This window comes from Peromyscus maniculatus, chromosome 6, assembly GCF_049852395.1.
Source record: "Peromyscus maniculatus bairdii isolate BWxNUB_F1_BW_parent chromosome 6, HU_Pman_BW_mat_3.1, whole genome shotgun sequence".
Classification (NCBI taxonomy): domain Eukaryota; kingdom Metazoa; phylum Chordata; class Mammalia; order Rodentia; family Cricetidae; genus Peromyscus; species Peromyscus maniculatus.
In genome coordinates, this window is record NC_134857.1 from 32851814 (window position 1) to 32995992 (window position 144179).

At 38.9% G+C, this 144179-nt stretch overlaps 1 protein-coding gene across 1 annotated transcript; it reads right to left on the minus strand.

Moving 5' to 3' along the window:
- Positions 1 to 43351: 43351 nt before the first annotated feature.
- Slc7a11 (solute carrier family 7 member 11) lies at positions 43352 to 115249 on the minus strand. Its single transcript, XM_006977600.4, has 12 exons — positions 114882 to 115249; positions 110680 to 110806; positions 107282 to 107397; positions 99051 to 99176; positions 94831 to 94930; positions 88507 to 88551; positions 58368 to 58491; positions 56463 to 56566; positions 55738 to 55834; positions 53880 to 54029; positions 52334 to 52511; positions 43352 to 44555 (listed from the first exon to the last, which is right to left on the minus strand). Exons 1-12 carry the CDS (start codon positions 115156 to 115158, stop codon positions 44491 to 44493), a joined length of 1509 nt encoding a protein of 502 aa, XP_006977662.1. The 5' UTR covers positions 115159 to 115249; the 3' UTR covers positions 43352 to 44490.
- Between the last annotated feature and the right edge of the window lie 28930 nt (positions 115250 to 144179).

Genomic DNA, 144179 nt, shown 5'->3' on the forward strand with positions numbered 1-144179 from the left:
CAAAGACTGGAGGGGACCAGAAGACAACCAGGTGCTTACACCCACAAAACAGTGTCTGCATGGAGTGCCTTTCTCTTCCAGGTCCAACTCAGTTTGTCCGGAACCCCTCAGATATCAACTCTTCCTGGAAATCTATCCTGTCAAAAGAGCCCAGGCTTTCCTCTTCTACAAGCCATCCAACAGTACTGGAACATCTTGCTGGCTTTCCTTAATACACTGTGGCCTAAGGTCATTTGTACCAGGCCTTTGCTGCGGCATTTTCACTACATTTCGTGGATCTTAATATTACTGCAACAATTACATATTGTGACATACAACTGCCACACAACAAATATGGCTACTATGATTTTTAACATCTGGACAGAGCAAGTGTTTCCATACTCTGTTGATCAGGAAAAAAAAAAAAAAGGTGCCAAAGTCTAAACGTATCCCTTGGACACTCTCCCAGTTAGCCAATACTGTCAGACATTCTCCAATATGTTCCATAGAGATAACTCTATTTGTTCAGCTTCTATTGAATATTTACTTGCAATTCTCCCCTGACCTAGTCAGTGAATATGATAATTTTGTAATGATAAAATTATTCACAATCATCTCAAGCCATTTAAGGAATGTTGGATACACAATACAACAACAACAATTCAATTCTATTTTCTCTTCAAGTGTTCTTGGCACAACCAGGAGATCATCTTATCCCACTAAAAATTACTGACACCAAGGTTAATTGACTTTCTGGTTAGATTAAACTATAGCTTATTTCCATAGCTGATTTAACAATCTTTTCTTGCTATCTTAACCATGAATTAAACACACCATTTTGGAAGTATATATTGGAATATGTAAGCAATCTAATTTCATGGTAGGATACACAGGAAAATCCTTTAGTATTAGAAATAAAATATTTCTTGAATGTTCTCGTTATTAACTACTAAGAAAACTAAAGTTAAGTTTTCAACCAAATCTATTGAACATTGTGAAATGCATTTTATGATTTAATATTAAGTTTGACTTTATTTTTTCCTGGTTAATTTCCATTTCCCCAATTTCTTAAAGATTGGTATCCTATAAGTTTACTTAAATACTTAAATGACAAGCATCTAATGAATATAAATATAAAACATAACAGTAATAAATACAAGAACTCAAGAGCTCTCTTCTTATTTATACTTCAATATCCTAAAGTCAAATATTTTGCATAGAAATATTCTACTATCCAAAGAGGAAAAAAATCCCTGCTTTTGTCTTTTGAAAGTAAAATGATTTAAAAACTAATTGTGGATTCAAGAAAACTCTGCATTGACAGATCCCTTGTGTTATTCTTTAACGTCAAGGCAAGCCATTTACTTTTACCTCTCATTTGCTTTTCTGAAAGGCATGGTAAATAAAACTCTCATCTGACCATCCACTTCACTCGGCAATTCCGTCGTAAAGTAAAAAGGTGAGGAAGCCTGGTTTTCAAACACCTCTTAATATTTACAGAGCGATAAGAGTATGAAAACCCAGAGTGCTCCTATTCATTAAGGATGCTACTCTCCAAGGCCACAGGAATGTATCAAGAAAACAAACCACAAACATGATTCATGGTGGACCATTCAGTGCTCAAAAGCCTCTCCTTGAAACCCCACGTTAAAATGCATAGCTCGTTCATTAAAATATGCTGAAAACTCAGAGTGTGAAGCTCCAGATTATTGTAAAATCTTAACCTGTTTACTTTTTGTCAGTGATATTATGAGATATATACACACACAAATTATTTGGTTTAATGAGCTGGAGTGTTGAGATAGAGTTTCTCTATGTAACAGTCCTGGCTGTCCTGGAATTCACTTTGTAGACCAGACTGGCCTCAAACTCACAGACATCTGACTGTTCTGCCTCCCAATTGCTGGAGTTAAAGGAATGTGCCACCACTGCCCTACTAATTTTAGTTTTTACTGGCATATTTTAATTTCTAACTAGAATATACCATAATTAGCATTTTAATTGAAAATGAGAAATAATAAGCTTATGTTAAATAAGAAGTTTAGGAACATGAAGTCCCTCCTCTTTTTAATGTGTGAATCTTTCTATGAAGCTGTTTATGAAATGAAGTTAGTCAGTGCTATTCCTGACTCATATGAAGTCTTTTGCCACATTGAACTGTTTTCTGAAGTGACAAAAGTGTCTTCTTGTGAAAGATTTACCTCATAAGTCACCACCATTCTGCTCTACCACATGGCTAGATCAGGAAGAGGTTGACATTCTTCTAATGTAGAATACACAGGGCACAATTATCAACAGAGGTGGTCATATCCCTTCAAGTCTGGATGCAACAACTCTCAGATAAGATGCTTCTTTAAGAAACCAGTTACTGGAGATGCTGACTCTGTCATTAAACTTGAACAAATATTTCAAAATCGTCCTTTCAGTCTTCTGGTGGTGAATATCATGAGCCAGGCTCTTAGAAGAACAACTGGGCACCTGCAAAGCCTGGTTTCTATTAAGTAGGCTTTTTACTTCAGCATAAAAAGTTGTTTCCTCACTTTGTCTTTTATGGAGCCCTTCGGCATTTCCCTGATCAATTAGACTTTTGAACAAAGTGAAGGCAGCAAATGGAGACATCAGTGAGGAGACACAGTCTAGACAACAAACTTCAGGGGTCAACTTTTCACCCCGAGTCTCTCTCTTTTAATATTTATTTATTTTCTTTTATGTATATGAGTGTTTTGCATGCATGTATACATGCATATGCATCAAGTATGTGCTTGGTGCCCACAGAGGAAAAAAGAGAACATCAGATCCCCTGGAATCTGAGTTGCAGATGGCTGTGAGCCACCATGTGGGTACTGGAAACTGAATGTGAGTCCTTTGCAAGAGTTGTCACTCCAACCTTCTGGTTCTTTATTTTTAATTAAAGGTTATAATGTCATCTGTACTCACAGTAAGGACAGAAAAGATATTTCTAAATATCAAGGTCAGAACCTGTCACATGGAGGAATTAATTATGATTGGTCATAAAAGATGAATATTGAAGAAATGAACTCATCCATCCCTGTGGGTCCATTTCCAAATGCAAGTGTATTCTTCAAACTATTTGCATCCCAGGAGCTTGAAGATATATGTTCTCATTTCAGCTCTATGATGACCCTAGTTGTGTACTGGGTTTCAAAACACAGTAGGTCACACAGTGAAGGTGGACTATACCACTGTCTTCACATCCTTTCCCACATTCTGGGTTTAATTTTTTTTACATTCTCTTTGATTGCTAAACATTAAGCATAGTTATGTATCATGTGACAATATTTGGTCAATGACAGACCTCAAATATTATGATATTCCCATAATATTACAATGGAACTGGAATCCCCACCATTCGATGACATTGTGGACATGGCAACATGTGTCACAACACATTCCTTGAGTCTGTAGTGATGCAGAAGTAAATTACCCACCCACTGGCAGCTGTATAGAAACACCACAGTACAAATACATACAACAATGTCTGACGACAATAACAAATAATTGTGCTTATGGGCTTTATATTTTCTATACATTGTTTTTTGTCATCTCAGAGTGTACTGTTTCACCAAAAACAAAAAGTTAACTCTAAAATACCCTTAGCTTCTGTGAGTTCATGAATAAGACAGACATGCCATGTCGGAAAACAGCAAATAAAGCTATTTGTGTTTCTAATAACCTTTCAGCCCTTTAAAAAAACGTTTATAATAGTACATGTAGCAGTGTGATCAATTTTATCACAAAAATACTATAAGAATTTAGTGCATATGCTCGAGGGTCTCAGGGTTTTTCTAAAATCCACAGTGAAAGTAATGTAACGGGTTATAGGCTATAAGTACATGAGAAGCGATGAATGTGTCAGAGGAGGTATGTGGTAGAAGGGTCACCAAGCAGGAGTTGTAGAAGACACTTTGTCGGATATGCAGTCCTGGGAAGGAGTCTTAAAACTGTCATTGCATCCTTGTCCTAGTATATATCCAAAGAAATCCAAATAGGTACATAAGAAATATCTATACTCACACGTTTTTTATTCACAATAGTTAGGATATGGAAGTGACCAAAGTGGCCACAGATAGATGGACACACCCAACAATATGCTTGGTGTACTCAGTGGAACTCTGTGTACTACTGCACCAAAAGGAGAAACTGAATCATATGCAATACTATACATTGGTATAGAGAATTTTGTTCAAAAGGAAATAAGTAAAGGGAGAAGGCACATATCAGATGATACCATTTAAGTGGAAATCTATAATGCTGATCACAAGGATATAAAGTAGAAGGTTACCAGAGGCTAGGCATTGGAGTAAGCTAGAGAAAAAAGAAATTAGACCAAAAAACATAAAACCTAATCCATCCTGTAAGGATAAGCTTCTGTTGTCTATTGTTCTTCATAATTACTACAATATAGTATATATTTCAAAGTACTAGAAGAGTATAACTTTAGCATTCACCAATAAATTACTAAAATAAAAGTGATAGATTGTTCAGGTGATAAATGTGTTATTTGGTCTTTATGATCTTTTTCTTTATAAAACATACACATAAATTAAAGCATTTCCTTACAGCCCAGAAACATACATAAATGCTATTTATTGACTTAAACACAAATTTTCACAACTGTGATTATGTAAATTAATGTGTAAGTTTATATGTCAATTAACCTGTGGAATACAGTGAATCACCATCTTTTAGGGTTTGGATTTCCATCCCATACTCTATCCCTGGCTCACAGGCTTTATTTTATGACTTTGTGAGCTGATTGATCAGAATTCTGGTCATCACATGTTGATGTCATCCCTGTCTTTTTATTTCTTTACGATAAATGACAGAATCTCTGTAAACATTCTTTCTTATAGGTTATATTTCCCTATAATTTTATCATACCTTAATTTCACCTGGGGCATTTGTAAGTCCAGGGAAACAGATGCTCTCAAGAGGACAGGAGAATCAGACATGGCCCATCCAACTTGACTTCTTTTGTTCTCTATGACAGCTGGTCAAAATGAACATTGAGAAAAATCCATGTGGCACAGACTCAGAAGTAAGACCTCACAAAGTCCCCCAAATCACCAAGACAGTGGCCTGCTTCTTTAGCTTGAGGGAAAACATGGTGTCCTTTGTGTCTTCTCTCCCTGAGCCTGTCCTATGTGCAAAACAGCCAAACCATTGGCACCTGCCAACACTGAAGTTATAGCCATGAACTTGTCAATCTTCTCCCCCTATATAGAACTCAGGAGCCTGAGTTACTGAATGAAAATAAGGATGTGTACAAGTCAAGGTGCAATGCAGACTGACATCACTTCTGCTGTGGATTTTTAGCAATAAGAGTCAGAAGAAATCAAGGAGAGTTTTAATGTGGCCATCTATGTGCAGCACACATTCCTCACCCACTCCTTCTCAGCTAGCTCTCTCTTCAGTAAGTGCAACCTCCAAACTGATGCTGTATGTAAGCTTTTGCTTACATTTTCATTTGCCCAAACAAACCTTGTTTCCATTCCTTCCCCTGTCTAAGAAAGAGGATGGTAGAATGGCCACTAACCTACTAGACCATAGACTCTGCCTTCTTCAGTAGCTCACGGAAAGGCTGGCAGTAACTCACAGCCACTAGCCTCTTTTGGGAATTCAAGGAAGGAACATCCCACCACTTAGAAAGAAAGGCAATTTTCCTGTGATTTCAAATGTATGAAAAGAAAAATCTTTCTTGCAGCATTGGCAGTAAACTGTACAAACAATAAATTGTTCTGAAGATTGATTATGCTCCCGAGTGTTCCCATGACCATTAATCAACGGCATCAGCAACTTACTACATTACCTGTCATAAGCAAGTAAGAGCAAAAGAAAAAAAAATCAACAAACACAGCTAAATTTGCCTGTATTTTGTTCAGGCAGTCTTAGGAATTCCCTGAAAATGGAAAGCAAAGCAGGTCCTAGAAAAACAGAAACCTGGGCATTCCCAATTTTCCTAAGGCAGCAGAGTTCGATTTTAAATGGTCAATTTTATGACAGACTTTGGCTAATAATGTGATCCAGTTTTAGGAGACATAAGTTGTGCTGTGTGAAAGCATAGCTTGTGGTTGCTCTCACCCTCCACGATTGTTATACGTATTGGAGACAAATAATACTCTCTATTTTTCTACACGATCTTTCTGGTTACAGGAATGAATCTAAGCAGATTGCTTAAGTTGCTGTGAGCATAGTTAAAATATAACATGAGAAAACAAAATGCTTTAGTTCATCAAATAAAGCTGTTGTCTCAACATTGCCAGAGGTTCTCACAGCTCTCTGCTGCCTGCCTTCACAGGTTCTTGGACTTCCTGGAGTAAAGCTCAGTACCAATGAGTAGTATTCTTTCAATATAAGGATGCAGTGAGCTGTATTTTGTCATGTCCTCCTCATAGCGTGGTCTCTGAGGGGATGGGGCTTTAGAAGCTATCCAGCTTCTAGGAATGATGCTCTGACAGTTGGACTTGCTAAAATAAATGTCAATAAGGCCATTTGTAAGATCAAATTGCTTTCAAGTGTGAAACCTATTCATTGGCTGAAGTTGAAATTGCCTCTCAAGAAGGACTAAATCACAGCAAAAGAAACATTGGCTAGTTCCTTTTTTTAATTAAACTTAGCTTGGTGAGGTTTTCTTCTGATAAACAAATGAACATAAGAAGTAGAGTCTTTGAAAAATAATTTTTAATAGTTATTTAGCAATAATTAATGCAAAAACATAGTGAAGTGAGGCATCTTATTTGAGCCCTTGACTGAGGTCTCATCTTTTCCCACCTTTGTCCCACTTTCTCAGGGTAATAGTATGTTTGAGACATGCATGCATGCAAGTGTATGCTCCTGCCTCAGGTTCTATGCATGCATGGAATCCTCCCTGCACAGATACCACCTTCACATGCATGATTCTTCATAATTAATTCTCTCATCTCAAAACCTCTTTCCGGACCTTGGCTTTCACAGTGGCCACATATTTATCTTAGTCTAATTTCACTCAGAAGTTTTCTTTTACGCCCGCAGAATTATAGTGGCTCTTTTGCTGAAACTGGCAGATATAATGGCCTAAAGTAGCAGATTGACCCTCGATTACTTTCAATCTTTTGAGCTTCACTTTGGTATGAACGTCCACAATATACTAGACAAATGAAGCATGACTGCCAATCTATACATCTATTCTTCACCAGGAAAAAATGCCACAGTCTCAAACCCTGCCTTCTGTGGGGAAAGGTGCATGAGAAATCTTTATCTTGTCAATAAGAAAATAGAATTTCAGGAGAAAGAGAGATGTTTCTGGGTAGTTAGCCCTCTAAGACCGCTCCTAAAAGTGTTCCAGAAAAAGGCAAGGAGGCAGAGAAAATAGTTGGCAGATAACTGCCCAGGGTTCACCAGGGATTTTCAAATCTAGTGTTTGTTCCCCAGGAAAAATTCTCTTAAACCACAGAAGATAATAGAAAACTACAAAGTAAGAATGAGAGAAGGATTTCAGTACATATATAAGTAAACATATAAAATAGTTAAAGATAAAAATAAGCATTATTATGACCAGTGAAAAGTTAAATAAGGCTGGAAGCATGCTTACTATTGGAGCAAGGGAAGGTGTGATCAGGAATCCTCCTGAAAAGCATGCTCTAACCATGCTGTCCTGCTCCCCTGGCCTGCTTTAAAACAGTGCTGCCCCTTCAAACAATCACATGCAAACACTTACATTCAAACAATTGTCAACAATCATCTGAACTCTTTTTCATTCCCCCTTCCTTTGTAAATCACATTTATTTCATAACGTTAAACTCAAGCCAGATGAAATCCCCTGACAAAAGAATCAAACAAGTCCAAATTGATCTCTTAAGTGGATCAATAGAAACTTAACCGAAATGGATTGGGGATTTTATCAAACTTGATGTAGTAGAACACTAATAAAATCACTTCCAATTCACACATATAGAGTTAAATTCTCAGCACAAATTGATCTGATTACCAAGGATGAATGGTCACCTTTAATAATGGATTAAGGTGGTAAAGAATTCTTTCTCTGCACACAAATGCTTTCCCCTTTTAAACTCATGAAGATGGCTTTCACTTTTCTACTTCCACAAAACTGTATTCACATTTTACAGGGTCAGATCTGAATTTAGAAGTGTCTCAAATTTGAAATTTGACTCAACTTGGAAGTTTTTTCAAGAGAATTTTGGAGCAGCTAAAGAAACCATGAGACTTGTATTGTCTTAGGAAACCATGTTATCCCTAAAATCGACTTGTAAAATAATATAAATAATAAGAAACGTGCTAGCATAGCAGAAGACTGCCTGTTGGAAGTGCTTGCTTTGCCTATTTTATGTTGATTAATTTGATAATTTGCGTTTCTGTTTTTGAATATCTTATATATTACAATTTATTAGTATTCCCCAAAAGAAATTATGCATGAAAAATTCCTGATTATTTTGACACTATGTTGGAGTAAAGACTCAACACAGTGATGAATTAAAGCTGAGGACTGCATTTCTTCAAGATAGAAAACTTCTATATACTTCCTGTCCACTTAAAACATCAGAGGACTCCATCTCTTCAACATTCAACAACTGTAGCAAGTGTTGGCTGCAGAATGTGCAAGCAAGCTACACTTCTCTAATAGAGAGCAAGAGTGTTACCATAGACCACTCAGATTCTGGGTTATCTTGTCGACCCTGGGCTAGTGAATGCATTTGAATGCAAGCCATTAAGGGCCTTTTCCCCCCAGGAATCCTTATCTGTGTTGTCGTTGCCCTTTGAGTCTTTGATTCTCTCTCTCTTAATCTTAGCTCTGTTAGTGAAATAGGCCCCAAAGTTCAAGGCTCCTCTGTCCAAGGAAATGTCTGAAATAAGCAGTCAAGGTTGAATGTAAGTCTGTGTTTCCCAAGAAAACAAGACCCTCCTAATCAAAGGGCATGGTGCACACATGAACGCACAGAAACTGAGGCAGCACATGCAGGCTGGCAAGGGTCTGCAGTAGACGGGGTCCTAGAACTGAATGGAGATGAGGACACATGCCTCCTCCTGAATGCAAAAATAATCTCTAATTGATAACTACTTGCAAATTTTACAAATTTAGTTTTCTCCAAGGGAGTCTCATGGGCGAAGAAACTCTTAAGAGCAGCTGCATGTCCAGCAGTAGATGACCACAGAAAACAAACTCAAGAACACCCTTGGAAGTTCCTTGTTTTATGATGTTGTATCGGGGATTTTTAAAAAGTCATCTTTTATTATACACACACACATGTGTACACACATACACACACACACACACACACACACACACACACACATATATATGCATATATATATATATATATATATATATATATATATATATATATATTCTCTTTTTATCATACATGTCCTTTTTGTATATATTATGGCTTCCAGATTAGTGTTTTTATGGGAATCCTGAGTGTGTGAATTGAGTGGGTCTCTGCATCTATATCTGTTTCTTGTGCCTTTTCTTGGGCTCTTTGCTTCTGTTTGTTTTGTCATATTCCAATATGTTAGTTTTCATTTTATCTTATTATATTTTTCATTATTGTCCCATAGAAGCATGTTTGTTTTCTAATGAGAGACAGAAAGGGAGTGGATCCAATGGGAGGGGAGGTAGAGAGGGACTGGGCAGAATGGAGAGAGGGGATACTGTCACTGTCTGTTGTACTTTGAATGAAGAACATTTAAATATCATTATACCTCAGCAAAGGAAGAGAGGATAGGGCCATGCAGACTGTTGTTGTTTGTTTTTTCAATACAGGATTTCTCTGTAGACAAGGATGGCCTCAAACTCAGAGATCCCTGCCTCTGCCTCCAAAGTGCTGGGATTAAAGGCATGTGCCACCACTTTTTTTCTGCCTGGGTATTCAGTCCAAAAACTCTGTACTATTTCCAAATGCTCCCCATTCTTTCAGCTCAGGGCAACTCAGGAATTCTTCACTGTACTGTGGTCTTTAGAAACATCTAAAGTTCTTCCTTTTGCATTAGTTTCTCTGTTCATCCTGACCCAGAACTGCACAATAGAGTTGTATCATGCTCACACCTTTCTACCTGAGACCTGTGAGAAATAAAAGTGATGAGGCATTTATACAGACTCCCAAATGGCTTCAAGCTGTCCCCAGCTTCTCTGAAAGCTGTCTCTTCTAGTTGGTGTCTCTTCATTCTTTTCATATGCTGTTTTAAAAATAATTTTATTGTATTTTACTAACTACAAAAGTAATAAAATACTTATTGTAAAATAAATACTTGGAAAACATGGAAAGTTAGAAAAAAATAAGTAAAATCTCAAATTCCCAAACCCACTTATAAACCTGCAAATATCATCACTTATATCTTTAAAAGTATATAATCTTTGCCTAAAATGAACATTTGGAACCAGAGAGTTAAATAAAAAAAACCTTTATTCACTTTAAAATTGAATCACGAATAATTTTCAAGTTTTTTTTTTCTATTTGATGACAAAAAAGGTTGCTATCTTGGAGAAAATAGAAGGGTAAAAAACAAAACAAAACAAATTACAGAATACATTTAAGAAATTTGCCAGGCGGTGGTGGCACACGCCTTTAATCCCAGCACTCAGGAGGCAGATGCAGGCAGATCTTTGTGAGTTCGAGGCCAGCCTGGTCTCCAAAGCGAGTTCCAGGAAAGGCGCAAAGCTACACAGAGAAACCCTGTCTCAAAAAAAAAAAAAGAAAAGAAAAGAAAGAAAGAAATTCAAGAGAATGGATCTTCAGTGGTTACTTCAAAAGATAACTGGTTCTGTTCTCAGTCCAGGAAAGTGTGACGAAAAGAAAGTAGGTAAACATAAATGGCCCCAGGATCTAATAAGAAATGATAATTCTGACTACAGCTAGCACCAGACCACTCCAGCTCAGAGAATGCCATTAATAGACATGGATCTTAGGATATCTGCAACTTGAAACAGTATTTCCCAGATCCCATTCAAGTAGGAACATCCATCTTTCTTAAGTACAAAGTTGGGAGATTTTGTAGGGAAATAATATGACCTCCTGTGAGAGGCAAAAATTACACCACATGATGATAAAACAGTGGACTAATTTCTGAACTTCAGTCACAGTAAGAACACCCTGACTGCATAAACATCTGGAGATAGGCATGGTAAAGTGGAACCATGGTGGAAATTACCCAGTATGACAGAGGAGGAAATGAAAGGTGAAAGTGGTAGTTTATTTTAAGATCAAACGTAATTTCTTCCCTACTTCTTGTTTAGATGTCTCTACATCCTGCCCTGTTAAGTTTGGAAGTCCATGTCCAACACGTAATAAATGCAATGTGGATCCAAATATGAGTTTTTAGAGGCAAGGGCTTTGAGCATTCACTCTTCTCTCTGAAATGACAATGTTCCAGAGGTAATGGCCACATCACTCTGAGTGAATATTGTAGGGACTACCAAGGAGAGTAACCAGCACTCATTACTGAGAATATTCATAAGAGAAACAATTGTTATCATAAGTCAGTATGGTTTTAGGGTCATTCACCTGCAATGTGGCAAAACCTATTCAGACAAATCTACATTTGCCAAAGCTTTCCCCAGCTGATGGCACATGTAACAGATAATGCCAACAAGAAGTGCCTACTAGAGCTGTATGGAGCATACTATGAAAGAGAGTGAAAAGAAGTAGTTTTCTATGTGAGGCTGAAAAGTGAATGTCAGGAAGCTATAATGCAGAAACTCAGTGTGTTTTTTTTCTTATCTAATTCATGTTTTAAACATTTTGTGAATTATTATTTTAATAACTTTTTGTTGATTTATTATTGTTTATTATTTATTGTTGCACCATTGGCAATTAATTTATCACCTGTTAATTTATCCCTGTCAATGAAACTATAAAAATTATCTTCACTCTGATAATAAGGTTTTTAATACATCATTTTAAAAGCTTAGCTGGTTATAAATTTTACCGTTTTAAAGTAACTTTTTGTATCACCCTTTCCATTAGTTTGAAGTATGATTACTTTCTATTAGTATGCTTCTATGTTTACTATCATATGTTGCATGGCGCCGATAGTAATTATACTAGCCAACTGCAAGTGTCTCATAAATGTTTTCTCTGACTCTTAAAGAGGTAACTGACAGACAAAAGATGGAATAATTTCTGAATGGTAACTGCAGAAATGTTTACATTCTATCTGTGAGAAATCGAAGTCTAGCATGTGAATTTAGTTTCATTCTGCATTTGACATGGACGGCTTTCTTCAGAGTTCATTAGAAAACAATGAAAGAAAATGTCAGGAGGCAATATTTTAATATACCCAGATTCATTTTTCCCTCCCATATCCAAGAAACTACTAAGTGCAATGTGATTTTTGCAAGTCAAGACTATGACTGACTGTCTTATTGCTGTGAAGAGACAACATGACATGGCAACTCTTAAAAGAGAAATTTTTTGATTTGGGGCTTGCTTACAGTTTCAGAGGCTTAGTCAAAGGCAGGCATGGCAGGCAGGGTATTGGAGAAGTAGTTGAGAACTACATCCTGATTCGCAAGCAGAGGGAGACTGGGCCTGGCATGATGGGCTTTTGAAACTTCAAAGCCCACCCCAAAATGACACACTTCCTCCAACAAGGCCACATCTCCTAATTTTTCTAGTCTTATCAAAGATTTCCACTAATCTGGTAACTAAACATTCAAATGGATGAGCCTATGGGGGCCATTCTCATTCAGAGCACCACACTGACCTAATTGTGAAAAAAATTAGTAATTAAAGAAAATGCATAATTCATTTGTAGATGTTAAATTTCCATTCATGTTAGCTAGGTAATTATGAAAATGGGGTAAAGGGAGAAATCTTAACATCACTCAAGTGATCTTCTTTACAGTATAACTAAATTCCAAATTGACAAATGGTTATATATGCATAACGTGGAAGAGTAGTGGAGAAAATGGCCAAATTTATTTCTGGCTTGAGCAATGAGACAAATACTAATATGGTTCTCTACAGAGAAAGAACAAGTGAAGAGACTTGAATTGAGAGGGGAGAGACTCATGTAAAGATGGAGGTCAGAGGAAAAATCAGATGTGGGAGTTGATGTGTATATATTTGTTTATGTGTCTGTAAGTGCAGGGGTAATGTCCTACACTTATCAAGCCAGTTGGAGCAGTGCTAATACCATTTATTAACTTGTTCCATTCTGTGATTTAAACCTCCAAGAGAACAGAAAAGCAGAGGAGAAATGGGAAAATGTTTTACCAAGACAGTGAAGTAGTGAAAATAAATGCTTACACAATAACATGCTTTAACTCATTTGGAGTAAGTGCCAGCCATTAAATATAGTCAAAACAGACACTGTGCTGTGAATTGCAAGGTCGTAAACATCCCTTAAACTGGTATTTGACTTGTTAGAGTGTAATGGTGGGTGGAGAGAAGTATCACAATAAATAATAGAAGACAAATTCTAGGCCTGTCAGCAAGGATTTCTTATGTGTTATTTTCACTTAAACATGGAAGGAAATGACAAAGGCTTAAATAGAGTGAAAGCTAACTTAATGAAGTCATTCTGCAGCTCAGCAATACTGAATCTAACCCGTTTTCCAGACAAGACAAAGTCAAGTCAAATCTCAGCCCTGTGTTTCTGGGATGAAAACTTAGTCACATATCCTTCTAGCACTGTATTTGTTAGGCATATTAAAAGGGCCAAAATTTTGCATTTTTCTCAATGCTAGGGTTGTCTGTAAAGTCTCTTAACACGTACTGGATTTGCTCCGTGGTGAAGGTGCATTGTGGATTAATGCTGATTTAGTCATGCTAGAGTTTTGAACACAGCAATAAATCTGAGGCAAATAAATACTATGAACTTCTGAAGGTTAAGAGGCCTTCCAACAAGCTAACCCACCTTTTAGCTTCTAAAGATGAAGCTATTAGAATTGGGCTTGATCCAAATTGATGCTGTCATTGTAAAATCAAAGCATGTCAAAGATGATCTTATATCCATTTCTAAAAGGCAATAGTTGTCTGTGAAAGAACACGCTTTAAGAAATTCTTTTGGTAATGTATTAACACATTTTACCATTTAACAACAGTCTTGCTTTATGTCAGACACCCTATGATACACTAGTAGTCCAAAAATTCAAGTTCATCTTCCCTCTACATCTTAGAGACATAGCTATATGGCTCCAGTTGCAAATCCTAAGATAACTAGAAAAAATGCCAATGTTATCCCACCATTGCTATAATTCTGAAGACTTGCTATCTCTCAGTGTCATCAATAATTGCAGATCCATTCGAAAAGAAACCTGTTTTTTAACAAGAAATGAACACCCCCACACACACCTCTGCCGTTCTCTATTTCAGTAATGCTGTTGAACGTGTATATTCGCACAAATGGCATATTTTGGCAGGATGTCCAGCTTTCTCCCAGTTTTTACATTCTCTGTATCCCTGTGTAGTCTACTCTTCTCCTTCCCTCATTCTTCCTCCTCTCTCAAGACCTAATTGCTTTCTTACTTTTCCTTTCTGACACCACTGCCATATTTCACTAGAATGCTAACTGGAAATAAAGTCTTCTTTCCAGTTTATAGCACCCAGTGCAAGCTCTGATCTCTAGGACAGGAGTTTTCAACAGGACCTTCTGAAATGACTAAATGATTTATATTCCTCTCATCCACACAATAGACACAAGGCATGTGTGGTTGCTGAGCATTTGAAATGTGAACTAGTGCAAGTGAAGCAGTGAATTTTTACCAATTTAAGTTTAAATCATTTCATGTGGCTAATGGCTTTTATTTAAGACATCCCAAGTGATCAGATATAAATATCTGTTCATATGAGCAACACTAAAGGAACTCAGAAGATTGTACTTATAAAAAAACAAAAATAACAAACAAAACAGATTGTATTTATAAATTATATATATGCAACAATAATAATTGAAGAATAAAAGGCTATGGATATGAGAGGGAGGGGCAACATAAGTGGAGTTGGGGGAGGAAAGGAAGGAGAAATGATGTAAATATAGTACTAATATGTAAAAATCTCAAAATAAATAGACATGAATGTAGAAGGGAAGCCACTAGTTGGAAGAGGAAGAAAATTAATGGAAGTGGATAAGAAAGACTAATGGGGTGAATATGGTCAAAATAGCTTCTGTACAAATAAAACAAAGCCACTGGCACTGAGTATAAAGTGTCTTCCCTCTACTAGGTACTGCATACTTGCTTAATAGCCAGAGCTTATTTGCAATGAAACCATTAAACATATCTCCATTGGATTCATTTCTTTATACGAATTATCAAACCACACATGAGCACAACGTTTTAGTAGCATCTGTTCAAAGTATCCCATAGGCAAACTTCTGCCATTCCTACATAGAATCACTATTATTTCTCAATAAGTCAATAACTAGAAAGCTTATATTGATAAGAAGACTTGAACAAACCTCAATTGTGGGTTTTTTCCCCCTTGGAGGCATTTCATAGATAAAGGGAGAGTGGGGAATTGAGGTGTTTAGCTATTTTCCTCTGACTTGAGGAACCATGTTCACTGATGTTAGGTTGAAGCAAACACTATTAGGCTGTAGTGGGGAGACTGTGTTTCCCATTGCCATTCAAGATAAAGCTCACTGTTTTGTCTAAGTCCACCGACCCTCAAAGGGGCCCTTAAAATGAAATCTAAATATTCAGCGCACATAATCTATGTTATGGAGTCATGAAGGCTTAATGTTGCAGAGACTACGCCAGGGTGTATAGAATATATACCAGATCCCCAAAACAGTCCAAGGCAGAATGTAAAGCAATTATTTCCGTTCAGACTATATACTGAGATAATGTTTTAGATATTGTCTTAGTTTGTTTTTATTACTAAGGGGTTCCTGTAGATGCTATGGGAAAGATTCATGAGAAGTAAGAAGAAATTCAGTTTAGCATGACTTAGCAAATGATGGTTCAAGCTTCTAGAGTCTGACCCAGAGCAGTTTATTTTTGACATTTAATCATAATATAGTTTTGAAAAAAGTTTCTTCATGATAATTATCATAACAAAGCTTTAGACATGACCACCTCAGAAGTCTTTAGCAAAACACATGTAATCTCTTTCATAAGAATAGGTTCTATTGGCTGACAATGCTTAGGATAAGGGTCTAAGGAGGAAAGATCTGGAATAAGCATAATAAATTTTTTACAAAAAAAAAAGTACATGGGACCTCTTTCATAAGAGAAACAATGCTCAGAAGTCTGGGGGATGCAGGTGAGGCAAGAGATCACCAGGTTATTAACAACATCTACTCCCAGCCTTGTGGTTGGAAAACAGGTGTAAATTCCTTCTGTTAAAAGAAAAGCCTCTGTGCTTAACATTCCTGGTTTCTCTGGTGCTTATCTGTGAGCATGAGGATCTCATGCCCTCTACATATTACTGTGATAAACCTAAGTCCAAAAGCAACTGGGAAAGAAACAGTTTATTCCATCTTATAGATCATAGTCTACTATGAAGGGAAATTGGGGCTGGAGCTCAAAGCAGGAACCTGAAGGCAGGAACTGATGCAGAGGCCACGAGGAACACTATCTAAAGACTTGCTCCTATGGCTTGCTTATGCTGCTTTTTTATACATCCCAGGACCACATGCCCAAGGGTGGTACTGCCCACAGTGGCCTGGGCCCACCCACATCAGTCATCAATCAAGAAATGCCCCTACAGACTTGTCTATAGGCCAATTTGATGGAGGCAGTTTCTCAATTGAGATTCCCTCCTCAAAGATATGTCTAGGTTTGTATGAAGCTGATAAAAATCAACCAGCACAGTTACAGTATATTAAATTAGAATTTACTTAAATTAATTGTCATCTGTTTATTTGGACTTTAAGTGTGATTTCCAGAACATTTGAAATTGTATGTTTGGTTTATATTTTGTAGATCACATTAGATTTTTGCTGAGCAACTGTTCTAAAATTTTCTTTCAAAGATTCTTTATATATATACACTAGTTGATTGCCTCTTATGGTCCCTTTAATTCCTAGCTATTCTATTTTTATGCAACATTTTTCAGATAACTGCTCTGTATACATACCAACTCAGTTTTGTTTTCGCTCAAATAAAAATTCAGAAATCTGGACTGGGGGGATGGCTCAGTGGGTTAAGTGCTGTCTACACAATGGATCCCAGAACCCAGGTAACATTAGGTATGGCCATGCCTGTCTGTAATTTTGCTGCTTTTGTAGCACAGTGAGAAGAGGTGGAGACAGGAGGATTGCTGCCCAGCTAGCCTAGTAGATGCAAGGATGAATCAGAGAACCTATCTCAAACAGGGTGGAAGGTAAGTACTGATGGCAGCGTTTGTCCTCTGCCCTCCACATGTGTGTTCTGGCCCACATGTGCTCTAGTTCATGTGTAATTACACTCACACTTCATACACACACACACACACACACACACACACACACACACACACACACACACACACACACACACACCACGCACACACACGCGCACGCACACACGACTTTAAAAAGAAAGACCATAGATAGAGACTTACACTGACTGTGAACAGACTGCAGAGTCATGAGAGCTTCCTCCTCTTCCGTCCTCATCCTTCCTCGAGTCCGTGAGCATCCTTCCCCCTGTCTCCCACTCCTCAGGAACCTGTCATCCCTCCCCCTACACTGTAGTTTACTAAACTCTCTCTGTGGGTCTGTGGTTGATATCTGCCTCTCCTGAAGACAGGCAGTTTTCTATTTGTGAGAGGGTCTGGTGAATGAAATTTCCTTTGCGCTTTTACTCTTGTGGTACAAAGAGGAAAGTTTTTAATGTGTTCAGAGTCTAGAGAAGTGAAAACCCAAGTGAATTGGGTATACCACGGCAGGAAAGTGGGTACTCGTCACTGAGGGAGGGGGCTGTTCAAGGCCCTCAGAAGCACATCTTCGTGCCCATAGTCACGCTGTGCTCTAGTCTGGTGACAGGGAACATTTGTCATTAACTCCACATCAAATTCTCTGCACAGGAAGTTTTCAAAATGTAAATATAATTTTGAAAGAAATCTCGGCAATTAAACAGAGTGCTGTAAAAGTACATATTGAGAACTCAAATAAAAACAGAGCATCTACCACATTTGTAAGAGATTCTTCTTCTTCTTCTTCTTCTTCTTCTTCTTCTTCTTCTTCTTCTTCTTCTTCTTCTTCTTCTTCTTCTTCCTCCTCCTCCTCCTCCTCCTCCTCCTCCTCCTCCTCCTCCTCCTCCTCCTCCTCTTCTTCTTCTTCTTCTTCTTCTTCTTCTCTGCTGTTACCAAATGCAGTTATCCCAAAGGGGGCTTTGGTAAGCATGGTATCAAGTCACAGCTCTGGCCTTACCTTCATAGACCCTACTTCTACTGCCCCAATAACACAGTCCTCAACTGTAAATGATTACACGCACACACACGCGCACACACACGCACACACACACACACACACACACACACACACACACACACACACACACTGTGATCACTGAATGACACCACCATTCTTGAAAGCAACGAAATTAAATACCAGCAAGTGATTTTTGTTGGTACATTGGTTTTTACATTTACTTTCCATTTTCATCATCCAGCGCTAATGTAAATTACTAAAGCCTCCAAGATATTTTTTCAGCTCATGCTTTTGGATAGATATCATATTGATAGATATCATATCATAGATATCATATTTTTATAGATATTGTACCAACGATGTCTGTTCTTTCATCCCCTGATGCTCTTAGTGTGTTACCTTGAACAACAAAAGGTTATGCAGATGCTATTGAGTAAAGTTCAAGCTATTGAGATAAGGCGTCTTTGAGGTCCAGGTGGGTGAGCACAACTCAGTATGACTTCAAGGGTCTTTGTAAGAAAGAGGAAGAAGAATCAGTCCGAGAAAGAGATGTGACCACATAAACAGGCCACAGTGATGAAAGGATGAGGCCAGGAGACAAGGAATGGAGAAACTGGGAAAATAGCCAGCAAACAGAAGCACAAACCCATTGAAACATGGTTTCTAGTCCATGGACTTACTTCAGAGTTCTGATTCACAGAATTGCACGATAGTAAGTCTGAACTGTCCCTCGTCACTTAACATATGGCATTTTTTTAAATCAAGGCAACAAGAAAGGAATACATTCGCTCGTCTCAATTTCTGCATCCAAACAGTTCAGGTTACATTCTGCCTTGCACAGAACACCTGCCAGTCTTTTCACTGAAACCCTTCCTTTAAAAAAAAATGGTGTTTATTTACTTTATGTGTACGAGTGTTTTTCCTGCACATATGTCTGTGCTCCACGTGCATGCCTGGTATCCGCAGAGGCCAGAAGAGAACATGGGATTTACAGATGGCTGTAAACTGTAATGTGGATACTAGGAATTGGACCTAGCACCTCTGGAAATGCAAATGCTCTTAACACCTGAGACATCTCTCCAGCCCCACTGGAACCCTTCTTAGCCTTCTTAACAGTGATGTCTCCATAATCAATAGTCTTCTCAGTAAAGTGACTTCTGAACACTTTCTCTTGCACCCCACTTCAAGCAACCATACAAGAATTCCTCATGATGACCTTCCTTTGCCTATCTCAGCAACATGTTCCTTTCCTTTTTGTTTGCAAACCCATTATGTCCCTGTTTGACTTTCCAAGTGATGCAACCTGTAGCTAGGATTTTTTTCACAATGCAGCCCTTCATAGACCTTTGCATGGTGATCCTCTAAGGCCTTAGTGAGTAATCATCCCTCTAGAGTCCCATCTCTCGGTTTCTTAGATGTCATGAGGTGTGACTACCAGATGTTTCCATGCATGCCCCTCTAGACCCTTCACCATGCACTTTGTAGATATCCATTTATGGGGTCTGCCTTTCATCATTACTTAAGATATGATGAAACAATAACTGGGGGGGGGGGAAGTGTAGTTTGTCTGTGATCGCACGGCATACATCTTGACACATAACAGTTACTTACTGTTTGTTGAAATAAGTTAAATTACTGAATTAAACTCTGTAGGACTGTGTAGCCCTTCAAAGATTATTTTCTAACCAAGGAGGGGGATTGTTTAACAGTTAATTGAAATAATACTGAGAGACCATGATAGACATAGCTGTTGCCAGGGAAATAAATTTTAATGTGTGTTATAAAATGTCACAAATCATTCTGTCATGTATATCCTGGTAAACCTCAGTACAACAAGAAATGATGGAAAAGAAGTCAGCATTCAGTGGCAGATTTTAAGCTCAAAAGTACAAATTAATAGACGGGGGGTGTGTGGGGGGGTGTGGGGTGTGGCTCAGTGGGTAAAAGGCTTGCTACACAGGTTTAAGGACCTGAGTTCAGATCCCAAGCATCCTTGTAAAAGGTGAATGTGGTAGTGAGGACCTGTTTTTCAAGCCATGGGTGACAGCAGACAAAAGAGGATCCATGGAGCTTACAAGTCACTTAGTCTAGTCAAAATGGCAAGACCATGTTCAGTAATGAAGACTATCCCTCTGGCCTTTGCACAGTATGCACAGATATATGTATACACTTGCATACACTGATACACTGCATATCACACACATACGAGAGAGAGAGAGAGAGAGAGAGAGAGAGAGAGAGAGAGAGAGAGAGAGAGAGAGAGAGAGAGAGAGGAGATTGTGTCTGTTTGATGCTGGTAGGATTGATTTAGCAAATGAAGGGGAAAGATGTTGCAGGAAAATACATAGTTTAAAAATCTGCATTCATATTGGAATTCAATGAAACTCCATAATGATCTCTCATTGCCACGTTCATTGTATTAGACGGCTAAAAGGTTAATAGGACCTTCTTGGGCCTTATTTTTGTTGCTTCATTTACTGCAGAGCCAGAAATAAATTGTGGGAGATATCTTACTCGAAAATTATTCTACCTGGGCCCTGCATATTATTAGGCCATAGATCCTACCAGAAAAGCAGGGAAGTGAGCAGGGCTAAGCTACATTTGGCTTTTCTCTATAACCTAGAAAACACCAGTAAACTCCCTGAACGGGGAGGCAGGGACTTGCAGTGTTCGACTTGTGAGATGGACATTTTTTTTTTTTTTTTTTTGCTAAAACAGCAGACTAAGCATCTTTGTTCTTTTCTTTATTTCTCCTCTTTCCTTTTCAGACCTCAGGTGCACAGACAGCTAAGGAGGTCCAGGGTTTGCAAGGTTTTTGAGGGTGTCTCCATTAGCACGCACACTCCTACCTGCTCAATATTATCCTCTTTTCCTGATAAATCCCCTCCCTTCCTGCCTAAAACCTGGCATTAATGCAGTTCACTCTCCCTGCACGCAGCTCAGGTCCCTCCAGTCAATTGTGTTTAAAGCATTAAAAATACTACCCAGCAGTCCCTCGGCCCAGCGCCCTTCTTCGTGATGAGCTCATTCCGTCTCTCTACTGTGTCACCGCCATTGTTCTTCTCCCCATAACCACACCTCCATCTCTACGCCTTCCAAGTTTCCCTGTGCAAACATTTCTAACTATAGCTTAAACATGGAAGGTTGCCATTTTCTCCATTGTTTTCTATTTCTAAATATTTTAAGGGTTCATTTTCCCCCTATGACTTTCTTCTCATTTATTTATAAGCTTGCAGAAATTTAAGCCACCCTTTTATGCCATATTTATAACTCTGCTATATTTTTTGCCACAGTCTCCATAATATCAGATCAGTGGCATTCAGTATCAAACCCCCAGCCCAGATCTTGCATAGGCTTCCAGTTTAGATAGTCACATACCTGCTAGATTCCTGCCTTGACAGTTAACCTGAATTGTCAACTGGATTTAGAAGCACACATGAGATACACCATTGAGTGTGTTTAGGAAGGTGTTTCCAGAGAGGTTTAGTGGGCGAGGGAAGACCTACCATGACTGTGGTCAGTACGATTCTATGGGCTAGAATCCTAGACTGAAATAAAGGAGAACAATAAAAAGTTACGTATTCATCTCAGTCTGTTTCCTGACTATGGCTACAAAGTGACCAGCCGCCCTACACTCCAGCCACTGTGCTTGTCCTGCTGTGGTGGACACATGCTCTCAAACAGGAGGCAAAACAAGTCCTTCCTTTCTTCAGCTGCTTGGTCAGGCATTTTGTCATAGCAACAAAAAAAAGCAACCAACATACCTAAGTACCCCTGACAAAAACACATTTTTATGACTGATCTGTGGACACTAAGATTATATTTAATTGCATATTAACTATGTATACTGTGTATTGGTAAACTTAATTAAATATGTGTAGACACACAGTTAAACATTTTGTATCTTTGTGTTTTGTCAGTTTGATCCAAATGATTTCTGAGAAGTGTTAGAATCTCCAGGTAAAGTGGGTAATGCGTTCCAACCTCCCCATTATGCTGGCCACTTCTCCCTCCTACTTACACTTACCATCAAAGAAAAGGAGAAACCAAAGCTATGAGAATTGCTCATTAGGAACGGAGTCATTTTTGTAAACTATGGTTTCACGGTTGGGGAATAAAAATGAAACCTATATGCCGGGCGGTGGTGGCGCACACCTTTAATCCCAGCACTCGGGAGGCAGAGGCAGGCGGATCTCTGTGAGTTTGAGGCCAGCCTGGTCTCCAAAGCGAGTTCCAGGAAAGATGCAATGCTACACAGAGAAACCCTGTCTCGAAAAACCAAAAAAAAAATAAAAATAAAAATAAAAATAAAAAAATAAAATGAAACCTATAATTTGATCTCAACTTCCTGATGTAAAGAAAACCTCCCAGATGACAATTCCATATTCAATATCCCCCAAAGCTGCATGGAATACTGTCCTGGGAAACACGACAAGCCCTGGGACCAATTTGTGTCTACACAACCAGGAGGTCACTACCAATCTTATTATTTAGTAAAGCATTTTCTGCTCTTGCACACTAGTAAAAATTTCCAATATTTATGAATAAAATGAAAATTAAATGTTTATGTGTAAGAGAATAAGATTGAAGTTCTTCAAACCTATTCACCCAGCTATTTATTTATATAGCAACTTTAGAGGCTATACTTTGGGGGTTCAAATTAAGTACTTGGCATATGACTGTATAATTTGAGTTTTTGAGTCATTTCCTTGATTGGGAAAGATACACAGCCTCAAGCATTGTGTAGAGAAAGTACAATGTGTGACAATGGAGGTCTAATAGAGTCACTCAGAGGGATAAAGATGAATAGAGAAAGAGACTATCACCTGGTTCCTATTTCTATATTTGGAGCCCATTCCCAGGCCAGCCTGTATTGCTTACAGGTCTTAAAGATATAACTACACCCTCAACACTTCCCTCTCTTCCTTTCATTCCTTGAGTTGGTTTGTGTTTACATTGTACCAGATAGTGGTATGCAGCTATCACAGCAAACTTGTGAAAATTGAGAAACATGTCTTTGACCACATCTGAGTTCAGAAGATCATTCTGTCATCACTGCTCACCATCTCTTTTTTGTTTAACACATACATGAACCACAAAGCCTGGACAGCTGCCATCCACCCAACTTGAACAAAATTTGAGAAATGACATCAGCAGATGCTTTTTCAAGCTGCAGTAAGTTCCGTCACCATTGGGAACTTAGTTTATCTTAGATCCAAAGAGTCTTAGGAACTCACCACCCTTTTCCCCTTTCAGGTTTTTTTGTTTTTGTTTTTGTTTTTGCTTTTACATTCTATTTCCTCCCTGGTGCATGTGAGTTTGGTGATGGACTTGTGTTCTTTTTGTACTCTCAACAATGGAAAGCCACCAGTTCACAGTCAACTGCTAATTTCATTTACTCCCTTAATCAAAATTTCTTCTCAAATCATTAGTGTCTCCAGGCACCATTCTTGAATTAGGCTAGCCTTCCAATGGGTAAAAGACTCAGTTCTGAAGTTTAATCCACTTCTATACAGCGGTGCTCATAAGTTTAGCGAGATAGAGAAAGGAAAAGATGACCATGTATGTCGCATCTACTTTCATGTAGAAAGAGGTGCATAAAGGGAAATCCCTTGATTTCTTTCTAGAAGATCATCAGCTTAATTGTGTTAGTGACTTTGTAAAAAAGCAAAATCAAGTATCCAAGTGGTTTTTGCCCCCAGAAGCAGTCCTCATCCTTTGTTTCACTGGGATTGGGCATGCCATAAGGTTAATAGGGTTGGGAACCCATGGGAAGAGGCCTGGTTGTAGGCAGCTTCCTGTGATAGAAAAGGCCTAAGATTTTTAATCCTAAAATTCACTATTAGAATAGTGAATTGATTGGCCAAAACATTGTCACACTTTCCTGTTTGTTGTATCAGCAATAAGGGTGCCATGTTTTTTTCTCCAGTCTGCCAAGTGATGTTGACATATGTCTTAACTGATTTATTATTTGAATAAGGAAGAATACTAAGGAAAGCTGGCTTAAGAATATTAGCAATGCATATCTCAAGCCCTGCCCTCTCACTGAGACCTTGCTCTGTCATCTAATAACAATGACACATGTCTAATGGACTAATCCCCACCTCAAGTTCAGCACTTCACAAACAAAAAGTGTCCTCCAGTGTCCAACCTCTGCATGAAAGAGAAATGGAAGTTTGCACTGGGTGTTTCTGGTTTAGCCAAAATGCCTCATCTATGAAATCTTTCAGGTGTGGAACCCGAGTCACTGGTGACACTACTTCATCTATCTGTACTTTTACATTAGTTTTCAATTTAGACTTCTACATGTCACACCCACCTCCTATCTCACAAGTTAGATATATTTGCAGATTCCAGATGCCACTTTGACTACATCATTCTCTTCCAAATAGCTCTTGGTGGCTGCCATCTCCAAATCAAATCCTTTTTCCTGATATAAAAAACACTTCCGGACATGGTAACAGACCATGTTTTCTTTAAACTGAAACATTCTGTCCAGGGCAGGTGCTTCTTAAGATCCAGGATGGAGGCTTCTTAACATCAGAAGTGAATGAAACCTAGAAAGCCTGGAAAACAAACAAAAGTCACAGATTTCAAAATGCTCTTGAAAGTTGCAGAGCTGTCAGGTCCTTCCCAAAACTTACACAAGTAATAACCCTTACGTGGGAGAGGAGACACTCCAAACTGCAGAGCAGCCTGCCGATCAGACATGGAGCTCGAAAGACAGAGCTTTCATGAGTCATTTCTCACGCTGGGGTGGGCTTTTTGGTCTTGCAGTTGCCTTTGAGCCTCCCGAAGGTAACTCCTTGCCTGTGTGCCTGAAAGGAAGCCTACTAAGCTCATTGGTCCAGTAAGATAAGCTCAAGTGGAGCCATTTCCTTGGTCGGTTATCAGTACCCTGCCTGGGGTGAAAAGATGTCTGTTCACATCGTCACAGGAAAAGCCACTCGGAATTCACCCATTCTGCTGTATCTGGAATCCTCTGTACTTGATCTTAGCCAAAGACAGAGAAGTGATCAGCCCTGTTCTACAGGCCAAACTATTTATGAAGCAATGCTTCTATTATATGGCTTTGCTCAAGTTGTAATCCACCCACACACATCATCACCCCAAAGCAGCCTCTCCACTCTGGCTGACTCCTCCAACTATTTAAGGGCAGATGGGAAGCCCAGCATTCTATCCTTAATGTTACTTTTATAGCCACAATGCCGGTTTCCAGTTAATCACACACTATATGAAATGGAGTGTTCCTGTGGTTTATTACAGCAGCATCTTTACACAGGATATAGCAATGTGAGTTTCAGGGGCTGAAGAACCAGGGTGTGCATCCCACATCATAAAATTCACTTGATGATCACACGGTGCCTGTAAAAAAATTTAATGATTAATTGACTTATAAATAAAAACAAAGTAACTGTCTTTACCTAAATGATGGCTTGGTTCAGGACTCTGAAATTTCAGAGTAATTTAATCATCAGAAATTCTGCTCCGACCTCTTTGACTTTCTCTATTGCTCCAGGAGGGCCATTTTAGTGATTTTGTATTCATTTTCTTAATCCAAAAATGAAAGTAAGGCTTGTCATCTGTCTTATTCATAGAGAGTGGTGAGGAGTGTCCTAGTCGATGCAAGGCACATGGCTAATACAAGGTTTAATAAAAATGATAAATAACATCCATTATAAAATTGAACCATTGTTCAATTTCTACTGCCCTTTCCCTGCTTTGATTCAATTCTCCCTCACTGAAATTTGAGAACTTTAATCTGATGAAATGTTTTACTAATAACCATCGGCTTCCTGCATTAACCTTTTCTTATCATTAGGTACACCTGGACGGCATGAAATTATTCTTTTAAAGAAATCAATACATCACTGGAAGTGCATGGAAAACAGCTGGTAATGAGCTTCAGGTGAGAGAAACCTGTTTTAACACATGATGGAGGAAAATCCCTGGTTTTGATGGAATAACACTGTAAGTAATCTCAAACAGTGTTTTCTTTAATTGTTTCTATAATTCCCCTAGGCAAAATTCTTTTCTTGCCAAAGAAGTTAATTCTCTCTCTCTCTCTCTCTCTCTCTCTCTCTCTCTCTCTCTCTCTCTCTCTCTCTCTCTCTCTCTCTCTCTCTGAATTTCAGAGTGCAAAATCAAAAGCAAGACTTTATGACTTTATTACTTTAAACTATTGATTGAAAAGCACTAGTCAAGTAATGATCTTTTGTGATAAATCAAAAGTCCTAAGGCTGAGTAGATTTGGGAAGTTAAGATAAGGCTTAACAAGGCATCAGATGATTATTTCTAGAGACATAGTTGGTAAGTGCTCACTAAAGTTGATTAAACATCACCTAGCCTGGAAGGAAGAAGGCAAATGTGCCAGCAGAGACAGCTGTACACATCTGGAAAGCAGATTCCCCACAGTTGTTGGTTATGTGGTTGTTTGGGTTACATCCTCTTTCAAATGCCTATTTTAAAGCTTATTGCAGTTTATAAACAATTTTGACAGTGTGAACTAATTAAGCAAAACATAGGAGTGAAAAAAATTAGCCTCAAATCTTTTTTTTTAAAAAAATAATTCTATCTAGAGGCATTGGTAAAGAGAAAGATGCAAGGTTTTTTTTCTTTTATTAAAAATAGATTCTTTTCTCATATAATATATCCTGATTATAGCTTCCCCTCCCTCCGTTCCTCCCAGACCCTCCCCAAATTCCCTTCCCTCTGGATCCATTCCCTTTCTGTCTCTCATAACATAACAGATTTGTAAGAGATAACAACTAAACATGACAAAATAAAACATAGTAAGATGATGCATATTGAATACTCTCATATTGAAGTTGGACACAGCAATCAATTCAATACTCTCATATTGAAGTTGGACACACAATCCAAAGGGAGGAAAAAAGTCCCAAAAGCAGGCACAAGAATCAAAGACCCACTCATACTCACAGTCAAAAGTCCCATAGAAACACTAAGCTAATAGCTATAAGACATCCTCGTGCAGACCCATGCTTACTGCTTCATTCTCTGTGAGCTCATGGGAACCTTGCTTAGTTGATTCAGAGGGCTGTGTTCTCTGGTATCCTCCACTCGCTCTGGCTCTTAAGATCTTTCCACCTTCTCTTCTTTGAGCTCTGAGGGGAGGAATTTAATGGAGACATCCCATTTAGACTCTCCATATAATGTCTGGCTGTGGATCTCTGCATCTGTTCTCATCTGATTATGTATGAAAAGGTGCCAATCTATGAGTATAGCAGAATATTGTTAGGAGTCAATTTAAAAATTATATATATATATATATATATATATATATATATATATATATATATATATATATATATATATATATCAGTAATCAGTAATTTTTGGTTTTACTCTATGTCTCTGGGCTATCTAGTCTCTGGTTCTTGGTTACCCAAGCAGTGTCAGGTATGGGTTCCTTCTTGAGGAGTGGTCCTTCGGTCAGATCAGACATTGGTTGGCCACTCTCACAAGTTCTCTGCCACCATTGCCCTAGCACATTTTGCAGGCACCATAGATTGCAGGTCAAAGATTTATGTGGCTGGGTTGGTTTTCATGTTTCTCTTTGGTAGCTCATGGAGTACCTTCCCTCTCCAAAGAGACTAGAATATGGCGGGGAAGGCTCCATGTAGACACCACCTTGACTTCTAGTTCAAGGAGTTGTGTGAGTGTTGTTCTCAGCAATGGGGCCCTGCTGTCAGTTTGTGGAGAGCAACCTTTTGTCTTAGCAATGGCCTTGATTGTTTGGGGATTTCCATGAGACCCCCTTGGCCAACAACTCAGTTGAATGCAACCCAGTCTCATCACTGGGAGCCTTGCCTGGTGATAAAAGATAGCCATGTGAGACTCTATCCTCCATTCCTAGGAGTCCTCATTAGGATTACCATCATAGATTGCAGGGAATCTATGCACTAGAGAAACCACTGCACTAGGTTTCTACACACACACACACACACACACACACACACACACACACACACACCACAAAAGGCTTCCCAGTTCTAGCTATCTCTCCCCACACTCTCTCCCTCTACCCCACCCCACCCCTCATCTGATCCACCCATCCCACATGCCCCGATCTGCCTGTGGAGTTCAGCATCTGTATTGCGTGTGAAATTCATTCTCCCTGGCTTCTTTCCCACATGCTGAATACAGGCTCAAGTCTAGAGCATTTTCTTCTAAGTCATCTATGACTGTCCCTCTTGTAAGTACATCCTGCCTTGTCCCAGGGCTGTAGTTGCACTGGGATTACAATTAGTTTTTGGTACAAAGAACACAGTCTGATCCATATTGGCTTTTAAAGTTTTTATCTCTGACATTTTTTGGTATTGATTGTTGTTTATTTGTTTGTTTGTTTGTATGTTTGTTTGTTTTCTGTAGTACTGGGTGATGAAGGCCATGAGAATATATAGCAGGTGACAACTAGTGTTTGACAAGTCGACCCACCAGATGTGTAACCCCCTGATGGGGAGCCCCACCTGTCAAAGCCATGGGGTCACTGGCTCTGGAAACTGCTCTTTTCTGTCTGTAACTTTCTCAGGTGCTGCTGCTATGCCTCCCTAATAAGAACAGCTGTGGGGTGCTTTCCACAGCCAAAGGGTAGTGTGTTTTACATCTCTGGGCACACATTTAGCTGTGGTTTTCTGTTTAAGCTGTATAATTCTGATGAACAGAAATATTACCAGAATATTGTTTTTACTAACACAGAAAATTAACAGTATTCTCAGTCTCAAAGATAGCCTTTTATACATTTTACAAAGACCCTAGAACAAGTCCAAAACAGACTAAAATGCCCCTGCAGAATATACACAAAGACTCATTCTCAGGTGTTGTTTATTGCTAAATCAAGGCCAGGCTGTCTGTATCAAGACGTAGTCCTTGCAGTAGCTCCCTTTCTGCATGTACTCTGACTGCTCAAGGTTCAGCCAATTGTTTCCTGTCTGGGACCCCTCACCAACTTAGAGCTACGTGCATGGGTCAATGTGACATTACTAGCCTAAGAGAAACTACGTGACTTATCTTGTGTTTTGAGAATGAGTCGGGCCCTGAAAATGTATCTTATGATTGTTCAGTTTGCCTGACAGGGAGCAGCAGTGTTGTGGAGAGAGATGGCTGTGTAGAGCTCCGTGAGAGCTGCTGCGGAATGTGAGTGAAGTGTGTGTGTGTGTGTGTGTGTGTGTGTGTGTGTGTGTGTGTGTGTGTGTGTGTGCTGGGTAAGAAAGGAAGAAGAAGAAGCATGAGAAGAGAAGTGTGAGGGAGTGAATGGATGAGCGAGTGGTTGAGTAAAGAGTGAGTGAACAATGGATGTAGAAGTGTGTGTGTGTGTGTGAGTAGTATGAGAGAGCTGTGAGAAAGAGCTGCTGCTATGGAGAGGAACTGTGCCTAGGAATGGTGGAAAGCACTGTGTGGTGAGAGAGCTGTGTAAATGAGATGCTGAGCTGTGGCTGTGTGGAGATTTGTAACTATGTGGAGGCAAGGAAAATAAAGTTGTACAGAAAAGAGATATGCACTGGGCGGTGGTAGCTCACGCCTTTAATCCCAGCACTTGGGAGGCAGAGCCAGGCAGATCTCTGTGAGTTCGAGGCCAGCCTGGGCTACCAAGTGAGCTCCAGGGAAGGTGCAAAGCTACGCAGAGAAACCCTGTCTGGAAAAACCAAAAAAAGAAAAGAGAGAGAGAGAGAGAGAGAGAGAGAGAGAGAGAGAGAGAGAGAGAGAGAGAGAGAGAGAGAGAGAGAGAGGTATATAAGATAAATGTATATAAAATAAGATGTGTAGTCATGTGAAAAAGTGTATGTACGTAAAGATATGTACCTGAATACAGCAGTGTGGAGATATATGGCAATGTGGAAACAGAGTCAGAGACCATTTTTAAGGTGAGGCAAAAGAGAAAGTTAACATCAGAAAGCATGTATTTCCTTATTTCACCAGTCACAGATAAATTAAAACTTGTTCCTAATTACCCTCCGATACAAAAGTTCCCTACCCCTTGCTACTCTGAGGCATTCCTTTTAGTACCCTGAGCTGATGGTGGGAGCTGCTCTCTCATGGTCTGCGTTAACTTGGGCTCGCACCCAGAGCCTCGAGCATGCTAGGCAAAGGCTTTATCCCCAAGTCCACCCTCTAGCTAATGTATCTCTTTAAACGATCTCGATTTCTCTGGCATAAGGCCTTGGCCACACACTTTTCTGGTAACATCCCTCCCTTAGCCTTCTACTTGTTATCTGGTGACAGACACCATTCGGTGTCAACTCAGCTCCCCCTAACTCCAAAACCAAGTCATTTCCACCTACTTATACTGACTTAAAACACCTGAGATTCACTCTAATTAACAACAATGCTAATAATTAGTGCCATTAAGAAACATCAGGCAGTGGTGGTGCATGCCTTTAATCCCAGCACTCGGGAGGCAGAGGCAGGCAGAGCTCTGTGAGTTCGAGGCCAGCCTGGTCTACAAAGAGTTCCAGGAAAGGCACAAAGCTACAAAGAGAAACTCTGTCTCAAAAAACCAAAAAAAGAAAGAAAGAAAGAAAGAAAGAAAGAAAGAAAGAAAGAAAGAAAGAAAGAAAGAAAGAAAGAAAGAAAGAAAAGAAACATCGTTTCCCCAAATATTTGTGTTCATGAAGCAGAAAGCATACCTAAATTGTAAAGCACTGAGCTCTGGTACCCATCATGCAGACTGAAGGTCAGGGACTTGGTCATTTTTGCTAAATCAAAAACATAAGCAGCTAACCTTCCACTATAACCTGTTGAATAAAAAAATTATAAAGATAATCTAGAAGTGTATAAATAAAAAATAATCATAAGTGAGTTTGAAGCAGAATTCAGACATGAAAAATATAGAATGGCTTTAGGTTTTAGGAAATTAAAAACACAAAAAAATGATGTTATATAAGTACTGTGCTGATCACTATGATAAAATACGATCAGTATCCTTATTTTTTTTTTTAAATTAAATAAGGGGAAATATGGTGACATTTTATTTGTGCTGAAATGTGATTTTATTTGTATGTTAATAAATAAAGTTACCTGGAGATCAAAGGTAAAAGTGAGTCATAAGCAGAGTCAGGTGGTGGTAGCCCATGCCCTTAATCTGATCACATGGCAGGCAGAATCTCGGTGTGGTCAAGGACACAGGCAAGAGTGGTAACAGGAGCCTTTAATCCCAGTACCAACCATCGAGACCTGGAGATCTGTATAGACAGACAGTGATGAAGAAGTCATGTGGTTGGGTTTATAGCCAATGAGAAGGCAGAACAGAAAGGCAATAAAAACACAAGTCAGACAGGACGAAGCGCTCTTTGGGGAAGCTACTGCAGGTGGTAAGATAAGGTAGTAGTGGCTCTTGCTCTGATCTCTTTAGCTATTAACTCTGTATTTGGCTCTGTGTTTCTTATTTAATAAGACTGTTTATAATTTTGTCTAAGGGAAATAACTAGTATGCTACATGACTCTTATACAGGATTATAATAATTTATTAAGTTTTTAACTATAGTTGCAATGTATTTCAACTTTTGTAGTGTTTAGACTGAAATCCTCTTTCATGTCTTTCTGAATTAATAAAACTTAAAGGATCTTGATCCTAATTATTTTTTATTTCAGAATTCTTTAAACATCAAACACTTCTTAGACGATAGTTTTAGCCACTGCCAGCTGGTGACCAGGTGTTCTTAAAATTAAGACCATAAAAACCAGGAAGAGGGCTGTGAAGGTTCAACCTTCAATGTCAGAGTTCCAGAAAGCCTGATTTTAAGATGTGAAAACAAAAGGAAGGCTACATTTACTTACCCAACACCTGCCTGCACATGACCGGCCCAACACCTGCCTGCACATGATCGGCACAAGCCCTTATTCATTAAACGTAGCCTAGAATTCAAGTCGAAGACTCTGTGAGCCTGAAACAGCATATCCAAAAGGTTACTGAGGGTTCTCAAACAGAATGCTGGCCATCATAGATCTTCATGAGACATACATTCAGTCATATTCACTGTTTTAAAATAAGAATAGACAGTTGCCTTAGCATCAAATGGATTACTTAATATTAGATGTAAATAAAAATATTGTACAACTTCATTCATATTTAACTGTCTTTTAATTAAATTTGATTTTTGATGATTTCACAAACATGTACCCACTAACCACTCTCATACTACCTTCTACCCACATCACTGATATCACATGGTTTGCATTTATTTATTTGTTTGTTTGTTTATTGTTTTTTCCAGACAGGGTTTCCCGTGTAGTTTTGGTGCCTGTCCTGGATCTCGCTCTGTAGACCAGGCTGGCCTCAAACTCACAGAGATCCACCTGCCTCTGCCTCCCGAGTGCTGGGATTAAAGGTGTACACCACCACTGCCTGGCTGCATTTTTTTTAAATGTAAAATTATGTAAATGTTACAGGTGCCAAAATTATTAGATTCCTTCAGTAATGTTTTTCCTTAACAAGAAAGAGAAATGCTATTTCATGCTGCCCATCTTCAGAATGAAGTCTTATCATCCACAATTTAGGCTTTCTTCTGTTCTACACTTCAGACCATAGCATTTTTCAAGTTATTAGGATTAAAATATATATTATTTTATTATGTACATGGGCAGGATACCCAAAGAAAACCTAAATTTATACTAACAGAAAGAATTCATAATATACTCTTGACTGAGAATTTCTTCTTACCTACAGAAGGAAAGAAAAAAACAGGAGAGAGGAAGAGAGAAGGGAAAGGGACAGGAAGAAAGCAGAAGGAAGGGGAGGAGATGGAGGGAGTAGGAGGGAGGGGAAGGGGAAGAGAAAGGTGGGAAATGGAAGAAAGGAAGTGAAGAGAAGGGAAAGGAAGTGAAGGAAGAATAGAAAGGGAAGGGGAGGGGAGGGAAAGGAGGGAAGAGAAGGGGAGAGGAGGAGAGGGAAGGGGAGGAGAGCGGAGAGAAGGGAAGGGAGAAGCTCAAACTTCTCAGTAGTCCATTTTTTTTCTTAATGTAAGATTTTGTAGACTTTGTCACCAGAGAAACATAACTTTAGAGTTGCAAAAGTATATTTCACAAATCCATTCATGCTTTAATTGTTTTATTAAGTAGCTTGTTCTTGGACAATTTTGACCACTCTCAACCCCCACCTTCTCTCATCTCCCTACCACCCCTGTGTTCCTGCCTTCTTCCCTACAAATACCTTTCTTATATTCATGTCTCTGATTAGGACTGAGAGTGCCTGTTGTTCACTTTGATAAAAAGTGCTTATCAATCCTCTGAGTTTTGCCCAGGAATCTTTTTTTTTTCCCAGAGCTGAGGACCAAACCCAGGGCCTTGTACTTGCTAGGCAAGCACTCTACCACTGAGCTAAATCCCCAACCCCTTCCCCAGGAATCTTTAGTAGGTAGAATCAAAATATCTTTCCATGTGGCTATCTTTACTTCTTTTCCTATCTATATTCTTTTTATTTCTGTCTCTTATCTAATTGTTCTAGGTCAGACTTCAGGCACTTTACTGAACAGAAGAGAAGAGTGGACATCCTCATCTTCTTCCTAACCTTAGTGGAAATTCTTGAAGGTTTTCTCCACTTAACATGATGCTGACTATACATTTATTGCACATTGCACACAACTTTTGCTATGCTGAAATATACTCTCTATCCCTAGTATCCCCATGACTTATATCATGAAGTGATGTTGGATTTTGTAAAAAGGTCTTTTCTGCATCTATTCACATGACCCTGTGATTTGAAATTAAGTATGTTAATTTTGAAGTATTACATTATTGATTTGTCTATGTTGAATCATCCTTGAATGGAGCAGCTGACCATTATTTTTGTATATTAAATAAACACAATTGAATATTGCCTATGTTTTCCACCACAATTTCTTAAACTGTGGTTTCAATTCCATTTAAGGTCACATAACCAAATGTGATTATTATAGGAAAGTTTGGCAAGAGTAAGTTTTCTGATTGCACTACAACCAAAAAAAGATTCAAAATCAAATGCACAATGAACCCAATCCATTGTGGTTTGGGCAGTATCCCCATGCTGCATCACACAGCTTCCCTGCAGCCTTGGTTATGAACACACACCATATGCACTTTGCACTGGGCATTCCATCACACCACATAACACCAGCTCCTGCTTTCTGAAACAACTCAGCTCAGAATTGTGATTGTTCTGTGCTATGAAATGCAGTGCTTTTACTATAAATGCAAGACTTTGCTTTTTAGGAAACATAATAGCCTAATTGAGGAAGTTTAAACTTGTGTTAAAATGTTTAGCTTTTAAAATTGTAGACTTGAATTTTTATTTTTAAAAAATCAGCAATATCTGCTTGGGATTAAGCTAAAATTCCTAATGGGTTTTAAAGCTTATTTCTACCTTGTAGTCATATACATTCGTGTAAAATGGCATTCTCAGCATTGGTGTTTATAAAATCAAACTATTAGTAAACTCTGAAAAACATTAAAGGTCCTCTACATCCTCCAATATCAAATATTTAGGCAAGATTAAATTCCTCATGTAAATGTAAACAAGCATGCCTATCTAATTAGTATGCAAGTTTGCTTTCACCTTTAATAAGTGGTAAAATCATACATCTATCTAATAATTGTTTTTGAAAAAAATATTATTTGTAGTAAGAATTTCATTAATATACCTGTTTTACTCACCTTTGTACTTAGTGTAAGACTTTCTTGAAAGGAATTTAGTTTCAAGTGCAAAAGAGGAAGCCCTCCTTTAGTCCATGAAAGACAAAGTGGACAAATACAGCCAGAGAAAATGGTCCAATCAATCAATTACAGTAGTATACAGTGAGTTCTAAAGAGATACACTCAGGATGACGAAGTCTAATATGAATCTTTGATGGTCTTTTAATAAAATCCCAGAGCCAGATATTGGAGTAAAAGCTGAAAGATCAGAGAAGCTGAGTAGTCAGCCACTAGTTCTTAACTCTATGAAATCCTCAGCCTCAAGAGAGCAAGTTCCTGTTTCCTCATGCCTTATATACCTTGCTGTATCCTGCCACATTACTTCCTGGGCTTAAAGGCATGTGTCACCACTGTCTGGTTCTGTTCCTCTCATGTAGCCCAGTGAGGCCTTGAACTCACGGAGATCCAGACAAAACTCTACCTCATGAATGATAGGATTAAAAGTGTGTGCCTCCACTGCTTGACCTCTATGTCTAATTTAGTGACTGGCTCTGTCCTCTGATCCCCAGGTAAGCTTTATTGGGGTACTCATTGTATCACTACAATGAAGATCAGGAACCAGGTTGTGAACCAGGTCCTGAACCAACTTTGTGAGGATTTCTTGATGAGATCATTTTTTTTAACTCAATATGTTGTGTTGGATAGAGGTTTGCTTTGTATGAAAAAGAATATGGGTGTTGGGAAATAGCACATAGTTTCTATAAGAGTTTGCATTGCATTAAGTAACAATAATATTGACATCTGTTCTTCATTGAACCTCTGAAAAGATATTTAATATGACTACAGAGACTATGGTAGGTGGAGTAAGGACAGACTCTGGAAAGCCTTATACACTGTGGAAAGTCCTATACACTACAGAAAGCCCAGCACACTATGGAAAATTCTATACACTATAGGAAAAACCTATACATTATAGAAAGATGTATACACTATGGAAAGTTCTACACATTATAGAAAATCCTACACAGTATGGAAAACCCTATACACATGAAAAACACTACACACTGGAAAAACTCATATATTATAAAAAAAAACCCTATACACTATGGAAAGCCCTACACACTATTGAAAACCCTATACACTATAGAAATCCCTATACACTATGGAAAAACAGGTACATTGTGAAAATCCCTATACAGGATGGAAAACTCTGTACATGATGTAAAACACTACACATTATGGAAAGCCCTACACACTGTATGAAGGAATTTAAGGTTTACCTACAAACAAACAAGTGGGAAAATGTTTTGAAAATGTGACCTGATTTCAGTTTTACAGAGAATATCCTAGGGAAACACATGATTCTGAATTAGAAGGAAACAAGAGACAATACTCTTGTCAAAGATAACAAGTGAAAAGACTTTTTTTTTTTTTTTTTTTTTTTGGTTTTTCGAGACAGGGTTTCTCTGTGTATCTTTGCGCCTTTCCTGGGACTCACTTGGTAGCCCAGGCTGGCCTCGAACTCACAGAGATCCGCCTGGCTCTGCCTCCCGAGTGCTGGGATTAAAGGCGTGCGCCACCACCACCCGGCTTTTTTTTTTTTTTTTATCTTTTTTTTTTTTTTTTTTTTAAGTGAAAAGACTTTATCCCACATGTGAAAATAAGACATTAGGTCAGAGGAGCAGAAGCCAGACAAACATGGACCATGAAGATGCTGCAGAGATCGGATCTGCCACTACTGTTAGTTTACATGTGGAGAATGAATGCCAAGAGATGGGTTAACCCATGCACATAATCAGTGAGACAAATTTAATCATAAAAACAAGAAACTTCTGTTTAAAGCGGTATTTATTATTGAAAAGAAAGAAAAACATGATGTTTAATATGTAAACTATCAAATATTTTCCAAGTAACCATCTAAAGTATTTTCAAGTAAAAATATATACAAGGCAGATATACAAAGATAGAAGCATAATAAGTGGGCAGCGCCACAAATACAACTGAAACATAATTTGATAATGTGAACTGGAGTGACATCATATTGCACCAAAATGCATTCCATATGAGGACATGAACCACAAGCATTTTCATCAGAAAACACACATTTCACTGTGCTTTCCCGCTTATACACATAGCCCAAGAACACCATCTAGCAATGAGTTTGCTACATCAGGACTTTCCCTAGAGGAAAATCATTTAGCTGTAGAAGAATGCACTTTATTTCACATATCACATGTTGTTACACCAGTGCCAAGGAATTCAAAGACAAAACAAGATCCACAAATAATAGTTCCTCTGCACTGCTCACAACTCGTCATTCAGCATTTTTGCAGCACAGCCATCTTACCCTTTAAGAATTCACCACTCAATGTAAGACACGGTGTGCAGTTTGTGCAAACTCTCGCCATCACCTTCATCAAGGTTCATCATCACAATGCCTGGGTAAAGGAGTGTCGAGAACACAGGGTACATTCTGTCTTGGCAGATGTTTCTAATCCTGTAATGAGGTCACCAGAACAGAGCCGCCATGCTCCTGCAGTGGACAATGCTCCAGAGATGCCATGCTCCTGCAGTGGACAATGCTCCAAGGTCACGAGGAACACAGTCTAGAGCCACCATAGGTCTCAGGACGCTTGTAAATTACAACTGGAGCACAGATCTAATGACAGTTGTCAGCCTGACTACCACCAACCTGGAGTGACTCCACCAGAACCACCCAATGATGTTTGCAGATGTATGAAAGGAGAGTTAAATATGTTTGTCCACAGTGCCTAATACATTAATAGGAACAAACCAACACCCATAAGAATTTTTCTAGTCCTTGATGGAAGAGGAAAAAGTTAGTATGCCAAATATTTAGATTAAATTTACAACCCCATATTTTAGCAAAGTAAAACCAGATATACTAGAATAAACAAGCTATATGAAGTGACTGAATTCTGAATTAATAACGACAGCTTCCCCTTCTCAGTGCATGACTACCATATAAGTCTCACTACAATAAGAACTATGTACTATGAAATTCAGGATTTGAGTCTTATCTGTGAGGGAAGGCAAATTAAGCTCTCCAAGCATCCAGCACAAGAGGCCAGTTGTAGTGTGCTCTCTGGAATGTGTTTAGTATAAAACCACAGGCAACCGGGCCAGCATTAGAGAGACATAACTACATATTTTTTCATCATGTCTGGCACAGGTAGAAAACATATCTGATGCTTATGCTTGCAAAATTCCCACATGTTGGAAAACACCACTAACCCTCATTACTATTGTGCTGAAACCTCTTGACAGAAACAGAAATTTTGGGCCAGTGTCTGCATTCAAAGTATACAAGCTTTTGAAATGAAGTATATACTACTATTGTGACTGATTCTAGGAACTTCCTAACAGTGAAACTCTCTGAACATGAATAATATCAAGAAGAACCTAGTTAAAATTTATTTGCAGATTTTATAGCAGCAGCAATGAAAATCTCAGAGAAAAGGGTTGGCAAGCAAGTCTCTCCAAGAAGATGGTCAGGTTCCTCAGATTAATAAGAGAATTCTGGTGGTTTGTCAAATAATCACTATCACATATCTACATAGATATAGGAAAAGATGGGCTTAATGATGCAGAATTTTTTGCTTTCAGAGTAATAAAAATGCTATTGACTAGTATCTGAAATAATTAGAATGCAAAGTAATTTAATGTAAGTAATTTCTCCTGCTATGAACATTCATTCATTGCAAATAATTTGGTTGCTTTTTTTTTTAATTTCTTCAAAGCACTTTTCTACTTTAAGAGAATATTTGATTATAGTATTTAATAAGCAAAATGATGGAGAAATTCTAGGAAAAGATCAATTTGTAAATTCTTTGAAACAAGACCCTTCAATCCTAAGAGCAAGGACCCATAATGACTTGTCTCCTACTAAGATATGACTGTAGTTCTGAGTCTGTGGCTACTAAGGGTCATTCATTAGTAACATGTGAGGTCTACCTTCAAAATGCCCCTCCTAGTCAGACCACGCACAACCCACTTAGAGCTGAAACATCCAAAGACCTAATGCATTTTCCCACAAGATGCTGTGCAAAATACCACCACAGAAGTGCTGAAAATACAATTACTGCTGCAAAAGAGGTAGCTGAGCATTAGTCTTCTCTTTCTCCCCTGGCTTTCAACACTGCCTCTAGTGGCCTCATCAAGAGGTAACAAGGACGTAGCGAGCAGGTCTTTTAACCAATAATGAATTCAGTTTAAAAATCAGCAGTGTGTGTACTAAAGTAGAGGAGTGTGTTTAGTTTTGAATTGCTGCAGCCATCCACACGGCTCTCAGGTGCCTAAGGAGTCACCATTTCTTTGAAAGTATTACCTACAAAACTGTGTGGGCCGTTATTGATACGATAAAATACCTGTGATCCAAACAGGACACATGTAGCAGGTAGCTGTTTGGAGGCTGAAACCATACTGTGCATTTCAAGCCAAGTGGAATTAAGGAAGAGCAGGGGGCCAATTCCAAGAAAATAAATAAAAGTGGCAGGTTTTTCATTAAGAAATCTTGGGAAGTGAGTCTTTCTATAGTTATCATCTTGAAGACATAGTATCAGTATTACAGACTGAAACACAGGGAACTGTTGCTTTATGTAAATGAAACAGAAATTATTTTTTAAAAAAAGAAGAAAAGAAAAAAGTAACATTAACAGTATTGCCATGAGTTGATAAAGAAGGACAATGTCTCGTAAAATAAAGAACTGGTGAACTATGTGGCCATAACTCATGCTTTTGCACCAATATGTGACATAAAAACAGACAAATCACTTATTTTGAGATACCAAATAATTTTAAAATTCAATAAAATAAAGGACTACTTATAAAAATTGGCTGTTAAATCATCTATTTTAAAGTACAGCACTAACAGTCAGTGGCCTACATAGAGGTCACACTTTCAGCTATTAAATATATTGAGATAGACTTTTGAAGTACTATTTGTGGGAATATTTAGCTAAACTACATACGCAGGCAATAATTCTTTTACTCATATATAACATAAATAGAAGCTATGCAAATGACTCATTATCTTCTCTAATTTATATCCTCTAGAAGCTTCTTGCCATTAAATGATGCCATGACTTAATTCCTGGGTTGATTGATTAGGGACCCAAAACATCATCATGTACTCTATCAGCACCAACACACAGAATGTTATGAAGCAAATGACACTCAAATAAAATAAGCTTCTTGAGTCATTTTCATTGGAATCGCAAATCTATTTCTTTCCAAAATAAGAAAAAGAGCTACAAATAAAACTTCATTCATTGCTTTTCTGTTAATCACAGCATAACACAATTGAAACCATTGCCCTCTATATCACATAGACCTTATAAGAAAGCCATCAATTGACTTTTAGGTGTACATTTCAATTAATATGGCATTTAAGTATTTTAAAATATTTTTATAAATATTCTATGGTTCTTTTTAATGGAAAATTAATAGGAATTTTTTTTCTCTTATTCACAAACAAATGTGGATACCACAGTATATATTGTACAGGGAATTTTCCTGCTCTTTAAAAAATTACATACATTTATTTTATATATATATATATATATATATATATATATGAGTGTTTTGTCTTAATGTATGTGCATACACCGTGTGCATGCCTTGTGCACACAGATGTCAGAATAGGGCATTGGACCCACTGGAACTGTAGTCACCCATGGTTGCGAGCCACCATGTGGATGCTGGGAATCGAACTCAGGTCCTCTGCAGGAAGAGTAAGTGTTCTCGGAAGCTAAGCCATCTCTCCAGGCCCAATTCTGGGGCTTCTGTTTTTAAAACACAATCTTCCTAAAGCCACGCTAGGACCTTGGAAGGAGCTTGGGGGCCCTGGAGACACCACTGCTAGTGCTTAATCAGCTTCTTAGGGTACTCATTTACATCCAACAGACAAGCTTTGAGAGTTCTCTGACTTGGTTGTAGGACAGAGAAACATGGTTACTGCTAATCATAGGCTCCCTGCACTTCCTGGTACCCTGACCCTGAGTTGTCTTTTCACACCTCAGTTATAAGATATCCACAAAAGGGAGAGATGCTCCCTTTCTTCGCATCCCATTCACCTGTAAATTGAGATAAAACAGTGCGTTTGCCAAAAGCTGATCCCAGCTTATGAGGACTTCTGCTACATAATTGTCTTCATGAAAACCATCTGTTGCTGTTCAAATGGCAATTGAGGAAACAATTTTAGCAGACACATAAGGCAATCTGAAAAAAAATAAAAATGTTTCCATATGCATACTTTAGTGTTATCGAAAGCTGCAGAGCACTGGGAATAGAAGCCAGTCAGCTGGCCTGATCCTGTGCCCACAGGGCTGGGGGACAAACACACAGACTGTGGATGTACACGCACAATCTTACAAGTGGAACTGGATTCAGTCATGTTTGCTAGGACAAATGTCCAATCTCATGAAGAAAGACAAGTGCTGGTTCTGCTGCCAGCTAAGCAAAGCCGCCATTTGTAAGAAGAGGCACTTGAAATCAAAGGGGAGAATCTAATGCTTTAAGAGACAAAACAGCACTGCTAGAATGCCCATCAGTGGAAATATTGATAATTGTGTGAGGAGAATAAAATTGCACCCAACTTTTGGAAATCTTTATTAGATCCTTTAAAAATTGCCTATTAGCCGGGCAGTGGTGGCACATGCCTTTAATCCCAGCACTCGGGAGGCAGAGCCAGGCAGATCTCTGTGAGTTCGAGGCCAGCCTGGGCTACAGAGCAAGATCCAGGACAGGCACCAAAACTATATGGAGAAACCCTGTCTCAAAAAAAACAAAAAAATTTAAAAAAAATAAAAATAAAAATAAAAATTGCATGTTCAAGGCTTTGTATGTTAAACAAAGAATATTTGAAAATAGAGTATTGCATATCTTAAACTGTTTAGGCTGTATCTAGCTTTCTGTTATAGTAATCAAATCATAATTTTATATGAACATTCAAATATGTACACCAGCACAAACATTAACACATGTAATCACGTGTGTATATATGCTTATTAATCTAAAATATGAGAAAAAGTACTTCATATAAAAACACACATTACAAGTGGGCAGGAGTATTTCTAAATAAAAATATCTGTTTATAAGCTCTCAATAAAACAATTATGAACATGAATTCCACAATTAAAGAAATGCTGTGTTCCCTTGGGGTATAACTTCAAAATAAGCCAAAATGCAACTCCATTGACAGTATTTTAAAGAAATACTGATTTTTTTTTTATGCTTCACTAAATGGTATTACAATGGCATTATAAATTTAACACTACAAAAAAAAAGTCTTTGAAAAGGGAGGACGATGACAAGGCGTACCCTGACTAGCTGGTACAGGGAAAGATAAGTAGTTATCAAAGATAACTATGAGACCAAACAGCAGGAGAAACAGGAGGGTCAGGAACCAGAACCCACAGGACTCTCTTCACGGCTTTACTCTATTTCATAGGGAAGAAGAAAACACCACCACATTAAATCTTATAGGTCTAGTGTAAAAATAACAATATAAAAATATGCACCTCCAGTGGCATCTCCTAGAGATAGATGTCAGCAAAGTAACACTATTTTGGTTCTAGAGACTAAACATAAGGTTTGGAATAGCCCATGTTAGCAAAAACAGGAGGAATTGTTACTGGTTCACTTAGGGAAATAAATACTTTGTGTGGCCTTTAAAAAAAAAAAAAGACAACGTTGAGTATATGTTAAATGTTACTGAGACTTAAAAAAGCTAAATTGGTGAATTGCTCTAAATTAAAATCGTCATTTGTACTTTGGGCAATTAACTATGAACTCAATGATTTTATTAATTAGGATAATTTTTTAAACATCTCATTTGTAAGTGGTCAGAATATAAGAGATGAAACCTAGTGTGGCCGTGCTGCACATTTAATTTTGGATGTTAGAAGTAAGAGTTTTAAAAGTCCCATCATTACATTAACCTTATTTGAAAATTGCCCAGTGTTTTCTACTTCTGACCTAGCACCACCTAGCTGAACACACATACTGACAACTCCTTCCAATAGATGTGTCCTCAGTGATCTCTTTTGCAAGTTGAATTGTACCAAAAGTGAAGAAATGATTGAAAAAAGCTTAGATTTAGAAGAACACTTTTAAACACTTTTTAAAAGATCAGTTGAAAGTCTTACTAAGGAGTGACATTTCTTCCATAGTTTTTAATGTAAATCTGTGCTTTTTTTCTAATTGATCCAGATCATTTTATCCAGAGACATATTTTAACAGAACTGTAAAGGGAATGCACACACTGTCAGAAGTCATCACCATGTAAAAATAGCCACAAAGTAAAGGGGAAAGTGATTAGAATGACTAATACTGCATATAAATGTAGTTATAAGGACAAAGCCTGATATTTAGAGTTTCGTGGACAATTTCTCCCATGTTGATGCTGTACTATAGTGATTAGAATTTCATTTTATTCATCAAGGAGAAAATTACCAAAGAGGTGGTTCATCAGTGGATGTCTTACAAAAAGTGCACATTTTCTGGAACTAAGGAACCAGGATGAAAACAAAGTGACACTCCAAAGATCAAACCTCCTGACAATAAGTGAAATCATATTTAACCTAACAAATTATCCATGATTTTTATTCAAACACAATTCCTAGAATTGCCTCATAAATCATAGCCTCAAGAAATGCTTCTTTAATGCATTCACGAAAATTAGGGTGTATGGATGTAGGTCATAGGTAGAATGCTTGCCTGGCTTTTTCAAAGCCCTGAATTCGATCTCAAGCTACACACACACACACACACACACACACACACACACACACACACACACACACAGAGTACTCCCCTATCTTTTGTTCTGATGCTCTGAGTATAAGCCATTGAAATATAAGTGACAGCCACGTTGGTCACTAAAGGAAAACAATCCAAGGTCTATGTAAAATAAAGTTATTTCTGGCCCCTTTGCCACAATAATAACATTTTTTTCAGAAAAATAGAAAATACTTTTCACAGTATAGGTGTCCCAGTAGGTAAAGCTATGTATACAGACCCCCTATGTACAGAAAACACTTTGGTCTTCTATTTGAAGGTTCTCAGTCATGATAAGAAATGTTACAGAGGCCGGGCGTTGGTGGCGCACGCCTTTAATGCCAGCACTCGGGAGGCAGAGCCAGGTGGATCTCTGTGAGTTCGAGGCCAGCCTGGGCTACCAAGTGAGCTCCAGGAAAGGCGCAAAGCTACACAGAGAAACCCTGTCTCGAAAAAAAAAAAAAAAAAAAAAAAAGAAATGTTACAGAGAATAGCCCTGTTGGCAATGCCCCTTGTCTCGTTCTCTTACCTCAATGGGTAAACACCAGACTCCAACCCTGTGCTTGCCTCACTATGTGACTTGCTTATTAGCTTTCTACAGATACATTGAGTTACCAGTAAATTGCTCAGAAATTAGTTTGAATACATTAGAGAATTTGAATAGAAATAACCGGTTCCTTTAGTCCATCACCAAAGTTGTGTTTTCTTGAAATAAAGATCCATTCTGTATCTCAGTCCTGGGCAGATAGCCAAGATTTTGATATATTAAGTTCATAATTCTTTAGAGTCTTCTGGTACAACTTGTAGTATTATCTGTAATGTTCTGGTTATTCTGTCTACAAAGAAATAAGGAGAGATTAAAATGCATGAAAATCAGAACAGCATAAAAATAGCAAAATGTGAATTATTTGGGGATGCATACTGAGAGTGCATGGCCACCTTCTCTGTACTGCACTTTCAAGAATTATTTACTTCATTACAATCCTATCATGCTCAATTAATTTACTTGTCACTTCTACAACTTCCCATGATGCTTCCTCAATAAGAATATATTAATATTTTGCATTCAAATAAGAACACTTATTTATGAACCAGGAGGCTGAAAGTATTTTGAGACAATGGGACCAAGATATAAATAAATGTTTACAAAATATGCTTCATGTTCAGCTCAAAATGGGTTTGTTCTTTTTTCACAAAGATGACAACCAATTTCTCAAGACAGTCAAGAGAAGAATATTATACGCAGTGTCTAATTTGTAGTATTTTTGAGCAAATTACCATATTTATCAAGGCCTCGTTTGTCTCATAAATAGGATGAGAAACTTGAACTAATCTGGGTCATTAAGGTCTGGTCCTTGAACCAATTCCATTAAGTATCATCCACAATTCCAAATTTGCTTCAAATTCAATCCTTCGTCTCCTAATTTAGAAGCTGAAGGTTTAACCCAGCAAGAGGTAACTGTAACAAGCACTAAAATATAAGAACCCCTGAGTTTTATTACTTCTAAGGACACTTTCTACCCACAACCCTAGAGTGCTGAGCTCTGTGGTGATGGTTTCAGGGACATTGTTGTTTGCTCATTGTCACCAATCCCCACAGAACATCTTCAGAAGTTTCCTAATCTTAGAAAACCCCAGGCTCTGTCTTCTTAAAGGTTTCAGAACCAAATCATCTCTCCTCCAGATATTCTTTCTCTTTTCTGATAACTCATTATTCTAACAGGCTCTCGCGAACAATATTTAACTACATTTTAAAAGCTATTTTCATCTTTTGCTCTCTGAACATTGTGGTTTCCATGCTAAATGTCCCCCAGAGGACATGTATTTGAACACTTGGTCCTCATCTGTTGATACTGTTTAGGAAGGCTGTGGAAAGTTTAAGGGGTGCAGCTTCACTGAAGAATGTGAGTTTACACGGGCCGGTATGGATACCCTACAATCCAGCCTTACTTCCTATGGGGTCCCTACTTGGTTTCTGCTCCCTCACTTCAGACAGTGTGATCAGCCATTCATGAAACCCCTACTGTCCTGCCTTTTCTCTCAAGATGGGCTGCAGTCACTCAAACTCTGAGCCAGAACAATCCCTCCTCCCTTAACTTGCCTCTTCTCGGTTATGTATGTTGTCATAGCAGAAAAAAACAGTAACAAATACAATCATATTCCCTGAGGGAGTTCCTGGGGCATGTTATTGTTTTTATTCCATGTTTATTGTAAAGGGTTTCATGTATACTATTGTCAAGTGAATTAAACCTTATGTAATTCTCAAATAAACTGTATTTTGTAACAGTCCACCCCACCATGAAAGCAACAATCAAGTCCCATATTTGTAGAAAAGGACATGGCAAACTTATACTATGAAAATAGGCTTGGGGGGAAATTATCTATCAGCAGTATGGTGATAGATAGGCAGACAAGGAGCCAAGCCATCTAATAATAGGCTACAAGATACAAATACAAGGAGAGTTGTAAAGAAAAGCAATGAGGTTAAAGAAGCATGGCCTCGAGCCCGTGTTTCAAAGGCATCCCTGCCTGTTGCCCACGAAGCTCATCTCTCTGTCCTGTCGTCTCACTTAGGCCCATTCCTCACACCTGACATCAAAGCGTGTCCTCGTGTTCTCCCATAACATGGCTTTCCCACTCTTGCCTTTGTAGATTTCTTTCTGGTACGGGAACTTTACAGCCATTCCAGATACATGTTTACATGTGCCCTTCTGAAAGGACAGTTCAGATTCTCCTCTCAGCAGAGCAAGGCAGAGACCCAACTGTATGGTTCTGCCTACTCAATCCTGTTGGCATTCTCCCCTGGAATTTCCTAAACTCTCCCTTTGGGGTTCCAGTAGTGGCATAACTTGTATTATGGTGGGATTGGCATTGCCTTCATTACTCATTGGTTTCCCAACTTTTCCTTCTAGGCTGTCCTACAGCAGTGGGGCTGACACAGGTACTCAGTGGAGCCAAGGAAGCTTCTAGAAACACTGCAGGACATGTGAGTTTGGAGTGCCATATATCCTATTCACTCTCACAATAAGATTAGTGGCCACACAATATAAATCAACATTACTGCCTCTTTAAGTAAGGTGAGCCAATGACCTGCAGTTGCAGTTTTCCATAATTACAACCCACAGGAGCTTACAGCAATGCAGTGATTTCAGTTTTATTTTTCATGTTCCCTTGTTATTCTTGACACAAACTGGAAAAACTGAGTTTACAAAATCTCACTCACCCCACCATACCTGGTATCCTCAGGGGAGCAACAGCCAAGATTGAGTGAGCTTTGGAAGCAATGCAAAGCCACCCAGCCCAAGAAATTATATTGAAAATAATAGTATGTTCTCTTAAAAGAGGGTTTAAAAATGCTTTCATATGCATATTTATTTAGTCTCAGAACATGTTTTGAGCCCCTAAGAAATACAGGCAAACTTAATGAATTAAAAAGGTACACTCTAATCTTTAGGGAAAGTCTGCAAATGCATTAACCAGCTTTTAGAGACCTGTCCCAGATGAAACTATCTTGATATACTTTGAGCAACATATGCTTTCAGGCTCTGGAGTTGCAAGTTTGCTGTCCACAAAGATGGATTATAGGCATTCTGTTCATGTTAGCCAGAATGGTTTTTGTTTGTTTGTTTTTATTTTCAAAGATTTTGTTTAAATACAGCTGCCTCCCTATCTCTACCTGAGCAAGAAGGACCAGCTGCTAGTCACCCCACTGGCTCTCAGCTATGATCAGGTTGAGCAGATAACTAGGGGCTATCAATATTCAATGGCTGCCACTAGCTCTGGTCTGGGTGTCCAGGGTTTACTACCTCTGTGTATCTGGACACATCAGGGTGGAACCTACCCCCTTTTCCTCCCCTGCGAAGTTTACCTGTCTGTAGATAAATAAACCATATAAACAACCAAGCAGAAGAATTAACTGCCCTCTTACAGATGGGGGAGGAAGCTTTCTGCATATCTGACTATCCCCTTAAGAGAGTGCTTTCTTCTAGCTCTGGAAATGCTATAACATAAAAAGTGGTTCAATACTGGCATCCTGTGGCCAGAGGTATTCATCAAATCTCTAGAAATCTCACATCCTTGGGCTAGGAGGCTGGGAACACTCCCTGGCTGGCTCTGCCAACTAGCCTTGCACCAGTTTCTGAATGATGTTTAGTTACAACTTCTGGAAACAGCCCGGGCAAGATGTATTTTGCTAGACTGTCACATTTTCCCAGGGTTAATCCATTCACACATATTAAGATTAAAAAAAAAACAGCATAACTTAAAAACTAGACCATTTATGAAGCAATAAAACATATTAAACTACTGAACAAACTGCTTCAAGCAAGGCTCTCCTGCCTCCAAGCTCAGGTGGAGTTTTCTCTCAATCAGAAAGTGTGTCTTTGGGGGAAGAGTCCAGTGCTGCTGTAGGACTCTCATGCTTCGTCTCTGTGTGTTTTGTTTTGGCCAAAGGCTACAAAAATACTTGCTACTGCAGCAATAAATATTATGAACTTTCTTTATTTTCCTACAAGAACACTGCCTAAGAGTAAAATCAAGCAGAATTACAGAGGACCGTTGTTTCTCCCTAGTCCCTTCCAAGGCATCTATAAAGATAAAGAATCGCAATGATCACAGTTTAAAGCAGAATGCTGTGTCCCTGGTCAGACGTCAGAGCATCCCTGAGAACCAAACCACCATCGTGGGTCTCCTTCCCAGCAGTTCATTCCACAAATGGCTGACACTAAATGCAGCAGCCTTGGAGATGTTCAAAACATCATTAGAAGCAGAAAAATAGCAAAAACTCCAAAATTACATGAGCGCAGAAGGACAACAAAGAAGGATCTCATATGAAAATGCCTGTTGGGAACTGACAGGGTGCCTTTGAGCATGTGCCTATGGTAGAGACTGGATAGAACTGGCTGACTGAACAGGCTAGAAAGGGTGACTGAACTCACCCTTTCTTCACTCTACGCTCCTTCTCAAAAGCTGCTGACTCTTTCTTCTGGACATAGGGCTGTCTGCCCTGCTCAAGGCCTCTTTGTCTGTGTACCTCCATCTCATTCCCAACACAGCCCTAAACTGTATCAAGAAACCAAGTAATACTAATCCTAAATATTTTAACAAGATTTATCTTCCCTTTGGATCCATAGCCAGTATTTCCAGTAGAGAAAAACCTAACTAAATACATTCTATAGAAAAATAAATACAGCTGTGCAGGATATAGAGACCATGCATGTGCTCAGTGAATTAGGGTATTTCCGTTAGCCTTGAAATCCTAATTTACATAGCAATATTTCTTACAGGAATAGTGTTGCCAACTAGAAAGTTAAATCCAAGTTGAAACTGTGGTAGGAAATCTGAAGTAGCCAAATGGCGATTCAGTTAGTAAAGAGTCATGGCAAAACTACTTTAAATGGCTGGTTTCTGAATGTTTTTGGAATATATTAGAGAGTCCACAAATAAATATCTGTGTTGTAGTTTTGTATCAACACTCACTTATGGTGATATTTTATTTGTACTAAAATGTGATTTGTATGTTAATAAATAAAGTTGCCCAGGGGTCAGAGCTATTAGCGAGCCATAGCAAAAGCTGGGCGGTGGTGGTGCACACCTTTAATCCCAGCACTTGGGAGGCAGAGCTAGGTAGATCTCTGTGTGTTCAAGGATACAGCCAGCATTGGAGACACATGCCTTTAATCTCAATACCAACCATAGAAGACCTGGAGGTCTGTACAGACAGGCAGTGACTAGGAGGTCATGTGGTTGGGTTTACAACCAATGAGAAGGCAGAAAAGAAAGACTATAAAAAAGACAGACACACAGGAAGTAAGTCTCTTTCAGAGAGGTAGGACCACCACGATAGTGAAAGGTAAGGTTATTTTAGCTCTTAGCTATTGCTCTGACCTCTTGGCTTTCATCTCTGTTTTGGCTCTGTGTTTCTTATTTAATAAGACGGTTACATCTACACTCACTTGTTGAAAAATTTCCCATAAATCTCTAGACTTCCAATGTAAGTTTTTATATTTTTGAGAACTTCATATATGAATACTGCAGTTACGTTATTCCTCCCTCTCTAACTACCAACTCCTATCATGTCCCAACTCTCTTTCAAATTTATGACTTTTTAATTGCTATTTTTACATATATATATACATATATATAAAATATATATATTAACATACTGAGTCCATTTGGTGTTGATAGTGTGTAGATGTGTATAGGGCTGGCCACCTGGGATTGGGGCTTGGCCTGGGAGAAGACCAATTCTCCCTCTCTCATCAGCCATTGCTTTCCTGATGCTCTTAATCTAGAGATGTGGCCTTGTGAGATTTCCTCTATCACCTTGGCATGTCACCCTGGACTGTCATTACGCAGGTCTTGTTTAGGTGACCATATTGTTGCGATTTCAAGGGTGTAAAGCTTCAAGATCATGTCCTCCCTTAGAGTTTTAAGATTAGGCATGATAAATTAAGTGAATTAAGACCAAATACAAAACAAAAAGAAATTTGCATTCTAAACTCGCCAAACCCATAAACAACAGCATGTCTGGTTTTGAAAATATATTTTATGTGACTAACCCAAGTCACTATCATAAAATACCAGACTTAACTTAAATGAAGAAAATTTTATTTATGCTAATGCACTCTTCCTGTGTCAAGGGTCATCAGGATTTAATCTACTGATAGGTATTTAGCTGAATTTGTCACTTGAAGCTGGGTTTGTTTGGAAGAATTAGATGATTGAGAGATGCATTTAAAAGGTATTTTTTTTTAATCCTAGTCCCTTGTTCTGTGGAGTTCTCTGCATCCTGGCTACAGCTTCACCTCGTCAGATACCCCAGGCCTCTAAAAGCAATAGAGCCATGTTGTAGAATATTATTTTTAGGTGTGTTAACTTTGTTTATGTTGCATTTGTTTAACTTTGTGAAGCTGTGTTACTTTGCCTATCTAAAACACTCGATGGTCTAATAAAGAACTGAAAGGCCAATAGCAAGGCATGAGAAAGGATAGGCGGGGCTTGCAGGTAGAGAGAATATATAGAAAGAGAAATCTGGGGGAGAGAGAAGTAGCCAGAGAAGGAGGAGGACAACAGGGGCCAGCCACCCAGCTACACAGCAAGCAATGGAGTAAGAGTAAGATTTACAGAAGTAAGAGAATAGAAAAAGTCCAGAGGCAAAAGGTAGACAGGATAATTTAAGGAAGGAAAGCTGGCAAGAAATAAGCCAAGCTAAGGCCAGACATTTGTAATTAAGCATAAACCTCTGTGTGTGATTTATTTGGGAGCTGGGTGTCAGGCTCCCCTATAGAGTAAAAACCTTCAACAACAGAGCCAGCCCTATCAGTGTGGTGATGAATCCAATCCCAGAACTGAAGGGTCCCAGGAAGGGAAAGGGCAACCATGAAGGTGTGTGAACTGAAACTTTTGAAGCCATGAGCCCAAATAAACTTTTCTTCCTTTAAATTATTCTTGATCTTATATTTTGTCATGGTGGTGAAAATCTAACACAGTGGATATTGATGTCCAGCAAATGTGAGTTCAAATCCTAGCTGTAAGGCTTAAGACTCTGTATACCCAATTCTAAATTCTCTCTCTTGCTGAGCCCTGGCTTCCTCACCAGGTAGAAACAGAGTCTTAGACATGAGTCCTTAGGGAATTGATCTGAGACAGTGAAGCTGGAGAAAGAGATCATAAGAGCCCCTGGCACTGAGGCTCTTCCAAAGCACCCTTCTGACAAAGTGATCTGCATTTTCTCCTCTACATTTTAACTGGCTACCAAGTTTAATCAGCTTTTCCTCCTTAGTGCTTTTAACTTCCTATTGGTCCTGCTAGTGTCCTCATTGCTATCCCTGAAGAAACCACTCATGTCTTTTCTCTCTTCAGCCTCAACCTTCTCTCCTCCATCCTCAGCCCAGCATAGCTTTTTCAAAGGCAGCCTTCTGAGTTTGAGCCCTGGTTCTTTTACTTACATCCACATGACCTGTAAGAATGACATGAATTCTCTGGTGACATCACTCAAAATTTACATAATAGGGACAATGACTTCTACTACTTCAAATGGTTGTTAGGACTGAAATTGGTCACACACGTGCAAGCATATAGAAACCATACAAGAAACACAAGCTGTTATTCTCTTCATGGTTTTTGCTGTTACCAGAACCCTCTGTAGCTCCGTTTTCCTAACAAGGTAGTATTATGGCCATGATATAAGACATTTGCAAGCTTCCACCTCACTCACCAAGAAATCTCACATCATTGGTCAATTTAATGTTGAGATAGTCTCTAGACTTTGTTCAACCCAGGAGAACAATCATTATATCACTAAGGGATTCAAAAAAGCAGTTGAGACCATTTACAGTACTGAAAAAAATGCTACCTAAAGAAGCTATTCTCTAACATGCCTGGGACTACAACCACCCAAATTAAATACCCAATAGGGTTCAACGGGGCTGCACTCTAAATGCCCTTCCTGTCTTTATCCTCACAGCTGCAATTAAAATGCAGTGATTTACTTTAATAACAATTGTACCATATGTAGCTCTAAACTTTAAGAGATGTATATTGGATGTGTGCACCTTTATGGGTTTTCTATACCACAGTCTCTCACCAGGTCCAAGAGGCTTAAAAGTCGTACCTGATAACTGTCTGAACCACTTGGGTTTCTTGTCCCACACAATGAAGAGATAATACGCAGGGACTCCAGTCAACGTGATAAGGAAGCCAACCCCAGTGCTAAATGGGTCCGAGTAAAGGGAGAGAACAACCATGAAGAGGCAAGTGAAGGAGAACAATGCTGGGATGAACAGAGGCACCTGGAACACAGGCAAAACAAAACAGCTTCACACAAGTGCAAGAGACCAGGGGTGGAGGGCACCAGTCACGAGACCAGGCCGTAAGCCCCCAACTCCTTTAAGCAGCAAAATGTCTTCAAGCAGCACAGACCACATATTAGGTGTGGTTTCTTAACTTGAACTTGTTTTCGAATATTTGAACCAAGTCTAAGGCTAGGAAGCTGTGTTTCCTCGTGGATGGTCTATTCAAATTCTTTCACTAGCAAAAGTCTCATTATGATTTACATTTTTCATCTTAAAAGACTGGCTATTTGATAATTAGGATGAGAGCCCACTTTCCCATGGAGTCAAGCGCGCCGGTGGCTTTGCTACATGTTAACACCTCTCAGTGAATATTGATTTCCTGTTGAGAGTCACACTACGACCCGATGGGAATAAAACAGGCCAACTCCTAGTCAACAGCTAATAAAGATGCTGCAAGCATGTGGCAATGAATACAATTAGAAACAAATCCTGATAACATGACTGGCAGCATTATCAGTGCTATGTCTTCAAAGCAAATAAGTAGTGAGATCGCTCTGACCCATGGACATCCAAGGCTGAGGAGATGACAAGCCTGCTCTCCAGCTTTCCCAAAGGAAATTGTAAGCTACAGTGAATGTTCATCCTACTTGGTGGCAAGATCTTCCTTTGCTATTTCATATTTCTTTACAAGTGTGGTGCACAACTTTCCTAATGCTGTGGTCCTTTAATATATTTTTTTCATGTTGTGGTGACCCCAACCATAAAATTATTTTTGTTGCTACTTTATAAATGTAATTCTGCTACTGTTATGAATTGTAATGTAGATAAATATCTGTGTTTTTCGATGGTGACCCACGTCCTAAGACCCACGTGAAAGGGTCATTTGACCCCCAGGTTCCCCAGGTTGAGAACCATTGCTTTAGAGTATATGGAGGAACAAGACTACAATGTTAACAAGTTAAAATGCTTACTAATTTGCAAAGCTACACCCTTTTCCCAGTTATAATTAATGAAGTACTCTTTCTTTCACAGCCCAGCTGTGTCAACAATTGGATATGAAGACAGATAGGGGTGTTACATCCTCTGAACACACCAAGCCATGCATGAACACCCAACATAAAAAGTATCTTTCAACACTATCTGTTCTCAACAGATAAAATCTGTGACGAATTCACTATATCACACTTAATAATGTATATGCTTTCCCTAAGTGAAGCATACTAAAAGCGTTCCCTTCAAGAGTTAAATATTTTACTCTGCAGTACCTGATCCTCCCCCCAATCTCCCCATCATCAAGTTATGACAAAAGAGGTCTAGGTATTAGGAGTGAGATTTATGGAAACCCATCAAGATCACTGCGGTTACCTTGAAAGGACGATGCATATCTGGGCGTTTGTATCGAAGATAAATCAGCCCAGCAACTACCAGCCCCATAAAAAGCCACCTGGCAAAACTGAGGAAATTCAGAAGACTGTAGAGGTCTCCAGAGAAGAGCATTATCATCGTCAAAGGATGCTGGCAGGGGAGAAGAGGAGGCAAAGTAAATGCACAGAACTAAGAGGGAGGGGGCAATACCAAACAGCAACATCGCCTCCCATGACAAGTTTCTTTCCAGTGGTTATTTATAACCAAAAACCATCATCCTGACCGAAGCCTAGACTCCACAAGCTTTTTTTTTTTTTTTTTTTTTCCCATATTCTGTTCTTAGGCTGCAACCAAGCCTTGGCTGGAGGGTGCCCTTATCACCCCCTTTTTCAGATGGGATTTTCTGTGAATTTGCTGTTGTGTTACTTTGTCAGTTCCTTCTTGTCCCTGGAGAGGAGATGTGTTTTCTGCTGTTGCTTTGTTTTTGTGTGAATGTGTGTCCATCCGTGCACAGGTGCGTGCGTCTATCAATGCAGGTATGTTTATCAATGCATGTGGAGGCCAGAGTATAATACCAGGCCAGCATTTTTTAAAATGTGGTCCTAGGGGACTAAACTCAGGTTCTCATGCTTTGAAGGTTAGTAGTGTACCAGGTACACCCTACCCCAAACAATGTGTTTCCAAAGAATAAAAAGAAAAAAAAAGACACTCGATCACTCAAAATCAATGCTGAATTAATTATTAGTAAGAGCCAATCATAAATATTAAATGCAGACTCCACTAGAAAGCTTAAGGGAAGCTCTGAAATGATTCCTGGGATGCACGCAGGAAACAACCATGTGGAGATGAATCTTTCAGCTCCTGAAAGCAAAACATTGACATTTTCCTGGTCCAGGTCAACTCTCCCCTTTTGCTAACTGCATGTGACCCTCAAGAACAGAAAAGAATGAAGCCTAGAGAGCCACAGAGCAGGCCTCTGCAGCTGAAAAAGCCAAGGATGCCTTGACTGATAGCAGATGCTTCAGATGAAGCCTTCTTCATGGAATAATACATCCTGTTCCCACACGTGACGTCAGCTTCTAGATTCCTCGCAGAGTGTGTGCGTACTTAAAAAGAAATTTCGAGGAAACATTCTGAAATAAATTAAGTGCATGGAGAAGAAAAAAAATCTTCAATGCTTCCTAGGGCACTCTCGACAGCACATTTCAGTTGAGAAAAAAAGAAGCTACTAAAATAAAAATGACTCTATCGTTGCCAACGGGTATTTGAGGGCTCTTCCACCTTTTACAGTCCTTTGTAGCCCACATTTCACAAACATTGTTGCCGGCATAGAGAAATCCACAGCTTCCATTTGCATGTGGGATTTTCCTTTCTTCTCTGTAAGGTTAGCTCTCACAGGTCTCACTTATGATTGGAGAACCAGTTCATGGCTTAGTGTTTTGTCTATGCTTTGAATTACATTGTGTGTGTTTCATTATGACGGGGCCCAGAAGGAGACAATGGGTAGTGTTAGCACAGTCTGCTTCCAGCTGAACTCTGAGTCAGTGGTTCAGACTGTGTCCTTGTGGTTTTTTCCTTTGAGGTTTTCTGCCAAGGAGAGAAACCACGGCACCTACTTCCCATTATACCTTACAAATCTTTTCAAAGGTGAAAGAGACTGAGGTGGGGCCTTCCCCAGGGCATCCCATACACATCAGAAACACGGAGTCAAAGCAAGCCATGGCAAAAATCTCTGGCCTCCCGAAGATGATACAATGAGCGCCAAGTGAGTGGTGAATTAAGATGTCTGTTTTAACTCCCTCTTTTTTCTAAACATTTTGTGAGGTTGTAGCTACATATACTTGTTAATGTGCATTACCAAAACAAGAACAGCTGGCAGAGGAGTATGCTTGTGGACATGAATCATGGAGAGGATTTCCGGAAGGTGCCCTTCTCGAGACGCGACATAGAATAGCCTGGTGGGAGAAAAACATGGGCGGAGTTGACGATAGAATCAATCATTCCAAAGGGATATCTGGGACATATCATATTATACTTTGAGAAAAAGCAACAGCAACATCCCACTGAGTGGAGCTTTTCCTACACACAAAGCCAGTTCTAGATTGCTAGTGCCAATCCAATCTAGCCCACATGCATTTTGCACACACATGTACATACATGTGGCATTCAGATTTATCTGATTTAAAATGTAACATAAGGAAACAAGAAATCTTTGTACCATCAAACAAAGCATAAGGGTTACAGATGGTGGGGTGGTTATTTTTGCTTTCTACTTTACTCTTTTTCGTGGCACCTTCAAAAAAAACAAAAGACTTTATCGCCAGAAATAAAAGCTGTTATGAGACTCTGCAGACAGACTCTAAAAAACGCCACATGGCCGGAGAGGAGCGGCTATATGTAGGCCCGCAGCGCCCTCTACTGGACAGAATCAAACATGCTTCACTTGAATCTACTCCAAACTTGCATATCCCTTTAAAAACAACAGGTTCGGAGGCACTATTGCTTTTCTCTTTAAAAGTTATCCTTATCACATCCAATCTCTAAAACAGAAATGTGTTTCTGAAAATACATGAACTCGCTCACCTGGAGACAGCGAACACGCCACCGTTCATGGAGCCGAAGCAGGAGAGGGCAACAAAGATCGGGACTGCTAATGAGAAATTTCCCAGCAGCCGCTCAGAGAAGGTCTGGGGAAAGAAAGAACGAAGCAAATTAATGCTTTCCCAGAAAGTGGAATAAAATGAAACAATTTAGGCCAAACTTGCTCTTTGACTTTCTATTAGCCCGGTGCTACGTGAATGTTTTATAATCCTTCCTTTTGGTTGGGGTCAAACTGCCTCCACAGACAATCATCAGAAGCGGGTACCATAGCATTGGTTGTCTCAGACCTGTGAGCAAAGGTCTCAACAGTCGCCCTCTCTCTCCCTTCAAAGCAACGATCCATGTGCGGAATCTTTATCAACTATGATGCATATCGTCTCTGACTCTGATCAGAGGAGGAAGCTCAATTCGGAAATTCTACTTTTAGAGACAGAAATGGTTCTGCACAATGCGTGCTCTTTCGCCCAGAAAGCCACCTTTGTGTGATGGGGTAAGGATAAGCATTCACGCGAGTTACAGGTATTTGTTTCACATACCAGCCCTGGTGCTAGACGGTAAAACAAGACAACACACAAGCTGATCAGTTATGTCATACGAATGCACCGGTCTGCACTGTTCCTTCCTCCAGTCCAGTCATACCAGCTGAACCTGTTTATGGAGCTAGCCCTCTCCTCCCCCATCCCAGGAAGCTGTCACTTCCTCCCAGGCTTTCCTGTAAAAAGCTAGAACACAATTCCAATCCTGACAGGTGACAGGAAATAGAAAAGGTAGACAAAGTTCTGAGATTTCCTTGTAGGCTGTCACACGTGCCGCCCTGTACATTTCTATGAAGGATACACTTTTTTTTTTTTTTTTCAGTGTAGGATTTCTTTTTCATTGTCCTTGATGCAGCTGGAGCTATGCAATTAACAGAACCCATTATGCTCTCAAAAAATTAGTGCTGCCCTTTGCCTAGAAAGGTGAGGCAACTGACCAGACACCCAGAAGCTTTATACATGCCACTGCCTGATCGCAAGCCCGCCAGTGGACAAAGCCTTTTCATACAGTGAACTCGTAAGTTGGTTCACACAAAATGAGATAATTATCCCCTGTGGGTGGTGTTGATGGGAAGTGATCCTATTTTAAAAGGAATTGACATTCATGGACAGTTTTAATTTTTTCACCCTTCCTACTTTTGAGTTAATGAGTGAATTCTTCCTTACAAGCTAAAATGTTTGAGCAAAATAAAAGTCTGTGTTACAGAAAGAGCCTCACAGCGTGATCTTTGGACACAAGTATGATCTTGGTTGCAAATAAATTTAGGGAAATGCTTTAGAATTATATGTATATATTCTTAGGGAGTTACAATGCACACTGGCATCTTCAAGTATTACAGCAACATCTCTTTAGCATTTAATTGCCTAATTGTTCCCAAATTTATGAATTCTCCAACACTACTATTCCAAGGTTATGCTAGAAATAGATAGACATAGTCCTCCTGAAATTTCTAGAATGATACTTTGGAGAGGAATCAAGTCAACATTTGAAAAGTTTGTAACTAGAAATGAGCAGAGGGGGGTTGCGCTTCACAAATCAAAACCCACATTTATTTACATTCAGTAACTGTCCACCTGTCCATAGAGACATGCTGGGAAAATAACTCCTCCTCCTAAGACAGTATTGATGGAGTTTTAAGCAGCTATACGTGGAAATATTTTCTAGGAGATTTAAATAAAAGCAAAGAGACTCTATGGCAGAGACATGATATATGCTAAGTAAGGTGTGCTCAAACTTTTCAAAATATTATCAAACAGGGCAAGAAAAGATTACTGACTTCCAAAACGCTTTCTCCTGGAGGAAATCTTGTTAGCCTAAAGTCAAGCTGGCATGGTTTTAATGTGGACTTACCACTGCCACAGCACTGGATTGTAACAGCTCCTCGGCGCTGATGGTTGTAAAATAGGCCACGTTTGTTAGCACATAGCCAACCGTGATGATGGCCATGGAAATGCAGATTGCAAGGGGGATCGTTCTGAAATACACACAGACATCACCTATGAGTCATCGTGCGCTCTCTACGACCAAAGAACAGAGAGGACTAATTCCAGTGCAGGATGTCACGGCATTGGCTGTGACTGGCATATGGAGGGACATTTTATCAGAACAAAGTATCTTTGCAATTTAATGAGATCCATGGAGGCAGGTATTTTGTATAACTTGCTTATTGTTTCATTCCCAAATATTTCAGTCTGTTCCTTTCTTTTTTCCATGAATGTTATTGCCATGCTTCTACTAACCTCATGATCACCTGGAAGGCTTGTTAAAGCACAGGCCACTGAGCCTATCCCTGACTTTCTGATTCAGTGGGATCAGCATCATTCCTATTTTCCCAAGTGACCCTGATGCTGCTCACCAGGGAGCACATACCTTTCTGCTATTAATCCAGTGTGCTGACAGCTTTTTAAAGGGAGTCCTCCAAAGCATCTTTCACATTCAGTGTTTTCCCCTTAGGCAGCTTGTGGTGCAAACAAGTGAAGGCATTTGGAAGCAAGAGAGTGGGGTATATCCATCTTCGTAAAAAGATGGCACGAAGAATTTTGCATGTAAGGGAAGTGCTCACAATAATGACTCTGCACAGCCCTGCTGTGAGTTGAAAGGACTCTCAAGCTCATGAGCGTCTAATAAAGCAGCCGTGCAGATAATCCCACGAAATTAGAGGTGACATGCTGGGAAGTATGGACGACTGGACAGTGCTGACACTGGGTGGCCTCAAGAAGTACCCGGCACAAATGCAATCTTATGTCTTCATTTAGTGCAGTGGGAAAGCCAGGAAGCTACTGACCCTCATAATTTGATTCCATGTTACCGATACACATTACTTGCTTAACATAATCGCCTCCTCAGACCCTTTCCGGTTCAGGCAACTTAAACCTTCAACTCCCCACTCAAAAGCTGGTCATTTTTTTCTAGCCATCCTGCTATCAGCCCTCACAGAGGCTTCCCCCCTGCTGGGTGCCACTAATGAAGACCTCAATATAATTTCTTCCAAGATGAAAATGCAGTTCAGAACCAGGAGGCGATAGGCATAGCCAGTCTCACTGGCCAAGCTAGATGCGTTTAACACACTGAGGCCCAGCTCATTATACTCAACGGCAATATTCCCGGTTGAGAGCAGGCAAAACGAGCTAGTCAGCAACTGCTGTTCATCATGCTGCTTACAGCCTGACACTTGCCCCGATCCCCAAAGCCTTCAGCCTTGACCTCTAAATCCTGGCATCCAAACATGAAAGTAGCAGATGTTCTCCATCCCCAGGGTGAAGAGGGTCCCGTGGAATTTTCCTGTGAGCACCGTGACAGACCTCACTAGCTGTAATTGATATGTGCTAAATTTAAGTCAAAAGAAAGAACCAAATAAAAAAATCACTGGGCCAAAGAAATACAAGGCAGTGAAGGGATGAAAGACAAATTCTGTTTCTCTGAAAGACTGGACAGCATTGCAAAGGGGTGAGCAGGAAGAGGTGAGGTGGATTCCCCTTCTCAGCCATTCATTGACTTGTGGTGAACTCTCAGTAAAGGAAGATGGAGATACAGAGAAGGGGAGAAACAGACCCTCCTTTCCTTCCAAGGCCGTGTCAAGGTTCTAATAATAAAAACCGAGGTGACAATGCTCAGTGCAGCGGGGTGACTAACTTGCACAAGATAGGGAACATGGGCCAAACCATATAATGCTGAGAAATAACAAAAAACACATCTGGAATTTGGGACTATGGTCATCCCAACCAAGAACTGAGTTTCCTAGCCCTGTATCTGGAAGCCAGACCCCTGCCTGGTCCCTTTCGTGGTATGTTTCTCAGTGGGGCTTTCGATAGCCATCTCACCAGAGGGCAGGCTTAGCTAGTCCAGCCGTCTAAGACAGTCTTCCCTTTTTCTCAGTTTGCTACTAACAAACACAACAGCAGCAGTGAAGACCATTGGGCCGCTACCGGCCTCAACCTTCTATTGAGTATTTCCCATATCTGCCTCATTTTATCTTTGGAAATTCCTGTAAGCTGGAAACATCATCACAGGAAGAAACGGAGTCTTGGGAGATTAAGGAACTGTCCAAGAACCACCAGCTGGTGAATGGAATTCAGGATTCGGCTGTGTGTATGGCCTAACTTGAAATCAAGGCATTTTAACCCTGAGTGTGTACCTTCTCACACAAAGTGTGCTCCCTCAGCTGTATTAATGTTCATGGAAATTAAGCTGTAGAGTATTAAGTGAGTTGGGGAAATCTCATCAAGACTACATTTCTCACAGGTTCCTATAAAGGAAGGAGAAGCATTCAGAGATTCTTATCATGTTTCTGTAGAACTGTATTGAAGGGTGTTTTCAGATACCTTCTCATTTTATGGAACAGATTACTTATTATAATTATTATTGTTGTTATTTAAAAAGAAAAGACGTTCACTTGATGAATTTCCCCAGACATGTTTGTATACAAAAGGGAAAGGGGTCAACATATTTCTCAAATAACTTGTAATGACTTATTAACAAATGTGCTGTGGAGTCAAATATGGTAGGTAGCTATTGGGAGGGGCAACCACAGGCAGCTGAAAAGGGGTCCAAAAATGAGAGGGTATGCTGTTGAGTACAATAACCATGATTCTCTCCGATTAGATCAAATGAACCCACGGGAACCAGAGACACTGTGGCCACAGAGCCACTAGCCTTTCTGACTGTCCTCAGGTCCTTTTCTCTTTGAAGGAAGGGAGAGGGGTGGGGCAGATTCTGTGGTTGCCTTGGCATAAAAGGCATCAATTTACAAAGGTGAGCAGCTGGCCTGATGAGGGCTGGGTACCACGTGGTTAAGTCCTGGTTACAAGTATCAAAGCCTATGAACTGATAAAAGCTATTAGGCCACAGTGATCTTTCTGAACACTTTAGATGCAGAGGGCAGATAAGCAAGGTTAGGAACCCGAGAGGAATGCCAGTGGCGAAGGAAATGAAAGGAATTAGAGGAAGGAGTAGAGAGGCCATGAATATATCAAAGCTTCTAGATTAGTGAAAGGTAGACATCCATCCTAAAGGGTAACAAAGCATTAGCTTTGTGATGAATACCAATGGTGCACACCTGTAAACCCTCCTCTTTCTCAAGTGTTTGAACATGTTTGTTATAATGAACAAAACACAAATTTAGTGAGAAGAGTTCCCTCATCCTCAAGAGCCTTCCATCACTACATATGCTTTTTCTGATTAGCAGGCAATGAGTGTGTGTATGATATTTTTATTAGCTGAAAATTGTCTTCAAAAATGTCATAGATAGTCTTCCCACTTCTTAATTTAAATTGGCATCTCTAGCCATTCTGGCACACTACTAAACTACTGAAACTACTAAACTGGACGTCTGAAATGCCTGTTCAGGAGCTCCTTTTCCATTTCTTTTTGTTATGGGTGATAGCTTATTTTCCAAAAGTGATGAGTGGATATTTGCCTTTTAAGAATCTGCATAGCCCCTACAAAGACATTTGATACTGAAGTAGATGCGCTACATTTCAGATCACTGTGGAATGATACATAAAATAAGTAAATAAAATGCACAATCATATGTTTAAGTGGGAGCTAACTCCCATATTCTTTTAATCAGAAAAGCCAAAGCTGACAGAGGTTAGTGATATGGGTCAAGGTCACAGAAGCAGTGAGTGGAGAGCTAGAACTCAAACTCAGCCTTGCCAGTGCTTCAAGCTCCCAGAATGTCTCTTGCAAGGGCATCTTGACTGTTCAGTGCTGACTTTTATTTCAAGTTCAAGATCCATAGGGTCCTGGTATGTCAACAGATGCACACCATGTTTTATGTAGGCAATCCATTATCAAGCCAATCATTCTACTACACATCTTATGCCATGCATGTAAGACTATGAACCCAACAGTCACTGAAAGTAGAGAGTCTGGTAAGCATGTTATTATTAAGTACCAGAAAGACTGTTTCCAGAATTTCAATTGGACCACAAGGAGCTACTGCTGTAAAATGAGAGTGAGCAAACCCAGCTTGATGCTGTAGTCCTTCAAGGAACACCAAAGTTAAAAGGAGTTTCGCTACCCAGGTGACTGAAGCAATGCCCTAATTGTGTGAATTTAGGATACCCCAAGATTGTTTCATAACATGAACAAAATCTCCCAAGACTGTTTTGACCCAAGCCTGTTAATCTCCTCAGTCACCATGAGGACCTAGAACACACTAATCTCCTATGGATGTGTTCTTATGTTTGAGATATGGGCCAGGACACAGTGGCAGACAATTAAGTTATTAAAAAACAAAACAAACACACACACACACACACACACACACACACACACACACACACACACAAACCTACCTCATATGCTCTGGAACCTTCTAAAGTGGTTCATGTTTCAACTTTCTATTTAGAATGCATTAATATTTCAATGCATGTCCATTCAGGGTAAGAAAGGACAAAAAAAGTCATGATCAAGAAGAACAAAAGAATGGCAAACTTCTTAATGTAAAAAGCAAAAAAAGGGGGGAGGTAAATAAATAAATAAATGAATGAATGAATGAATGAATAAATAAATAAATAAATAAATAAATAAATAAATAAATAAATAAATAAATAAAAGAAGACTAACATTTTTCAAGCATTTTTCAAGGATTTTTAAAAGTCTGCCGGGAAACAGGGGGCTTTGCCCTTTTGTACTTGAAATGCAGCCATGCTTCACTGTAACATAAAGTATTTATAATTATATTAAGTACCTTCCAATTCTAACTATTTATTTTAGAGACATACTTGTTTCAGATTTTCTCTATAGTGACCCTGCAGGGACTTTGAAAGACTTATATCATTTTTTCAGAGATTTGACCAAGAAATAATTCAAACCTCATTACCTCTCTCTTTTGGATTCACCAACTTGCTTTTTGGGAGTTATCATTTTTTTTATTATCACTGTTATTAATTTTTTTAATTCTTCAAAATTTAGCAGCGTATGACAGACCAATTATTAATAAACTTGTTTCAAGGAACAGCTTCCCCCACATGTTTCATGCACATGATTTTATGTTCACGTATGTCACTCATCTTTCCTCAGTCTTGCTAATAACAGCATCTTCAGCAACCCCCGGACACTGGACTGTCCCATGTGGCCACATACTCACTCGCACTTTTAGCAAAGGGGGCAGTTATAGTTGTGACTAACAATCTTCCACGGTTGAGTTCATATGTATCTCCTATTTTTTCCAGGGATTTTTGCCTCATTGTCATTTAGGATAGTGTTGCTACATCTCTAGTTATCCATTAAGAGTGGGAATGGGACACTAAAATGTGCAAAAGAAACCCACTTGAGGACATGTTGAAAGCAACTGAGAAGGTATAGTTTGACACTGAAAGGAAAAAAAAAAAAAAACATTTACGAGGAAGAAAATACCAGATGAACCTGTTTAACGTTCTGAAAGGATTTGTGTTCGTGCCTAATGACCGTTCTGGAGTACAGTTGAACATACCAACACAACAAACACACTGTAACATAAGTGCAAACAAAACTACTACTGAGCTCAGTCCCATCTGCCCCATGCCCCACTTCCCATGGAACATAGCAAGACCACGCATAGGTAGTTGTGCTGGAACATTCTAAATCTAGTACCATTGTCTCATCTAAATCTCACCATTCTGTGTCCACGCATGAAGAGGTCCAGAAACAGAAAGAGAAGACAGACAGACCTGGAAGGAGATGTGAGAAATTAATAGACATGGATTAAGGTTGGAGGGTCACAAGAGGCTCAGAAGAAAACATACATATAGGAATGCGTAAAGAGGGGCACAGGAAGAGGACCAAGAAAGAGGACAAAAAAGGATCAAGTGTCCCCCAAAACTTCACAGGACAAACGAAGAGAAACACAAACGTATAACTCAGAAACACAGGGTAATAAGCAGTCGCAAACATAAATATAAGCATTTTATCCTGCAAAAAGCTTTATTTTTTGTCCCAGAATAAATTCATGACTAAATAAAATTATGCAACAAAATGTAGCATGAGCATAAATTTTCATTTGCTTCCACTTTATACAATCTCAAAAACTTTGCATTGTGTGCATCTCATTTTTTCTCATTTTCTGAAGATTTAGTGTGTGTCCTCTGGATACATTACAGTTATTTATATTTATCATGAACAAACACAAGCATATTTTAGGTGAGTTCTAGTACATAAAGACAAAACTAGCTTTAAATTAAATGCTAGCAATTAAATCATAGGAAGAAATATCTTAATAGTAATAAATTAAATTCCACAGTAGTGGTTAGTTCTTATTTTTGTTATGACATGCATATAATACTTCTCTTTAAATTTCATTATATTGCTCATGATTTGACCCAAAGTACACTGAGGTCTCAGTGAACTACTTTTTACAATGGTGTTCCTGAAATTCAGATTTATGAACAAGGCATGAAACTACACACCAGTGTGTGTTCCTCTTTCAAATCTACATATTCCTGAGAAGTAGCCACCTAGAAGAGAGCCCAGTTACCAGGCTTCTTCCTGTGTAGGAGGGAATGTGACTCATTCTTAGCTACAGGATGTGAATAGATGATTGAGTTAGAAGCTGAGATGGCTACTGCCCCTGCCCTAGCTGGGATCTGGTTTCTATGTTAGTCAATGCTCTATCACTGTAGCGAACTCCCCAAGAGAGTAAATATCTGAAGAGACAAGTGACCTCTGGCTCACTGCTTTGGAGATATCAGTCTATGGCCACCTGACTCCATTGCTTGAGACTGTGGCAAGGCCACACTTCATGACTGGAGTGTATAATGGAACAAAACCTTTCCCCTCATGTCATGGCAAAGAGCAAAACTGAGGCAAAAGAAGGAAACAAGGCAGAGTAATCTCCTTCAACAGCAAACTTTCATTGACCCAAAGAACTCCCAGGATGCCTATGTGTAAGTTTCCAACCAGGTAAAGAGTTCTGTCTTGAAGAGAAGCTCCGGTAAGATTCGGGACGCTCTAAAGAGAGATGAAAATGCCATCCTTTAGGGAAACTCATTAAAACTCAGAAATAACATAACTCAAAAGCCTCAGGAAGTTCCTCCTTCTCCATATGTACCCAGGAAGGACTGCTGAGAGACAAGCCCAGGCCTGCCCAGCTGCCTCTAAGAGACAGAGACCCGCTGAGCTGCCTGAAGAGACACTCTCCAATTGTTGAGCTGCCTGCAAATTCTGCAGTGTGCTCCGGGTTCCCAGCTTTTGCGAAAACTCTGTGCTAGAGTGGGCTTTGGGGAACAAGGTAGTCTTTGAGTCATGTCTGCTCCTGTAAGTAACCTCTCACCCATATTCCTACAAGTAACCCCAATTACTTTATTGGTTCATCAAGTTGCACTCTGGTTGTATCTGTACTTTAGTCTATTATTGTCAGTTCCCTACATTTGTTCACTTCACAGGAATAGTGTCACACAGTAAGGCCACACCTTTCAATGATTCTATCATCTCCTAATAGTACCACACTTGGACCAAGTCTTCATTTTCTGAACCTTGGGGGAGGAGAGCAGCATTTATCCTGCAAACTGAAGCAAGACTAGTTCCTGAGGAAGCCATACCATGGGAGGAAATCTAAATTGCAGAATTAACATAGACAAAAGCCTATGAGGGAGCCATGCATACCCAAAATGGGATGCTGTAAGATTTAAGAAGTAACCTTTTGGTGGTTCAAAGCCACAGGCACTCTGTGGGTTGACTGTTAGTTCAAGAAGCATTAACCTAAATAATCAAAAAATAAATGACTTCCATTGTGAGGATCCCTTTCTTTATATTTATAGATCTTAATTAGGGTTGATAAGACTGAAAACGTGACCTCATTAAGTAGTATTGTATAATATATTATTTAGTTTACAAAAGATGAGCAAATGACATAAAATTCTTAATGGTCTAAATGACAATGTCAAATCAAAATGGATATTTGTCTGAACAAATTAGGATAGAGAAAATGAATCATTATTCAAACTCCCCAGAAACAACAGACACCTCTTATTATTTGCTATTTTGAAGCAATACAGAGTATCTTGAACTCCTGAAATTTCTACCAGTGTAACAAGAAGAAAAACGTAATTGCCCACTTGTTTCCCCAAGGATGCAAAATTAAAGAAACTCCAACGATGGAAGCAAGTCAGTGTGTACTGAGCCTACCCACTGCTGGGTGGTATATGCAAATTGGTGTCAAAAGTTCTTCACGCTGTAAATGTACAGATAGTAGGAACTGACAGCACACTACATACACATGAAATAGGCCAGCCATCACATTTCTGGCAGACAATGAGAAATGGTGCAGTCAGACACGTAGCCATTCAATTTTGACAAACTATTGTGTCTGCCACCAAAGTTGCCTCCAATATCTATGACCAATGATGTCGGGTCAAATTAATAATAATCTTTTTAACTTTCACATCTGGTAGTCAAGTAGACAACTGGTTTTCAAATTGGATCTCTAGGAACGAGAATAGAAGACAGACCATGGACAAAATGATGGAGTACTCTTGAGCCACTTCAACCAGTTACGTTCACGTTTGTTGCTTTTATGTAGCAGAATCCTCTTTAAAAGGATGGTGTGACCCAGAATTCTAAGGTAATTTTACAATTATAGCCCTACAGAGTTCTTTTATGCCTTAGTTAAGATTTGGGGTTCAACTATGGCTTTCTAAGGTTCACCTTAAAAATAAATTTTAGTTTTATAAAGTGCCTATATATGAATAATTACATGATTTGTATATATCTGACCCTGTAAAGTTGGAAATAATTTTAATACTATAGTAATTGAGGGAAAAAAGTTAGTATATAAACTAATCTTAGCAAGGAAAGTATAAAGCCGATTAAGGAGCCAATAGCTATGGTCTGGCTTTAGTCAAAGTGGCAAACCCCCTGTTGCAGGGCACATGACATAGTAGTTTAGGGAAAGGTGGAGAAGAGAAAAAATAGCGTTGATGGGCTAAACACTCTGCCAGTTTGGAGAGATAATATGTCATTGTCAAGAAAGTGAGGACGGAGACTCCTGGCTAGAACGGTTGACAGCTGCCCGAAAGGTCACAGGCCCCGCAGAATGGCAGAGCCTGGTCAAGCCCTGCCTCTCCTCTTCTCAAGCTGTCCAGCTATCAAGATTCATATTCCCAGAGGAAGTGGAATGCTGTGATCTTTTATCTTTCAGCAAAAAAGTAAAACCTTTTGAAAACTGCGCTTCCATGCATTCAGTTTATATTTACTAATATCTTTTCTTAGACCACAGTTTCATAGGCAAACCTCTCTCTGAAGGGAAAAGAGTATCAAGACAAACACACTGTCTGATGAGTCTGTGACACATGATCAAGGGAAATGGAGCAGGGGGTACTCAAAACCATTGATCCCTCATGTTTCTTCTCTTCCATAATTCCCCTCATCTTTTTTTCTCACATGCCTAGAATTAAAAATTTCCATATATATGATCCCAGTGTAAATATTTTGGAGGAGTGTTAAATGTCACTCCAACTCTGACTTTGATATTTCTTCTAACTTGATTTCATGGGACCATTAGGAAGTCTCTACATTTCAGTCTGAAAGCCGGGCCTCAGTCAAGTGTCCATCACCAGTAAATACACAAGAGCATTAGATTGTCGGAGTCTAGAGAACACTCCCTGGAATATTCATTCCTCTACAGTTTTTGAAACAAGAGTCACAGAGGATTCCCTGAAGCATCAAGGTTCCTGCTCTTAGACCACAGCACCAGAATGTAGTTTTGCCTTTGCTTTTTCTGTCTCTCAGAGGACAGAACATGCACCAACTTTACAATCTCCTCCCTCCTCTAAAGATGTGTTGCTGTCCTCAGCAGGCACCCAACACATCAGAGCACCTTCCATCATTACCATCTAAAAGTGCCAACCTGACTGAAAGAAAAACGATCATCATAGAAGATAATTTAGTGGATAAGTGAGCTGTCCACCCTCCTGATTCTACACAGACAGTCTGTGATAAAACCAAACCTCCACAGACTGCACCACCGTAAACACTCATGGGGGGCTTCATAAGTCATTGTATTTTATCACTTTGGCATCTGTCAAAACTTTACTGTGTCCTATCATTATCACCCAAATTTCAGGAGAGTATACACAGTAATACAATAAAGGTATCGAGCAAGTTAACTGACACCAAGCACATGAATTTGACCAACACTTGCCAAATATCTTCTATTTGCTAATTATTATAAGTAGAGTGATTAAAATATCAAATGTACAGAAATTCCCTCACTAGTGGAACCTAAAATTCAAACAGGACCAGCGGTAGGGGACTATCTCCTAAGAAGACAGCTTGTCCCAAATTTCCCCATTCTGGTTGGTCTTAGATAAAAGTGTCCCTCTTCAGAGAACCTTTTCCTCCTTTTCTAAGTAGGTCTCGGAACAGTGTCTTTAAGTCTTTATGTGTTAATACACAACAAATTCTACAAAAAAACTAAGTGTTCCCTAAGCATTCTGAAGTACCCCAAATATTTTCTCTAAGTATATAATAAAAACATCTTTGAAGATGAAGGACAAACATCTGTTTGTCCCTCTGAAATATAACTGATTTTATGCTTCTGTATCTTTGTGTTTGTGGGTGTGTGTATACATGGGTGTGTGTGGCAGAGGACAACCTTGGGTATAGTTTCACAGGTGTCTTCTACCTTTTGTTTGATATGGAGTCTCTCTTAGCCTGGAACTTCTCCAAGTAGCCAGCCAACTGCCAAGGGTCTATTTGTCTCTCACCATCTACAAGAGCATGTTACTATTCTGTTTTGTTTGGGGGTTTATATGTTCATTTGTTTGGTTGGGTGGGTGGGTTGCTTTTGTTTGTTTAGTCAACTTGACCAAACTAGAGTTATATGTGAAGGTGAATCTCAATTAAAAACCATCTCTATTAGATTGCCTGTGGGTACACAGGCCTGTGTGCTGTGGAACAAATCTTTGTACACTGTAAACAGGTATTGCTTTCATTGTTGAAAAAGCCATTGGGCCGATGACTAAGCAGGACTTTGGGCAGAGAGAATGCTGCAAAGAAGGGTGGAGTCAGAAGAGCCACCAGCCAGCAGCAAGATAAAAAAGAAGCAGGACATGCTCATGGGAAAAGCCACCAGCCTTGGGGCAGCACATAGATTAATAGAAATGGGTGAATTTAAGCTGTAAGAGCTAGTTAGTAATAAGCCAGAACTATTGGCCGAGCATCCATAATTAATAATAAATCGCTGAGTGGTTATTTGGGAAGCAGCTGGCAGACCAGAGCTTGTGGTATTCTGAAAACAAAAACAAAAAAAAAACAAAAAAAACAACCTCCACCTAATGGAGCATTTTATTGATTGTTGAATGATATGGGGGGGCCTTCACAGTTGTGGGTGGTTCTACCCCTACGCATGTGGTCCTGTGCTGTATAAGAAAGCAAGCTGAACAAGCCAATAAGCAGCATTCCTCCATGGCCTCTGCTTCCATTCTTGCCTTGAGTTCTTGCCCTTACTTCCCTAAGTGATGGAATGTGACCTGAGAGCTGTAAGATGAAATAAGCCTTTTCCTCTCCAAGTTGCTTTTGGATGTTCATCACAGCAATAGAAACCCAACAATGACAGTCATTATAACCAACTCATACACCATGGGTTCTAGGAATGAAGTTCATGTTCTCACATTTGTAAGCCAAGTGCTTAAGGACTGAGCTATTTCTCCAGCCCAAGTATAACTTACTTTTATGACACTTCTAGCCACTTATGGAAAAGGCTTTTGGATTCTTTGGTTTCTGTTATTCTTTTAAAAAAATATTCTGTGTCTATAGGTGTTTTCCCCCACATATATGTCTGTGTACCATGTGCCTGCAGGCTCCCAGGAGGCAAGAAAAGTGTGTTGGATCACCTGGGAACTGGAGTCACAAACGATTTTGACTCCCCCATGTAGGTAATGGAAATTGAACACAGGTTCTCTCTAGAGTGGCCAGTGCTCTTAATTGTTAAGTAATCTCTCCAGTCCTGGGTTAAATTTTAAACTTTTTGTATACTGTCCTTCTAGGACAACTCCTATAATAATAATAATAATAATAATAATAATAATAAATCTTATTAAAACAGGAAGAGACATTTATGCCTTGAGAATCTAAAACTTAGATTTTTTTAAATCAATTAAAATAAAACTAAGTTTTAGAGTAGCGAGAAGACACAAAAGAGAGCAAATTTAAGTCACTTCAAGCAAACTACATCTTTTCTTTAATTCATACTCTATCTTATATGACTGTCATAACCATGTGATAAGTCAGCAAAGCTCCCAAAAGAAGATTCCAGAAAAGTAAATGGAAGCTACAAGGGAGCTTCACCACAGAAGGAAATATTTATCCCATCAAAGTGTGTGGATCCCAAATTATAAAATCTCTCAGAACACCTGATTTCTAAGCAGGACAAAGCTACTCCTAGTCAAGATCATTTTTAATAAAAATCAGGAACCTCCTGGATTCACACAGCAGTCACACACAAACAATGCTCCTTAAAACAAAGACTGACTGGAAACCAGTGCTGGACCAGAAGCGGTACACGGGTACACCACACCGCTGCAAGTCTCCCTGTCAAAACAGTGCACAATTGGACAGAGATCACACTGTGCTTGTTTGTGTTTAATTGTTTTCTAATGTATAATTTAAATATACGAAGTACCCTGGAGCCATCACGGGGAAAACAGGCTAGTGATGAAATAAGCCAATATCACCATAACCACTTTGTAAGAAAAGTAGCCAACATGTAAGACAACCAGGAAAAGATTTCCCTATCTTTTCGGTAGATACATTCCTTCGAAAAAGAAGATGCCAAGAAGAAAAGTATGTATCATTCTTTTTAATGTAGAGTGGAATCTATATAATTGCTTAGGAAATATGTTTATTATTTTACCAACATGTGATAAAAGATTCACTCTCATGATTATAAACCCAAAGAGTTTGGATGCATTTATAAACTTAACTAATATTTAATCTTCAATGGGCAATGCTGGCAATTGCAAATATCACCAGCAATATTTCTTCATATTACCACTGGTATTTCTGTTAATATTTTTGGCATGTTAGCTTGTTAAAAGTATTCTGGAAATAGACAATCATGTTTAAAATGCTGTATTAGTGTTTTCAGATGGTTAAGAAGGCCAAAAAGAAAAAAGAATTAATGTCATTCACATTCTAATTAACTTTCATTCATTAACTTTCTTTTCATTCAAGAGGACAAAAAGAAGCAAACTTAGTAATTAAGCATGGCCCATAGAAAAAGAAATGTATGGAGAAAGATATCTGTCACATAAATGATGCAATGGGGGCATTATTATAAGAGATAATGCCTAAGATAACTTGAAAAGCTATGGGCATTACATTTCAAAGCACTATTCGTGTTATTTCCATATACAGGAAAAGATGAACAGAAAATTCCTCCATGCAAACATAAGTTGTACCCAATTTGGGTTTGTTTAAAGTAACAGAGTAATAATGGAAGCAGCTTTTCTCTCCAGAATAAAAAGAGATTTTTAATAATAAAATTATATAGTAATTGGCTGTTATGCCAATAGAAATGACCTGAAAATATCTTAGTAGAGAACATAAAAGTTAATGTATATTATCATATCATGACAAGTGCCATAATTTATGAGCTTCATAAACTGAGGGGTCACTTTGTGTGTGTGTGTGTGTGTGTGTGTGTGTGTGTGTGTGTGTGTGTGTGTATATACTAGATTTTCTCCAAAAATAGTATGTGTGTGTGAAAGAGAGGTTTAAATGTTTTATACAAAACAGGCTATGACCATAAAAGCAATATACATAAATTAAAATGCTTATTATATTTAAACACAAATGCAAAAGTTCTGCAAGTTGGCATCTCAAACAAACAAACAGAACAAAAGCAACATGGGGGGAAAAGACAAAATGACTGCACCACGAGGCTGTGTCCAGGCCCTAGAAGTGCAGAGGAAGAAGAGTAGAACCAACAACAGGAAGTAGTGACGCCGGTGCTGGAGGGAAGCAGCGTCTCTTCTTTAAAAAGCATTAGGCAACACAAGCAGTGACCTTTCAATGCTCACTGCACATTAAAAAGTAGACTCAACCTGTCATTCAATCCTAAGGAAATAACTGGATCCATAGACATATATGAAATCTATGATCTAGCATTATTGTATCAAGGAAAAATTGAAATGTTTTCAACATTCAACAAGAAAAGGAGAAAAACAGAGGTATACCATCCACCACTAAAATGGTGTCCACTAAGTGAAGGATATGGAAATCAAATGGAATAGTGTGAGATGAAAAACCCAGGGCAGATCTGTAGCCACCTAAATAGAAAAAGCTGGGTGTGGGGCACAGTGGGTGTGTGAGATAAGCCCGGGAATGGGGCATTAATGAGGTAGACAACACCCTGGGAAAACACAACAAATAAACAAGAAGAAAATATCAGAAAGCCCAAGTTGTGAAGAGAAATGTATATGGATCTTCATCCCAAGCCAAACAATCATATGAACACACACACACACACACACACACACACACACACACACACACAGAGGGGTAGGGAACTGAGGACCAAAATTATCCAAGTGAGTACTATTTTGATTCAGTATGATTCACAGACTACCCATGGCTCTACATTTCTCTTTCGTAATTTATTGGAATTTTCAATTTTGGCCGTCTGTTATTATTAAAAAGAAAGAGTGCATACTGCCATATTGGAAACCCAATGAAAATGATTTTCATTGCTACTGAAAATGTTACTTTCACTCTTCTAGCAGAGTATAAAATATGTGAAAAATTGGTCATCTGATTAAACGGATTATTGGATGCCAACCACTTTTATTTGAGTCTCAGCTACTTTAAAATGAGATAAATAGCATGTGCTCATTAGGAGAATTTAGAAAGAAGAGAGTCCGGGTAATTTTGGTGTTTAAGTGTCTCTGATCAGAAGGGCAGAGTGGGCAGGCAGAGTTTTGAGTCCTGGGAATTCCACCCATCTGTCTCTATAGAAATGGCAATGACAACCGCTTCATTTGACATGATGTTTAGAGAACAGGGAGTCTAGGTACCCTGCTTAGTCATGGATTTGTATCATCAACCTGAAGGTTTAAAAAGCACCTAGACACCCAGAGTGGAGCTTCCCCTATGCTGACTCACAGCTCAGCCTGTGGTGTAGTATAAAGAGGAAAGCCCCATGACTCAGAGCATTGCATCCCTGAGTTGGGTGCATACTTGCTTTCTCCCCACATTGTCACTTGATCATCTCTCCCTGCCAGGAGGATTAAGCAAACAGACATTTGCATACATTCCAGACATGTTTGACCTTTCTTACCTAAAGCCCTATGCAGCTCTAAAACAGCACCCCAGAGCTTTGACCTCTACTCACTGCCCAGCTCACTTATTGCTTTTGTCATTTTCAGACAGACAACAGAAGTTAACCGTGTCTTCTGTATCAATTTCTCTGTTCCTTCTCCCCGTACACAATACAGAAAGTGGAACTTTGATTGTTTGATGGTATCAATAACAGAAAAATTAAATATAGCCACTCAGAGATGCGAAGAATCTAAGAGTCAGTGTACATGCGGTGATACTGGAGAAAATAAAAGCAGGTATTCCTTCATAGTATCCTGAATCTTCAGCATTTCTTCTTCATAATATTTCCTTTTTAATCTTATGATCTTACAACCTTTGCTAAATGACCTGGAATAGATCACTTACTTCTACTAGTCTAGAAACTACATCTGTTATCTGCTTGCCGAATGATTTTTAGAAAGCTGCATTTCACTGTTTTAAAGAACAGTTTTATTAAATGCTGCACAGGACATGTCTAATGGTGACATTTCCCCACCAGCTAATTTCAAGGCTAAAATCTTGCCATAGCCACATTATAGACTGGTGTGACTTATTTTCTCAAACCAAATTCATCATGGTTGAAACACGACCAGGGGATATTTAATAAACTAAGGCATGCAGGACATGCCAATGAAAGATAACTCAAAGACATATAAAGGAAGATAAATAAAAACAGAACTACTAGTACAGGGTGATAATATGAAAAATTTAAGAGATTGCTGTATGTTCCAAAGAGAATGGGAATAGATTAACAGAAGGATCAGAAGGAGAAATGGCATCATAAAAAACCAACAGAGCTGACACTTTGGAAAGGCAGGATCTGGGACACCTGTAAAAGCCCCAGTGATATATAGACATCTCAATCCTTAAAAACCACTTCACTTACAGCATCATGCATCCTAACCTGCCACCTTCATTTTGTGTGAGAAGAGTACATCACTTAAGTTTCAACTCTTCACATATGAGTGCGTATTTGAATGTTGGGCTTCAAAATTAAACTCACAAACAGTTTTCCATATGGTACTGTGTGACCTCTACAAAATACAATGGTATTTGATTATAGCATTCACAACTGATGGATACCAAGGCTGAGAGCTGGTAGGCCTTTCCCATGGGTAGAACTATCTACTCCACCTCTATAAAGAAAGAGGGAAAGAATGTAAAAGAAATAAAGAAAATACAGCATAGCAGCAAATAGCCAGCAAACTCAGAGAACCATAAGCCTATTTCCTTAGAAATCCAAGTACAAAAATATTCTATGATTTTGTAATATAGTAAATGATTACAAATGCTTAACTAAAGATGAGATAAATTCTGCTTCATAGAGAGTGGTGTTTCTGACGAGGTGGCATTTACCTTAAGATAATGAGCAAACTGAACACTGTTAAGGCAAGGAAGGAAGGAAGGGAGGGAGGAAGACCAGATAGTCTATCATTAAATAAGTGTCTACTGTAAGAATGGCACTGTCAAACATATGAATATATTATCCTTACTTCCCACAACAATCGTATTTGGTAAGAGTCAGAGCACATAAACAGCAGGTTAATACCTGTAAAAAGCAAGATTGCAAATACTTGTGAAAATTCCGACGAAGGGCTCTCCCTCTCTAAAGGGGTTACTGAAAGCATCATCGGTGACACAGGAGACTTCTTCAAGGATCCTTTCCTGCTTGTATTTATCTTTTAAAAGATCCAGTAAGGCACACGGAAAAGTACTAACTAAAAATTTCCTGGACCTCCGAGGTTTACCAGGAACTATCTCCTATGAACATATATGATAAAGAAAATAACTAGAATCAGGGATTCCTCATCACATAGCACTACTGATTTCCTCGCGAGTGGTTCTTCCTGGCCCACTCACAGATCATGAACCCTCCCTCAGGTATCCTCACTGAGTTAGATTCCTGGATATGGCCCTTGGTTTAAGGTCTAATAGATTAGTTCATTTCCCCCATTCACCCACCTATAACTCTGCCTTCTGAAACTAACTCTGGCCACTGAGGTAGGGTTTCTTCTATCTCACCTCTTGGTGTGGTTCCCATGATGATCCACCCTCCTTCCCATATCTGGCCTCTTGTCCTACCTATACAGGGTATGCTACAGTTAAAAGGACAGGGACAGTCAGCTACCAAGCATCCCTCTCTAATAAGCAAGATGGTGGGAAAGGACAAGGAACATTGATAGCTAAGCCACCAAGCAAAATATTCCCAGAAGCAGAAATGGTGTCTCGGTTGGTATGGTGGCCCGGTGTCTATAATCACAGTGCTGGGGAGGCAGAAGCAGCTCCATTGCAAGTTCAAGACCATCCTGGGTTACATGCAGAAAAAAGGAAAACAAAAGGCAGAAAAATCTAGAACCTTGGCCATCTGATCCACACAGCATCACTATGAAACTCACTGTGTCTTGCAGTACCAATGGTCCACCAGCCTGTCTCCTATCCCATGCTCACAGTCACTTTTCTCCTCTCCTATGCCCACCTTTCTCCTGGAATATCGAATGAGTGATGGTTGAACCTTTAAAGTATTTTGCTTGAAAGGTTTCCAGATTCTAACCCAAGTTTCCTATTTGATGGTAAAAGTCTAAGGTCTTCTTTTTTTCCAAAGGCTTTCAAAATTGTGTGTGGGTCTGCTTGTGGTTATGGCTATCTATGTGGGTATATTCAACTGTATGCAGGTGCCCATGAAAGAAGAGACATTGAATTCCTTGGAGCTGGGGGTGTATGTGATTGTGATCCACCTAACATGGGTCCGGGGAACTAAACTTGGATCATCTGAAATAGCAGCAAGCACTCTTAACCACTAAGAAATCTTTTCAGTCATATCACTCAATTGTGACACTTCCCTATTTCCAATAACGTAAACCATCAGCATGACTATTGATTTCTCTACAGTCCCTCATCTAAAAGAAGAACTAGAATATCATAGAACCCAAAGCAAGTTAGAGGTGAGCATGTCTCATTTGCCCAATCATAATATCTAAAAGAAAAAAAATGTCACTGATCAAGAGTCCTTTACATTTACATTTTGAGCATTTCCATGCCTAATCAAATTCTCTTGTTTAGATACTTTTGAGTTATAAATTTCTTTATAAATGAATTATCTCCTCTTAGCTCATTTCCTCTTCCAGTGGCAGAAAGAATAGATGGATGAACCTTTTTCACTAAAAAAGAAACATTCCCTAGCCCTGTATTTGTGATGAGAGTACATGGACACAGTGCTGATTCATTTTGTTGTCTTGGGGCAGAGATAGTGTGGTGATTATGTGGTTCGGACAGAATTTCTGCTACATACTGTGTTACTGTGTCTCATATAGCAATGGGACAAGTATAAAAGGCAATTAACTTCTCAGTGATGTTGTTTTATTATGATCAAACATACAAAAGAAGGTTGAAGTGTGTCTCCATCACTGCAACTACATGTAAACTCTGTCATCACAAGAAGAAAACCCGCTGGACTTGCCATAGAGTTAATACTTTTCAAGCACTAATTCCCATCCACACCCAAATGCTTTCCTGCCTGCCAGTCTCACTGGCTGCTAGATAAGGACCCAAAGCCTCATGATGGAAGCTTATGCTTACTGCAGCCTAACACCCACACTCTGTCCTACACAGAGTGTATTACACATTATTCTCTGAAATCAATCATTCTTCTACAGTCTTGTGCATGCCCAGTCACTGCCTCAGACACCTCCATTTCTCTGTTCTGCTTTTCACTTCCTCTTCTTCAGCAAAGCTACATCCTTAGTTAGCATGGGTGCTCTTTATGGTCAAGAATCACTTCTGCCTTTTGTCCCCCAAGGATTAACGCTGTGTTATAAAGACTCTTGAGTTCTGCAGCTAGAAAAACATGGATTACCATCCTAATCTTCTCACTGGCCAACTACTGCCTGGCCATAAGAATGTATTCCACTCCTTTGAGCTTCAGATTTCTTCTCTACACAGACACATATCAAGCTTTGAAAATAATCATCCGAGTTACTAACCCCTGAGCCCCATCTGTGAGCCAGATTTAAATACTGTTTATATATTTAATAAAGAATTACTTTTTAATCTAGGTGTGGTAGCACACACCTATTATCCCTAACTTGGAAGACTGAGGCAGAAGTATTGCCCTGAATTCAAGGCCAACCTGGGCTACCAAAGAAATGCAAAGCCAGCATGAATGATCAAATGAGACCAGTCTAAAAAAAAAACATACATATACAAAACAAGATTTTATATCTTTAAATTATATAAAAATTTATAAAACTTAAGCTTGCTTTCTCATGCACTGTACTAACTAGCTTCTCTACTAGAAAAAGTAAAAATAAAATGTTTAAGATACATGGTGTAAGCCACTCAGACCAAGGCCTTGTTTCACAGATTTCATAAAAGTATTTTTGATAAGATAGGCTATTTAAAAATAGGGAACTCTAGTCAGACTACAAGCAGTCCATTCATTCTATCAGCATCATCAATCAAATGTGTGACGACAGCCATCCAGGTGTGAGCAGGCTAACATTTATCACAAAAGGAAAAAAAAATGTCTTCCAAGAAATTCCTTCTGACTCAGATGAGTGTGCCTGGTGTCGCCCTCCCCCAGCCTTCCAGCTACTAGTAAGTAGGTGATTTGCTGATGGTGCAGACAACATTCCAAGCTGATTATTAGGTCACATGAGCAGAAAAGGCATCCCCTGTTCATGAAACAATTACGTTAATCCTTTAATTTTTTTCAGAGCTTATGCTTATAAAATATTCTAATCCTCTAAGAATATAGGTTTGGGTTGCAGCTGGTGTTTGAATATTACTTGTTGAGCTCATTAGCATTTTTGAATTTCACATATTCATCCCCACAACCCTGAGAAGAGCAAAATAAAGGATTATTATTTCCATGTTATACTGGCAAACAAAGGCTCCCCACGCCAAGTAAGGTGTGTATGAAGTCAAACGGCCGGTCAAGGCCAGACAGGGCTTGAATTTTGATTTTCCGAACGAGCACTATTTGCAATGACTCTATAAACAAACATAGTTTATAATAATGAAGGAATTCCTCTTCCTCACGAGAAAGCCTTAACTTCCTTTGGTTTCCTTCAAATTTATCCTGGGATTAGGTCTTGATTGTGCCTGTACAAAGGCAAGGGTTGTTTCTTTTCCTGAGTGAAACGATGTTTGAATGACTGGAAAAAATTATCAAAATAGTTTTGAGGCATGATGTGCGCAGACATAATGACTCTTATGTCATGACCTAGAGACATAATGATATATCTTGCATCTACCCATAAAGAATCACATGAAAGTTTATTTCTAGTCTAGTGGGAATCTTAAGCAGAAGTGGGTCAGTGTGATTGCTTAAGCAGCAACAGACCATAGACTAGAGATTACAGTTCTAAGAAGGTTTTCATTGATTACAACCCAGACAGTAAAACTTATTTATGAGCCACATTTTGGGCATGGTTGCTTGACTTTCAAATACAGACATAGCAAAGGTAAATTATCTGCATAAATAAGAATATGGATGAGGAGGGTTGTGAACGTGTGACCTCAAAATTGGAAGACAAGCTAATGGCTGACTTGATACTTCTAAATATGGAGAGAATAGCTATGTAGATGGAAACCAGAGTAGATGCTTGAACATCACTACAGCATGAGTGCTTAGACTCCAGAAACTCTGATCTAGAATCCCAAGTGTGAGATATATTGTTCCTCACTTGAATAATATCTACTGCATCAAGACATCAACAACCACCCAGCTTATATAGTTAAAACAATAATTTATCCGAACTAGAAATGGTTATAAATTAGAAAGTTGCTAGTCAACACGCACACATTAAAAAAAAAAAAAAAAAAGCCCAGGTGTGGTGGCACAGGCCTTTCCTCCCCGCATTCTGGAAACAGAGTCAGTTGGATCTCTGTGATTTCAGGGCCATCCCGATGTATATAATGAGTTTCACACTAGCAGAGCTACATAGTGAGACCCCCAACTCTAATCATAATAAATATTATTAAGGTAGACTGATTCAAAGGCACAATAGTCAGTTCCTCATTTTGTCACTTATGACTTGCTACTGTTTAAGATAAAACAGATTCACGCTTAGGTTTCTAAGCTAAGTCAGAAACTCTCCAGCTTTCCCTTTCTAAGACTCTGCATTCTATAGCTCTATCCACTCTACCAGTCATATCTCATTTCTTTCTCTAAAGAAACAGAAATTGGGTGAAAATAAATTAACCACTGTTATTGATGCCAAAACATGATTTTTTTTCTGTTCTGGATGTCAAATATAAACTTCAATGAGATTAAAAATAGAACTCAGAAATGACTGAACTAAAAGGAGTAAGAACATTCAAAAGCATTCCCCTTCAAAAACCTGCCTTTTGATGTGGTTGGAATCCAAAAAGAAAAAAGAAAAAGGCCTGTGCCTTCCACAAAGCACTTGAAGGATTAATATCTGTCTTCTTTGATTACCCCATGATAAAATATTATAATATAATCCTATAATTTCTACATCACTTATTTGATACTTCAGCCTTATATGAACAAAGGGTCTCAGAGCCAAATGTAATTTTTATGCATATGTGGAGCTGAGAAATGCAAAAATTTTGATCCCAAGGTACCTCAACCTTGTGTTCCATTGGGAGAAACTTTCAGACTGAGCAACAGCAAGGAAGAGCAAACTGGTGACCTTGATGAAGACACAACCATCTCTTTCTGCAATATGGTCACATGCTGGCCTCTGTCTGTCTCAGTGGCCCCAATGATGTCATTATATTTCTATTGTGAAACACATTAGAACTGGAGCTACCAAACTTTGTATTTATTCCTAGGAAAGCACAACATGGACACATTTTAATTTAGGTGTTAGTTATTTCAAAACTGAAGAGCAGCAGTGTCCTGATTTAAGATAAATCTAATGATGCATCTTGACATTAATTGAGAAAAAAAAGTTTTATTTTGCCAAAGGGAAGACCTTTGTGGACTTGGATGTAAATTCAGTTTTGCAATTTGTATTACTTTTCAATCCCATTGCAATTTAAATTTTTCATGTATTTCTTACTTATAAGGACTGTAATATTGGGATAATTACCATCCATTTAAAAGTAGTAAACAAAGGTTCAAAAGCAATTTGCCTCATCATGGGGTTGAATCCTTAAAATCCTCTATTCAGAAACTTCATTGTTTAAGAGATTCACTTGGCAAATATGTTTGTAAGTTACATTGGTTTACTAACATAGGTTTTTCTATAAATTTATTTAAAAGGAATTAATTGTCTATAAAAACAGTTTCTATAACCAAAGAGCATCAAACATGACTATATATAATAAAAATTTAAATATATTCTAGGATTATAAAATTACAATATTTTGTAGTAAACAATTTCATAAACATTAGCACAATATACACACACAAAAAAAACATGCTGTTATTTGCTAATGAGTTGAAATCTTCTAATTGAGCCCATGAAGAGGAAGATTAAGCTCATATAAGGCTGAATCCTAAAAATGCCAAAATGAAAGATAAAAAGAATTCCAAGCCCAGCTTCAGTCTTTTCTCATGCAACTTCACTATAAAACATTAAGACAAATTGTGTTTTTTTCTATTTGCTTGTTCTGTTTCGCTATTAGTAATCAGATTATTGGTTTATATACCTTGTACTTACAGGTTATATAAAACACTCTAATAAGAAATAAAACAGTCAGTAAGAAATTAAATGCCTATCTTAAAAATTTCAGAGTGTATCAACTGAACCCAATACAAACATCAGGATTGTTTGGGGGACCACTGTGGACCAATCAGAGGGATTATACTACCTCACTGATCTCACAGTACTTTTCCCAAAGCAAGTTCCTCTTCTAAGTTATCACTGGCACAAGGAGTGATGACTTTGAAGTACCAATTAATATAAACTGGGAGCAGGAGAGATATTAATTAAACGTGACACTCTGATTATTTAAACCTTCTATCTAAGTTGATCATTCAGAGCACGGTGATGGCTTGTTCTTCAAAAATGATGGATGGTATCAAGCTTTAGTGACTCCCTCTATATCTGTGGTTTCCAACACTTTAGAGCAGAAGGGACAAATGATGTGAGAAGAACATGAGAACAAGTCTAATAGACAGGCTGACTAATCTCAGACCCCCAAGGTCAAACCAAAGCAATCCATTTCTTAGCTTTCATCAACACAAGACATGATTTATCAATCGATGAACAGGATTTCAAACATTATACATCTAAATGATATGTTCTTTGTACTGTGTAACTTTTTGAACAATGATAGATTGTGTGATATATTCCCTACAAAAGTAATGTCATGAGGCAAAACTCATTATATTTCCCAAAACACATTAAAAAAAAAACCTGAATATGTCATCTGTCATTATTATGCCACATGCCATTTGGGGAGATTATATTTCCAAACTAGATTCCTTGGAATTCTATGCCCTTCATAGTTCAAACCTTGCACAATAATGTTCCCTGAAAATAGTACTCTTATTCTACTGCATTTATTAGTGGGGTTGGTCAACGAGTTATGGATAATTATTAAACAATATAACAAAACTATTATTTCTTGTGTGGCTATAAAATTTAAAGGAGTTTGAGAGATGCCTCGGTGGGTAAAGTGCCTGCCACCCAAGCCTAAGGGGCTGAGTTCAGGTCCCCAGCTTCTGTGTGAAACTCAGGTGGTGGTGCCTGCAATTCCAGTGCTGACAAGGTAGAGACACATGGATCCCTGAAGCTCGCTAGCCAGTCAGTCTAGAGAGACAGTGAGCTCCAGGCTCAGAGAGAGATCCTGTCTCAGGAAAATAAGGTTGAAAGGGATTAGAAAAGACATCCAACAGGGGCCTCTGGTATCCGTATGCATGCATACACACATGTGCATATGCACCGGCGTTAATATTTATAGAGGAGGAAGTGCTGTTAAAAAGAAAAAAAGGCCACAAGGAAATTTCTTAACTGTAACATAATGTAAGTGCAGGCATAGATATTATTGCCAAGCTGTTCTCTCCCTTGTTACAGCACCTAACAAATGTTTTATGAGGCATGCCTATGATAGCTCAGAAATGAGTTCATGGTGTCATGTTAGGTAACCTGGGAGATGTCTCCCAAAGAGATTCCTTGAGAAGAGTAGTCAGTGGATATGAGGAAACTTCACTCTTCATCCTGCCTCTCTAAAATCGCATTGCTATTTTCACTGACTTGAATTAATTATCGCCCTCTCTCCATTAGTTTGGGGAAGATCGGATTGCTCACATAGAGGAGGTAGTAAAAGGGTATACCCTTGGCTGATGATTCATTGCACCAGCTGCCAGCAAGTTGCATGTCTCGGCACACCTGGACACATGCACCGGTGACTGATTAGGAAACACATTTATCTTGGCTCATCACAAAGGAGACGCAACCATAATTACTCTCCCTTGTAATGAAAGGCATTCTGGAACCTGTGTCCACCTACAAAATAATACAAAGTACACTTTTGGACCAGATCCACGTAATTGTGCCATCTGTTCTAGATACTTAGCTCTAAATATTTCCCACATCTTTCTTGTGGTCTAAAAATAAAATACAGTTTGAAAAGACCTACGCTAACTGTTAAAATGGTCACAAGATGTCATGTTAAAACCTAACACTAATGAAAATAATCAAAACTCTGAGTTTCTTTGGTTGATGAATACAGAACATGACCTTAACCTTCACTGTGTACTTAGGAAATTTTGCAGATTTATCATGCTTTAATTTAGAGAAAATGAATATATTGGTTAAGTTTTGCAGAGTCTTCTAAATGAGAACCAACTTAACTAAGTATGCTGTGTGAAAGAAGAAAAAGGAATCAAAGCTTTTGTTCTTCAACTTGTATCATTGTAATGACTTCAAAATTGTCAGGACTCTTAACATGTACTAAGAAATCCCTTAAGTAAGATGCTATATGAGAGATTTCATAGCAGTTAAGAGAATGTTAGTTTACATCTAATTGAGTTGTTGGCCAAAGGGGTCACATAGGAATCTCCAAACAAACCAGGCTTGCTCTCCACACTGACAGCAAGGCCCATTGCTGAAGATAACACATACACAACTCATTGAACATGGGTATGTATAGCCAGTACCTACATAAAGCCTTCACCTACATTCCAGTGACCTTAGAACAGGAAGGTACTCTGCATACTGTCAAAAGAGAAACAAAACCAAGCTAGTCAGAAACCCTTTATCTACAGTGGTGTCTTGTCTGCAAGATATGTGAGGGCGGTCATGGCACAAAGCTTGTGGGAGTAACCAACCAACAACTGATTTAACTAAAGACCCACTCCACGAGATGGAGTGGGTGACCAAGAACCTGAGACTGATAAAATGACGGCTAATGATATTCTGCTAAACTCATAGATCAGTGTGCCTTGCTCAGCCATCATCATCAAAACTTCCTCCTGCAGCAGATGGGAACACAGAGACCCACAACCATACACTACACATGAAGTGAGAGACCTTGAAACACAGCCTTAGATTGATATATCTCCATCAAATCCTTCCTCTCAGAACTCAGGAACCCCATGGAAGAGGAGATGGAAAGCCAGAGGGATGAAGGACACTAAGAAAGCAAGGCCCTCTAGATCAACATGATCAAAGCCTATATGAGCTCACAGAGACTGAAGCAGCATGCACAGGGCCTGCACAGGTCTGCACCAGGTCCTCTGCATATAAATATATATTATAGTTTAGCATTTTGATGGGATTCCTGAGTGTGAGAATGAGTGGGTCTCTGACTCTTATGCCTTCTCTTTTCCTTCTGTTGGTTCACCTTGTCCAATTTTGATGAGACAGTTTTTGTTTTACCTTATTAAAACATTAATTAATAAATGAGTTAATGAATGAATAAATGAATAAAAACTATCCACTAAAGTAAAGGTTAACAACTGAACTGGTGTTTATACCTGCTGCAAGAGGGAACATCAATTTTTCTCCAATAGAGTGACACTGAGTCTATCAACCACTCTAGGACAGGCCTCATGTTCAAGAGTAGTTGATTGGATGCCACTGTTTTTTTTTTGTGTGTGTGTGTGTGTGCTTTTATTTGGTTACAATTTGGGGGAGAGTTGGGGAGCTGGTTTTATTTCGTTTCTTCATTTTGTTGTTATATTGGATTTTTGTTTCTTTTTGAGAAAGAACTTAAAGTTAGGTGAGTAAGGAGGGGGAGAGGAGATGAAAGGATTTGGAGGAGAGAAAAAATATGGTCAAAATACATTTAAATTTAAAAATTATTCTAAATAATAAAAAATATAATTAAAGATCACACTTTTCTAAATGACCAACTTTTATTTCTAGCACCCACGTGGGGAGGCTCACAACTGACATGACTCACGGAGATCCAACACTTGGGGCTCTGCAGACACCTGCACTCCTGTACACATTCGGACACAAAGACGCACACACACATATATAATTTAAAGTAATAAAATAAAATCTTAAAGATCAGATACTGAAGTAAAAGTGTTGTACATAAGTTTAGCAAAGAATGTATCATCATCAGAATCAACACTTCCAGAAACTGAATGTATTTGAGCCAATATTTTAAAATTCTAGTATTTCTTGGGATTATGTGGAGCTTTATGATTGAAACTACAAGTTTCAAGTCCCTCAAAATCTTATTTTATTCAAATATATACCACATAATAATATTCTAAGACTGATTTATAGTTCCTTTTAAAGATTTATTTTGATTATGTGTATGTGTCTATGTCTGTGCACGTACACCCCTTGAGTGTAGGTGCTGAATGAACTAAAGGCGTTTGGAGTTACAGGTGGTTGTGAGCTGCCTGATGTGGGTGTTGGGAAGCTCATTCATATCCCCTGGAAGAGCAACAAGTGATCACCACTGCTGAGCCATCTCTCCAGGTCCAAGTTAGTTTTTAATTATTATAAAAGTTGTATTTTATTTTTTCCATTATAAAGTAGCCTTACTTCTCTAAATATAAAACCTCAATGAGTTCTATGCACAAAAATAAGACTAATGAAACAAATATTCAACTCCAGCCCTGAAAAATTGCAGGGACTGGATGCAGTACAATATAGTAATTTTTCATACTCCTTTCAAAAATGACTGAGAAAAGACAATTGCTTGGAATGTCAAAACCTAGAAAACACTCTTAAATGAGTAACAGTTTGCCTTGCTCTAAAATAAAAATACAACAATAAAGGTAGCAGTAGTCAATTATGTGGAGATTAAAAAATAACTATCGTTAATCTAAATATATGTACTAACTCTTCAGTACACCCAGTAGGCATATACTATTATTATTTTGTACTTTTCAGATTTATTTTAATCTTTGAAGGCAATGTATATGTGCTAATCTCTGTGTGGTGGCATTTGCACATGGGTACAGGCATCTATGAAGACCAAAGTCACAGGACTCCTTGGAGTTGGAGTTAGAGACAGTTGTGAGTGCCCAATGTAGGTGCTGGGAACTGAACTCCAGTCCTCTGCAAAGGGCAGCACACACTCGTAACTGCTGAGCCATCTTTCCAGCCCCCATTTTTTTCTTTTTAGACAAGAAAAATTTCTTTTCAGTGGAAAAATTCACTGAATCGATCCATCGCCATCACCTTTCTTTAGTGTTTGTAGACACTGAAGCATGGGCTTAATCCATGTCAGAAACTAAGAGATGGAATATAGCTAAGGAAGAGACTCCTTCACCCAAGCGCCACTCCAGGGCCGTGCATCAGAAACACCTAACAGTGGTATGAAGCACTTAAAGACAACACACACACACACACACACACACACACACACACACACACACACAATGGTAACATGTACCTAGCAAACATGTCTGTCTAAACTGTTAAGTAACTGAACCTGGAACATGAATTGCTTCTATATCACTGATACTGTGATCTAGAACATGTCCATAAACCATAACTTGCTATTTTTCATAATATTCTCTTACATTAGATTCAGCAATTGGTCCTTTAAAATATTTTAGCTTTAAATGCCATACTAAGCCCTAGTTATTTGTTTCACATAATCAGATTTCCATAAATACTTTACATAAAACCTAGTATGAACTGTCCTTTCTCTGCATCACCACACACACAGTAATGAGTCTACAAAACTAAAAAGACAGGCCTACCTACTTATCTCTATAATCAGTATGCTTACAGTCACTGGGTAGCTTGTGTATCATTTCCAAGAAATATAAGAATTGGTACCTGGTAAATATTTCCTCTGCCTTTAATTTCAGTGAAAAATATGAAAATATTCTTACAAATTGACCATCTATCTTAATGAATTGGCCTTCTTCATGTTGAGATTACATATTGATTTACATAGCAGTTGAATCAGATACTATAACGCATCATGTTAACTTCCATTGTTGGCTTGTATGTTCTACCCTGATATCTCTGATACTTGGCTAAATGCAATTAGCTAACCATCTCCCAAGATACCCAGGGCCATAATTTGATAGTTCATCTTACCTTGAACTGTCAACCCCTTAGGCAAAGTCTCTGATTCCAACCAATTTCACAATGGTATACTTTCTCAACTCCATACTTCGGCTTTTCTTCCAACAGAGCAGAGTGCTCTCTCTCTCTCTCTCTCTCTCTCTCTCTCTCTCTCTCTCTCTCTCTCTCTCTCTCTCTCTCCCTCCCTCCTCTCTCTGTATCTCCCTGCATCTCTCTGTATTGCTCTATCTCCCTCCCTCCTCTCGTTCTCTCTCTATCTTTCTCTGTGTGTATCTCTAACTCCCATCCCACCCCACCCCCGTGTGTGTGTGTGTGTGTGTGTGTGTGTGTGTGTGTGTGTGTGTGTATCTCTGTTTACCTGGGGACCCTTACTTACACATAAGACTCTTGATGGAAAACATGCCCTAGGGTAAAGTTAAAGACATCTCATTTTCTCTTTGCTAGCTAACACTCTCCTGTGATGTTAGTCACACTCTTACATTTCTGTTTCCACACTTTCATTCATGGAAAACACAATAAAATACTTGAAGATGAGCCCCATTCATCCTGAAAGAGGCGCTTAGCACAATGGTTAGAAGATAGCCTATGCTGAATAAAAGCAAGATGAGTTAAATATCATTATATTTTATATTTCTTAAATTTTCCTCCTTTGATTCACAAAAATTTATTTTTTCTATACAAAGTCAAATGTTTATTCACAAATCATGAAAATAATTAATTTTGCAGCCTATCTTGACATGTTGTTTAATTAACACCAAATCATCTATCAATTTTTTAAAGAAGAAAACATTTAAAAAAATCACTGAGCTCCAAAATTTACAAGTTCCTATAACATCTTTCAGTTACTTCACCAAGTTTCCATTCCTTATATTATTCTCTCTAATTGCGTAGATTTCTTTTTAAGGTAAATGTAGAAATAATCAACTTTTTTAGTTCAAACTACACTTATAAAGAGTCCATGTTAGGTTATATGTATATGTTAATGTAAAATAGGTTATATAAAAGATACCTTTATTCTTTCCTACTTTCATATTATAAGTCAATTTAGTATTGAATATGGTATATGATTACATGTAATATATTTAATGTGTTAATATTAAGATATAACATATATTTTTTGGGGGGTGATTTATTGTGAAAATTTTGGTCAGTTTATTTAACAGTTCAATTATATCAACAGCAGTGAAATTAACCAGCCCACACTGGGTTTCCTCTTCAAGCCTATTATTCAGTTAGAAAATTCAAATTTTATTTCTAACAAAAATCTCACAGTAAAGTAGGTTACTTACCTTTCAGGATTTTCTACTTCTTCAGTAATAAAGTTGAGGTAAAACCTGTATTATTAGTAAACAAATAACTATTAGTATATTTTGCCACCACAATCCAAAGTTTCACATGCTAAACTTTTTTAAATCAAACTAAGAATCACAAACATGACAGAAAAACTGTATGCAGGAAGATGCAAATGGAAAACCAGTCAGAATTCGCACAGAACGTTTTCTCCTAGATCATAGCGGAAGCATTAAAATGTGAGACAGGATGGTAATGAGAGTGGAAAACCCTGTAATCTGTAGGGCAAGCTCACGGTTTACAGGAAGGCTCAGAGCAGCATGATGCTCTGCCTGGAAAGGGCGCACGAGCTGGAGGGGCAGAGACAGCCCTGAGCTACAGTGGCGAAAGCCTTTCCAGAGGAAATTCCTCCCGACCTGAGACGGACACACAACTTTACCTTACTGAGGTGTCATGAGGCTATTCCAGGCTGAGGTTAGAATGAAGCCCAGAAGTGTGCTGCAATGGTTATACATAAGGAAAGGAGAGATGCTATAGTATCCAGCCAAACAAGTGTGCAAGAAAGCGTGTGTGTCGGGGGGGGGGGGGGGGGGATTAAGTATAAGGTGGCCTGTGCTTCCTGTAAATCTAAATTTAAAGCTAGAAACAAGAGGATCCAAATTATGTGAGGGCAGCCTTGTAGAGAAGTGCTATTGACTTTATACACAGAACACAGTGTATGAGCAGGGACCAAAACTTGTAGAAATGATAGTTTATTACATGTCTCAAATTATCTAAAAGAGAAAATTTCAAATGCTTTACCACAGAAAATTAAAATCTATACTTTGTTATGGAAGTGTTATTTTGGTTTATTTATTTCATGTTCTATTCATAAACCATAACCTAATTTCTTTGTACCCCAGAAATGCATACTATTCACCACTTTATACTTTTAAACTAAAATAAAAAGATTAAACCTTCCATTCACACTTTTTCCTTTAGAGTCACTGCCCATGTTTACTCTATATAACCCGATTCACAGGCTGATGGAGGATGGGAGGTCTTGGGTATGTTCAGGTAGTTAATTGTAGTCACATTGTTACTTATTACACTGTCCATCAAGAACAAACAAAGCAAGGAATTTCGACCATTTCCCAGGTCCATGACACTTTTTGGAGAATTACATGTAAAAGAAGCATTTTAGGCACAAAATATTTCACTTTCAATGCCAATGGAATCTCCATTTCTTATCCTAATGTCAGGGTCCAAGAAATTCTGATTGCTCTCTTCACAATGAGCTTCTACCAAGCCCACACAGACATGGCTAATGCCTTCCATCCTTGATTTCATTTTCTAACCAAAAGGGACTGCTGGAGGCCCTTTAAGCCCTACTAACTTCTTCCTACGCCTCCCCAAAGCACAGCTGAAGGAAATAAAGAATCCTCATGAGAACAGATGAACATAACAATAAGAACTTGCTATATCTTCTTTCTATAAGCTCGGGGAACTCTCACTGAACGGAAAGCCAAGCATTCTACGGTTATCTTATTATTCCTTGGTGCTAAAATAGCCTCTTGCATGGCACAGGGGATCGCAAGTCTGAAAGCCAAATTCTTTTCTCTCAAAAAACAAATATCCAGAATATTAGCCCATTGCCTGGCACATGCTTAAAGCATCTCACAGCCTACAAGATAGGGGAGGAAGCTGGTCTTGCCTCACCTTCATGACAATCCTATCTGAATTCATTAGTCAGTTGACGTTCAAGAACAAAAGGGCTACAGCTTTAACGACCAAGTTATAAATCAATATTAGAAATACATTGAAGAAACAGTAGCAATAAGGGTGATATAAAAAGTACATATACACACACATATAAAACTAACAATATGTTTTAACAACTAGAAAGTTAAACGTCTAAAAACAACAGCTGCTGTTGCCTTAGGAGAGTGCACATATAACAGGATGCATATGATGTTGTTATTATAGGAAAAGCAATGGTCAGTGCAACCCTTGCTATGCGCACGCTCCATTTTTTACCGTATAATGCAAGACTGGCTGAAAGAATTATAAGTGTGGACTATAAATGAGCTACTATTCCTGCATTGAGTGTACCAGAGATAGTGCTGTGGAATGTGCTATTTGAGACAGATTTGACATGTTCGTTATAAGCCTGAGGCAACAGGAAGTATGGGGAACAAATAAAATAAGTAAGCAAAATATAAATAACACCTCAAACAGAATAAATCACATGAATTAAGGAATGGTGCCAGGTTTTGCATGTCAGAGATAGTCCGTTGCTTCTTAATAGTTTATGAGCTGGCCTTTTCCAATAACCTTAAGGCAAGGAGGGGAATACTTGTGAAAAAGAATATGACTTCAAATATTTTTCCTACAGTTTGGAGGGGAGAGGAGGACAGTAGATCATTTCAGTGAAAAAAATCCATACACAGTGGGAAATATACCTTGACACTTGTCTGGTCTCAGTATGGGATGAAGGCCACAGTAGTCTCTTTCCCCTGGTTTACTTCTCAAGGTCCCTAGAGAATACTCACAAGGTCTATTGTCTCAGATTTTCTATGACTGTGCATAAAAAGCAATAGTTGCCCCCACATTGTAGCACCCAACCTGTACATGACTTTTAAAGGAAGCAGATCCTTGAGGTGAGATTTGACACAAAGGCATACATCTTGGCTGATGTTTCAGGGAGACTAAATCCATTGAGGATTCGATTAAAGAGGGCGACAAAAGACACTGAAAACCAATTCTCTATCACACAGTGAAAAGAGAGAGAAAAAAAAAAATCTCACCACGCTGTGCTTAGCTTTGGACCCAGACACAGGATTGAAATTGGTTGACTTCCCCAAGGCCACAGGCGGACTGGCAGATGTATTTCTCTGAATACAGACATTGGCAATAATATGAAAGTTGTTCTGACCCGACTCCATGACCTGACTGAGCTAATGATTTCTTTTCCCCTAATCATGTTTCAGTGAAGGAGTTTTCATCATTCTGGATAGGTTCTGTGCTCCTCAGAGCCAAAACTTTACTCCATTCAGGGTCCCCAAGGGTTGGTGGTGTCTTTTTCCTATTCAGCCCAACAGCTGGAGGTGACCACTCTCTGAGAGTAAGGTAACCAGGACAACAGAGGGCTAGCACGCTGCCGGTCCAAACAGGTAACAGCCTGGCTTGCAACTCCTGACCATCGGTGCTTTGTTTCTGTCTCGTGACAAAGTCTTCATGTTAGGTTTGTTCCTCCCCCCCCCCTTTTCTTTAAATTCCCTTAGTCAAATATTGTTCTACAGCAATTCAGGGAGGGATAGCCATTCACAGTCCCAATGTGTAAATGTACAAGCCAGTTTGGCAACCATAGGGTAAAAGATGGCCAATTCAGATAGCAAAGGTTGTTCTTACAATGCTCCAGTCTTTGAGACCATTTCAGACCCCACCTTAATCCATTTACATGGAAATAATAGGTGTATCTCTGGAGTGCCCAACCCACACACTCTCTCTCCTAGTTCTGCTCCTCTTTTCTCAGACTGAGGGCCATAGATTAATAGCCAGGTCATTCCCCCTCTTCACAAAGCAGCATTAAGCCATCATAACAACCCATGAAGCTAAATAGCTCCCTATCATCCCCTAGCTAAGCCATTTGGATCAGATAACCTCTCATTTACAATCCTAGACTTACTTTCCAATACTGTGACTGAATCTTCAAGAACACACACAGAAAAATTGGTGGTTCCTGGCTCTTCAAGCTAGAGTAGAGACACAAGGATTATGGGGGGGGGGGTGTATAAATAAAGTTTTCTGTAAACTTCCATTATAGGTGAAAGCAAGTGGCACTTTGGACTCAGCATCAGTAAAATACAATATTAATAAGATAAGTCAAGATGAAAAGAGTCTTTTTCCACGGAAAAATCCACCGCCCCTCAAAAACCTCAGAAGTGGAGAAAATTGGCTCTACATGAAGCAGGTGACCTGAATATTCAGTGCCGGGTGGTAGTGGAGTGAGGGTAGAAATGTTTTAATATTCCGTGGGAACAGATGCATGGTGCTCACAGGCAAAAGAAACTCCATTCAACAGAATTAATCAAATCTGCCTTGTGAAGATCACCACATTCCACATTCTTGACAGAGTAGAACAGGCTCCCAGCACCCAGCTGGAGCTGAAAGCCCTTGTTCCCCTCCCTTGCTTTGCTCTGGGGCTCCCAGGGACCCTCACTGTGGCTTGGCTGCTGCCCCAGGGCATGGAGCCCTGATCCAGGCTCAAAAGAGAGAAGAGTTGATTCGGCTTCTAACACTGTGATCACACTCAGTCCTTTTCTCGGCTTAGCACCACATTGTGCTCTGAACAAAAGTGAAAGGCTTCAAAAACATTGAGATTCAAAACTAAAGTGTGCACACAATGGCTGCAAAAATCTTCTTTGGGTATACAAATATTTTACACTGATCTTCTTATGCTGTAACCTAACAACCTTCAAACATATTTCACTTCAAAGCTATGCTAAACCCATGTAGCCATACTCTGCTGATTCTCTTCTAATGCCATATTTTCACAATTTGTGAGATTAATAGGGTACATATTCTATTTATTTTGGAATGCATTTGGAAGGTAAGATCCAAAAACATAAAATAAAAGGAGGAAGAAAGAAGAAAAAAATGAATTCATGTTATATACATATTTACATAACTTTTGCAATAGCGAAGTTTCTTGGTAGTGTTTTTAGGCTTACAGAGTGTTATCACAGCTTTAACTACTGGTTTAATAAATATGGAAAAAAACTACTACAATTATTTACCCTAAAACAATGAAAATTAATCTTCCTGCAATGATTCTAGTGTTTCGATTTTGTTGTACCTAGTGGGCTTTCTTGAAATAGTCATTTCAACTAAAACTTACAAGGTCAATAAAATTTAGTTACAAGAACTGCCTCTCTGATATTTGATTACTGTGAGTCATGCTCCTCCACAAAACACTGCTGTGCCAGGGCAGCGGGAATCACAGGCACACAAGAATGAAGGAAATAAACGAATCCATGGCATGGTGGTGCCAGTCGTATTGGCTACCTGTTTGTGTTTTCAGCTACTGGAAACATTTTAATGAAATGTGTAAAGGCCCTTGAATATGGTGCATACCATTCGACCACTTGACTTTTATTATTGTGATTTCTCCTTTCCTGTCTTTATCATTTTGATCTCCTGAGACCATCTCATTTCTACATCTCAAGTGTTTCTTCCTCATGAGAGGGTAGACAAAAAAAAAAATTCATTAACTACTATTTATAAATATCCTTGGTACTCTGGCACAAAGGCCTTTTGACAGGGCAGGTACTAACCCCAAGTACCCTATGGCACTGTTTCATCCTCACTGATGAATGATTAGAAGTAATGTATACTGGCTTTTAAACCCCAGCATCTGTTTGTTTCTTCATTTTTATGCCACGGGGCTAAATCTAATAGCAACCCTGACTGTCTGGGGGCTCAGAAATGACGTCATAAGTTAAAGGCTCTGCCACCCTGGAGGAAACTGGAAGGCTCTCTGAAGAAGGATCTCTTTCTACTACCCTCCCACCTTCCCTTCATGTTTCTCTTTTTTCCCTCCCAGGGTGAACTGCAGAAGCTAGAATCTGTGTTCCCTGAGTGCTCACAGAAACCAGAACCTGTCTCCCGCAAAGCCAACTGTAAAACCTAAAATACGTGTCTCGTACTTCCTCCAGCCTTTCTGTGGACAGTAGCTGGGCAGTTCTCTGCTCCACCTTGTATCATACTGAAGCGTAAGAGTCTTGGTTGAGACAGGTTCTATCCTATCCCAGGAGGAAGAAATGCTATACAAAGAAGACAAGGAGAATCTAAACAAACACACATCACTTAATTTCCCTCCAGTCTATTAGCATTGCTTTACATCCTTTGGCTATATAAAAAAAAAAAAAATTGTCCTAGCTTTGTAGGTCTTCATTTCTGAAAATTCCATGTTACTTGAAACTTGACTATATAATAGCTGTGCACATGACATAATGAAAATCTAGTTGGAGAAGAAATGTGTGATGTGCTTCCTCACCCATCACTAGGATCAGAGTTGACACTCCTATGATAAAAGACAGATTAACAAGAGGATGGCCAGGCAGCAGTGGGGCACACCTTTAATCCCAGCACTCAGAAGCAGAGCCAGGAGGATCTCTGTGAGTTCAAGGCCAGCCTGGTCTACAGAGAGAAATCCAGGACAGGCACCAAAACTACACAGAGAAACCCTGTCTCAAAAAAACGAAACAACAACAAAAAGACAGATTAACAAGAGAAAAGGCAAATAAAGTAATTTAATAAAGTATCTGGAGATATCAACTTACCAACCAGCATATGCATACATCCCATAATAAAAAGCCAAGGGCAACCCCATTAGATTTGCATCTCTTCCTGAAAATGCATCTTCAAAGTGCTGTGTTTGCCCTGCAATTAGAATTTGAGGATTTTTAGAGCTTTGCAAAGAACTAATTATTATTTATTCCAACTCTATACATGGTTGGGAGATGAGCTACTCTGTTCTGATTCTCTGTTCATAGCCAACTCCATCCATTAAAACTGCACCCAAGCTAGGACAGGAATCTCAAATGCACACTTCTCACCTAGACCACTTTAAAGTTCCTTTGTGGATGACAGCAGGATAAAAGTAGCACTTAAAATAGGTAACTCCATTCCCCTTGCTTGAGTGTCTTCTGTTTTAACCACGACAGTAGACTAAAGCATCTTCCATAAATTGAAGTTTTAAGAGTTTGGCAAAATTCTTAGAAGATAATGTATAACATGGTAGGGAATGAAAAGAAACCTCAGAGTCTGCCTTGAGTGAGGAGGCATCAAGAAACACCTGCACTGCCTCTCACATCACTTAGCATCCTGCTATTTATCCCTGTAGTGCATTCGACACCTGCCTCCTAAAGCAGGGAAAGCTACAGACAAAATCCACCATCAAAACCTGCAAGGCTTCTTCATATAAAGGTTCCCTGGAGCACAGCCATGGCCACTCATATGAGAGTGTCTATGGCCAATGTCACCCAGCAGCATAGTGTAATTAACTGTGATAAGCCATCCAACCCAAAGGGCTTTCTTTATAGAGATAACTTATTGACACTGTCTTGGTCCATGCCACCATTTTCTTCTAAAAATATGAATAAGAAATTTTACCAAAAACCAAACCAAGTTTTACCAACTTTGGCATCAATGTATAAACTGAACACTTTTGTCCATCATACTTTTTTTCTCTATTTTGTGAACAGTGGGTACCTTTTACTTTGAATCTTTTGGGTAGTTTAAGAGATTATAAAATCAGATTTGTGTTAGTAAGCACAGATTCAAAATTGGACAAAAAAAGCATCTGTGTCATCGACCACCCCCAAAGAAAAACAGCAAGTACGAGTACTCAAATAGAAAATGACTCTGTGTAAAACTGACCTTGAGTAAGTAACAAAAGTGGGCCATGAGGGCAGAAGGTGAATGATGGATACACAACACTCCCTTGTAAGTCAAATATCAGCTATTGCCCACATCATGAGACCCAGGATTCATAGTGATGGGATGTGAAGATAGGAGCTAAAAGGACATGGTTGTGTGACACAAAGAGCGATATTTTTCTCAAAGCAAGCAACTTCTAAATACAGTTTTGTGGAAACCTGGCAGGCTGAATTAGAAATGCCCATTTTACTGAAACATGTCTATTCCTTAATAGAAGGAAAATCTACACACTGAGATTCAGAAAAGAAACGTCTGTTGGGAATTGAGAGGTTGCTCAGCACCTAAAAGCAGGTGCTACTCTTATAGAGGACCTGAATTCAGTTCCCAGCATCCATAGCAGGTAGCTTACAATCACCTGTTGCTCCAGCTTCAGGGCATCTGATGCCCTCTTCTGACCTTGGCAGGCACCTGTGTTCATGTGCACATGACCATTTGTAGATACACAAACATGTGGGTGCATACACACACACACACACACACACACACACACACACACACACAAAAATAAAATACTTTTTAAAAGAAAGAAACATCTATTGGGTATTCTTTTATGATCTGTGGTCTCTTTAGTCTAACAAGAGAATATCCTTCAGAGTGTAGCAATTAGTAATTGATAAGAGACAAGCTCTAAACTGTAAAGACTGGGCCACAGTTCTTCATATGAGCTACTTTGAGAGTGCCACAAAGAGGCACATTGTTTCTGAACTTCAGGAATATTTTTGGATGCATAACACAGGCCTTGAGCAGATGAAAGAAACATTCAAAGGGAAGCTCCAGGCTTCATAAGTGAATGCACAATATCCAGCTACAATCAGGATCTGATTAGAGTAGAAATAAACACACCACACTTATCAGTGAAGTCTTTTTCTTCCTGGGGTCTCAGAGAAATGTGGAAAAACTAAATGATAATGTCACAAATTTTAAAATCTCAATTTCATAAAATGTTGTAGTAATAAAGAAAATATGTCTGGTCTCCAAAGTACTAAACTATGTTTCAAATACAGTAATATCCTCAGGGAATTTCTCTGTTGTGTGAGAAGCAAGAATTAGGGTGGACCTATGTTCCAGATACCATAAGCAATAATTAAAATACTGCTGTTTTGGAACTGACAGGAAAGAATCAGGGGTTTCATCATGGTCTCTGTTCTCAAGGAATTTGCACTACAGTATCAATTGCTAACCATGCCCCTCTTTGCACACACACACACACACACACACACGTGAGGGGTCAGAACCAATGACAGACTCTAACTACCAATCCTATCTGGCATTATACCAAAAGGAAAAGCCAGAAAAGAGCCATGTCTAGAAGGGCTAGTGACTCACCCTTCAGCTCCTTTCCAGAATCGGAGATGCTCTCTACAGAAGATTAGAAAGTCAGCCCAGGAGACAAAAGCACTGAGGGCCAGGTGGTGGTGGCACAAGCCTTTAATCCCAGCACTCAGGAGGCAGAGGCAGGTGGATCTCAGGTTAATTTGAGGCTAGCCTGGTCTACATAGCAAGATCCAGGAAAGGCACAAAGCTACACAGGGAAACCCTGTCTTAAAAAAAATAAATAAATAAATAAAAATACACTTTTGCTGGGCAGTGGTGGCCACATGCCTTTAATCCCAGCACTCAGGAGGCAGAGCCAGGTGGATCTCTGTGAGTTCGAAGCCAGCCTGGTCTCCAAAGCGAGTTCCAGGAAAGGCACAAAGCTACACAGAGAAACCTTGTCTCAAAAAACCAGAAAAAAAAAGCACTGAGTGTGTGGACAATTTTGCCTCATTCATAATGGAATATGAGCAGGCCAACTCTGTGGAGGCCATGGTGAACCCGGATAGCAAGCCCACATCTTCTCACACACCGGCTCTGCTGTTCAAACGATTCATTGCATTTATTCTGGGGCTGAAGTGTTGGGATTTGATGAAAGCGTTTTACTGGCAGGACTCTAAGATCGCCCACTAGGCTGATTAAATGGACAAGAGCAGTTCCCTCTCCCAGCTCAAGTGGCCAAGTTTTCAGTGTTTGGTGCATCTGCCAATGGCAATGGTTGTGCTGAACTTTGCAGCTTCCTTGCGTGTTGTTATAATTCTCCTCCTTTAGGGTCATTCAGTTTCTAGAAATTCCTTTTCTTGGAACTGGCAATGTCAATGTAAACAATACTTAACATGCCCACATGCTACATCACCTCTTTCCAATTGATTTGCTCTAATCATTTCCGGTTGTTTCCTGATGCAAATTCAGTAACCCCCTTGGGCCCTCGTTCTCTTTCAGCCATTTCCAACAAATCTAAGCAAACGCACACACTGTTATTACCAGGCCAACCCTAACGCCATGATAGCATCCCTCAAATTCGTATCTTATAAAATAGGAAGCTTCAGGATCAGTAAATCCAGAAGCTACCCCATTTCTTCGGAAATGCAAATTTTATAGGGAAAATATTATAACAATAAGAACTAAGCTTTGGCAACTCTTTTATTGTCACATAAAGATCCTGTTTTTAGGAATATTATTCTTAAACCTCATTGCTCTTCTGTGGGTACTAATCTCAGAGAAAGGAAATGCAAATGAGAAAATAAAAAACTATTAGTCATCTTCCATTATTTTCCAGAAATACTTTTATCTTTCACATTTGTTGCTATTATTGAAAAGTTCTGCAGTACAAATAAATGATATATTATTGATCAGTACTTAAAGCTACACAGCAAATTCATTTTTTTTGGTGTGTATGTGTGTGTGTGTTTGTGTGTGTGTGTATGTGTGTTTGGGGGGAAGTGTTTTGGTTTTTGTTTTTTTTTCACTTTGGGTTTTGACTCTAAGTAATTTTAATTTATACCAAAAGAATTCTCAGACACCTTATTTTTGTTGCTTGGTCTACTCTTAAATCTCTTGCTGCCACTCGACTATAAATACTGACTTACCCTCAGTATAGCCTTTCAAATCAATTAGATGACAGTACAGAGTTTAAGTTCCACAAGCAAAGACTAATTAAGGATTCTGCTAGACAAGTGAAAGTCAGTGTTAGAAGAGACCAGAAGCAGATACACAGTTTAAAACGCATTTACTTTTCAGTCCATACCTTTAATTAGCTGTATAACTCCAGGGACTATAATTATCAGAATTGCTGTGAGCTTGCAAAAGGTTAGGAAAATCTGGATCCGGGCACTCCAGCTGACACTCATGCTATTTAGGACCATCACCACAGCTGCAAACAAATAGACAAAGTTACAAAAGGCAAACCCCCATGAGCACAACGATGTCTTAGGTCCTTGTCAGTCGAAATGTGATCTATAGACCTGCAGTGCTGGCTTGAACTACCAGAACCTAAGAAGAGCAGAATCCCAGGCTCTGCCCCAGAACTAGTCACTCCTGCATTAAGACTCCTCTTTGATATACATTCAAGCTTAGATACAACCCCTGCACAGTCAGAGAACCTGTTTTGCTCTTTGAATGTTAGTAAGAATGAACATACATTGCTCTGCAATAACAATAAAGTAAAATATCTTCATCCTGAGGACTTTCAGAGGGTCATGATAGTGTTGAATTCCATTTTGAAGTCATCCATCAGGTTGTGATAGTGTTGAATTCCATCCTGAAGTCAGCCAGTGAGTCATGATAGTGCTGAATTTCATCCTGGAGACATCCAGTGGGTCATGATAGTGTTGAATTTGATCCTGAAGTCATCCAGAGGGCCATGATAGTGTTGGATTTCATCCTGAAGTCATCCAGTGGGTCATGATAGTGCTGAATTTCACCCTGAAAACATCCAGTGGGTCATGATAGTGCTGAATTCCATCCTGAAGTCATCCAGTGGGTCATGATAGTGCTGAATTTCATCCTGAAGTCATCCAGTGGGTCATGATAGTGTTGGATTTCATCCTGAAGTCATCCAGTGGATCATGATAGTGCTATATTTGATTAAGGAAAGGGTAAGAAGTACTGTGTCTGAAGTCTTGCTCTTCACCATCAGGACCAGCCCTACCCAGTACTGTTCTTGGACTTCCTCCCTGCTTTCCAAACAGATAATGAGGGGTGAGTTTTAACTACCCTGCAAGTGTTGGCTTTCAATATATATTTTGTCTATTTGATAAGAAAGTCTTGGAACTTTTCAACTTAGGACACACAATGGGTCTGAAGCCAGGAGACTTTCTTCTTCTTAATGATACCATTGACAGTTTTCCAAGCAGCCACCCCTATCTACATCAACAGAAGAATTCATTCAGGCATTAAAGGTAATCAGCTCTATTCCTGGCCCCGGTAAATAATTAACATATTTTTGTTGTATGAATAAATGAATGAATGAGTGAACTGGGTTATCAAAAATGTTAATGAACAGTTTTAGTGGTGGTATTCTAGGCTCTTTCTATCTGATGGAATGTCTAGGGTTATTCTACACAGTGAATTTCAACTTTGTTTTTGCCAAAAACATAGGCACAGTGTATCCAAATGCAGTCAAAAGCTATTTCATTCTGGACATGTATGGTTTTCATCAATAAACTTTCTTTTTGTAAAGATGTATTCTCCCTTAACAAAGATTTTTTAAAATGTATAAAATTATTTCTCAGGAAATTTGAAAAATCCACTAGCATAATTCTTACCACTCAAATTGGAATTGTGTAGAGTCAGGAGTTGTCAACACGCATCCCTTGTATAATATAATCATGACCTCAGTTCCCTAATTAAGAATTGCTAAAATATTACCAACATACAATAACTAATTAAAAAAATTAAAACAATCTATACCCAGACAGAGCCTAATTAATGGACATTATTTTAATGATTTCGGACAGCCATCTAAAGTCAATATATAATCAATCATGCATCACATGAAAAAGTGTTTACGGCATGCTACTGGCCCACAGAGTCATTGATGTACTCATGGGGCAAAGAGAAAGTCAGAGACAGGGAAAAGAGGATGTCTGTAAAATAGTTATAAAATAATATCAACTATCTATAGATGACAGAACATCAAATATTTTCAAATTTGAAATTTAGTTTACAGCAACATTTCAACAAATTTTGCAGAGGATAGAATTGTAGCGACACCAGTCAATGAGCAAATGAGTAAACTATGTACATAACTGTATGTACATGCTTCCTCCATGCAACCAAAACTAAAGAGGTAATGGAGGGACATGATAGAAACAGGAACAAGCTTTCACTAGGAACAGTTCACATGGTATATGCAGATCATCACCACATTACACAGACTAAAATAACACAACTTTATTTGCCAAATATACCTCAGTAAAGACAGACATTTTAATCAGTAAATGAAGCAGTAAGTTAAGTCTTATTGAAAAGAAGACCAAGATGGGGGTCAGAAGAGTCCACTGAAAGTGAAATGGGGCAATAATGAAGTATGTCAAAGAAATAATGATGTGAGTGGTCAGAAAGACCTGAGCTGGGGGACATCATAATTCATCTATCTCTGATGCCGAATATATGAAGAAATAAATATTGCCACTGTCCATGCACAAAGGCATTATTTTATCAGGAATGATAAAAAATAAAATAATTTTTCTGTCTTCAAAGCATACAGAGATGTTACATATTGAAAATAATCAAATGCAACTCTGTTTCTCTCTAATTTATTGAATGACTATCCATTTCTCTATGCAAATTCTTGTGCAATTAATGGCTTATCACATGAGAATGCTAACTTTTTTTAATTAAAGGGGTCCAACTTTGACATGAAAGTGGAAAAAAGCTTGGCCTTGGCTGTGATCAGCAGGAAAGGAGCACTGTGTCTGCCCTATCTCAGGTGGTCCACAGTAGAAAAGAGGCCGTGGGAGAAAGGAAGGAGGAGGAAGAGGGAACTAGAGAGGTGGACACACGGAGCAAGAAGAAATGTTCTCCTTTGAAGAACACTTGACCATGTGCATATTTGAGAAAAGAGGGCTTCTTGCCTTCAAAATGCTTGACGTCCATCGAAACAGGCACAACGTGAGGCTCTGGAATATTATTCTCTATTTTCTAGACTCTTCCCGGACAAATGGAAGACACAAACAACCTTCAAGAGTTGACCCTTTCCCCTTGCTTCCTTCCCCCTAGGCGAGGGAAGAATTCTTAGTAAGACTGACTTTCCTCAAACTTTTCTCACAAATCAGCTTTATGTGGGCATCCAATATCGCACTCATTAGTAGCTACGCCATATTCCAGGGGGTGTAACACGATGACCCGGAGGTAGAGTCCAGTAAGTAAAAAGGTCACCCACGGGGCAGCCAGAAGAGGTTCTCAGGCTGCTAAAGCAGATGCTTCCTCCTGTGTCTATGCAGAGGGATTTTAGGCTGCCTGTGCGACTTTGCCCACAGTGCTGACTAGGAATTTGGGATTCAGTAAACACAGGAGTGTTCTGAGTTTCTGGTGTAAACCATATCTGCTCCTTGAATGTGTACCATCTATGCATATTATAATAATAAAAGAAGTCTGAGCCAGCACTCTGGCCTGAGTTCTACTCCTTTGAGTAACAGTTAATTTCACACATGAGGAAATGGGGGGGGGGGGGCGGGAGGGGGGAGCGGCTTACTTCAAATTTTTATCAAAATGAAAATTCAGCAGTACATGGGCTTTATTTACTTATTTATGATGCAGTTTCTTAGAAACTACAATGTAGCAGGAAAAGCTATATCCATAAATCCTAGAGATAAGAAACCCATTTTTGAAAGAAGTTGTATTTAAAAGGAATGTTTAGGGAAATTTTAGGGACTGATGCTATGATTTAAGGACTAGCAAATATTTCTTTCTGCACACTCCATCATTCGCCTCTGTCTTTCATTTTGAAAAGAGAGGTAACAGATTATTGGGTTGTCTCTTAAAGCTATATTCTTTCGGGCTTCCGGCTTTGGAGCTTTGGTGCTACACTGATAAAACATACAGATGCTATATATGAATGCTACATGATGAGATAAAGTGGGTGCCTCCACTGTTTCCCGCAGCAGCTGCTGGGTTCCTTTATCTCTCAGCATCCATTTCCGGGATGCACTGATCTCAGAAAGTACCTTTAGAAGGCAGCGGGCCAACTCTGTATCTATGATCTCACTGTTGGGAATAAACACAGCCAGCACCACAAAAATGTAAACTATTATCTTATATCAGACATGGTGCAAAGATTTCCATGGATAATATTTGCTAATCCTCACTTTTCTATGACGTGGTTGCTGTTATCAGTCATGTATTTCATACGAACAGGTGAAACTCCAGGGTCTGTTTAATTTGCTGGTGTTCATATATAGGCAGTACGTGTTAAGATAAGATTAGAAGGCAGGTAGGTGAACTCCTGAGTTCAAGCCTTTACCACCAGCTCACAGGTGACACAATGAGGAAATAGCTCAAGAGATGTGTGTGAACTCACTGGCATAACCAGTTTCTTTACAGCGTGTGACATCTCTTTTTCTTGGTTCTCTGGGAGGGTTCCTGTTTGTCTTAAGATCTCAGGATATTTGAATCCCACATTTTTTGTATCATCCTCCTGAAGGATATGTATATCTTGCTTTGCATCTACTGAAGAGTCAGCTTCATTGTGTTGTAATCTAGCTAATGGAGAAAAGGAGTAAAAATACCTAGGTTTCAGAGTTAAAGAAATCCACAGACACACACTATGATTGAATTGCCCATACAAGCGAGTCATATATTTTCAATATAATCTGAAGGTGACAGCAAAACAGAAATGATAGTATTTGTGGCGTTGAGTGGTTTGCTTGTGTCTGTCTCTGTGTGTATGTGTTTTCATGTGTGGGCAGGTGTGCACGTGCATACACATGAAGAGGCCAGAGACAGATGTTGACCGTCTTTCTCAGTTGCTCTCCGCTTTAGTTTTGAGATAAGATTGAACTTTGAGCTCACTGATTCAGCCCTCAAGGCTGTCCAGTCTAATTCTTCAGCCCTGGACTTGCAGGCTGGGGATGAAACTCAGGTCTTCACGCTCGCTTGCTTCGCAGACACTTTGCCTAGGAAGCCATCCTCTCTGCCCCTAGCTATGATTCACAATGATACATAAATGCCGTTTTCATTGTTCCTCCCAGTTGCTTCCACAAGGTTGAAGGTGCACCACACCACTCTTACCTATGTAAAGTAAACCAGCAAAGGCTATGAGACTCGGAGAGATACGGCAGGGTAGATGGGAGTACAACTCGCCACATAAGAAGAAAGTGTTGGAATGATAATATTTCCTTTGAGAATGTGCTTCTTTAGGGTCCAGCTTGAGGGACCATAACAATAGGCTCAATATTTTACATACTGAATATACATACCTGCCCCTTCAAACTATGAAAGAAGTGGAACCAGTGAGCTTCCATAGAAGGGTGTTGATCATGTCGGAATCGGGCTTAGGGACATAAGCCAGTGAGCTTACAAGATTTTCCAGTTACACTTCAATGTGCCTAACATTTTTGCTAAAATGGACAGGATTTTTGGATCAACACAAGTGTCTCATCTTTATTATTTGCCAGAGTGGGACACTCTGAAAATTATGGGTAAATTAGCATTTAGATAAATCCCTCCCCTGCCCTGCTAGTATTTTTCAAATGGTTGGTTAATATTTCACAAAAGTTGAAACTCTTTTGAAGTTTGACCTTTTTCTATACTTAACTAGAGATTTAAATTCCTCATTTCCCTCTAGGAACTCGGGAAGTAATTCATGCAATTAAACTCCATTTTCTACATCTCCACAACCTCCCCCTGTCACGGGCAGAACATCACCTATATTCACTTTGAAAAATAAAGTATCTGAGAGATTTGCCCCCAGGTAAATTACTCTTTATCTCTGTCTCCACCCCCTGTTGCTCCATTAAAACTAAATTCCTCTTAAAGGCAGTTTGACTTTTCCAATTAAGCCATTGACTTAAATGACTTCCCACTGACTCAAGAGAATATTCGGGTTTTTCTTTCAGTACTTCCAAGTTTAGGAACTTGTTCCCTGATCAGCATCTGTAATTTATGTCAGAATTTACAAACTAATACTCTAGCTAATGGCAAAAACTGAAACATAGAGGATCCATCAATCCTTCAGACTCTTCTCCAACCATTCCTCCACAGAACTCTACTACAAATATATGAGCCCAAACACAGTTTACTGATCATTTCTTTCAATTGCTTTAACAGTTTTTTGGGGGATTGAAATTTTTAATTCCCTCAAATATGAATGTCTCCTTTAAAGGAGTTAGCAAAATTGAGATTAATGACAGAGTCATTAAGACTTATAAAAATAAAAATACAAACATATCATCATTGTTTATCTAATTTCATGGTCAAAGCAGGTAAAAGTTGTAGACTTGTAAATATCTGCACATCAGGATTTGCTTTAAGATCTCTGATTATGCTTTTTAATTAATAACATGTAGTATTAGTCTAAAGAGTTCTTTAATTTTAAAGAACTTCTTTCCCTTCTCAGTCTTCATTAAACAACTGTGATGTGATTTGGTCTCATTCAGGGAAGACAATATATATGGTAGATGTAAAAATGGCTGTTAGTCTAACCCTTTAGTGCAATATCAGAATCATCAAGAACTTTCCATGTGCAAGGAACACTTCAAGATCTTAAAACTCTGATATAACTTTACATTTCTATAGTCATTCAAGGTGCATTGTTATTTCACAGGCATTTTATCAATCAACAAAACAGAAGCACAAGTAAGTTTAATAGACCAAGATCACATAACCATGAAACCAGGACACTTCGTTCCAACTCCAGGTCGTTGGTCTATAGTAATTATAACCATTGTGTAAGATGGCGCCAGATCTAACATCTTGTCTGGCAAACTGTTTCACTCCACTAATCTCCTTGATCCTGAGACCTGAAGCTTCCTAAAACTTATGGTTAACAGGTCACAAACTACAAGTGTTTCTGCTAGATTTTAAACAAACAAACAAAAAAAATACCTAGACTTCTCATAAAGTCAATCAGTAACAGATAACTACTGAGCATAAACAAGCAACCTAAGTGCTGTTGAGGGGCTGGGGATGTGGCCTTGTGGAGGCCCCTGGTCCCAGGGGAATCCCAGTGACATTTCTCCACAGAAGTATAAATATTCATCGCTTGCCCTGCATTCTTAATAAGTTGCAGGCATCATCACTAATGCTCTACATAACTGCTGAATCCTCACAGCCCCCACAACACTGGCATAATTATCTGATGAGCATACTGAGGTGCAGAGAAGTGAGGTCAATTGTTCTTAGGTTTCCTATCTGTGGTGTCTATAAAGGGAAGAATGTCATAGACAACTACATCTGAATGTCCAGAACTCCAAAATGTCTACTTTTCAGCCATTTTCTTTGTCTTTCCAGAGATGTCACAGGACAACTGTGTGTTTACAATTAAGCTGTTTAGTTGAGAAATCCATGTATGTCATACCAGAGAAGTTTTTACATAGAATCACTCACACTTTGTTACAGACTAGCCCTCAGGGCATCTGCTGTCAAAAGTGCATTTAGCTTTGTGTCATTGTATTAAGCCTCTGTGGAGAAACCCTCTAAGCAGTCTTCCTTGGGTATGCAATTCAGTTATTCCTATATACCATTCTCTGGGTTGTTAAACTTAGTCAACTATGATCATAAGGATTCAGAAAACAATGATTCAATCTGTAGTTATTATCCTTTTCCATGACATTCTAGAATTTTGTAGGAAATGACCATCAGATTTGGCTCTGTGTTGCTTATGGAATCTTCTGCATGTTCCTCTTTTCATTTCATCTGTTTCTTCAATTTTTATGCTCATTAATAAAAAAAATGGACAACTTCCTGATTTGCAACCTGTAAACAAATCTTCTAGCTGAGAAAGGCTACTGACTATCAAATCTTGTGAGAAAATTCTTATCATGGCCAAAAATAGGCAGAGAAAATGATAACACTGAGGGTGACAGCCATATATATCACTATAAACAATACAAACACAACATACACACCCAGCATATAAACATAACCCCAGGACCATTCACTAGTAACAATTTCATATATCACTAGCATAGGGTAATTTCCAGTTCAAAAACAATTCCTCAGAATAGTTCTTCATCTCTAAGAGTGTCTTGTGATACACTATCCATTTAATATTTTACCAAGGAAGGAGTTTTTATTTGTCTACTTTAAAAGATCAGCTTCCACATCTGTTGATCCAGAACACAGTTGGCATGCATTGTAACAGCAGAGGCCACTTCAAATCTTGTGGTCCTGCCTCTAGTTTCCAACACAGATTTGAAACTGTAAGCATAGAGAACACAATTTGGGGGATACCATGCAAAAAATTCTAAAGAAAATTTGCCTCCAATCATCTTGTTACATTGTGTTCCTATTTTCTGTGATAACTATAATACTCACTGATGCCCACAGCTGTAACCAGCTTGATTGCAAGTTCAGGAATTTCACATTGAACAAAAAATGGTTCCAGAATGTAGCGTCCAAATGCCAGGGATATCACAGCAGTAGCTCCAGGCCTAAGAAATAATATATTGAGGTTAACTACAGAAAACAATAAGTAATAGTTTCACTAAAACTTTTTTATCTTCAGGTCTTACTATCTAACATGTGGAATCTATCTAACAGAAATTTATTATGCTTAGAACTTTGTATTTCATTAAGTTTCCATACACTCCAAATGAAATATTGTCTATTCCAATAAAGGCTAATTTTTAAAAATCTTTGTGAAAATTAGTATTTATAAATATTCATTACCAAAATGTGTCTAAATATTTATTGTTGACTCTTAATTTTCTAGTAAAAAGAAATCTCTAAGCCAAGTAAATATTCTGAATTTCTGAAGAATATTTATATAGAGAGAATCACAGAATAAGACAAAATCCCAGCCTGAGAAGACAGAAACCCAGACAATAAGTCATCCTACTTTACTTCTTCAAAGGGAAAAACAAATATTCCATTTCATCTTCAATATGACTGCATATTGTTGCCACACACAAGGAAATCCACAGAATTGCTAAACATCTCAAGTAAGAGTCCCTTTCAGCTTCTCTTCCTTCTTGTGGTTACCTAACACCCAGGCCTGATCCCTGGATTACCAGAAACCAACCACCATCACCTGTCTCCAGCCTTGGTCTCCTATCTCCAGTCAGCACCACACACATCGTAACTTTCTTCTCTCCCTAGAGACCCTTTTCTCTTTTCTCCAAAGGGGATGCTCCTGTTTCTCTCTATCACTTATAAAAGTCTTTGATTTGTAAAATGAAATCTGGTCCTGACATTTCGGTCTCCTTGAAACATGTTTTGGCCATGGTCAGGTCTTGCATATGCGCTCAGGTCCAAGCATCCCTTCCTCTTCTCTTGTGGTTACCTAACACCCAGGGATCTAGATCCGAACCACCTCTGCCCAAAGCCTTTTCAAACAGCCACCTTTGCTTCTCCCATGAGCAGCACATGTAGGGCAGCTCGAATGCTCTACATGTGGAATCAACATCAAGTAGCTACTTTTTTGTACTTTGTATTTCCATTCAGTCTTGGTCCAGAGACGTGTCCTCAACCCTCTGCCTGGGTCAGATCTGTCTAAGTGTCCTCTTACACAGCACCAAGCCTGTCCCTTCCACACTGCTTATCACAGTAGGGTTTTTATTCTATTTAATGTGATTCCCAGATTGAAACTCTTTCTCTCCACTTGACTTGGAATTCTATGGGAACAAGACTGTGTCTGTTGCTAATCAGAATCTTATCCCAGTGCAGCGGCTAGCACAGCATCTGTGACACAGTGGAAACTTATCAGTTATTGAACTTAACTTTAAAGTCCCCATCATGTTCTGTTGGGTGACTGTGCTTGAACTCATTTTGCAGGTTATTTCTGGCAATACAGCCTTAATTTGTTAGTATAACTTTAACATTAGAGATCACAATTATTACTATTTAGATATCATGCATATTACTAATAGAAGAGAAGCCTTTATGTACTTAGGGAACCATGTTCTTCTTCATGTCATTTGTTACTTGGTCTGTTTGAAAGGCTACACCAGCAGTGAGAGTCCAGTGTGACAAAATGGAATACAAATGTATTTAAAAGCTTCTAAAAATTATTTAGGTAATTTAGCTACACACACACACACACACACACACACACACCATGAATCAATTCTTTCAAAATTAAGGCAACATCTGATTATCAGCTGTTTCGGAGCAGGAAATGTGGCTCATTCCAATTTAGATCTCTTTATTGTGCAATTTACCATTTGCAGCAATTTTCAGAACGAATACTTAATGAACGGGCACTGTATCTGTCCAGTGCAAATGGAATGATCACACTAATAGCAACACTGAGCAATTAGATAAAGTTCCACAACAAACGCATGGATGAGGATGGGGTGAAGTCGAAGGACATCAGGCTGGGAAGCTCAACAGCCTGACAGGCCAGCATTCTCGGTGTTCTTAATTCAATGCTGAGATTGTTACATTCAAAATAACGTGATTTTGGACTTTCTGACACTTGTTAAGAAATAATTCATATCCAGGATACACAGAGTGCCAGTGTAAATTGTATGAAAGTTATAAAAGGTGTAAGACCTGATCTCACATACTTGAATTGGGAAAAACGCAACATAGTAGCTAAAGTATTGAATAAAATACAAGGTAACAAGTTTAAGGTCAAATGGGATTTAGAGGCTACTTTTGTTTTCGGGAGAATTAAGAGATGAAAATAAATGCCACAAACTAGGGATAAACCAGAAATTAACTGTTTAAAAAAAAAGAAAGAAAAACAAAGAAAAAAGAAAAAGGTGTAAAGATAAACTTTGAAGAGTGCCTATGACTAGGGTGACAGAGATGATAGAGAAGTAAATTCCAGACAGGGGGACCTTAGGGAAACAGTGAAAACACTCTTTTATCATCATTTAATTCTAGTGATGGCTAAGCCACGAAGAACTGTCATAACCAATATGAAGCATGCAGCACTCTGAAGTTTGTTATTAGCAATCATTCCTGCTAAGGACCACTTGAGAGCTCCGCCTTCGTCACTTATGTTCATGGCAGAGTGAAAACTCACCTGAGATTTCAGCACTGTGTGTCCTATGTTTACAGGGAGAACAAGGTTCCCTGATGATTGCTACCGAGCTCTGTGATCAGAAAGTGCAAGTCACATCCTGTGAAGCAGTTAGCACAAAACACCCGTGACACGGGCTGCAGGTGTGACATCACAGACTCCCCACAAAGTCGAAGGAAATTTGCTGTTCACAGTGACTTGGCGCTATTCAGTGCCAAGACAATCAGGAAGGGGTAGGGAGTCTTACAGCAATACAATCAAAAGATTTTCACAACTACGGATCCCTGGTTTGTTTAATGTGAGGAAATGAATCACTCATGGTATGTAAACTTGATCTTTTTTTTTTTTAACTTTCTGTAAAGCACAAGACTTGATAATACTCTAAGTTCTTTGGCACAGACATTTCTTAGTCACAAGTAGTATAGTTAAATGGCCTGATGACATAATCAACAATCAGAAAAAAACTCTAATTCTTGGTACATTAAATTGTGTTTGGCCAGTCAAAGGTGCAGTTCATCAAGGTGGATTTTGAAGTTTCACCTCCTCTCTAATAAATACCTTTCCTAGAAAAACATATATGAATTAAATTGGAGCTTAAAGAAAACTTTTTTATGCCTTAGGGTTATCATGTTTCCTACAAAGTCACATGACACACATTTGTAGTTAGTTAAAAATAGTCAAGATTATCCTGGAAAGTGATGAAATGAATAGGCTTATTCTCCCTTAATTGTTTCCACATCCTTACCGTATTATGAGCAGTTCCACCCAGACTCGGACAAAAGCTAGTAAAGGACCAAAGACCTCCAGAATGTATGTGTAATGACCACCAGATTTCTTTATGCTCGTACCCAATTCGGCATAGGACAAGGCTCCTGTGGACGGTTATAATAAAAAGGCACAAATTTGACATATAATCAAGCAGTCTTGTGACAAAATCCATACAGCAGTGTTTGGGTTACATGCCATGTGGCTACTTCTTTTGGCAAGAATGACCTTCTTCATGAGAACAGTTATTATCTCATAACTGAGACCCACCAAGTTCCTCTTTTAACTTCCTCACACTTGAGACCTGCCTCATGTTAAGAAAGAAAGAAAGAAAGAAAGAAAGAAAGAAAGAAAGAAAGAAAGAAAGAAAGAAAGAAAGAAAGAAAGAACAAAGACTGGAAAGATGGCTCAGAGCACTGACTGCTCTTCCAGAAGACCCAAACTCGACCCTCAGCATCCACATAGTGGCTCACACCTGTCTGTGTCTCTAGTTCCAGGTGATCCAATGCCCTCCTCTGGCCTCCTCCAGCACCAAGCACATATGTTGTGCATGCATACAGGTAAAATACCCATAGACAGAAAAATCAAAAGGAAATGAAAATCAATGTAAGGAAAGGAATTTCATTTGAAATGGTAACTACAGACGTGGTTGTGAATGTATGGTCAGAAACCAGAGGGCAGAGGGAAAAGACAAGGAGGATGTCAGTGACACTGACCTATTCTTTGACTAACAACACCACTTCGTGCTCAAACAAATTATGTACTCAAACTGACATCATTATGGTATTCAATAAATTTTAATAAATCATGTATCTATGGCATATCAAAACATGGGTCATCTGTTCTTTGGGAAAAATGGGACTGCATGCCTTGGGAGACTTCAGTTAATTGATAGAATATGTCTTGACAGCAAAATGAATCTTGATTTGGTTGTTCTCTTCTCAGAAATGGTTATTATGAATGTTTTCAAAATGAACACCCAGGAAGTTGAAAGAACAACTGTTTTACAGTAAGATTCCATATGTACAGTCATGTATGTAATATAAAATCAATTATAGACTAAGTTGTGCTTAGAAATATTACTCAGATGGGATTGAGGAAGCTATCTAAACTCCTCAAATCCTAATTTTGTCCCCTTTGAAGTGAAAAAAAAATGGATTTTAATCTCAAAAAAGACTTGTGCATATAAAGGTGGTAAAGTGTACCACAGGAAGCACTGATTCTGACACAGCAAATGCCACATTGATGATATCACTATATTTATCAACTAGTTCATAGTTAATTATGAAGGAAATAAAAATAAATCTTAATTTTATCAAAAAAGAAAGAAAAAAAACTCTGAATCCATTGCTTAGTACTCAAAGGTAACATAGTTTCTGCCCAAGCACCTAAAGAGGTTCCACATGTGGAAAGTAATCACTGATCAACAGCATCTCCTATAGAACACCCAAAATAAATATAATTTGGAAATTTAGTGAAGTCTGAGTGTCACTTACCCAATCCCTAAATTGAGCATTATTTCAGAGTCACTTGGGGAATTTTTTTTTTAAAGTAAAGAGTGAACAGATAAGGAAAGACTTGAAGACCACACCTCAATGCATTCTCAGAGTCCAGACACCAAAGAACAACCCAAGCAGCTCTACTGCCTTTTAAAGCCAAGAGATGCTAAAGTGATAAGCTTACAGGTACCTATTTAAGAACTTCTGGAGTATTTCATTAATTTAGAATTAAAGGTAACTAGCTCTAGTAAACTTCTTCTGAAAAAGTAGTCACCATGTTGGCAAGTTGTCCAGAAAAGCAACCAATATAACCTAGTTATTGGAAAGAGTCTTCAGCACTTTGGAATTTACTGTGAGAGAATCAATACCCAGACCTCTGCACACTTTGCCCCAGATTTAAATTGAGTTCTGGGAGAATGGAATTTTCATTGAAAGATCTCAAGCTCCATAACTGTGTGCCCAGATGAAAAGAAGTTCAAAGCAGGCTATAAAAGTCCATGTGTTGACCTCAGTGCTCAAAAAGTTGTAAACCAAATACAGATGCTGCTCCCCTTACAGAGGGTGACTGTGTACCCCAAAACATTCAAAACACTAGTCAGTGGGAACTTCATTGGCCACACATAGCCTAGCCACTATCCTACACATTTGCTTTGAGCTAGACAAAATCATCCTATGAAAAGTTCATTTTGTAAGTGTTAAAATATCTCAAGTAATTTATTGAAAAACAAATTCTTATCACCTACCACTGGAAGGCAAAAAAAAAAAAAAATCATATGATGAACCATCTTAAGTTGGGGACTTTCTTGGTCCACATTCTAGATTTGTATTCTCTGAATTCTAGAGCTTTAAGTAAGAGAAATATTTTCTCCTCATACCTCGATTGCTTTCTATTTGTGAAGACTTTATGCCAAGAAAGCTCCCCGTAATTTAAGTGGAAACGATATGAGAGCACATCTCTGAAGTTAGAGCTCAAACTCACATTACACTCCCTCAGTTGCTCTCTATCGGTTCCTGAGTTTCCATCAAGGATGACAGACTTATATAAAACATATTTTCACCATTCAAGTCAATGTGTCTTTAACGAGCTCAACATTCAAGGTAATTTATTTTACAGCATCTGAATGACCATTGATTATATGTGAAAATCAAATCACACAGTGCTAGCTGCCTGTGTAGAAGTATGCAAAGTCTGAGAAACTGGTTGTAGTTTTTCTGATTAGATATTGATTTATTCTAAATATATCAAGTACTGTAAGATAATGAAAGCCTGGGGGTACACTGTCACTTAAGATCAACAATTGAGTTTCTCCTTGCTTATTTGTACCTGCATTTGCCAGAACCACTTTAATATTAATAACAGTAAGGATTCTGCTGGAGTTTTTGATAACTGTATTACTCCCAGGAATGAAGAGAACTGGAAAGGGACAGCACACAGCTGTCACCAAACATTTCATCAAGCATAATCTATTCACATAAATTATGCCACCAAGTTTTCCAGATTCTTAAAGCAATTCCTCTATAGATCTTTCTATAGTAAGTCTGCTTTCAAAATTGTTCAAAATGCCTCCATCCTAGAAACAGATATTTGAGTTCTCTGGGTAGGTAACTTTCCCCAAACAGTGATTTAAAATACCACAAGACCTAAGCAGAAGGAATGAATGGAGCAAGAGTTAACACTTGGTCCCGGAGTAACAAAGTAACTTTGAAGGGTGGGCTACTTTGGGACCAAAGTATAAATCAAATAAAAAAATAAAAATGACCCTTCACCATTTTGTCACCTTCACAATGAACTTGGAGAGTTTTATGTTGATTTGTCCTGCTGATCAAGGATCAATTATTTCTTCTACAGTATTAATCCTCAAATCAAAGGAACAAATTTTGAAGAGAAAAATAATAACCATAGTAATACCAGTTCTGGTCAGATGAACTTCAGTAAAAGAAATTATTTCAGTGGAGAAATTATCTGTTTCCCTAGAGACCAAGTAAATCACACATGAAGAAAACAGATCCAAGGAGTGAAGACTAACACCCAAGTGAAGCCTGGAAACTCATACTGAGAAATTTTCTTAAAGGTATTAAGAAAAAAATATAAGAGGAAAAAGTTGTGTCACTTACAAACTCTGAGTCACATCAAACACTTGCCTTTCCAAGGACTTTTGCATAATATGAGGAATGGACAAGCCTATGAATTAAAAATATTAAAAAGGCAAAGAGTGCCACCCATTTGTTAAGCTAATGAAACGTCTGTGACACTCTTCTGAACATCTAGTTCTGCATGTAAATAGGCCATGCAGGCTGCACCTCGCAGGTGTTCCAGCCAGCCAGCCAGCTGCCACAACGCTCTAAGCATGCCTCACAAAGCCCAAACCCTTGGCAGAGAGGGCTTGTTTGGCTTTCTGGGTCATCAAAGTTAGTTTTTGCTCTCATCACACCAGAGAAAAATCATACAAGAGTCCGTCTCGGGCAGGGAAGGAGAGTATAGCCTGAAGGAAAGAATCTGAGAGGATTCCGCCTAAGCCAACAGTGGACAGTGTGTTTGGGTAGTGCACATACCTGAACAACAACAACAACAAAAATTCAAAACATTTCCTGTAGCATTTGCCATTCACTTACTCCTCAGAAATAACCCTTTACTTTCCCAGAGAGCCACACAGCCACACCCCCAGAGAAGAAGTGCACTCACCAAAAAGTGACAGTACTCCACAGGCAGACCAGAAAACCAGGGACATGCCCACGCTGCCCGTGCTCTGGAGTATGCCCTTGGGGGAGATGAAGATGCCCGATCCGATGACGGTGCCGATGATGATGGAGACCCCCCTCAGCAAAGTGATCTTCTTTTTCAGAACCACCTTCTCCTGCCCTGGTGGCTCTTGGCCCCCCATGGGGGGCAGCCTCCCGCTCACATTGCCCTGCAGGTAACCTCCTTTGGAGATGGTGGCCACAACTGGCTTTCTGACCATGGTAGTGTCACGCCAGGGGAGGGGAGTGAAAGAAAAAACAGAGGGAAAACAAAACAAAAACTTTCAACTTTGGTTTCTCTAGATGTGACTGATCACTGTTGAGTCTCGGCTACCTCTTTGCTTTCACTGACTGGCTCTGCACGCTGATGTCCACAGGTGAAACCCCAGAGGTGTGTTTTAGCCTTCCCGGCTGTCTAATTATGCCTCTAGTCCTCGGAGCACCTGTGTGGCACCGCACCGGCTCCAGGAGCAGTGGGTTTGCTGCAGCCGCGGCTGCTGCCCTATCATTACACACCAGCTCAGCTTCCTCGTGGACTCCTATTTATGCTACCGCCTGTCACACCAACTTACTGGGCTACAATGATGATGCAAATTCTCCAGGTTTGCATCAGCCACATGAGAAAGCTCCAGCTTGAGAAAGCGCCAACATTACTCAGCTTTTTTTTTTTTTTTTAACAGTAGCGATGTGTTGCTCAACTGACCCAAAGCATTTCCCTGAACAAAGCATACTCTTAAAGAGGGGCTTAGCCAATCCAAAAGAAGTAAACTGGCAACAGACTTGTCGTGGTGACTTTAAGCAACTCGGCTCTCAGAGAGAAAAGAAAATGGAAAATGAAACAGGAAACGATTACTTCATTTTAAGGAGTTGCTTCTTAACTTTAACGCGTGCATAAAAATGTTGTATGCCCAACTGTTTTGACAATAGAAAGGTGCCTTAGGACTATTGTTTGCAATAGCAAAGTTTAGACTTCATAATTTGTATTCTACTTACTTCCCGGGTGTGTTTCCTAGCAACACTGTCACATCTAATATTTACAAAGCTAGAAACTTTCTGCACTCTAGAGCCGTGGCTGCACACAGCTCCACATGAACAGACGCAATTATTTCTTAAGACCTATGATACACTGGTATTTAAGATCGCCATCTGAGTTTGAGAAGTTGAAAGATCACAGTGACTGGAGAAAATAGTCATTTTCTGATTCTTGTCAGCACAGTGTGATTTTCCTGAAGTGGAGGACTCCTTCATTTGCATGTTGCTCCATCAAATTAAAACAGACTGAATCTTAGGCAATACTTGTAATTGCACGAAGGCACACAGAGAGCAAAAGCTTGAGAAGGAATTCACAATAAAAGCTGGAGAAAGTGAGGGAATAATAGGGTGTATTTTTTGGATCTATAAGCTATTGTGATTATAATTTAAAATGGAGTAAAATCAACAAGTGCTAAATTTTAGTTAGCTCAAAGCCGTAAGTTATTGATGACTGTAACAGAAGTATAGTGTCCATTTCATAAAACTAAAAGGATGTTTTTTAACATTAGGAAATAATGAAATTTTGAGGACATGGAGGTATTTAATCTGATTTAGCATTCCATACTGTGTACATGTACTGAAACCTAACACCCTATTATAATATACACAGCTTTCGTTTTTTGTCTGTCAGTTAAAAAGAAATTTAAACATATAAAAGTACATTAAGATTGCAAACCAGAGCTACAATGTTTACATTGAAAAGATCGAAAGTAAACACTTAAACTTGAAACTTTCTGCTTCTAACCAAGTGTCTTTTAAAAGCCAAATAAATACCAAGAGAAAAGGAATCTCAACTATATCAGCTTTGGCTCTGGGTCGCTGTGGTTTGAATTTAATGAGGAGTCCGATGCCATCACTATCCTGAAGCTATGTTCAGAACCCATGATTAAATATGCTTTAGAATCTCTCAATAAAAACAACACACAGAAAATCTCTGTGGAAGAAAGATTGGCTGAAGGGGAGAAAGGGGTAGGGGGTGACAGGGGCAGCAAACAACCTGGCTGGAGGGAAGTGGGGGAGGGGAGAGAGAGGAGGAGGTGGGGGGTGACAGACACAGGAAATTACCATTGGCAAGGAATCCTGGGAAATGTCAGAAGCTTTCTGTTAGTCCTTACCTGAGAAAATGTGCAGGGCATGATTGCCTCATCACACAAATAACTGAGGCCACATGATTTCCCTTTGACATGACCTACCCCAATTTTGTGTAATTGGCTTTGGGTATACGAATCAGCATTTTTATAAACCCCAAATTAATACTTTTCCTCAGCTGTTATGTATTTCAAAAAGTAATAAGTGGGAAATGGTCCTTATTAAATCTTGTCCAAATTCCCCAGAAAGGAAACAAAGGCTCCCTCCCCTCTGATCCATTTCTCCTGCTCTTGCCCTGAACTTCCACTCATATAATTTTCCTGATTAATGAACTTAAGCAGGGATAGGAAGCTTTGTCTCCTCAAAGGGGAATGTTAGTTCTGAAGAAATAAGAGTTAAAAACAAAGCCCCAGGCAACTGTGTCCTGTAGCTGCCAGGGCAACACACTTTGGTGACTAAATTATAAATGGTTGGACTAGTAAGTAAGACTAGGGTACTATTCAGACAGGATGTTGGAAGTATTCCAAAAGAGGAAAACTATTCTTCCAATTTTAAATAGCATTCTCCTCCTTAGCAATTTTAATAGGTGTTCGTGGAGGAAAAAAATCTGAAATTATACTAATAGCAAGAAGGTAGTACTTACTCTCTCATACAGGACTAAGACTGAAGCTTTAGTGTATCTCTTTGAACTACCCACAAACTTACAAAAAAAAATACAGGTTTCAAAGCAAGTGTTGAATTACCTTTAAGGTTAGCAAGGCTCTGTAATCACCAGTGTTAACCTTATAATCTAAGAATTTGGTTGGTCTTCAAGTATGTATATGTCATAAAAATAAATTCAAAGCAAATAAGTTTATTGTCTTTCTCTTGCTTTTGGTGTTATTTGGAGCATTTTTTGTTGATGTTGATGAACACTTACTTAATGTTTACTATGCTCAAGAATGGTCCCAGTTTCCTAAAAGTATCTCATGTGTTGTGGTAGTTAACATGTTATGCTAATATGCTTATATGCTTACATATGTTTATACACATGTCAGCCCCATGTGTATAAATAGAGCTGTATAATTTGGGTGTGGCCAACCACATAATCACTTTTCCAGTTGCAGTGTGTTGGAATGTGAGCTGAGCTGAAATATTTCTAAGGAGAATTAGAATTACCCTTTCTTATTTGTTGGCAGTTGTAATGATGTCAACCATGTCTCTGGCTGTGTCGCAAAGGTCCCCATGGAGAGACTTACAGTCCCAGTATCACAGAACTATATTTTCACTGCCAAGAAGAGTGGATTGGTGATGGATTCTGAAGATCTTCCATTGATCCTATCAGCTACTGGGGGTTCCTTACTAGGAATGCTGACTGGCACCCCACACCAATATCAGTCACACATGGAGGGTGGGGATGAATGCGAAGGCTCCTCATTAGAGCTCCTAGAAACAGGTTGCACCATGTGATAGCCATTAGCCAGATGTGGTTTCCAGTTCTGGAAATGTGTTTAAAATTTGAAGTATATAATTAAAGTAAAATTTAAATATAAAATGACTTCCATAAGAAAGAGATTATATACTTGGTGAAAATTTGGAGAGTCTTCAATATAAAATAGATGAGACATTTTTTGACTTGTTATGTTTGAAACAAAATCATTATTGACACTTCAAAGAATAAAAACTGAGTGCAATGAGCAGAGAGAAAAGCTCAACTGATTCTTGTACATCTCACTGTAGTGCAAAAGCTAACATTCTTTTCTCTGTAAATAGACAAGTAATAATTATTTTAGGGTTTATGCTCATTCTTTTTCTCTGTACTTTTTTCTTCACTTATGTATTTAAGTGTGTGTGCACATGTGTTACAACCTTTTCAAAAGGTAAAGCTCCTTCTTAGCTTCTGTACAGTTTTCAGCTGTTTGTCTGGCAGCATCTGGACTGCAGTCAGGATGAAAGAATACAAAACCATTGCAATGGCTTGTAGTAGGGAGTTTTACAAATAAAGTTTTATTGAAATACACCCATAGCTGCTCATTAATCTATTTCTAAAGCTGCTTTCACATCTCTACAGCTGGCCCTTTGCAAAAGAGATGAGTGGACCCGAAAGTGGAAATGTTTATTTACCTCTAGCTTATGATCACACATAGGAACTCACCAGTGTTTACACTTAACTGTCTTCTTCTAATACCTGCCCTTCTGTTTTCATTGACCAATAGTCCTAAAAGGAAGGCATGTCCTGACTTGATCATTCCCTCTGCCTGAAGTTCCATCACTTAATGTACTTATTTTGCTAACTTACACACCTTAATAGTTACAATAAATTAATATTTATCATTTTTCTCTGATCCTTATTTGATTGTGTGTTTCCCGATAAGAAATGCTTAGTCTGCTATGGAGTAGAAATCACTGAGTCCACTTTATAACCATTAAGCCCAGTACTGTAAGCATATGTGTTTATAAAGGGAAAGGTGGAGCTCTGGGGCAGGGTGGGGAAGAGAAAGAGCTAAGTCATGATTAGTCATGCTAAAGGGTGATTGTAACATACAGAAATGAAAACTATAGCTATATCAGAGTATTACTTAGAGATTTGGAGACGAACAACAGAGGAGAAAACAAATTATACTAGGAAGAAAAACTGTTGTCCCTGAGGAACAAGAAGGAGCACTCCTGGGGGATGATAAAAAACAAGGCCATCTGTTCATTTCTTAATCCTTTTAGAATACCATGTTCTTACTGATTGATAACAAATAACACAAAAGCAGAGTATGCTGAAAAGAAAGACAAAATAACGTAAACTAAAAAGTGATCAAATGGTTTCTAAGGTGCCTTTACTTGGGGAAAAGGGAGGTGAGACATTATTTCCTTAGATTGTGTGGTTATTGAGCTGTGTTAACAGTGGAAGATAAATCACTGAGTGGAAAGAAACAGTGAGAGAAGACAGAGGGACAGGAGATGAGGAGGGAGGAAGGGGAATGAGGAGGACAGGAGATGAGGAGGGAGGAAGGAGAAAGAGGAGGGCAGAGGATGAGGAAGAAGGGTGGAAGGGAAGAAAGGAGAGCAAGAAGGAATGAGGAAAAAAGAATGAGAGATAAGGGAATAGGGAGGAAGAAAAGAAGAGCCAGAGAAATAAGAGAGGGAGAGAAAGAAAATGAAAGAAAAACAAAAAAGAGTGGAGGGAGAGAAAGAGGGGAGAAAAAAAGAAGGAGAAGGAGGGAGGAGAGTGGAAGGGAGAAGAGGAGGAAGGAGCAAGAAAAAAAAAATAAACCAGGCAAAGAAATTCATGACTTCTGAGCCATAAAAAATAAAAAAGTAATACTAAAAACATCAATAATTCTAAATTATAATGAAGAAAGTTAATAAAAGAGGTTAAGAAAAAAAGCAAAGTTTAAAATGACTAAAATAAGTATCCAAATATATAAATCATATACTAGTATAATTAAATGGATTGAATTTATAAGTCATAAACTACATAGATTTTTTTTCTAAGAAACAACATCTACATAGTTTTAAAACTAAAGCATGAAATTAAACAAGATAACTTTGTCAAAAAATTATCCAGGAGGAAAAGAATCATTGGGCAGATAAAATAATCTTTATGCACTGGAGAACACAATCTCGGAGGTTTGGAAACGCACATGACGGAAGTTCGAGGAAAGTGGGGTCATAATCACGGCTGCGGTTCCTTACATTTCCCTCAAATTCATTAAAACAACGGGGAAACCAATTATGGATTGCAGCAAAGTTCTTGTTTGATCCACTTCTCTCCTCCCCCCCGCCCTTTTCTTCTTATCCTCGAATTTATGGTCTGCTTTGCATCCTAGATCCTCTCTAAGGATGAACTTGGACTATTTGGGCCCCGATTCCCATGGAAGTAGAACTTCATAATAGCTAGAAGCAGACATCCCTAGAAGAACGCTAGTCGATGATTCCCTGATCTGAGATTGTGAAAGTCTAACACTCTGCAACGGAGCTAAAACTTAATGCATACTTTACCTTGTGAGTTCATCTTGCAGGATCACACTGCTGAAATTAGACATTTTTTTGTCTGCTCCCATCTACTCCATCCTCACTCCTGTCCCTCCTTCTTCCTCCATTCCTGACTGGTGTTCCTGAAAGCATTTCCTTAGCAAATCTTTTGTATTTGATTCCTCATCTTATCATCCTTACCTAGAGAACCTTGCTCAAGGTAGTTGCTACTGGGGTTGTCTACAATGCATCCTTTGAGGGAAGGAATCCGGGTTTACTCACACTCTGGTCACTTGGCAATAATGCCTGACTCACAAATGATTGTTGCCAGCTTTTGATAGGCTGTGGTGGTGTTGTTTCTGAAACTTTCACCTGGAAAGAACAGCAGGATAGATTTACAAAGGGATGTATTCTCCTGTGAAGTCTCTTTATTTAGGAGTACTAAAGGTAATCCCTTTAATAATAGCAGTAAGACAAATCCAGAGTCAATTCTGTCCTTAACACAGTATATATGTGCACTGACTAACCATTTCCATTAGACAAAGATAGAACTAAAGCATGAAAATGTAATGATGAGGAGAAACATGGATGAGCTTTGATGTAAAAATAAAATTGAATCAATGCACATGCCATACAATAGACATAAAATCATGGTAGATCAATTTAAAAACAAAACCATAAATGTTCTATTATAAAAACATGGTAGTATCCCCTTAGAATACGTAATACAGAAGATTTGTCTAACTAACAAACTCTCAGGAAAGGTAACCTTCCCATGTTTAATTCTAAATCCACATAGCAAAACACAAGTCAGAAATAAAACGGGAATGATACACTTAGCACACAGTCAAATTTTTCTAATCTCTTTAAATTTAACTTTGTCACACAATGTGTTCTCATTCCATTCTGCTGCTGTGACAAATACCATGGCCAAAAGTAGTTTGGGGAGGAAACATCTTATTTCAGCTTACTAGAAATAGTTCATTATGGTGGGAATTCAGGGCAGGAAGTCAATGCAGGAGCCTGAAGCAGAAACCATGGAGGATTGCTGCTTGCTGGCTTGCTTATAGCTTCATGCTTAGCTAGCTTTCTTATACAGTCCAGTACCACCCATCCAGGGAGTAACACTGGCTTGGCCATACTCCACCAAAGAACCCAGACAATCCCTCACAGACGTGCCATATTCTGACCCAAACAAGGCAATTCCTGAACTAAGTTTCCCTTCTCAGATGACTCTAGGCTGTATCAAGTTGACAGTTAAAACCAAGACACAAGGCAATAAGTAAGTGAAAAACACGATAGAAAATTAGCATTTATACCTATAGAAACATGCTCAACCTTATTCATACTGAAAGAAAAATAATTCCACAATTGTGCACATCCTCAGTCACCCATGAATGTGGCCATAGAGATGTCTTCTTGAAGCTGAATCTATCTTCCAGGCATTATTGGGGACTTTGGGGGTCAGGCCCCTCAATAGTCCCCTCCCAGGGTCCGGGAAGAATCTATAACCAGCTGATAATTAATCTTTGATGAAAAGAAATGAATCTATGTACACAAAACTCCTTAGTTCATACACTTTATTATTCTGTGATAGTTCTCTCTCTACACAGTTTCTATTCTGCTCTCATGTCTAGCTCCTTTCTTGCCTGATTTCTCTATATTTATCTACTGTCCCCCCTAGGTTCTACCTTAATTCCTTCATCTAGTTCTGTCCCTTCTAGGTTCTCATCTATCTAATTCTTTCCCCTATCAGCTCCTCTCCCATCTCCTTCTCTCTCATCTGGCTCTTCCTCATCTTGTTCTTCTCCATCTGGCTCTTCCTCATCTTCCATCTCATTCCTCTAGTCCTCTCTTCTAGCCCTTCAATCTAGTTCTTCCCCATCTCAGTTTGTTCCTATCAAGTTCTTACCCATCTAGTTCTTCCATTCTCTTTTCTCTTCTCCATCCTGTGCCCTGGAAGTCCCTGTATATAAAGGGAGGGTCCAAGTTAAATTGTGTAAAGCTATTACTTAATGTCCACCTCTCCTAGGTGGTGTCTCCTTGTGGAATTTACCTTAAGTCAGGAGACTTGTCTGTGAGCTGTTATCATTGTTAGTCCTAGGAAGTTGGGTGCCCCCCTGGGCAGTGTCTCCTTGTGGAATTTAAGTCAGGAGACTTGCAGGTGGGCTGTTATCATTGTTATCCTTGGAAGTTGGGCGCCCACCTGGGTGGTGTTTCCTGTAGTCCTTGAAAGTGGCTAAGGAAGATAATCTGATTCCAGAGAAAGCCTTTCCTGAGGCTGTTCTCCAAATACCTGGAATGTGTATGTCCAGAGAGTGATCAGTCCACACTGTTAGCCCTTCTTAGGGAAAAGTCAATTGGGAAAGCTATGAAGGCACACATGATTTTCATAACAGAAGACAGCTGATATATAACAAGCCAAGTAACACCAAAGACTCCTTGGGATTTGGCTTCCTCTAGAGGAATTCCCTAATTCCTCCAGGTAGTGACTTTGCCATAACCAGCTGAGTTCTTATGATATATTCCTGCGGCCTGCAGCAAGGCACCATGAGATGAGCATCCAAAAGACAGTGACTGAAATGAATTCTTACATGTTACATATTTTTAATGATGAATAAAATTTACTTAGGGGAGAGAGGAAGGAAAGAAGGGAAGTTCTTCAGAGGACGACAGTTTATAGCCTTAAACTGAATGAAAGAAATCATGCATGGTGGCTCACCACATAAACCAAGGCCTCTAGAGGCTGATACAGAAGAACTTCACTCAGTCCAAGACTCGCTGAGGTTATATAGTGGTTGTCCTGGGCAACAGAGTGAGAAGACAAAAGAGTGAAAGGATTAGAAAATGTATAGCTTTTTCTATTAATGCAATTCCTGATTCAGGCAAAAAGAAGTCATAATGACTATCACAAACCACTGGGTAAGACTTGGTTGTAAGAGAATATTCATGTAATTTTGAATATCTGTGTAGAGATTATCCATAATTTCAAAGGGAAAACTTATCTTTACAACAGAGAGGTCTACTTATCCTGTCTCGGGTAACCACAGTAATTGCTTGACATTGACATAAAAATATTAATAACCCAATAACATGTATGTACAATTCTTGTCAAAAATGTTGAGCCTGAATCAAGGAGAGAAAACAATAGAAGAAATTCAGAACATGAGGACAATTCAATCAACAGATTGTCTAGTGTTTTCAAAATACTCAATATAATGAAAATGAAAGGGGAAAGAATAATCTATATTTTAAAAAGCTGGCGTAATAAAAATGAACTTCAGAAAACTTAAACTTCAAATACTAGGAAAATAAGCTTGAGGAAATATTAATTAGAATCATAAACTCAAGTGATATGTGGAATTACTATGAGTTTTCTTACATGATCATAAAACTGTGATTGCAAAGGAAAACACTGTTACAAATGTACATTTAGAATATGTACAACATATACAATTTAGTGACAAATGGCTTACTTAACCCAATGTGTAAGACAGACGAGACAAATGCCATATACTATTATAGTTTTAACAAAGGCTTGTAAACAGCACTAATCATAATCCAAAACCAAAAGATTTATTGTCAAAAGTACAATGAAGTTCTAAACAGTTTATTTAAAAACTTAGAGATCACCTACTTATTAATAGAGGTAAATTTGTGAAACATAATGTGCACTAATAATAACTAATGAAAGAAGGGTAAAAATTGCACGTATGCATGAACATGACTGTGCATGATCTCTGCATAGATGGGCTATTATGTAGCTACTTCCTGTAAATTGAAACATTGTCTTCTGGGGCAAGAAGAAAATTCCTAAGACTCAAGAAGCTAGCAAAATTTACAAGACTCAGAAAGCTCAGAAAGTTATCAGGTTCACAAGATCCCTCCCCAAGTCAGGAAAGCAGTAAAAGGTGCGGACAAGAAGCAATGTTGAAGTGGGGCTCTCCCCGAGTCCTGCAGAGATCTCCAGGAATGGAGTTTCCATGAGTCATCACCCTTGCTGGCATGGCCTTTTCCTGCATAGAGCTGCTTTTGGCCATTGAGCTCCTGCATGTAACCTTTTACCTATGCTCCTATCAGTAAGCCCAATAAATTCACAGGCTCACTAAGTCAGACTTGAGAGGATGCATTTCTTTGGTCTATCATCAGCCATAGCTTGGGTGAATAGATCTCCCAGTGAAAAGTCACACAACTAAGGGATAAGAAGAGAAAACTTTTGACTTGAGACAGTATTTGTTCTGTCTATTATTTCATTCTTAAATGGTTAAATCAATAATTATTTTTAACAACAACAAATAATTTTAAAGAGAGCAATGAAAAAGTGAGAAGAATAAAGAGATGTATGGGATAAACACAAAAACAAGTATAAATGCAATATTGAGAAATCACAAGAGTGACAACCACTTTTCTGAAAGCTAGCAAGTTAATCATGTGTTGGGCAGTGTAGAGCGAAGTAAAAGGAGGCAAGACAGCAAATTTTAAAAGAAAGATGCACATGATAACTAGCAACAAAGTACAGATTTGAAAGTATAATTGCTACAAATGCAACAAAACTTGTTAGAAAACTAATCTAAAATAATTTTTAAGCCTATCATTACTAATATGAACCAGAATAAATAGAAAAATTGAGTGATTTTTTTTTTTACTAATTAAAACTAATCAATAGTTTAAAATTACATTTCACAGTAAATGAAGATTGGGAAATTTTACAAGGGATCCTATAAACAGTTCAAGGATATATAATTCTTAACTTATGTAAACTGCTACTCCAAATAATATACCATGAAAGACTCCCTTTCATAAAGGCATGTTTAGTTATATCTCAAAAGGTATAGAAAAACAGTAAAAGCAAGGTCAATGAGAATCCAATTTTATTTAAAACAAAGACAAATGTATGTTATACTGCTGATAATAAATTATTTGTACATAAGAGAAAGTCATAAAGTCTGTAATATACAAGGACATACGTGCAAATGTATAAGAAAATCGACTCGAGTGAAAACAAATACAGGGTTATTCACAGATGAGTCACAAAAAGAAAGCTCAGAAAGCCTACCTTTAGGTATAAACCACTAGTCCATATTTACCAATGGTAAATATCGGCTGAAAGAACAGTGCTGCTTGTGAAAATCCAATAGGATGGATCTACCTGAAGGATGGAGAAGGGAACAGAGTTAAGATGCACCTCAGCAAGGTCAGCCACAACCTTCAGCAGGAATGGTTGGTCGCATCCTCCAGTCGTAGACTCTAACCCATGATGACTAAGGCCTTTGGGATTTCTTTTAAAATACCATGCTTTTTCTAGATCTAGCCTGACAAAAAGAATGCTGAAGCAATCTGCATACAAGCTGAATCTGGGCATTCGCCAGCCAGCAACTGCCCATCTATCAGCTTATCTCATCAACCCCAGACTCCTGATTACAAGTTACAGTACTTTACACCTAGACACTAACAAAACATCTCATCTTCTCTCCTCAGCCCTCTCCTGGCTATCATACTTCTACTGAAGACAGACCAGAGAAAAACTGAAAAAAGAAATAAAACCTCAGACACAATGTAACATTACACATACAAGACCATATAGTGTTGCCTAAAACCAATCAATCATAAAATATTTCAAGGAAGAAATATAGAGATTGTGTTCTCTGACTACACCTCCGTTAGAAAACCAGAGGTTAAAAAAAAAAAAAATTGGAGTCCTCATTCAAATTTCTGATCAAAAATACATAGTAATTGATTTCATAATTCTTAGAGATGAAGGAAAAGTAACAATACAATATTACATCTAAATTTGTAAGCACTCATTATGGCCATATTAGAAAAACTAAAAACAAGAAAAACTAAGAAGTAAACAGTAAGTCTCCAATGCAATAACTTAGAAACAATGAGCCCGATGACTGGAGTTAGGTAAGATAGTGAAATAGAAAATAAAAACAAAATACAGAAGCTCAATAAATTCTAACTCTTTGAAAAGTGACAAAGTAAAAGTAAACCAAAAGCAATATTAGTATTAATAAAATGAGACATATAATAGTATGAACAATAGAGGAAACATCATACTAATGTGATTAAATTAAGGGGGGTCAGGTAGATGACTCAGCAAATAAAGGTGCTTGCACCAGGCTTGATGGCCTGAGACCCCTGAAACTACATGGTGGAAGGAGAGAACCAACTTCTTCTGCATATGGAGCATGGAAGGTGTATACCTGCCAGCTCTCTCTCTCTCTCTCTCTCTCTCTCTCTCTCTCTCTCTCTCTCTCTCTCTGTGTGTGTGTGTGTGTCTGTCTGTCTGTCTGTCTGTCTCTCTCTCACACACAGTAATTAAAAATAAATAAAATGTAAATAAAGTATTTAAAAAATAACAAGGAAATGCTATTCAACTCAGCCTTACCGGATTGAAATCCTAGAAGAAACAAACGGACCAACTGTTCAAACTTCATCAAACAGAACTGACTTGTGAAGATGTCAAATGCTGATTAACCAGCTCTGCATTTTCCTTAGTATATGTAATATTAACACAAGATCAAAAAGGCATCATAGTGGACTCTTGTTTTAAAAGATCAGTATAATGAAAGTTTGCACATTCTGACTTAAATAGGAAAATGTCTTACAGGAAGTAATGCTGGCAGAATGACCAAAAATCAACACCTCACAAACAACCCAAATCCCTCCCAACTGGAGGGTGTTAATTGATTATACTTTATTCACATAGAAGAGTGGGAAAACACAAACTCTACAGCATCATGAAAAACCATAATGTTGAGTAAAGTCCAATCCCCATTCAATAGGAAACTCCCTTCATCCAGCAAGTAAAATCAAGGCACACACAGAGACACATGAATTATTCCTACAGGGAAAGGAAAATTACAGGGGATAGGGCACAAAAGGAGAGGATATGAAACTGCATGGGTGTCCATGACATTATTTGCAAACAGGAAAATAAATATATGGCTATCCATCTTGGACTAATCTTTCTGTTGCAATAAACCTAGAGATAGAATTCTCTGTGTCAGAGATCCCAGAAAAAAATAAAAAGTGACTATGTTGTGTTGGTCTTAGATACTTTTCTCATTGTTCTAACAAAGTCAACTTAGTAGGTAAGAGTTTGTTGTGGTGCAGTTTAAGGAAATGCAGTGTATTCTAGCGGGGAAGATGTGGTGGAGGAATGTAAGGCAAAGGGTCACATTGCATCTACATTCGGCAGAAGCTTGCCTCATTTCCTCTATTCTTTCTATTCCAGTTTTCTAGAATGCAAATCCACGAAGTTATGCTGCTTACATGAAAGTTGAGTCTTCCATCCTAGGTTCAGTCTCTCCATTAACAATATTACTGACATGCTCAAATCCCATCAAGTTGGCAAAGAAGATAAATCATGATGTGTATCTTTTGATTCCATAATTACTGATATTTTCAGTGCTAGACATAGACTCTAGGGCCTTATACATGCTAGGTAAATAAATGCTCTAGCACTGAGCCACCACCTCAAACACTAGCAACAAGTTTCAGCCAGATATTTTACACAAGGAAAAGAATAAAGTTAACCTTTTCATCTCACAAGCTGACAAATGTCTAAGATGGATAATTCCCATGTATTTGTAAGAATACGGAGGAAATGAAACTTGAATATTGACCCAAGTATAAATTTATACAAAGACTTTAGGAAGCCATCTATAAATATCCAGAAAAACTAAAGTTGGATACATAGTATAAATTAAAAATATCAGAAAATGCCATTTTGAAAATTCTAAAACCCTTCTTAGCAGCAATTCTTTTAGCGGCAAAAATATAGAAGCATCATAAGAGATTCTATGCATTGTGGCTTGTCCCCACTACTGAAGCCTATGAACTAAATTCGCATGTGTTAATATCCCAAAAGCATCATGTTAAATAGAAAAAGCAAGTTACACTCAGCATGGCCTCATCTCTGTTAAAGGTAAAAGCACACAATATTGCATGTTGTTTATGAATCCATAGTAAAAAGGTCAAGGATTTCCATGAGGATTCACCAGCTCCCAAAGGGTGCTTACCCATGAAGGGAGAAGAGACAAGAAGGTGACAGAGAAAGGTTTTGCTGTGATCTGTTTCCATTTCTTAAAAGTGAAGAGTACATCTTGAGTTCAAGAAAATGTGCACAATGCTGTCAGTTAAACCCACATCCTGTGTTGGCTATATTATCTGCAAGGGTTTTTGTCTGTGGTATTTGATTATATCATCCATAAGCCTGAATTGAATGGGATTATGTGACAATCTAGTGTGACACCTGTATCTCTACTAATGTCCCAGTGACCATCTTCCTTCCCAAAAGGACTCTGAGCACACCAGCAAAGAAACCACTGGAATCCAAGGAATTGCTCATGTGTCCAGTCTTGCCTGAAATAATCACATCCACCTAAGCCTAAATTCCAACCTGTGAAGAGGAAAGGACTGTGGAGGAAAACACCTAGGCTCCTGGGGAATGAAAGAACAGGCTCTTTTTTTTTTTGTAGTGGATTATTAATATTATATTAAGCAAACCCAAAACCATCCATAACCAGCATTTCAGAACCCCTTCAGCACATAAGAGTGCTTACTTAACATCTTGAAGTGGGAATACTACCATTTTAAAAAGTGTGTATACTCCACAAAAAATATGTGAAAGTGATATAAGAAAAACTATGAAGAGGAGCAGAAATGAGAGTCTCACGGCTTCGCACTGCTAAGGAATTGTGGGTCTTGGTTTCCATCAAAACACTGAGTCATCCCACTGTAATCACAAGCAAGTCTCAACCTGGACCTGCAATCCTTGTTCTCAAGCAGCAGGAAATCTTACAATCTCTGGAAAGGGTCCGCCCTTCATTACTATGAGCAGCAGATAGACAGTGTGACTAATGGGGTCATTTGTCAGGGCCTGGCACTACATACTTCATACTGGCAAAATGCCTTCCCAAGGAGTTAACCAGAGGAAATGGCTGCAAAGAAGAGCATTACCAGAAGGGGAAGGATTGGAGATCGTAGTCTCTAACATGAATAGACTCATACCTATTATCTATTAAATGGCACAAAAATACTCATATTTGTTGTGAGCTACACACCAAAAAAAAAAATAATCACAACATAAAATTCAGGAACAGAATTCACTAAAATTGCTTAGTAAAATGATTCACTGTAGCGAGTATTTCAAAGAAATACAAATAAATTCTAAAGTCTACAAAAAAACACGTAGTTGTTTTTCTAACCTTGGATTATTTTAAATCTGCTTATGTTAATAATTAAACATTTTTTTTGAATGATATATAAAGTCCTTAAGTATCCTTAGAGGGAGCACTCACTCTGGAACAGCAGTGTGAATCCAAACACCTCTCCAGTCTGTGCACCTCTCCTGAGCACATGTCCAACTGTCTCCACGTTTGGCAAACATCTGATGCCTAGTCCCCATGTAGAAGGAATTATAACAGGTGGGAATAAACAGTGATACCTAATAATGAGTGTGTGTCACGTATAAGAACTTCATATATAAGTATGTGACACTATATAAGAACTTCACAGTTCCTATCTTCATGAACTCTGTATTTAGTAGGAAAGATGCGACTGATAAACTGATTATAATTATAAAAGAAAACCTACAGGATTTGTAATAGCAGACTGAATGGCAGTACCACTGTCCCTTATAAAGAACAGGGACACACTTTCCACAGATCTTCCTCAGTTTGCCTCAATTGCCCGATACTGCTTTTCTCGAAAACCCAAGCTGTCATCCTGAGAGCCTTGCTCAGTCTTCTGTCTGCTCTCTGCATGCTAACAGGCTTTTCTGTAGTAAGTTTGGACTTTGTGTTTGGGTAAATGAAGGTCATCCCATGCCTATGCAGAGATGCATAGAAGCACTTGTACACAATTCTTCCCTATGGGGTACCAAGAAACCAAAGAGAAAGCAAGCATTGCAGAGGAAAAGTTATCTCTTTCCAGGGTGCTCACATCCAAACAATCCCAGTCTAGCTTCTGAACAGAAAGATATAAGCAGAAGGCAAGAAATGGGTAATGGAGGAAGAGCGGAAGGAGATAACGAAAACAAGAAAATATGAAGAAAAGGAGAGATGGAGAGCATGCCCTCAGAACTTTAATGGACCCTTTCCTCCTTCTTCTCACTTTGTGTTCCTCCTTAGCTAGTGACCTTCAGGAATGAAAAATTTAAAACTGATATCATCAGAGTCCCTTCCTCTTGTAGATCATATTGAGATGCAAAGGCAGGCCCCAGGGTGCTGAGGACACTGAGGTCATTTTAAATAAATCTAAGGAAGCTACGAATTTGGTTTGAGAAGAGAATGGTACTTTCATGTCTTCCCATCACAACTCCCTAGAAGGCAGGGCTGTTTGTTTTTGCATTCACTGTACACCAGCACCCCACCTCTGCTTCTTGCTTATGCTATGCCCTCCTTACTCTTTGCTTGCAACAGCTTCAGCCATTACACACACACACACACACACACAAACACACACACACACACACACACACTCAAAACTGTATATCCAAGTGTCTAGCACAATCATGTGATTTATTTATTTATATTTTTGAAAAAGTGAGCTTCATTCCCAACCACACACATAGGGAACAACTCAAAACTGAAAGTCAGATGCGTCTGCTAAATTAGTCCATTATGTGTTGATGTAACAAAATGCCCGGGATGAGGTAACTTCTATACTAAAACCAAAGTGTTTGGCTCACAGTTCTGGTGTCTAGAGGGTCCAAACACATTGTAACAGCATCCTGGAAAGGACTCTAAGCCTCAGTCACAGCATAGTAGAGAACTGGCTACATGCAGAAGGAGCATGTGCAAGCACAGAGGTGGGGGGTGGAGGGAGAGTTTGGGTTCCCCTCACAAACTTGCCCAGGAATCATCTACTCCTGACAGACCAGCACTAATCCTCTCTAAGCCCGAGATTCCCGTGATCTACTCATCCTCTGCCAGGCTCCATCTCTTAAAGCTTCTACCACATCACCACTGCCACAGTGGGAACAAGCTCCCAGAACTCCACCTTTGGGGCACAAATCCCATCTAGGACACAGAACCTATCTTCCAAGTCTCCTAGCCACTCCCGACAGCCGATACTTCCACACAGAATGCTGACCATTGCTGGAATCTGTCCTCTCTCATTCACACTCATCTTCTCTAATGCCTTATTTCCCAGTCAGAACAGTCAGTTTTTCTTTGCCTCATGCCTAGCCCGGCTTGTTCCTCCACTGAGAGCCATCTTCCTGCCAACCAAATCACCCATCATGGTGCTCGTCTCAAGAAACACATTTGTTGCACCTAAGAGGCATTCTTTCCCAGTTCTCAAATTAACGGGCTATTTTTTCCTCTTTATTGCAATTTAGAAGGCATAATTGCAAAATGAAAATGCAAAAGTAAACAGAACAAAGTCTACAAGGAATATATTGAAAGGTAAAGTATGTTATAATACAGTGTTTAAAACTCCCAACCGGTACCCTACTCAAAGCCCTATTGAAACTATTATAAAGCTTTTTGTTATGGTTTCTCTGCATCTACCAGTTCCTAAAATAGTAGTAAAAGTCTAGTAAATCAAAAAGATTTTGTAATACAATATAGGGACAAGGGAGAAAGAATGTTAAGATTTGGTTCTCTAGGCATGCCAGAATGCAGACATAGTTGTCATGACTCCTGAAAGTCTAGTAGATGGTGTGTCTGTTGTGGGACGGTCTGTATGTCAAATTGCTCTGATTGGTCAATAAATAAAACACTGATTGGCCAGTGGCCAGGCAGGAAGTAGGTGGGACAAGGAGAGAGGAGAATTCTGGGAAGCAGAAGGCTGAGGCGGAGAGACACTGCAGCCGCCGCCATGACCAGCAGCATGTGAAGATGCCGGTAAGCCACCAGCCACGTGGCAAGGTATAGATTTATGGAAATGGACTAATTTAAGCTATAAGCACAGTTAGCAAGAAGCCTGCCACGGCCATACAGTTTATATGCAATATAAGTCTCTGTGTTTACTTGGTTGGGTCTGAGCGGCTGTGGGACTGGCGGGTGACAAAGATTTGTCCTGACTGTGGGCAAGGCGGAAAACTCTAGCTACATGTGTCTCTCTACAAATGTGTGTGGGGAGAAGAGGAGGACTGCGCTGAAAAGGTATCCACAGTGAAGCTGAGTATATTTAGGCCAGGGATAGTAGCATTTGTGAAGTAGAAGTGGGGGGATCAGAATTCAGGCTTGTGCTTAGACTATATAGTGAGTTTAAAGCCAGCCTGGGCTACATTCTCTCAGAAACAGACAAAATACAAATGACAACAAAAACACAGGGCAGGGGAGAGAGCCCACTGAGAGTATTTACTGGGAAAGCAGGAGAAGTTGAATTCAAATTCTAGAGCTGGTGGGTGCTGAGAGAGAGACAGAGACAGAGAGAGAGACAGGCAGACAGGCAGACAGACAGACAGACAGACAGAGACAGAGAGAGGGAGGGAGGGAAGGAAGAAAGGAAAGAGAGAGAGAAAGAAAGAAAGAAAGAAAGAAAGAAAGAAAGAAAGAAAGAAAGAAAGAAAGAAAGAAAGAAAGAAAGAAAAAGAAAGAAAGAAAAGAGAAAGAAAACCCATCATATCTACATGTACCTATCCCCAGAGTTAGCAAGTAGAGACAGATGGACCCCAGGAGATCGCTGCTCAGCCAAAGTAGCCAAAATGTCAAGCTTCAGGTCAGTAAGACTCTTTCTCAAAATAAATAATTAAACAAACAGATAGATAAAAGGCAGAGATAAGAGAGGATGGTTTCTCTCTGAACTCCACATGCTCACATGTGGGCACGTGCCCCAGGCATGGTGGCATGGTGGACATACACACACACATGCGCACGCACGTGCACACACACACACACACACACACACACACACACATGCATAAATACCACAAGCACACACATACTCACACACCCCAACACATGGTATCAGCATAAGGATGAGGATCTATTCAAACAGCAAAACATGGAACACAAGCCCTACATTTCACTAAAAGTCTGAACTGATCAATGTGTAACATAAACAACCGAAGAGAAAGCCAGCAGCCTCTCCCACTCATAGCACTTAAGTCACAACGGCTTGTGAAGGAAACACAGTAGAAAGCCAGGCTAGCGCCAACTCTGAACACACATTCCAAGGGGGAAAGCATCAGTGAATATGAACCAAAGACCAGAGGTCTGTTCAGAAGGAGGCTGAGAAGGAGGCAGACCGAGACAGGTAAATCAAATCCAGTTCAAGGCTGGAAGCATCGCAGTGGGGATACTGCTTGGGAGTAACATGCTCAAATGCAGCATGGTCAACAATCTACATTTTGCAAAATCCCCAAATGAGATGTGAGTTTCAGACATGACAGAGGCCCTTTGCTTCTGCAAGCGTCTCAGAATGTAGTCATGTCAGTTTAAACAGCCTGATACCATAGGCAAGGCCAGATGGTTGTGGCTTGGATTTCTGGAGAAGATATTACAGTCAGAGAAGTATAACTCTGTGGACTTGGCATTCAGTGTGTCAGTGGAAGACGGTTCTATACTGACTCATGCCCCATATGCATAGCAAACTCAACCAACACTGCCTTTTAAGAAAATTCAGGAAGAAGGAAAGAAAACAGTCGTTCTGAAGTTCCAATTGCAATGGCTGGGTACTTGGTGGTATTTTAGCTGAACATATGTCATAGGCTGAATGAATCCTTCTAAAATTTATAACCGAAAAATCTGATCCCTGGTGCTTTGATGTTGGGAGGACCTTGGAGGGCAAATCTCTCAGAATGTGCTGCCTAATTGTTTATTTTTCTTATCACCAGAGAAAAATGGCTGTCAGAAGCAACTCAATTGAGGAACAGGGACAGATTTTAGCCAGTGATCTGAGGAGAAGAATGTGGCCAGAAGGCAAAGTGGCCATATTAATAGCTGTGTCTGCAAGGTTTGCCCACATGTGTGAGGATTAGAAAGCAGGAAGCTAGCTGGAAACAGGACCAAGGAAGGGCTGGGCTACCTCTTCAAGGCCTGTTCCTCAGTTACCCACTTCCTCCGGTGAAACCCCATCCCCAAAGGTTGGACCAACTTGCAAAACATCTGAACCAGCTGGAGACCAAATGTCCAAGCACATAGCTCAGCAGGCACATTCAAACCATCTGTGACTTTAGAAGAAAGACCTCAAAGAACAAAAGGGGAAGGAACCATCTATGAACCAGGAAATAACACCTTACCAGACACAAAACTGGCTAGTTCCTTGATGATGCTCATTTCACACTCTAGAGCAGTGGGACAGTGAGAAGTCAGCTTTTATAATTTGTCAAGTACTCAGGTATTTCCTTACAACATCCCAAGCATCCAATTACAATAACTCGTGTTTCTATGACATGCTTTTACATGCAAAAGAAAGGCATAGCAGGCAGCCATTTTTATGGGTTTGACTGAATTGAAATATTTTTTTCTTTTTCAAAATTTAAAGTATGGGCATCTGTGCCATGGGAAGTTGTCCAAAGAGGAAAATGTCAGTCACACACTTCCCAAAATGTCAAATTAGGAAAGATTTATTGCTGGCATCACTCCGCCATGCTTCTCCCTGATTTTCAGCTGAATTTCCGCTGATTGTTCCGGTTTCTACTATTCAGTTTCCTCATATAAATCCACTAAGGACCTCCTCATAACAAATAGCCAATTCCTCAAAGAGAACACATTTAACTTTACTTACAAAAATCAAAAGAGCAATTGTACCAGAGAAATGCACGGGGAATGCTAAAGGCTTTCTAAGCCTTAATCTCAAAGGGGTATTTTCTGCTAAAAATCAATTGTGGAACACGAAGGCAGGCTTTTTGTTTATTTGGTTTGGCTTGTTTGTCTTTGCATGGAGCATTGGAAGCACACAGTGCTTGCTATGATAGAGGAGCCTTTCATCTCAAGTGTTTTCAGAAGAATTACACAATTTTGCAGACCTTCTGGTAAGCTCCCAAATCTTGCTAAGACATGGATGGTGCTCATCTCATTTGTAGCACAGCACCATCCTGTTGCCTTCAGACATTTCTTCTCCATCTCTGTACTTATTAGAGGGTTCATTTCTCTCAAGTCCCTAGTTAAGTAATACCGAGGACAAGTAGTGAATTACCAGCCTCATGCAATCAAACCTTGACTTATTACCACTGTCCCCAGGGCAAGAGTCTGAGGCTACCCTTCTCATTTATATGCCCCCCCCACCGTGATCACTATTTTCTACCTGCTACACAGAGGCTCAGTGCATGTGGAGATGCTACTGTACGAGTTTATCCACACATCTCTCCTGTTTTGACTAGTGCTTCAAGAAGTATCGACGGAAGTGTGACTCTCCTATCCCTTTCTTTCCGGTCTCTCTTGCCTCCCACATACAAGTGTCTCTTTGATGACACCGAGCCCACCCAGGTAACCAACAGTAATCCTGCCCTCTTAACATCCTTAACCACACCTGCAAAAACAGAGTATTTACAACTTTATTTCCATTTGCTATATTTTGACTCCATAATTGTGTGAAAGTCATATGCATTCCATAGAAACATTCCATATGTTTCAAACTTCCATCTGTTCTCAAGGTTTTGATGTGACATAGAATACATCCTCCCAGTGTAGCAATGGGCAGTAGCAATGAGCCATAGCTCCAGGTGGGCCAGGAAATCACAAGGGTAAAAAACTGACACCCTATAGCAGACTGCATTTCTAAGCTGTGACCTTCACAGGGAAGGTGTGCTTAATCCATTTTCAATGGGGATCATTTCAATTTACTATGCATTTCTCAAGATATTACCATGTCTATACATGCTAACACAGCCACCAGTTTCAGGAATTGAAGTATGGACATCTGTGAATGGATATTTATTCAGCTTACCACTGAGAGCAAGTGAAAAATGGACCTCTTTTAAATGAAATGGATACAATTTTAAAAATCTAATCTGATGTCAAATGGGGAAAGACACATTAGAGGCTAACACTAAAGATAGATTTCTTCAGTGAGACTCCTAGCTCTGGGGTCTTTACACAAATTACTTAACTTATATAAATTCATTTTCCCTATGCAAAATAGGGATACTACATGTAATAGCTCTTATATTAGCTGTAAGCAATAAATGAGATTATACAGTATCAAATCCAAATAGGGATTACCATTTATTCAACCTCTCAATAAATACATGTCACTGTTTGTTATGGTTTGAATGTAGGTCTAAAAGGTAGGCACTAGGAAGCTGGCCCTGGCAGGAGTTATTTAGGTCATAAAGTATCCATTGCCGTAAATTGATAAATAGCAATTGTAAAAGGTTGTCAGGCTGCAACTCCACTTTCACTCTATTTTACACATGTGTTCTTTTTCCTTCCACCTTCATGGAATGATGCAGTTATAAGTCTTTTGCCAGATTCAGGTCTAGACCTGTAGACAGCAAAGCCACGTAAGTGGGCTGCCTGAGGCCTCAAGAACCCAGCTCACACCTCCACGTGACCAGAAAGCAGAAACAGGGGTTCAAGTAGGATTATTGTGGAATTTAAAATTTAATATCGCTTCCTCTGTTGAGTTTTAGGCTTTTCTGGAACCACTTACTGCTCTCCTCCTGCCCATTTCTTCCTTTTGGAGGAAGAGTTATCCTGTGTCTGTCTTACATTGGATTTTAGAAGGGATAACTTGTTTTGTTCCCAAGCTCATAGCTAGAGAGAATTTGTCTTAAGATGAATCATGCTTTCAAGCTTACCCCGTCTAAGTTAGATGAGACTTTGTACATTGGAATTTGGTGCTATTACCAGGATGTTTTGGGGTTTTAAAATAAAATAAATGCATAATGCATTCTGCATGTGAAAAGGACTTTAATTTGGGGAGGAGGAGAGAGGGCAGGAATAATATCAGGCTATAAAGTTTAGAGGTGCCCTTCCCCCCCCCAGCAGGTGTTGGGAATTTAATCAACACCATAGTGTTTGGAGGCGGGAACTGATGAGAAGGGTTTACGTTATGGGGCCCCAAGCTCTTAAGTGGGTTAGTGACGATCTTGAAGGGCTTGAAGCTATAATTTTATATCTTTGTGATACACATCTACCCTCTACTGTGCGTTGTCTCAGCAAGGAGGCTCTTGCCAGACTCCAGCTCATAAACTTCATCTTTCCTAGCCTTTAGAACTCTAAAAGACATGCTTTTGCTCTTTACACATTACTCAGTCATGGGTGTTCCGTCACAGAAGGGCAAAGTGGACCAGAGACACCATTCTTACCACTCACTGTTCAACTTCACATCTCAGAGTTTTAAGCCAAATTCCCTTTCATATTTACAGATCACTAGACCTCACAGCACAGAAGCCAGAGTGAGTTTTCCTTTGAAACATTAAGTCCTGTTAGCCTTTTCCTCTGCTTTGAAGTGCCCTAGAAGGTCCTTCAGTTCTCCTCTGACAGCATTTGCTCCTCAAATGCCTCAGTGTACTACCCACACTGACTTCTACACTGTTCTGGGTGGATATTTCCTCCTATCCTGCCTCAGCACACCCATTTTACTTTATTTTATTTTTGCAATACTTTTATCTAGAACACATTAGCTGCGGAAATCTGCTGGCTGCCTCCCACTGCCATGTTTCCAGTGCTACGGATTGAACTAAAGATCCCATGTATTCTCTCTACCCCTGAGTGATGACTCCACACCCAGTCAAGTTGTGAGCAATACAGCCCCCCACCACCACTCCGAATAAATCAGCCTTTTACCCCATAGACAATCCCCAATGACTCTGCTTACATTTTCTCCAAAGCACTTTCTTACCCCCTAACATGCTATGAATCACCTAATTACTGCATCTCTTACCTGCCTTCCCTACCCAGATACACACTCTAAGAAATCGGGCCATTTTTGTCCCTCTTATTCATAGCTACATCCCCTTTGCCTAGAACAGTGCCATAGAGATAGAAGTTAGTCTAGCTCCCTTGTTTAAATTGATGTTTTCACTTTATTTCTACTAAGGGAGATCCTAACCAGAGCCCATCACTCATTGCGAATCTCTCCTATCCTTCAAGCAACATATTCTCTGTTGTCAGATGCAAATAGTTTATGAAACGTTCCTCCAATATTTTTAACACATCCCTGCCTCACATATCTAAGCTCATAATTTTCACAGAGAAAGGCCAATTATGGCTGGAAAATATACATAAAGGTAACAGCCCTGAAATGCTCGGTGTAATTTGATAAAATTCTCCCTGCTGTAGTAGGTCATCTTCCACCACTGCTCTTTTGCTTTGCTAAACATCATCTCATTCAGGGTTTATGAGATGCCAGTGGGGTGCTTACTACGATCCCACTTTACCGATGAAAGAACAGAGTCTTGGGAAATTTAGAAACCTCATAGATGGCTACAATTCCCATGAAGAGTACCTTGAACATTGAGCTGCCCAACCCTAAAAGGCTATAGTCTTGTCCCTCCTTTCTGTCTAGGAAGAGTCTGGCATCCATAACAAAGATTCTTGAAAGCTAAAAACCATACTCACTTTTCCTGTGACCCCTAGAGGAAAACATTGTAGCTAAAGTATATATGAAAATATTTCTACTCTTTATACTCCAATCAAGACAAATGCTTTCTTTAAATGCTTCTATGTGCAACCTCCAAATATAACTCTACAGCAAAACCTCCTCTGTGTCACTCTAGAAAACAGTCATCACTTTGCCTGGGGAAACAATGGCCTAGCAATCACCCAGATAGCCATTTAAGATTTTAGTCAGACCCCAGAAGACACATATTTGTAAAGTGGACTACGTAACAGAAACAAGTCGTTCTGAAAATAATATAACATAAAAAAAGGAGAGGAATGGGATGAAACAACAAAAACATTTGAGCTAATATAGCTTCTCTGTGCTAAGAAAGAAATTAAAATAAAAAACAGAGAAAACATTCTGTACTTGGCTTTTAAAAAGTTTCGTCTTCTGGATGAACAGTATCAGACGTCACATAATACTCTCCGTATTGGAGTTTAGTGGCCATCACTAGGTCCTAGAGGGGCTCGTGTTCCTGACATAGTGTTCATACAGCAGCCTCCTCAGCAACAAATGTTTATGCGGAAGGAGTGGCGCTCAGAGCCCAGCAAAGGAGTATCAGTTGATAAGGGCATAGCCTATGTCTCATTCCTGAATTTTCTTGAAATCATTATTTGAGCATCACAAATATGTTTTTAAAATCTATTTCCACCTCTTTTCTCCCTATCTGAAAAATGTCAGACAACCAAAAGGGCCAGGTTGACTCCTTTATTTTTCCAATATATTTTTTGATTTAACATATATCTTTAACACTTATACATGGAAAGTTGAAAATTAATAAAAGAAAGATGTCACCTTGTTGGGTTGACTCTGCAAGATGCATCACTTCTGGTGATTTTCAAGGATATTTTCTCCCTAAAGATCAGTACCATCCTCCTTTTCCAAAAGCATAAATCTGCCTGTGCCATATTACCCGGAAAACACTTGACCTTATCAAAAACATGCAATTAAAATTTGTTCCTGAGGTTTGCCTAGTTTAAGCTCTTGGAGAGCAGTGGTCATGTACTCACTTACCCGATCACTGCATTATGCACTGCATATTGCTCTTGTTGACTAATAACTCTTTTAATTGACTACATTGTAATATGCTAATGAAATACTTGAAAATAACAACATTTAATGATTTTAAGGTATTAGATGAATCAATGCATAACACTTAATAAAATAGAACTCTGTTTCTTATTGCCCAAAGTAAATATTCAGAAGACACTGATCTCATCTTTCCTCTATTTCTAACTAAGTTTCTATTTTAGGCCACTCTTACTAAACCTGAATGCTTCACACCTAGACTAGGATGCCTGTGGTGGATTGCCTCTCTTTCCTTCCTTCCTTCTTCCTTCCTTCCTTCCTTCCTTCCTTCCTTCCTTCCTTCCTTCCTTCCTTTCTTCCTTCCTTCCTTCCTTCCTTCCCCTTCTTCTTTCCCTCATCTGTTCTGTCTTCTCTCTTTCTTTTTTAACCTTCCTCCCTTTCTTTCTTCTATCTTCCTTCCTTCTTCCTCCTCTCTTCTCTCTCTCCCTCCCTCCTCCCTACCTATCTCTTCTTCCTTCCTTTCTTCCTCTTCATTGTTCTCTCTCTCTCTCTCTCTCTCTCTCTCTCTCTCTCTCTCTCTCTCTCTCTCTCTCCTCCCCTTTCCTCTCCTTCCTTCCTTCCTTGAGTATTGGGGGCTCCATTGACCCTCACAAGAGCATTAGAAGTTAACTCAGTGACATCCAGTGAATTTCAGAAATTTTATTTAGTTAAAGTGCTTGGTTGCTGTCACATAATAAGACTATAAGGAATGCTAAATGAGTATCAAGTACCCTGTTCACACTTCACAGAGAGCACCTGTACAGTATGATCCACAGCCATGTGCTCATCTATCATTCTCTGCTTAGCTGATATGACATTGGAAATGGTAAGTAGAAGAGAAAGGGTGTCCCTTACCACTCAGTTCTTTTCCTGCAAATTTCTCTTCTCTGCTCTCATTTTTGTTGCTCTTTTGTCCAAACTGAAACATTTACCCTTGGAACAGGAGCATTCCTAAGACTCAGAGAGCCAACTAAGAGTTAGAAGGCTCTAGAAATTGCTGACAGTTACAAGATTTGGAAGGCCTCACCAAGGTCATAAAAGCAGCACAGCTGTGTGCAAGTTATTCAGGGAGCATCAGGAATACACTTTGTGTAAGTTGTCGTCCATGCTAGGGTGGACTTTCCCAAAATGCAACTGCTCTTGGTTCACTGACTTGCCTGTCAAGAACTTCAACAAACTCATTGGCTGACCAAGCCAGACTTTTGTAGAACCATTTCTTCAATCTGCAATAGGTGACTTATCTGTGATGAAGGCATTTGTTCACAGCTCTGCAGAAAAAAAAATCACTGAACACTTTCCTCACAAACTTCTACTTTGTGCCCTCTTGGGCATGTTCCCTAGTTTGAGAGGGACCATTGGGTCTCAGTACAAGATCTGTCCTACCACTGAAACAATTTCAACTGAAATATATTGCCTCTGATATCTAATTGTTTGCTTCAAGGTCTATCTATTTTTTGAAGCTCTCTTGAGTTTGTTCCATCTCTTTTCAATCTCTGAAACACCTATAAAATCCCTGACCTCTTAATATTCTGCTTGTTTGTCTTTTATTTTGACAAGTATGCTTAGAAACACACCTGTTTCTCTCTTTATTGGATTCCTAGGAAATAGCAAGCAAAGTGGAAGTCTCGGGTGCTGCCCTGTACAATGTCCCAATTTATTATAAGTCATAAGCTTTAGCAATGTTTGCATCAAAGAGATTGCCAGCATGGGTGAAAGGATAATGATCTTATCACTCCAAAGTATTTTTAAAAATTGATTACATGATTCAAATTCTTAAGTAGACTGAGGATTGTATAACGGTGAAATATATCTCTATGATTCAGAGTTTTGATATAACAGGACTGAAGCTCAAGAATAAAAACAGACACTTCCACCTGCTTGATAAAGTTTATGTTGTGTTCAGTAGAATGGACAATTACACAAGGAGCCCACATTATTCAAATAATCAGTCACCTTGGGATTCAGAAAGCATTGTGCCATGGTTTAAAACTATTATTAGAATCATAAGGAGTTTTAATTATGCTACACCAGAAAGACTATGAAATGTTACATGGGCTTTCAGTACAAAGTTATATAAAATTCCCCCCAATACTAGATTTTTATTGGAAAAATGATAGCATAGTCTTACATTCTAGAAAGATCCTTACAGGAAAGTACAAATATGACAACCTAAAAATACTTAAGTCTAGCTCTCTCTACCTATTTTATACCACTCGTTAAAGGGACTTCAGACAAATTGCTTATCTTGTCTAGGTCTCAATTTTATCATCTGAAAACTGAATAATTTGTTTCAATCTAAGCTTAATTTGAAATTTTATTAAAAATTTTTCTAATATTCCATGTAATTAAAGACTGGAAAATATACTTTTTGTGAATGAGTTGAGTCACCATATCCTATGTTCAATACAAATGACATTCAGACTTTATAATTGAAAATTAATGCTACTATGTACATGACTGTTACAATCACTTTATAAGCTATACCACTTTGAGCAGCTTTATAATTTATCACATTTAAGGTTTCTGTAATAAACATTCCCTTCATCTGTAAGTAAAAATATTCTCTATTATGCAAGCTTTCAAAGTAAAACATAATATGCATAACTTTGAGGTGGGTACTTTTTAAAAATTAGCTAATAATTTAAAGAAATTAAAAAAGTAAATACATATTCTGAGAGGCAGGCATGACGATGATGGTAGAGTAATTTGTTCCATTATTAGGATATGAATGTTGCTGCCAAACTGTTCCTTCTGGGCCTCTGTTCTTCTGTTCTCAACTTAGAAATGCTAAGTGAGCTAAGAGAAACACCTGAAAGCAATGCCAATACATCATCTTGGTAAATCACACCCATTTCCATGCTTAGCTCTTGCTGAAAATCATGCTTCTTTGTGATGATCTCGGCATACATCACCTCTGATATTCAATGGTTTGGGGAAAACATATCCATACTGGAGAAACATCAACACTGAGGACCAAGATGCCAGGGATAAGTGATAACTTATGATAGGTAATTTATTTCAGATAATATCAGAGATTTTTTTTTCATCTAGATGGTCCTGGTTTCTGATGCCTGACAGCTGTGTGAGGATACAGAAATGGTAGCTGCTTCTTCGGAAACTGTCACAAATAAGAGCTTTTGAACATTTTTTTCTTCAAATGGCCCTTTGTATTGGGAAGGAAACTATCAGGGAGAGTGGAAATCAAATTATTTTGGCTCCTCCCTGCTGGCCACTCAAAAACAGATGGAGAGCTTGTCTTGCTAAGGAATTTCCTAGCAACTAGAAGTAACTCCATTTTCAAAGTAAAATTAATGTGGACAGTGTCCCTATAAACATGTCAGCCACTTTCTGGATTTGTCCTGGTTTATCTCAGCACTCAGTGTCTTTGCTTGACACAAGCGTGATAATGCTTGTGAGAATGTATTCCAGGAAACATCATTTGAAAGGGAAAGTCAAGAGAAAGCTCCAAGACATAAAGATTATGAAGAACTCCCCCCGCCATGTGACCCCAGTTTTCTCTTCTTTAGACTCTGGACTTGGTTGTTTATAGGCAGATTCTTACTACTAGACAGGAAATGACCCAATTCTCCAGCTGAGC

Excerpts from the sequence above, each read along its gene's own strand:
- Slc7a11 (XM_006977600.4), bottom strand. The coding sequence starts at position 115,158 with ATGGTCAGAAAGCCAGTTGTGGCCACCATCTCCAAAGGAGGTTACCTG. Across the intron at positions 55,835-56,462 it reads GGCGTGTTCGCTGTCTCCAG|GCTATTCTATGTCGCGTCTC; the intron begins GTGAGCGAGTTC and ends TTCTCCCACCAG. Across the intron at positions 54,030-55,737 it reads TGCCAGCTGTTCTTGTTTTG|CATCCTTTGACGATGATAAT; the intron begins GTAATGCACATT and ends CTCCCCTGCCAG.